Source organism: Coffea arabica, chromosome 10e, assembly GCF_036785885.1.
Source record: "Coffea arabica cultivar ET-39 chromosome 10e, Coffea Arabica ET-39 HiFi, whole genome shotgun sequence".
Classification (NCBI taxonomy): Eukaryota; Viridiplantae; Streptophyta; class Magnoliopsida; order Gentianales; family Rubiaceae; genus Coffea; species Coffea arabica.
The window spans coordinates 1,896,069-2,020,095 of record NC_092328.1 but is presented as its reverse complement, the minus strand read 5'-3'; the positions used below and the strand labels follow the sequence as shown (position 1 = coordinate 2,020,095).

General features: G+C 35.5%; 11 protein-coding genes across 27 annotated transcripts; 4 read left to right on the top strand and 7 right to left on the bottom strand.

The window, feature by feature from the left end:
• Nucleotides 1–2,818: 2,818 nt before the first annotated feature.
• On the top strand, nt 2,819–10,034 carry LOC113711833 (uncharacterized). Its single transcript, XM_027235055.2, has 7 exons — nt 2,819–3,527; nt 4,711–8,392; nt 8,481–8,570; nt 8,663–8,728; nt 8,815–8,904; nt 9,323–9,499; nt 9,768–10,034. Exons 1-7 carry the CDS (start codon nt 3,097–3,099, stop codon nt 9,801–9,803), a joined length of 4,572 nt encoding a protein of 1,523 aa, XP_027090856.1. The 5' UTR covers nt 2,819–3,096; the 3' UTR covers nt 9,804–10,034.
• A 1,851-nt stretch (nt 10,035–11,885) lies between these two features.
• Nucleotides 11,886–14,853, top strand: LOC113710910 (mannan endo-1,4-beta-mannosidase 7). Its single transcript, XM_027233982.2, has 5 exons — nt 11,886–12,310; nt 12,431–12,625; nt 12,861–12,983; nt 14,071–14,273; nt 14,376–14,853. Exons 1-5 carry the CDS (start codon nt 11,981–11,983, stop codon nt 14,623–14,625), a joined length of 1,101 nt encoding a protein of 366 aa, XP_027089783.2. The 5' UTR covers nt 11,886–11,980; the 3' UTR covers nt 14,626–14,853.
• Nucleotides 14,854–15,117: 264 nt separating this feature from the next.
• Nucleotides 15,118–19,985, bottom strand: LOC113710909 (glucose-1-phosphate adenylyltransferase large subunit 1). Of its 3 annotated transcripts, XM_027233981.2 has the most exons (14): nt 19,073–19,984; nt 18,804–18,929; nt 18,359–18,532; nt 18,007–18,099; nt 17,843–17,926; nt 17,703–17,758; nt 17,462–17,555; nt 17,131–17,316; nt 16,925–17,005; nt 16,327–16,413; nt 16,149–16,253; nt 15,720–15,826; nt 15,446–15,506; nt 15,118–15,347 (listed from the first exon to the last, which is right to left on the bottom strand). In XM_027233981.2, exons 1-14 carry the CDS (start codon nt 19,307–19,309, stop codon nt 15,246–15,248), a joined length of 1,593 nt encoding a protein of 530 aa, XP_027089782.1. In that variant the 5' UTR covers nt 19,310–19,984; the 3' UTR covers nt 15,118–15,245. The 3 variants fall into 3 exon arrangements, 2 of the variants coding, with proteins under 2 accessions (XP_027089782.1, XP_071923947.1); XM_072067846.1 differs by lacking the exon at nt 18,359–18,532; XR_003453033.2 differs by lacking the exon at nt 15,118–15,347 and having other exon boundaries at nt 15,480–15,506; nt 16,127–16,253; nt 19,073–19,985.
• A 4,390-nt stretch (nt 19,986–24,375) lies between these two features.
• On the top strand, nt 24,376–28,486 carry LOC113711650 (uncharacterized). Of its 2 annotated transcripts, none has more exons than XM_027234816.2 (5): nt 24,376–24,597; nt 25,347–25,416; nt 26,956–27,116; nt 27,699–27,774; nt 28,042–28,486. In XM_027234816.2, the coding sequence occupies exons 2-5, from the start codon at nt 25,368–25,370 to the stop codon at nt 28,236–28,238; spliced, it is 483 nt and encodes a 160-aa protein (XP_027090617.1). In that variant the 5' UTR covers nt 24,376–24,597; nt 25,347–25,367; the 3' UTR covers nt 28,239–28,486. The 2 variants fall into 2 exon arrangements, with proteins under 2 accessions (XP_027090617.1, XP_027090615.1); XM_027234814.2 differs by having other exon boundaries at nt 24,395–24,592.
• Nucleotides 28,487–48,854: 20,368 nt separating this feature from the next.
• Nucleotides 48,855–52,558, bottom strand: LOC113710871 (probable jasmonic acid carboxyl methyltransferase 2). The gene is made up of 4 exons (XM_027233930.2): nt 52,390–52,558; nt 51,613–52,020; nt 49,855–50,127; nt 48,855–49,519 (listed from the first exon to the last, which is right to left on the bottom strand). Exons 1-4 carry the CDS (start codon nt 52,462–52,464, stop codon nt 49,139–49,141), a joined length of 1,137 nt encoding a protein of 378 aa, XP_027089731.2. The 5' UTR covers nt 52,465–52,558; the 3' UTR covers nt 48,855–49,138.
• A 5,071-nt stretch (nt 52,559–57,629) lies between these two features.
• LOC113712822 (inositol-pentakisphosphate 2-kinase-like) lies at nt 57,630–62,588 on the top strand. Of its 2 annotated transcripts, none has more exons than XM_027236418.2 (9): nt 57,630–57,783; nt 57,918–58,025; nt 58,543–58,746; nt 58,956–59,103; nt 59,743–59,783; nt 59,875–59,985; nt 60,185–60,784; nt 61,262–61,465; nt 62,090–62,588. In XM_027236418.2, the coding sequence occupies exons 2-8, from the start codon at nt 57,924–57,926 to the stop codon at nt 61,430–61,432; spliced, it is 1,377 nt and encodes a 458-aa protein (XP_027092219.1). In that variant the 5' UTR covers nt 57,630–57,783; nt 57,918–57,923; the 3' UTR covers nt 61,433–61,465; nt 62,090–62,588. The 2 variants fall into 2 exon arrangements, with proteins under 2 accessions (XP_027092219.1, XP_027092218.1); XM_027236417.2 differs by having other exon boundaries at nt 57,913–58,025.
• A 2,958-nt stretch (nt 62,589–65,546) lies between these two features.
• On the bottom strand, nt 65,547–70,884 carry LOC113712498 (putative bifunctional dihydrofolate reductase-thymidylate synthase). 6 transcript variants are annotated; one of them, XR_011822003.1, is made up of 13 exons: nt 70,675–70,882; nt 70,009–70,224; nt 69,205–69,752; nt 68,727–69,126; nt 68,568–68,612; nt 68,060–68,125; nt 67,505–67,566; nt 67,353–67,427; nt 67,108–67,273; nt 66,887–67,010; nt 66,608–66,714; nt 66,047–66,225; nt 65,547–65,826 (listed from the first exon to the last, which is right to left on the bottom strand). XR_011822003.1 is itself a non-coding variant. In XM_072067790.1 (13 exons), exons 3-12 carry the CDS (start codon nt 69,630–69,632, stop codon nt 66,115–66,117), a joined length of 1,584 nt encoding a protein of 527 aa, XP_071923891.1. In that variant the 5' UTR covers nt 69,633–69,752; nt 70,009–70,224; nt 70,675–70,883; the 3' UTR covers nt 65,886–65,996; nt 66,090–66,114. The 6 variants fall into 6 exon arrangements, 4 of the variants coding, with proteins under 4 accessions (XP_071923891.1, XP_071923892.1, XP_027091760.1 ...); XM_072067790.1 differs by lacking the exon at nt 65,547–65,826 and adding an exon at nt 65,886–65,996 and having other exon boundaries at nt 66,090–66,225; nt 70,675–70,883; XM_072067791.1 differs by lacking the exon at nt 65,547–65,826 and adding an exon at nt 65,886–65,991 and having other exon boundaries at nt 66,090–66,225; nt 70,675–70,883.
• Nucleotides 70,885–72,725: 1,841 nt separating this feature from the next.
• On the bottom strand, nt 72,726–76,782 carry LOC113712109 (phosphatidylinositol/phosphatidylcholine transfer protein SFH6). Of its 3 annotated transcripts, none has more exons than XM_072067792.1 (10): nt 76,030–76,776; nt 75,057–75,693; nt 74,805–74,904; nt 74,176–74,442; nt 73,999–74,076; nt 73,791–73,892; nt 73,660–73,709; nt 73,479–73,578; nt 73,276–73,362; nt 72,726–73,170 (listed from the first exon to the last, which is right to left on the bottom strand). In XM_072067792.1, exons 2-10 carry the CDS (start codon nt 75,233–75,235, stop codon nt 73,054–73,056), a joined length of 1,080 nt encoding a protein of 359 aa, XP_071923893.1. In that variant the 5' UTR covers nt 75,236–75,693; nt 76,030–76,776; the 3' UTR covers nt 72,726–73,053. The 3 variants fall into 3 exon arrangements, with proteins under 3 accessions (XP_071923893.1, XP_027091198.1, XP_071923894.1); XM_027235397.2 differs by having other exon boundaries at nt 75,057–75,326; XM_072067793.1 differs by having other exon boundaries at nt 74,179–74,442; nt 75,057–76,782.
• A 4,776-nt stretch (nt 76,783–81,558) lies between these two features.
• Nucleotides 81,559–87,172, bottom strand: LOC113712517 (bifunctional nuclease 1). Of its 4 annotated transcripts, XM_027235996.2 has the most exons (12): nt 87,066–87,172; nt 86,656–86,804; nt 85,573–85,866; nt 84,559–84,729; nt 84,390–84,439; nt 84,240–84,296; nt 84,067–84,132; nt 83,891–83,965; nt 83,258–83,376; nt 82,518–82,609; nt 81,883–81,937; nt 81,559–81,761 (listed from the first exon to the last, which is right to left on the bottom strand). In XM_027235996.2, the coding sequence occupies exons 3-11, from the start codon at nt 85,856–85,858 to the stop codon at nt 81,885–81,887; spliced, it is 969 nt and encodes a 322-aa protein (XP_027091797.1). In that variant the 5' UTR covers nt 85,859–85,866; nt 86,656–86,804; nt 87,066–87,172; the 3' UTR covers nt 81,559–81,761; nt 81,883–81,884. The 4 variants fall into 4 exon arrangements, with proteins under 4 accessions (XP_027091797.1, XP_071922823.1, XP_071922821.1 ...); XM_072066722.1 differs by lacking the exon at nt 86,656–86,804 and having other exon boundaries at nt 87,066–87,150; XM_072066720.1 differs by having other exon boundaries at nt 86,656–87,087.
• A 3,585-nt stretch (nt 87,173–90,757) lies between these two features.
• On the bottom strand, nt 90,758–96,504 carry LOC113714842 (transcription factor bHLH110). 2 transcript variants are annotated; one of them, XM_027238951.2, is made up of 8 exons: nt 95,955–96,485; nt 95,623–95,811; nt 94,472–95,168; nt 93,666–93,791; nt 92,979–93,044; nt 92,410–92,475; nt 91,543–91,602; nt 90,758–91,292 (listed from the first exon to the last, which is right to left on the bottom strand). In XM_027238951.2, exons 2-8 carry the CDS (start codon nt 95,793–95,795, stop codon nt 91,149–91,151), a joined length of 1,332 nt encoding a protein of 443 aa, XP_027094752.2. In that variant the 5' UTR covers nt 95,796–95,811; nt 95,955–96,485; the 3' UTR covers nt 90,758–91,148. The 2 variants fall into 2 exon arrangements, with proteins under 2 accessions (XP_027094752.2, XP_071924272.1); XM_072068171.1 differs by lacking the exon at nt 91,543–91,602 and having other exon boundaries at nt 95,623–96,504.
• Nucleotides 96,505–114,658: 18,154 nt separating this feature from the next.
• LOC113712453 (cyclin-T1-3) lies at nt 114,659–119,854 on the bottom strand. Of its 2 annotated transcripts, none has more exons than XM_027235883.2 (7): nt 119,571–119,854; nt 118,338–118,589; nt 117,532–117,613; nt 116,304–116,438; nt 116,038–116,213; nt 115,792–115,943; nt 114,659–115,439 (listed from the first exon to the last, which is right to left on the bottom strand). In XM_027235883.2, the coding sequence occupies exons 2-7, from the start codon at nt 118,565–118,567 to the stop codon at nt 114,865–114,867; spliced, it is 1,350 nt and encodes a 449-aa protein (XP_027091684.1). In that variant the 5' UTR covers nt 118,568–118,589; nt 119,571–119,854; the 3' UTR covers nt 114,659–114,864. The 2 variants fall into 2 exon arrangements, with proteins under 2 accessions (XP_027091684.1, XP_071923430.1); XM_072067329.1 differs by lacking the exon at nt 119,571–119,854 and adding an exon at nt 119,515–119,545.
• Between the last annotated feature and the right edge of the window lie 4,173 nt (nt 119,855–124,027).

The window sequence follows — 124,027 nt, the reverse complement described above, 5'->3', positions numbered from 1 at the left end:
TTTGAAACTCATAAAGTGACAACTATATCCAAGCCTTAGCAAAAAGTTGTAATAATTACTTCTTTTTTTGTTTGTAATTATTAGGTTATAGGATGTTGTCATGCATATTAACCTCTCTCCCATAAGTGATTCTCCAAAGAAGCGTAAAATATATGATCAGTTTTTTTTTTTTGTCATCATCACTTCGTCACTTTATCTATTACGCATCTATATGAGTTTTTTGAGAAATTGCGTATCATTATAATTGATATAAAAGTAAAGTTTGAATCCTTAATCGCGCTATTATTTAGTTCCATTGTAACATCTATGTCAAATGATCATCTTGTTTGAATTTTCCAATGAACGATTTGCCTGTCACCGCGTTTGGGAAAGACCTTCATTTTTTTTCTATCTCTTTGCAATCGCAATCATGACATGAGAAGATGAGTCAAAATTAATCAGCCAAAATATATGAAAAGCTATAAACGAAAATGAGATTTCTTCCACTTTGCGTTGTTGGAAAAAAATATATATAAACGAAAATGAGATATCCAATGAACAACGAGTTGAAGCCATTGACCTTGGTCCGATGACCATAAATAACAAGAACCCCTTTAAAACTCTTTGATATATTATTCGGTTGAGGATTTAAATCCTGTCTAATGCATATTATGAGAAGCATTTTCACAATTAAGAATAGTACCGGTAAACACTGATTCTATGTTTTTAAATTCGAACTAGACTGGAACGGTCGAACCGAAAACAGACAAAGTGTCCGATCCAAATTATCCTAAAAAATCACATTGATAGAAACACAGTCATACCAAGTCAAAAATTGGATTTGACCGGAAAAATCGAAAAAATCGAAAGAACCGGTTTGGTGTCAAAGTTTTTTTTTTTTTGAAGGTCAAAGCATTGTTAATATTATGTTTTGACTCCTATATTGTTATAAATTATTAATATATCTCAAATATTTCATACTTTATAAAATGTTATCCTAATGTTTGGTGTTATTTTTCAATCAAGTCCATAATTTTAATTTTAAACTTATTACTGTTCATTGAATAATGTAAATTGCTACTTAATCGTTTTAGTTTTTTTGTATTTTCTTGTTAAACATATTTGAAACATCAAATATATTTAAATATATTTTTATTAATATTAACATGTTCTTAGATATTTTATATATAATATTTTAATTTAAAAATAATTGTTATTTATGATATCCTCTGATTGACCCTGAGCCTTGAACTCAATCGAGTGGATACTCGATTCGAGCATGAAAACATAGCTCTGAAGCTCCCAATTAACCCCAAGGGACCCGCTGTCTAAAATGACAATCCTGTACAACAACTTTTAAGGGACTTCTACGAAAGGCCCCATTCCCAAACTACACGTAAAAACGCTGACGCATTAAACATCCCACAGGGCCACAGCCATGAACCAACTATTCAAACACATTCGCAATCACAACATTCCAAACATACCTTAAATCTTCTTTGTCCTTGGTCGAGCGCAAATATTACTCCAGTTTTCAAATTTACTTCAAATTGTGTACTTCTCCAACCCCCCCCCCCCCCCTCTCTTCCCTCAAAGTCAAACTTATATTTCTATTTCTATTTAACTTTTTACTAAGTTTTTAACAAGCCAAGCTTGAAATTGAGCTTGAATAACTTGGGCTCTATTTGGTTTCCTCAAATTTTTAAAAACAAATTATTCATATATAATATTACAATAATACACAAAAAAAATAATTCCAAAAACACTATTACATTCATGTAATATATTAAAAAAAATTTCAAATATACAAAAGAATACACTACCGTCACCCAGCACTTTCCACCACCTTACCGCCATCACCCTACACCCACAATCCTCCCTCCTCTCTCCTCCTGCTCCTTTTTTCTTCATCCTCCTCTCTCTCTTTCTCTTTCCTCTGTTCTCTCTTCCCTTACCTCATCCTTCAGTACCCCTTCTCCTCCACTGACCACAACTTTCTGGTCACGGCCAAAAGTCGCGACCAATGGCTTTTGGTCGCGACCAAGAAGGTTGTGACTAAAGTGGTGGTTAGATTTGCAACCACCACCCGTGAGTGGGAGAGAGGTTTGGGATTGGGGGAAATGAGGGAAGGAGAGAGAAGAGCGAGGAAAATTGGAGGAGGAAGGAGGGGGGATAGTGGTGGGTGGTGTAAATTTTTTTTAAAAAATATCCTAAAAAAGTTATAAATTATAAAAATATCCCAAAATATAGTTTAAAAATGCCTCTAAAAATAATCTAAAAAATATTTATAGTAAAAGTTTTTTATATACACAGTTGCAGTAAAGTTTTTAAAAATATTTCAAAAAATAACTAACCAAACAGAGCTATCTATGCACTATATTTTCTCAAAATATTCTCCAGAACAATGGGTGCAAAAAGAGAGAAAAAAAGAAGAAGAAACGAGCAATAATGGAGAAAATAAATCAAGCTTTAATTATGAAGATTCTTATAGTATTTTATTATCAACTACTAGATATTATTCAAACTTACAATCCAACTTCCTCTTACGCAGTTAGTTCATACATGAAATCAATTTTCTTTTTTTTTTAATGATTTTACAATTAAAGTCAAAACAAATACCCTTAGTCTTTGTTCAAAACTAGTTTAATTAATTAGCCTAATAGAGCTAATAAATAAATGATTCCGTCCTAAATTGGTTCTCAACCTCTTCATAGTTCATTCACGCCTGCACAATTCCTCAAAACGGGGTGCGATCCGAATTTCCAAATATACCCTTACGGCGACGTTATGTCTCTAATACGGGCCACACTGCCTCCCCCACCGGCAAAACCGGTCACTCCCTGCTTGCCAAATGCCAGCACAGCCCCAATACAGCGAGCAAGCACTTAAAATCATTTCTCCATTTTGTTATTCTAACCCCACTCATTTTTTCTCTTCCCCCTTTTGTCTGGCTCTGCAGGGCAGCGTTTTCCCTGCAGAGGCTTAACGCAGACCACCGAGGAAGAAGAAGAGTGGTAGAAAATAATAATAATAATAAATCAGAGAAACTTTGAAAAACGCGTTTTTACCAGAAGAGAAAAAGCCAGGCTAAAGCTCGAAGAAATTTTTGTCTCTTCGATGGAGTCTTTGACTGGGCCTTTTTTTCACCACAGAAGAAAGCTTTCTAATGCCAGTAGCACTAACAGCAATGGCTTGTCATTTTCCGGTAAAGACGCCTACGACGATGTTTTGCTCGGTGGCTCTAAACCGAGGTTCGGAGCTGTTGCGGGATTTGCCTCAAGAAAAGTAGCTGCTGAAGACTACGCTGAAATTTTTGGTGGCAGAAATGGTACACGTGGCAGTTCTATTCCGGTTCTTGACCTGTCGGACCTGGATGAAAGACATGGCTCGGGTGGGTTTCGGAGCTCCAATAGCAAGCTGGACTATTCGACCATTTTTGGAGGCTTTGGTGGTGGTGCTGTTGGTGATAATGTAGCTATGGCTGTGCCGCCTTGTGAAGAGTTGTTTAATGGAGTTAAAAAAGTCAAGCGCGATAAAGCTAAAGCTAGGTAATTTTTATATTTCGCCTTTTTGTTTTGGGGATATTAGAGTTGAATTTTTGTTTGTCCTTTCCCTTCTGGGTTCTTGAGGTAATGCTTAGTTTGTTGAAGGGTCTTGCTTATCTTCCCAGGAAGAAGTGAAAAATGTCCTCCTTTTTTCTTGTTTTCTGTTGAAATGTTGAGAATGATAGAGTTTTCTTTAGCTGACATTACTGGCTGCTGAAAGCAAATTTAAATCTTGAAGATTTTACTGATACTTATCTTCTCCATTCCTGCTAAAAATTCGAACTTTTCTCGTATAACTTCTCTCCGTCTTTGTATGTGTTTTAGTCGTGGACTCTTCTTTTCAAGGAAAGTGCTATAATAGATTTTCCTTTGTTGCAGCTCGCAGATTGAATTGGAATATTGTTAGTAAATGTGTTTCTAGTGATACCTTGTTGGAATGATGTATATTTTATACATTTGGTAGAATAGGGAAAATTTGGACTGGTCATGCCAAAATGGGTAATGTGTCTCAATAATATCCTGTAAGCTATTGTTTCTTTCAGATGTTGAGGTATTAGAAGGTTTTCCTGTGCAGTTTGATTATGTGGCAGGTTTATACGATTATGAAAAGTTTAAATTTGCTGTTTCAAGCCTGATTCTTGGGATTTTGGTTGTTGCAGTAGCTGGAGGTTTTGATAGTTTTTGCTGTATCTTGTTGCTTTAAGAATTAATTACGTATCTTGTCGTTTTTCGCTTATGTGAGATGTTGTTTAGAAGAATTAATTACACATCTTCTTGTTTTTCGCTAATGTGAGGTGTTGTTCAGCTGATAAAAGAAAGCTTATGGTTTACACGGGACAGGTGTTTGACAACCTTCTTATGAAATAAGATTTTTAGCAGATTATCATTTTTCTCGACAAACAAAAAGTGCATATTTTATGTACAATGAATGCATTTCTGGGGTGATTTTCTCTGTGTTGTTAGAGGGATAGGGCAAAAGGCAGGAAGGGAGCAGCTTTTATTGCATGTGTTTGAAGCATCTAGTGATGTTATATGGATGCTGGGGTTGCATGTTTACAGTGATTATCTGTAGCAATGTACTTGTATGTCAGATCACATACAAGTACTGGTTACTTCCAAGGCTTTCTTCTAAAATTTTCTTGGCACCTTATCTTACTACCTCAAGTTTTCTTTTCAACTTTTCTAGGATCTCAACAGACCCGTGTCCTCCTCTAAAAGGATCAGATCACTTTTATTCTTCTGAGAAGAATAAAAGCCACTCATCTGAAGCATCTGAGGATTTTGTTGATGGTGGAAAGCAGTTTAATATGTCTTATCATAAGACTGGCCAACAGAGGAAAGATGGTTCCAACGGCACTACACACATAGCTCAACTCCATGCTGTTCCTGGGTTTACATGCCTAATTGATGAAACTGCCCGTTTACAAAAGGTAGAGCAGGATAAGGCATTATCTCAAGTTAAAGCAGAGTGCAATCATAAACAGGGCTCCTTTGATCATCTGCAAACGACAGAATTGGATAAGGCGATGCCTCCATTGAAAGCACGAGTTAGTCATAACCAGGACTTGAGTGACTGTCTGCAAAAGACAGAGCAGGACAGAGCAATGCCCCCATTGAAAACACAAGTTAGTCATAACCAGAGCTCCGGTGACTGTCTGCAAAAGACGGAACAGGATAAGGCTATTCCTTCAGTCAAATCCGATGTTAATCATAACAGGAACTGCAGTGATCGTCAGCAAAAAGGAGAAAAGGATAAGGCAATGCCCCAAGTTAAGTTAGAAGTTAATCATAATAGGAGCTCAAATGTTGACATCTCTGAAGAAAAATCTGGGAGGAGAGCCAAATGGCAACTGCCTACGATACAATCTTCTGAAAGTTTGGTTAAAGATAAAGGCGAATGTTATCAGGATGCATCCAATTCGAGCGATATACCGTCAAATATGGAGAAACCTGGCATGAAGTCACATCCTTATAATGTGCCTCCACCTTGTAGTTCTTCAGCCAATCTGTTTGATAGCAAGGGGCACACCAACAGATCAAATTCTTCAAGTTATGATCCTAAAGTTGAGGCTTCTGAAAAGGTTACTGGTGGTTATTCAACTCCTTTCTCTGATGAGGAACTTGACATAAATTCAGCTGCTGCTGCCCCAGCAGCTGCTTTAAAAGAAGCCATAGAGCAGGCCCAAGAAAGCATAAGAATTGTGAAGGAAATAATGGAACGAAAAAGAGATTCTGGCCAAAGTTCTAAACTGCATTCTAAGGGGAGGTTAAAAACTAAGGATGCAAGGGAAATGAAGCATGTTCAGGAAGTACACAATGTCAGAGAGAAAAATGTGAATGAAGCATGTAGAAGTGTAGATAATGAAATGCCAGATTCCTGTGGAGGTGACCAGTACCTTGCATTTGGAAATGGTGAAGTTGCTTTACCCTTCAAAGATTGTGAGGAGTCTTCTACAGGTCGACAGGGTGTGGTGGCAATAAATGGTGAAAATGTTGAAGTATCTGAGGGAAATGGGGTGGCAACGTGGTTTTCTCAACTGCTTAGCAATGGAAAGCATAGAGTGGCAGCTTTGGCCTCTGAGCTGGTAGGTAAGAGGAATAGCACTATTCAAACTTTGGATAAAGAAAAACATAGCATCGAAGAGCCAAATCTGGTTAAGGTGACCGTGGACTTGAATGCTAGTGAGAAAGTAAATGCTGTTAACAGAATCCTTGAGTCTGGGGATACAGAGGCCAAGTTAAATGCACTTGGAAGGTCAGAGGAGTTGAAAAAAAATGTAGACAGTTCTGAGTCATCTCCGTTTGCTAACGAAGACAAATTAAGTGAAACCCAGATATTTTCCCAAGCAGATGAAGTAACTAAAAACGGACAAGCTAATTTAGTGGAAGAGCAAAAATGCAAGGAGAAGCATGAGGATTTTAACGAAACAATAAGTGAAGGACACTTTGAGCCTGAAAAGTTGGGGAATCCTTTGCAAGAAAATGACTTCTTGAAGCTAGAGAAAAGGTCCTCTGATCAGGAAGGAGAGGAAAAACTGGAGGATATTCATGTGTGCAGACAAGAAGATTGCAAAGTGGATGAAGAAGTTGATCTTGAGCAGGAAGATTTTCATCTATGGTTTGGTAATGAACATGCGCTAAAGAGGGCCACTTGCTGTATATGTAGCAGAAAGGGACTGGAAGATGATTCTGAGGATAGGTTGGAAGGTTATTATAAGCAAGAAACTGATGGGCTGAGATCAATGCAATCGGGTAATGGAGAAGAAAACCAGAATATGTCAGAGGAAGAGCATGTATGGGAAGCAATTGATAGAAGATCTGCAGGGAGTTGCCAAAGTATAGAAGAGGATAGTATGGATGAAGATGCTGATAACAGCTCAGTGCACCAGAAGATAGAAGTCAATGAAGAGGTTCAAGAAGTTGGTGACTCCTGGGACCGAACAGTAGATAGTGCAGAAAATCCTGGGGCAAATTTATTTCAGGAGGCTGCTTACAAGGAGAGTCTTGATACGGATCTTGATGCATACAACGACCAGAGTGTCAACCCAGATGACATTCAGGAGGCATGCAGATCTGAAGTAGAAAATTGCAGTGAGCCAAATAGTCAACAGCAAAGAAGAAACAATGAAGAGGAGGCTCACAAAGTGGGGATCCCTGAATCTTTTTATGAGTTTGAAGAGGATCCGGAAGCAACCGAGGACATTGAAGAGGCATCCACATTGAAGGGTGAAGAAGTGCATACAACGGAGAGCCAGATAAGAGATGTCTCTGAGGTTGTTGATTTTATTGAAAAGACAGCAGATTTTTGTTTTACAAAGGTTAATTGTGAGGCAGAACTGTCAAAGGACGCAGAGACAGCTATTACGACTGTTTTCATTTCCAATTGCACCACAGAGGACACGGTAGATGGTGAACGGGCAAATGATGCTCCTTCCGAAGTTAAAGATTCATCAAATTTTGATTTCATCAACTTGAATGGGCAGAAACAAATTCACAACAATGACAATGAATCTGAAAATTCTATCAAAACTGAAAGTTGTGCCGGGTGGGTTGACGAAGTGTATGGGCAAAAACAAAGTGAAGAAATTGACAGAGGATTTGAATCTGGCATCAATCCAGCAAATGGTGATGGTTTAGTTCATGAATCTGGGGGAAATGCAGAAAGTGTCCATGTGGATGGCATTGCTCATGAGAAAGATGATGAAAAGGATACTATTGAATTACATCTCAAAGAAAGAGAGTGCATCAAGAGCCAAAAGGAACCAGGAAATTCTGAATTCCCTGTGGAGCTTAAATGGGAAGAACATGTGGAAACTAATACTGAGATGAAAACAGGCCGAAGTACAGAACATAATGAGGAGAATGGATGCAAAACCTTCGCGATGGAAGATAAGGAAATCAGAGAAAATGTGCAAAAAGAAGAGGCAGCAAAGGATTGCCTTAAAAGTTCTGAAGTAAACGAGAGGGAAAGAGAACAGAAAAAACACAGAATAGCCGTTGAAAGAGCAATTCGTGAAGCTCGTGAAAGGGCATTTGCTGAAGCCCGAGAACGGGCAGAGAGAGCTGCTGTGGACAAAGCAACTGCTGAAGTTCGACAAAGAGCAATGGCCGAAGCACGGGAAAAGCTTGAGAAGAAGTCTGCTGGGCCAAAGGTGCCAACAGGTAAAGCTTCTTCCATTGATGCCAAGCTTAGGGCAGAACGTGCTGCAGTAGAGAGAGCTACTGCAGAGGCTCGTGAGCGTGCTCTCGAAAAAGCATTGTCCCAGAAGACTACCAGTGAGATGAGAACGCAGGCAGAAAGAAATGCTTCTGGAAAGTTTTCTGGTGCTTCCAGAGTTAATGGGTTAAAACACAGCTTTTCTTCATCTGTGAGTGTCTTTCATGAAATTTTCATTTCTCTCTTAAAGTGTGATATCTACTTGCATCTCCAGTGGTTGATACATGTATATCCGACAGGATTTAGAGAGCTTTGATGGGACCAATAATGAATCAGCTCAGAGACGTAAAGCAAGGTTAGAGCGACATCAGAGAATCATGGAAAGAGCGGTACGCATTTGTTGTGTTCATAATTTTTAAGAATACTGGACATTCACTTTGGCCTACTTATTTATGATAACGTTCTGATGTCTGCTTTTCAGGCAAAAGCCCTTGCAGAGAAGAACCTTCGAGATGTTCTTGCTCAGAGAGAGCAAGCCGAGAGAAATGTAATAATTCTCCCTTACTATTTGACCTCCCCTATAAAAGATTATGCATTTTGTCTCACCAGCTTGTTTGTATTCCTGAAATACAGAGACTAGCAGAAACTCTGGATGCAGATATTAAGCGATGGGCCAGTGGGAAGGAGGGGAACATGCGGGCACTGCTGTCAACTCTCCAATACGTATGTTTCCAGATTCCTTGTTGCGTCAGTGTTTTCTTCATTTTTGGTCTTGCGATGTTCCAGTTTCAAAATTGGAAAAAAAAATAAAAATAAAAACTCTGATTAACTGGATTTTGGAAGTTGTCAAACTTCACTATTGCATCAAATTGATTAAAAACTGCTGCGAAAATACTCCAATTGATCTCATTTTGATGTTAAGTTAGTGCGTTCCTTGCTGTGATGCTTGAAGTTCTTGTGTGATCCTACATACGTGATTTACAATGACACTAGTATTTTCCCTCGGTGTCTTGGTGGATGTGAGTGCATGCAAGAAGTTGACTATTGATATGATTTGCTGCTTCTCATGTGGGGTTAGTTGTTGCCCTTCTAATTGCTGATTGTATTAGGCATTGGCTGATAATCCTCTGACTGAATACAGATTCTTGGGCCGAACAGTGGATGGCAGTCAATTTCCCTGACAGAGATTATAACCACTAATGCTGTGAAGAAAGCTTACCGGAAGGCAACTCTTTATGTTCATCCTGACAAGTTACAGCAAAGGGGGGCAAGCATCCAGCAAAAGTACATATGCGAAAAAGTCTTTGATCTTCTCAAGGTGCATGTTTTTGCTTCTATGCTGAGTCTTGACTCCAAACTTGAGACTTGTTTGCTTGAGGGAGAAAAACAATTAGTCTGCGACATGTAGCCATTTTCCGTCACTGAGACTTAGCATCACCCTCTTATATGGTCACCTTAACCTTTTTCGAAGTCTTGCGGGATTCCTTTTAAATTTTTTTATTTTCTCCCTGTGACCTTTCTCCCATCAGTTTGTTTGATAAATGTATATGATTGTTCATCTAATCTAGTAGTCCTTCGAGATGCAGGCTGCATGGAACAGATTCAACTCCGAAGAAAGGTGAACAAAGATTCGAGAGATGGTGCCAGCACTGTAATAATTGTAGCTGCCCTCGTTTCATTTGCCATAATCTCCTCTCACCATGTATAGATATATTTACGACTTTCTTTCTGGTAATAGGCAATTTTATCCAAATTCTAGTAATTTCACCTTGTAGAGACAATTGTTGGATTCACAATGGAAGAAGAAGTTGGGAATGGTCGCAGAGAAAAGACTCGCGGCTTAACCTCAAAAAGCCCACCCACATAACTATTTATTTTGTTTCACTAAGCCTCACCCCGAAATGAATCTGAAGCCCTTATCACCTCGCAATTTCGGATGTTGAATTTGCACGAATGAGTTAAGATATCATATAATAATAATAAATACACTTCATTTGAAATAGAAAATAGAGTGCAGTAATGACATTACGTAATTTCTAAACTTTTGACATCCTAAATTTTTGTTCAGGGAAAATAGAGTGCAGTAATGACATTACGTAATTTCTAAGTATTTGGCATCCTAAATTTTTGTTAATGACATTACGTAATTTCTAAACTTCAATACAAGAACAAGAAACAAAATAAGTGCAGTAACTAATAAGTGTGGTACCCATGTCAATGTCCCTGAACTAGCTGCCAATATAAACTAATGCAAGCACAGACAAAATAGAAAACGTTTTGCATTCACCAATCGTCTTCGTGAAGACTATTAGCATAGTTATTAAATTCGCGCCCAGGCTCGACAGTTCGATCGATCAAGCCGATGAACCAGTCATTGAATCGGATCGGTTCGCTAATTAGATCATTTTTGCAAGTGAACCGTTGACTTTTCAAACAACCTACGATTCAATCAAATTAAATCGAAAACCCGGCCGATTTTGTGGGCAAACCGGTTTTGAGTAAAAAAATCGTTCCAAACATACTCACCACCATACCACTTTGCCACATGTTAGTTAATTACCATTCTTACACTATATGAACGTTTTGTCAATTTTATCTTTATTTTTTTTATTTCTTCAAAACAAATTTATTTGGAATCTTTTAATAAAAACTTATGACCCCTAAATTCTATAAATTATAAAATAGATTTAAAAAATAACATATTACATAATTTATTTTAAAGATAAATATTATTTTTAATAATTTTTTGTACTTAAAATTGATAACTAACCTAGATAATTACACTAAACATATAAAATTTTACACTTGAAGTTTGATGGATTACTAATTAAATTTATGTTTTGCTGATTCTTATATGAATTCAATATTCTATAGCAAATTAAATTAAATGAACATTTGCTATGACATTATTTGTTGCAATTTATATCATATATCCTATATCAAAAATTATAAGACATAATATTTAAATATATTTAGTGATCCACTGGTTCAACCACTTATCTACTAGTTGAACTAGTGATCCGTTGACTCACCTCCTTCGCCGGTCTTCTCTCCGGGCCGAGTTTAATAACTATGATTAATAGTATAATAATGGTCATGAACATTTAGCTCCCTTGTCGATTATGAACGTGGTACCCTTGTCCATCATGGATTGATCACGTCAAGATTAATAATGTGAAACCCTTGGGTCGATTTTAACAGATGGATTCTGTTGGTTAGTCGTTTAGCTTAATGTGCCTCAAAACCTTTGGATTCCCATTTTGTTTTGTCTCATTTTAACCCCAACGGGTACGAGTATGACGATTCCTCTCCAACATTACATTAAAAGAATCTCGTTGGAGTATTCAGTGACCTTAGAATGCATTTACCTCCCCAGCTCCTAAACTTTTTTATTCACCAAAAAATTCAGGATATACTGGTATCGAATTCCGTATAATTGATGATTTAATGGTTGATGTTTTAGGAATTTTATTACGATAGCCTAGCAAAATGTTGATTCTGGTATATTCACAACAGAAACAAGTCAGTACAAGAATTGCCCATAGGAGGAGTTACCTTTTGCCAGGGAAAGCAAGCAAGATTCGGGCGGGGTTACACCAAGCTAAAAGCATCTAGGTTGGACAACAATATAACACAGCAAAAAACTGTTAACATTTGTTTGTTTGTAATTGTCGTCTCCACTTTTATTAGTTTATAAGTTCATCCTTCCTCCACCTGAGGAAACACACTAGTTTTACTACATTACAGTGTATAAAATCTCCCATTTGCTGGTCTAATAAAACACTGTCAGAAAACAAGAATGAAGAAGCACTTTGGTCCCTTTTTTCTTATTTTTCTGTTCTTGATCCACAACCGACGAACCTCTTCGGAAGTTTCAGCACAAGATGAATTTATCAGAACTGAAGGCGTACAATTTCTAGAAGAAGGCAGTCCATTCTATGCAAATGGTTTCAATGCCTACTGGTTGATGATCTCTGGCTCTGACCCATCTAAGCAAAACAAAGTATCTACTGCATTTGAAGAAGCTGTTAGCCATGGCCTTACTGTTGCAAGAACTTGGGCTTTTAATGATGGAGGTGATTTCCCTTTGCAGTTTTCTCCTGGCAATTACAATGAAAAGATGTTTCAGGTCAGCCCCGTTTCTGTTATTTGTGCATTTTTTGTTATTAATTAACCAACTTGCTTTAACATCTAGAAGCCAATATAGAATGCATGCTCCCAAGTGATCCCTTCTGTGAATTTGTTGAAGGGATTGGACCTTGTCATCTCTGAAGCAAGAAAGTACGGAATAAGGCTGATATTAAGCTTGGTAAACAATTATGACAATTATGGAGGAAAGAAGCAATATGTAGACTGGGCTAGAAGTAAAGGTGAGAATCTGAATTCTGATGATGATTTCTTCACAAATGCTGTTGTCAAAGGCTACTATAAAGATCACATCAAGGTTGGTATAGCCAAACATTTTATTGTCATCGTTTTCATCCATTCACATTCGTTGGAAAAGATTTTTTTTTTTTCTAAGAATTCTTGTGTTTTGTAATTAGTCAGTATAATAGATATGACGGACAAAGTAGAAAAGAACAAAATTTTTTTATTTTAGCATTTCTATCCGCATTACTATTTTCATGATTGTGGTAACGAGAACATACTTATCAGCCATGAGTTCCTGTTTTGGCCAGGCTGTTCTAACCAGACAAAATAGCATCACAGGAGTATTTTACAAGGATGATCCCATAATAATGGCTTGGGAGCTTATGAACGAACCAAGGTGCACCACAGATGCATCAGGCAAAACTATACAGGTTAGAATGTTCAACTATACCTCCTTAATTTCTTATTTCTTTTCATACATATAATTGAACATCTTCAAAGTATACACCTTTATTGATCTATCAGGAAAACAGAAGACACATAATTGCCTTATTTCACCAAATTGGCCCATTAGCATGGACATGGGTACATTGCATGGCAAAAGAATAGGGAGAGTGGCTAATTCTACATTGATAGGCTTTTTTTATTATTATTTTTTCATTTGCAGAGAGGTGAGACTTAAGAAGCAGGGAGGGGGCAGAGAGACATGAATCCAGTTCTGAGATTTCAATTTTGATCACTAGATCAATACCTCTTTGACTACATTGATAGCCTTGTGTGGGCAGCAGTTTGTATTTTGAATTTTTTTTCCCCATAAATGGAGATCATCATCATCATGTCCTACGTCCCAAAGAAATTACTAGCAATGTTAATCAAAGTATGAGATAATTGAGGATATATAACCATCCTTGTATAACCTACTCAATCTATTCGAGGGGGAGGGAGAAGCTAACCAATGGGAAACGTGGGAAACGTTCCCATCGGAGGAAGCCACAGAAGTGGTAAATCACAAATAGTGATCTGTGGAAAGTAAGATTTAAACTCTTGACCTTCCATCCATAACTAAGACCTAAAGTCTTGGTAGTGAACAATAGACCAAATTGCTGGTCACAATTTACTATGGATCTAATACTTTGTCTTTGGGATTTTATTTACATTAGGATTTATGAATATTCTGTTACAGCAGTAAATTTCTCTAGTTGTTGGCTAGGCCTCGGCCTCAGAAGATGTCTTGGTCTAGTTGTGACCAGGCGTCCTACTAAAAGAAGGCACGGGCACTAAACTTGGCCCCATAAAGAGTCACGGGCTGCACCTCGGAAGTACACAAAATTTGGAAGGGAGAAATAAAAGACAAAAGAAAAGAAAAACTTGGGCGCTAACTTCTTCGTACTATAATTGTACTTCCAAGTTTCAATCGCTTACTAGAATTTGTTTTATGCAAAAGGAGGTCGATAGAATTGGCAAGCGCTAAGGGATTTGTGTTGATTCATTACTCACTTGATTTGCACTCGTTCGCAGGCTTGGATCTCAGAAATGGGTTCCTACCTGAAGTCCATAGACAGAAATCACTTGTTAGGAGCTGGGCTTGAAGGGTTCTATGGACCATCGAATGCTCAAAAGCAGCACTTAAATCCAAATTTTCAAGCAGGAACAGATTTCATAGCAAGTAATCAAATTAAGGATATTGATTTTGCCACGGTTCACTCGTATCCGGATGCATGGTAACTATAGCACTACCGATCTTTGTTGTCTTCATAACTGATCTGACTCTTTTAAAACATGGTACTATTACAATTCTTGGATATTCGTGGATGGATGGATAGGTTAGCTGGCCAAAGTGAAGAAGCTCAACTTTCATTCTTGATCAACTGGCTCCAAAGCCACATTCAGGATGCAGAGAAGATTCTTCAAAAACCCCTTCTATTTACAGAATTCGGGAAATCATCAAAAGATCCCGGCTTCAACATGAATCAGAGAGACCTGTTGTTCAATACTGTCTATTCAACCATTTACTCCTCGGCCAGTGGCGGAGGGGCGGCTGCAGGTGGCTTATTCTGGCAATTTTTAACTTAAGGAATGGACCCTCTTCGCGATGGCTACGAGGTCATCTTCAGTGAAAGCTCTTCAACAGCAAGCATCATCGTCCAGCAATCACGAAGGCTGAATAAAATCCGAAGAATGTATTCTAGAAACAGTAATGTATTACCAAAAAAGGAAGCTAGAAACTATGATGGTGACAATCTTGGACCTTGAGAAAATGGGATAAATCAGTCTCCAAGTAAATTTTACTTGGAAGGAATTCTCACGGTTTGTTTCGGGGTAGGATGTAAAACGCTTCAAGATTTCTCTCGTCCGTTTGGTTGGACGTAAAATGTTTTGTAAACTGGCATGATTTTTCGGGGTACAAAAAAAAAGCTTCTGCACTGATTTTCTGTTGTTCGTTACTTGATTGGAAAAGTTTTCATGAAACAGAGAGACCAAATGATGAACCATTTCGTCCGTGAAAGTTATATTCACAGGGCATTATGATTCTTGAGAAACTAAGAATCAGATTAGAAGCATCACTTCGCATAGTCCTCGCCATCATTAAATTTTATTCCAAAACTTAGACCTTAAACGAGTCTCAACAAAAACGTAGCATAGTTACATATACAGGGGCCTCATCGTTGCAGAAACTGATAATCTTGACACCATTATATGACGGTTCCATCTTTAATTGTTGCATTCTTCAGAATGACAATGATTCCAGATCTAATGTAAAATCCTTCTTCTGGTCTGTCGGCTTCTTCAACACCCTGTAACATCCGATAAACTTATAAATCCTCTGCAGCATGATGCTCCTGTATAAGGATTCCCAGCAAAGCACAGAAAATAGAAAGCAAGAAAGGCTTACATCCGCATTTGTAATGACCACGTCTCTTCCTATCTTGGTATTCTTGTCTATTATACAATTTCTTGATACACAAAGTGACAAGGATGAAAGAAATTTGTCAGCAAATAGATAAAAGGCACATCCAAGTCTCCTAGAGGAAAGATTACTATACTGACGATGAATGAATGAATGGGATTTTAAGCCATGAGATCTGCAACAGAGTTCAGTCTATGGATTTATTTACTAAAACAAGTTGCAGGTTAGTGACGGTCTGCAAGTTATGATAATATCTCACCTAATTTTGGTGTTCTGTCCAACACCAATGGGCACCTTCCCCTCTGCTAATAAAGATGCAATTTCAGATTCAGTTTGATAGTAGTCCGCACCCATCATCATAGTATCCTGAAATTCGAAAAAATCTTCTGGCATAAGTACACATGGCACTCAAAGAAAACATAAGATTTTGCCGATAATATTTAATAATCTATTGAACTCGTTCACTGCACTGATTAGACTCAAGTAACAAACAATAAAACACCATGACATAGCATTTTAGCGGCGAGTAAACCGGTACTGACGATGCCTGAAGGTTAAAAAAAAAAAAAAACTGGTACTGATGATAGTATAAGAAACTCAGCATGACATTGGTAAATCTTGAAAACACAGAACCTTAACTTTAAGTTGGCCAAAAGCAATTCTTACAATTAAAGATACTTCTACCCACCATCAATTCAACGCCATAGTCTAAGCGTGATCTCACGCCAACTATAGAGTGCTCGACACTGCACTCCCGAAGAAAGCAACCGTGTGAAATGATTGCATCCACAATCTGAGAAGGCCAGTAAACTCGTGAGATGTGCAAGAAACAAGCTCTAAGAAGATAGACAAGCATAATAGCATACCCTGCATTTTTCAACTTTAGTTGGTGGCAAGAATCTAGGAGATGTATAGAAAGGAGTCTTTGGGTCGTTAAAGTCAAATTTCGGAGGCTGCAAAAGAAACAAATTATAATTAGCGTGGGGACTTTTTAGGTCCTTCAGAAGCGAATAGCTGATAGATATTTACCATTGAAAACCAATCTTAAGATCAAAATCGTACTTTAATTCCAAGATACAAACTGCCATTGACAGAGTACTAAAGATTTATGCAATAGCCAAATAGGTTCATAATATGCTAGGAGCCACCATATCAGGCAAACTGCAAATGACAAGAGTAATAAACCAAGCTCTGTATTATAGTTGAAGTGGTTCATAAAGTGCAAGCAGCCACCATACTGTGCTGGAGGCTTCATGTTTCCATCTGCAAACTTTTTCTCTTAAACAAAATTCTTCTTCCCAATTGTGTATTGGCATGAATTATAAGAATTTTGGATTTCTGACAACCAAAGCTGCAAGTTTTTTATGAAACTTCCAACTTAACCCAATGATGAAGTTCTACAGTAAATTAGATGAACAAAAATGCAGTAAGACTAAAGAATATTCTCAGAAAATGGAAAATGACCTGCTCTGTAAGTGCCAAATTGGAGTCAAAGAACGACCTTATAGTCCCAATGTCCTCCCAGTAATCACTAAAAAGATACGCCTGATGATAAAATTTCATCACCAAACCAAGTTAGTAAAAAGTTTCCTGACCAACACTTGACCAAATTCCTAAGGCCATGGGCAACAAAGATTGTGTCTATGAAATCAGTAAACTGTTATTCTCACCTGAACATTATGATCCTTCACAGCTGAGGGAATGATCTCAGAGCCAAAGTCATTACAGGAAGGATATTTCCACCTCAGAAGGCTCAGCAGAACATCTGTTCTGAATACATAAACACCCATTGATGCAATGTATGGATACTTCATAGCCTCTTTTGCAGAAAGTCCAAGAAGAGAGGTGTCAACTTGCTGTATCCAAGCCGAAAAGAAGAGTAGCTCAGGATGGGCAACTTAAAATCACCAAGCAACAACAGTCAAAATACCAAAGTGATATGCATATCAACTTAAGCCGGATATGTCAAAAAGTATCTATAAGGGATTCAAGTTCAAATACCATTGCTTTCAAATCAGCGCCTTTTGGTTTCTCAGCAAATTGGATAATACGCCCTGTCCCATCAATCTTCATTAACCCGTAATCTGAGGCTCGACTGCCATGAAAAGAATTAAAACATAAGTTCCTGATCCATTACCCACTTTAAGGGTTCGTCTGTAGTCTATTCTATCAAATGAAAGAGGCAGAGAGAGGTGATGATATGGTTTAAATACGAAGTTTGGAAGATAGATGGATTACGAACCTATCATCCATGGGTACACATGAAACAGTAATATCTGCATTAGTGTCAACATGCTTCTGCGAGTATAACTTTGTTTAATGTCTAAATTTTGAGAAATAGAAAGTGCTAGAGAAAGAATACAGCCAAAGATGAAAATAAACCTGAACAAAGTCCATGTAATTCATTCTGTATAGATGGTCTCCGGACAATATTACTATGTGTTCAACATTTTTGTTCTTGGCGTCCTACAAAAACAAGTCAAGGCCAAGCTTTATTGCTTTCACTTGGAATTTTCCCAGTAACAGGCACAATTCTAAACACGCACCTCAAATACCCATGTAAATTGCCGAACAGCATCTGCAGTTCCTTGAAACCACTTCTTTCCAGCTTCGCCTGATGTCTGAGTGGCAGCAAGAACCTGTTTTCCAGTTAAAGTTTCTCTTAGAACAGCAACAAGTTGCCTTTGCCATCATGTTAGGCAATTGTTTATTTGTATTTCAAAAAGATTCGACTGCAGGGTGCTTAAAATATATTCCTTAACACATGGACAAAAAAAATGGTGCCCCTAGTGTATATTTGTCGAAAGAGTAAACAATGGTCAACTATAAACCCCTATCCATCCTAGTTCTACTTAAAGATGAAAAATGTGCTTTCCAAAAGGTCCCGATTGATCTTACCTCCACAAACCCATCACCAAAATTCACACCATTTCCGAAATTGTACATTCTAGCAAGGTGCCGATTAAGGGAAAATGAGTTAAACTGGGTCAAGATAAAAATTTTCCGTATTCCACTGTTGATGCAGTTGCTCATGGGCACATCAATTAGCCTATAACAACCTCCAATTGGCACCTGAAATACAATTCCACATCAGAAGCAAATGTTTCACTATAATAAAATTTCTTGGTTCTGTGTCTCCATATTGCATAATTTGGATCATGATAATAGTACTGTAACTTCACAAATTCTTAATGCACTTTACTGGATAACCCTTCTATAGTCCACAAAATTCTATAATTCTGTCCAACTTTTGCAGCCAAAAAAAAAAAAACAATAATATAAACCAACAGTGACAGCCATAGATATTAACAGTAGGAACCAAGATAGTGGGATCCGTTCTTACAGCCGGTTTAGCCCTTTTGCTGGTAAGGGGAAACAGGCGAGTTCCGGCACCTCCACCCAAAACGATTGCAGCTACAGTTTTAGGATCTACTGTTGAACTCTCATCAAATACTGGTGCTTCAAATTGCTGAATCCAACATGAAAAATAAAAGAAAACAACTCTAAATATTCATCATTGTGCCAGCAATAAGGAGAAAGATACGCGCGGGAGCGCGCTCAGACACACATATAGGCCAAAAGCACAAATTTCACAAAGAGGTGTTCACTAACCATAATCTCTTGGTCTATATCTTGTGTAAAGATGGAGAAAGCCACCCCAGGCTTGATCTTTTTAGCCCCGTTTACACTAGTACTTTTCAAACTCCTGCAAAAGTTGGTCCCTGAAGCCTTGCTTTTCAGACTTCCCTTGATCTTCTTTCCCAGAAATCCACTGTCTCCATAGCCAAAAGCCCTTCTAATTTGCGAAGGATGGGCATTTGCTTTCATGGTGGCACAGCAGGAATCCATTGCAACGATCCCGCTCCTAGAACCCAAACCAGATACTAAACCCCCCCTGATTATCAACTAAAGATTCTTGTTCTATATAATATTAAATTGTGACTCAACAAATATAATATGGTACGAGGAACTCTTAAGAATACGCAGACGGTATAGCACTAGCTTTTATGAGATACCTATTTGATACAAAAAGCAAAACTTTTTTTCCCAAAAAGATCCCAACAACCTCACATGTATATTGCCATAAAACGAGAAATCTTCCAAAGATCAAATTTTTACTCGAGACCCAAATCACGTGTATCACTAAAATAACAGACCAACCACTACCCCGGTGGCGAAAATGAGGAAAACTTCAGTAACCGAAAAATCAAGAGCAACCCGACAAGAATTCAGATTCTTCTGTTTTCCAACAGAAACAAAAGGTCGAGGTGGGAAAAGCTGACAATACAGTGAATGCCCAAAGATATTATGGTACGACGAAAAAATGAAATGCGAGAGAAGGCGTGTTGTTGATCCTCTGTGTTTGTTTATGGTGGGGGAAGGCGAGAAGAGAAGATTGCGGTGGGAGAGAGGAGTCTGAATATTGGTGGGGTACTGCTTCTTGCAGAGTCCCAGTCCACAGTGGGAACTGAGTAACTTGTTGAAAGTGAGGGAGGGATCTGATTTGTTTGCAAGTCTGAGCTGTGGGCTGCGGGGTTACTTATGAGTTGTTGAGGCCAAGTTTGGAGGACCACTAGATCATGTTACGTGTCCCACGTTTGAGTTTAATCAAACGTCATCTAATTCCACGTTTCAAGGATGGTATATTACTGCTGCTGAGTCCTGACACAAAAGATGTTGACAATCATGGAAAGACAAAAGAAGAAATGATCCATCAGTCAATAATATCGTACTGTAGTACATTAATGGAAAAAAAAATATGATTAATGAGAAAGAAATCTGTAAAAAAGGAAGAAAATATGAGTCAAGTGTAAAGCAAATAAAACCAGCTAATCTTTGATTTCTTGTAGTGGTATATATATAGCTAGCAGCTGGCTGGACTTATGTTCATGCTCCCAGTTTGACATGTCGGAAAGCCTAAGGTCTTAGGTTAGATGCGTTACGTTGTGGTGTCGCAACTCTTTTAACTAAAATAAAAGATCTTCTGAAAAGAATATTCCTTTCCTTCCGTCCATTTCTTCGACCTTTTGGTCAATGTGAGACGATGATGATTTTGTTAATTAGTAATTAACAAAATTGTCTCGATAGTGATGATTAACTAACGATTGCCATCGGAAAAAGTCAAAGCAACACGCACTCTTTAAAATAACACAAGAAAATTTGAATGTCAAAGGCCACGCTTGGATTGCCTGTTTCCGTCGAAAAATATTGTCGTTTTCCGTGATCATATTTCCCTATCATCTTTTTTTCTCACATATATCAAATCGTTACAGTAATTTTTTCATGAAAAATGACGAAAAATGCAATCCAAACACAACAAAAGCTTTTGAAAAAAAAAGTAAAATTAATTAAAGAAAGAACTATATAAATATAAGAAAAGCTAATAATTATTAGCGTGTAAATTGAAAAAATTCGTTTAGTATATATTATCACATTCTTCGAAATATGAATTCTCTGTGGTAATATCATGTGAATCTAAAATTACAGTAAATTTTGTTTTATTCCCAAAAAGCTGCTTTCCATTTACTCTGAGCCATAATTGAAAACCATCAAAGATTGTTCAGTTTCATCCAGCCATCTTAAGAGCTAGAAATCGAATTTAATTAGTATGATTCATAATTAACCACAGGACACGAAAGTTAGGCCAGGTTCGCATCGCAATATCAGATCTTACTTTGAATGATCACGGGACATTTTTGTTTCCTTCTTTTTATAATTTGCCCGGCCATCATTTACAAGAAAATTACTACTAATTCTTCTTCATTCCCGTATCCAAGAGGAACTCCATAGACGTAACAAAAAATGCGCGTGACAATTCCACTCACTTACTAATAGAATAAATGCAATATCTTGACAAAAAGTTTCTTTGTACAATGATTTGGCAATCAACTAGCTCATACAAAGAGTAAGAAATTCTTTGTTTCAATCTTTCAAACTTGCTTTGCTCGCATGAAACCATGCAGAATAAATTGCGCTAAAACCGTACTCAACTAGCTATTCGATTTGATTCTTCCTTTCTCATCTTCCGATCTGCCAAGAGAATTTAGAATTTTTGTTTCTGCTCTATTGCAGGCCGAAGTCTTGCGTACAAATCCAGAGATACAAATCTTAGATTTTTTTTTTGTTCTCTTCAAAAAAGGAGCAATTTTATAAGGCCCTGTTTGATTATTCAATTTAACAATTAAATTTAATGGATTCAGATTTTAACATATTCATGCGCGTTTGATAATAAAAACTTGAATATCTAATTTAATTAAGTAAGTGATGGAATAACTCAACGTGCTATGCACTTAAATATATCATATTATATTAGTTAAGACTTAACAATTCAATGATGAATTTAAATTTCAGATTTTAGTTTTCAAATTTTAATTTTATATCAAATGCACCTAAGTTAGAATCAATTTGTGTATCAACCAACAGCACATTGCGAGGACATCACCACGCCTGCAGCTGAGAAGCCCAACCAAAGGCTGTGGCCCTGAGTCCTGTCCAGAAGAAATGTTAAACTGGGCCCAGCTTTGGAAGAGAAAGGAAATCTACACTCCTTGGCCCATGTTAACTTTGTTCATATATACATATACATATCTATATCTATACTTCTATATATAAAGGTTGAGGAAAGAGTTTGGGGTTAACATTCAACTTAATATTTATTGTCATTTTATGAATTTACCCTTATAAAAACTATTTTTACTTTGACTACCCATCTATTTTTTCTTTTAACTATTTAAGTATATGTTTTCAACATTTAATCCCAAATATTATAACTATTAATATAAAATTATTTTATGAAAAATATTTAAAAGATTAAAGTTTGGTTAAGTAATAAAAATTTTATTTAAAATATTATGTATTTTTTGATTGCACACGCATTGAGTATGCATTGAGAACTAGTACATATACACAAAGTGGAAATCTTGAATTTTTGTGTAAACATTTTTTTGTAACTTTTTCATGTTTCACTTCTACCTTCATAGGACCTAAATTTTACCCTGAACACAACTTATTTTCGTCATAACTACCTATCTCCAATACAACTACCCATAAACACACAACATAATTATACTCTTAAGGAAAAAAAAAAGGCATAAAAGAACAAAACATGTCCAGTAATATAAAAAAATCTATGTAAAATAAGTTCATATAAGAAACAATTTATTTCTAACTTGCACACACATTGAGTATGCCTTTTACCACTAGTATATATATATATATATATATATAACATCACTTCCACAATGTTAAACTCCATTCCAAAAAGAAAATGTGAAAGAACAAACATCTTTTTGATTTTTCACTTTCAGCATTTTTTTTAGGAAAAATAGTTCAAAACGTCCCTCACATTTTGTAAAATAACTTTTTTCGTCATTCACTTTTAAAAATGTAATTTTACGTCATTTACAAATTCACATTGGTCAATTTTGGTCTCTACCTAGGTTTCCGACTAGTTTTTTGTCGGAATTCACCATGTGCCTTGCACGTGATCATATTTTAAGGGTAAAATTATCAAATCAAATTTTATATAATTCGATTCATAATCTCTCACATTTCATAAAATAAAATTTTTTGTCCCTTACATTCCACAAAATGAATTTTTTCATCTTTTATTAATCATGTGTGTGAATAATTTTTTTTTTAAATCCATGTATATATCTATTTGATTTCATCTGAACAGTACGAATAACATGTGAAATCAAATAGAGATATATTACATACTATTCATACTACTCAAATGAAATCAAATAGATATATACATAGGTTTAAAAAAATTGTTAGTCTTTCAGTTATATTCATTTTCTTTTACTCGAAATTTGAAAATAAAGAAGACATTTAATCATAAATATTATCGAGTGTTTATATCAAATTAAATTTGGATTGAAAAAGTAAACAAAAGAAAAGTATGACAAAAAGAAATAAATGATTTGCACTTTCAAAATTTAAAATAATCATAAGGCAAATTATTTAAATGTTGGTCTTAAAAGTGTCGAGTAGAAATTTCAAATTTAAACTGAAATTTGTTAGCACAATTATAGAATTTGAGTTAGAACCCATTAATTAGATGATCTTATTATGCAACTAAATAAATAAATTATTACCAAAAGAGAAAAGTTACAAATATTGAATAGGTTCAAATGGTGAAATCATATAAATATATACATGGGTTTCAAGCAAAATTATTAGTTTTAAACCCCTATATATATCTATTGAATAGCATGTGTATAACTACGATTAACGTGTTTAGCTGAAATCCAATAGAGATAAATTACATGTTGTTCATACTGTTCAAGTAGAATCAAATATACATATACGTGGGTTTTTTGAAATGTCAGAAACAAAACAATTTATTTTATAAAATATTAGGGACGAAAAAATTTATTTTGTAAAATGTGAGGGACTATGAATCAAATTATGTAAAAATTTGATTTGATAATTTTGCCCATAAAAAATGATCACAGGCAAGTCACATGGTAGATTCCGGCCAAAAACTAGTCGGAAACCTAGGTAGGAATCAAATTTGGTCAATGTAAATTTGTAAGGGACGTAAAATTATACTTTTAAAAGTGAGGGACAAAAAAAGTCATCTTGTAAAATATGAGATACGTTTTGAACAATTTTCCCTTTTTTTTAATTGATTCTTCAATTAAACTTTTGTTTCTTTTTATTAGCAAGTACAATCCAACAAAGTTTTCTCAAACAGGGAAAAAAAAGGAAAAGAAAAGGAGAAAGGAAAGGTCATTCCGTTTTCGATTAGTGAAAATCTCCTTATTGTAACACTACTAATTTCTTAAATTCATAGGCGGAACAAAACTTGAAATGTTTGTACTCGAGGGGCCAGAACCTTCCGTCCAATTAATTGTTTTTTGGGCTTAAGAAAAAAGAAGAAGCAATAGTCTCTTTTTTATTTGGAAGCGCCATCCAATCGTAACGTGCCCATAGAATGGAAAAATATGGCGGTTCAAAGCAATAATCTTAGAAGATAAGTGGATAGTTCATCTGCAGCTTCGCAAACCCTTTCCCCTCTTTTCTTTTCTTTGATCTGTTCGATTGATTGCCCCAAAAGTCTCGTTCAATCCGCTCTCACGTTTAGTCTCAGCTGCTGCCTTCTACAACAACAACAACAACAACAGGGTAAGGTCTCTCTTAAATTCCCTCCCTTTCCTCTCTCTGTTATATATTGATTGTTGGTCCTATAGATTTAAACTAGTGGGAATATTGGAGGACTGGGATTGGTTTCGTTTAGTATTCCGTTTTTTTTTTTTTCGATTCAGAGGGTCGACTTTGTTGATAACCTTAATAGCTCGATTATAGCTCGGATAAGATTGGATATGTTAGAATTCGAGCTGGGAAAGCTGAATGATTAATGGTTCTTTTTTACTTTTTCCTTCTGCTGGATTAGATTTCTTTTTTGCTACTTTGTAGCAGCTAATCATTCAACACGAAAATCACGCCCTTTTAATTTGGGATGTGGAAAAAATTGTGCTCTTTTTCTTATTATTTTTCTATTCAAGATTTTTTTTTTTAATTTCACGAACAAGTTTAATAATTGATGTTTTCATTCTGCTAGGTTAAACCAAGACCTTTCCCTGGATTGAGTTTCATTTATTGTGAAAAATGTGATATTTTTGCAAGATAGGAAGTGTATCATGTTGACAATCTATTGAAATTTAGTTACACAAACTAAGTACCTATATGGGTGGCCTCTTAGATGTTCTTCTTGATTGAACTTTGGGAGATTAAAATTAAGTTTCGTTCATCCAGGATGGAGTTGTCATAGGAATGCCTGGAAAATAGGATGAATATGTATTAAACTGGGCATCTATTTACTTTTTTCGAAAAATTTTTCTATTGTTGATAGCATAGTTGCTTGTGGCTATACTTTCAGGTCATATCATCTATTGACAGAATGTCTTTGATGGCATGCACAAGTGCCGGCACATCTACTTTAGCCACAGGTGTGTATAAGTTCTATTTAATGACATTGATATCTTGTCTTTATCATGTGAAACAGATGGTTGACAATTCTTTTGTTTCTGAGCTGCCTGTGATTTATCAGTGCTTTTGTTGTGTTGCACTTATACAGTCTGGAATTCATAGGGCTATGTGCTTAGGTTCATAGAGTGCAGCTCTTGGATTTTGAGTGAAGACGTGTGTGTACATGGGGATATCCTTGTTTAGTTAAACATTTTTTATGAGGGACACTCTTTCTTAAAATGACGTTGATACTCTTTTCCGTAGTTATTTAATTTACGTTTTGTCTTACATCTTTGGCTACTTATTCAGTCACTGCATAACCTTAAGAGAGGAAATCAGCAACTTTATTAGCCAGCAATCAACATTTGAGATTTGAATGCTGTATGTTGATGCCATAATAATTGAGAGAAGGAAACTGGGATTCTTCTGAGTTTCTAAGCATAAGGACACGAATTTTGTACTGGGTACTTTGTAGTGGTATGAATGTTAGATGGAAAGTCAAAAATAGCATAAATACATAAATCCATAGACCGTGAAACTTTGTGTATATCACTTGTACTCTGCCTGCAAACATCTGGTGCCTTTGGACCTTTCTGTTGTCTTAATTTTGCTTCCTGGGAGCACATCTTAGTGGAAACAATATCTTTCACAAGGATAAGGATCATACAGAAGCATAAAGGATTTTGGATCTATGCTTATTCAAAAAAATGTTGTAAATCAGTAGGGTTGAATCTTGACTATCAAGTTTTAGGGTTGAAACCCTCAAACATGGAAGAATGGTCATTTGTTAATTTAAAAACAACATTATGAGCACAAAAGGGCTCTCTTACTATGCACAGTTAGTTGAGCCTTGGTGGATTCCTCTAAGTTTAGAACTCTGAGAAGTGGTGGAAACTGCAAACATTTTGTAGTCAGGCATATAGAACCTGCACGAGAAGTTGGTCAATTACTATTATTTGACAAACTTGCTTCTTTGTTTCATCCGTCATATGTCCAAATTAATGCATTCATGTGTAGCTTTACAGCATAGATTGTTTACTGAACTTCAAGTTAAAATTGTGCCCCAAGCATACTGTGTGAATTTCTAGGCCAAATACATGCACTTCTGTAATTTTGATGGGTTAGCTTAATGTAGTTGATTGTATTACTATGTGTGCGAGCAGACGTAGATGAGGATGTGATTCGTGTCCTTGACAGTGTTTGGTTGTAGGCTCTGATACTGCAGTAGATTGTTGTTTAATCTTGTAAATGAGCTAGGTCATAGTTCTGCACACTTGTATATTGTGGTAATTGCACAGGAGACTTATGAGCATATGACATGAGATCTCAGGGAATCTCCCTAGTGTGTTTCTGGTGACATTTTTATGATACCCTTCTATGGTGATTAACACTGTCCTTGTGCCGAGTCTTTGTGAGTTCTTATTCATGTGTTTTATAGATTTATTAAATCTGCATTTGGTCCATATATGTTTTTGTTCTTCATTTCATCTTTTCTCATATTAGAGGCCTTTTTGGTGCAGTAAAAGCAGAGGATAGATGGCCGGTGCAAATCAAGCATATTAGATGTGGTCCTGTTGGACTGAAACCAATGTCTTTACGGTTTCGGCCTCTTGACAAGAGAACACCCATCAATCATGCTATTCGAACAAAGCAAACTTCCATAATATGTTCTGCTGCCCTGGTAATCTTACTTTGCCTATAAGTTATCTGGAGATAATCTATGCCGGTGTTGTTTAACAGTCATATATTCAACATCAACAGTCTTTACTTCCTCCTCTTTTCTTTTTTTTTTTTTTTTTTTTTTTAAAGAATCTTTGCTTTCTCTGTGATGTTTTTGAAATGAGAATGTGTCTGAGTCTCATCTAACTGATGATTTACTCATCGTGAATCCTTCTGTACAATGAGCCAAAAAATAAATAAAAGGAAAAGAAAAAGGTTCAATGTTAGCTCGTCTCTCTCTCCACTCCCCGCTCTCCCAACTAAAAAAAAAAAAAAAGCTCACACTATTTAGACCAGGGAACTCTGGCATTGCGTTCAGGTAGAGGGTTAATTAGGCTTACAGGCTAGTGCATGACTTCCGAGAGTTGGCTGTTGGTAGATTAGTGGTGTTGATAGGCGACAATAATCAGTAAAAGTTATCATGCATAAGTCTGAGGATGTGTCAGTATATTTTCTGGGTCTACCTTCAGTTTGTATTTCTTCAGTAAGCAAAATGATTAGCAATATATGAGTTGATAATTTGGTTTTTATTTCTTTTTCTAAGAATGCAACATGCGCGGAGGGGCAGACCCAAACAGTTACACGGCAATCATCGACAATTACTGTCGCTCCTGTTCAAGGTAACCTTTTTATGGCTGTCCATGATATCGGTGTTTGTAACATAATCAGCTGCTTGTATTGACATGCCTTTATATATTGGGCTACCAAGAGCCAGAATTTCTCCTTGGCGTGAAATTTCTGAGAAACTAAACATGCAAATATAGAACCTATAGAGCAATAATTTTTTTTTTTATTTGATTTCATAAGCATGGCAAATATAGTTTGCCTCTGATAATTTGATTGCTATCAAGGATTTCTGAGATAGTGGATGTTGTACTGAATGCCAGGGAAGGAAAAATCTCCAGAACTAGATGATGGTGGGACTGGATTTCCTCCCGGTGATGATGGTGATGGTGGAGGTGGTGGCGGTGGAGGTGGAGGCAATTGGTCTGGAGGATTCTTCTTTTTCGGCTTTCTTGCATTCTTAGGCTTCTTGAAGGATCAAGAAAGTGAAGGACCTTACCGGGATGAAAGAAGAAGATAAATATTTGGATCTCCCAACATTTGGAATTCTTGAGTTCCATGGTCATTTGTATTCTTTTCGACTGGTTACTGACATCCTGTGCCTCAAAGCTAGTGGATGAGCTTCATAAATCTTGGATTAGTACAATCAGCTGTAGCGTTCAAGTAAATTTACCAAAACGGGAAGCGTCAATGTCATAGCGCAGTTCCATGAACCGATAGCGAGGAAAAATTCATGGGTCTGCTGAATCAAAAGACTCTTTATGCTTACTCCATAGCTCGAGGTTTCTTCCTCTCGTCCCTGCCATTTTTGTTTATCCTCTTGAAGTCGGATTGTCTGGTACCACTACGTTTGCCATCTCGTGATTACCCTCCTTATATTATAGCCGCCTGCCAAGAATTAAAGACGTTAAATTTCCCACGCGCGCAGCAGCTATGATGGTTTGTTAAGCAGTTTTCCCTTAAAACTTGCCACTAGCATACCATAGCATAGCGTTGTTTAACAGTAATGGTTCTCCAGGCATAATCGGCTTCGGACTGCCGTATTGAACGGGTTGGTTCTCGTTTTTTGGCCTTTTCTGGCAACCATTTATCCAAAGTCATGCCCGCACCTGCTTTCCACGTTAAAGTAAGTTTGATTTTTGGGCCGTCGTAATTTGTAAAGAGGAAGCGTAACAAAAAGAGGTTCATTTGATTTGATTGGGACCGAAGGGGGAATCTAAAACATCAAATCAAAAAGAGTTTTGTGCAGGCTGCTAGGGATCGTGGCGCTTTGAGGAACAAGTTTGGTCCTGCATTATTACCTTCCGGTGGGATGGAATATTTATTATTGCTGCCTTGGTAGCCTGCCTTTCACGTCAAACGAAAAAAGGAGAGAATATTGGCATGGGTATAATGTGACATACAGATACTGTGGTTTCTTACTCTCTAAGAATTCATAATTAAAGGTGCTGAAACAATTTCGAGAAAATATTTATTTTTGTAGTATCACTGCTCGCGAATCACTGGAAGAAATGCATTGTAAATCATTACTACTGGAAAAATTGCTGTGAAATCAAAGCAACATCTGAACTCGTACGTTAATTAATTACGTGTTCTCTCTAAAAGTTGCCGTGGAAAATGAATGATGCTTATGCTTTAACTTAACTCGAGTATTAATTATATGATGGATGGGTCACCGACTTTTCTTTCTTCATCTTTCATGTTAAACTTTACAATTCGCTGAAGAAGAAAGTTAGACCAGAATGGGTTCCATGCGTGCAAAAGTGTCTAATTGCTGCTAGAATTCATTGGCAGCCCTCTTACCAAAAAAAAAAAAAAAAAAAATGCAACTTATTGATCAGAGCAGAGCAGGTAAAAAAAAAAAAAGAAGAAAGAAGTCAAAAGCTGGCACCAGATTAATATATAGTTTATTGCTGGTTGTATGTGTTGCATCAATCCGACAGTTAAATCTCCAACCGATAACCCAAGGTGTTGCTTTTTCCCAACTGCGTTAAACTTTGCCTGTTGAGCTGTCAAGCGAGAGGCCCTCGATCTCCTTCAGTACTACTAAGTACGCAAACATCTGTCCATCTCTTATAGTTAGTATATATATTCTAGAGGCAATTTGGATGATGTTACTTTCGTCCAAAATTTGAGGTAATTTCATTCCATTCGCTAAAGTTTCTTGCATTATTGTATGCACCGAATGGGTGATGTGAACCATGGATAGTGCTGTAGATTTTCATGGCAGTGAATTGACTATGAGGCCACCGCAATTTTGGGGTAAAGCTGTTCCTTCCATTCAATTCAATTCAACCACTACTACCAAAGAAAGGAAGCCTTAGCCACCACAATTTTCATCGTTAAAAATGTTCTGAATCAATAAGAGCATTTTATCCATCTCCAGTCAGCACTTGCTAAACTCAGATGTTTTTTTTTTTTTTTTGGAAGGAGCCACTCAGATGTTTAATTTAACGACCAAAAGAGAACCCTACAAACATATTAATTCTCTGTTTGTTAACCAAATCCATAATAATTGCCCTTATCAGCCTCTTCACAGAAAAATAAGGATAAAAAAGATCTTTCCTTATTAGCAATTTCTTGCCTCAATAAACTGGGACTGGTGACATTTCTTGCCTCAATAAACTAGGACTAGTGGCATGCCTGTACAAATCTTGGGCAAAAAGTAACGGAAAGTGGTTAAATTGAGATTCAATTCGTGATTGACACTACCTTTTTTTTAGGACATGCATATATAGCTATCACTTTCTGCTTCTATTGCACACTGGTGATTGATTTAATAAGAGCAAAGGATGAGCAGGGTTATGTAGTGGGTAACCCACAACGCTTGATATCAGTTCAGTGGGAAGCAAAATGATTCAAAGAAGCATGATTAACCCTAAAAGGGATTAGAAATGGTGGCTTGGAAAGGTTCATGATTGCCTTGGATGGGTATCATGCTTCAAACTGTCCTTCTTCAAATAAACCCCAGAGATATATTGTCATGAATTATGATCCTCTTATTGGATGGGATGGGACCCCTTTATATTGGGTTATTCTTTCCAAGCAAATCCGTAGCTTCGGCAGATAAATTAAATCGCCTTTACCTAATTTCAATCACTGTTTCATCATTACAGCCGAAAGCCTTGACTCCTGCTCTACTTAATCTTTTGTAAAGGCTTTTAACTACGGATTTGGAGAAGCTAATTAATGGTTCCACAGCAACGCTCATCCAGAAGTACCTTTTCATTTTTTCTTTTCCAGTTGGATAAAATTCTCTTTTTCTTTTCCTTAAACACGTAAGTCAAATATAATGACATGAGGAGAAGAACGATAATCTTTTGTGGTGCCACGTCTCCTCAATTCTTGATGAGAATTAGTGACTTTTTTTTTGGGGGCAATCTAAACGGATAATGTCACCATTGGATGAATTGCAGAATTGAACTGTTTGGGATGCTACAATACATGCAATGTGTTAAATTAAATTCTGCAAGACCTATATGCCATGAAAAGACCAAGCACAGATTTCCCCGGAATGAAAAAGAAAAGTAAAACCAACTCTTATAATTCTAGCTAGCTTCATTGTTTCTTTATAGGTATTGGTCTCTCTACTTTTTCAGTGATCAAAGAAAATTGCCAATTGGGCTTGTAAAAGCTATCCCCTGCATTTCCATGCCTGAATGAACAAGAATGAATTTACGTATAAACATATACATGGCAGCCAATTAAAACAATTCTTGTCATACATTCCTCTTTACCCTCAACCTTTTCTCTACTGTTCTTCTTCCATGGGAGGGAGACATTGGCCTTAAATCAAGATGTTGGCCTTAAACTTAGGTTTCCCTTCGTATCCTATTATTCTTGCTTTTTATTTAATAAAGTCCCTCCTAATGTATTTTAGTGAGAGTTTTCTTCTCTTCTACGTTATCCTAGTGAGAGTTTTGTTTAGTTTTTGTTATTTTTTCTCAGATCTAAGAGTTTTTTTAGATCTATATGTTAGATTTAGAATTTTTTGGTCTTCTCGTCAGATGTCAACGTCAGTTTTGAACTTAAATCAGTTGGATAGCAGATCTGAGAGAATAGATATGCACAAATATCTATGGAGCAACTCGTTCAATTAGTCAGATTTGATGATTTGTAATTTACAGTATAATCTTTTATATTGTGTAACTCTATTAATTCTAATGATTTTTCAGATCAAATATGTCTGTGACATAGTCAATATATTTTCTGCCATTAATATAGATTACTTTGTTAAGAAAATCATGTTGGACGATTTTCATGTAGTTTATTAATAATATTGACTTCTTTTTTTTTTATCAAAAAAACAATTCTTGCATGCAAAAGAGAATACAGACCTTTAGGTTTAAAATCACATTAAACGATATTCCATAGAACCCTAAAAGATTAATGTAGGATTCTTTTGTATAAACACAAAAATTGACTATATTATAGCAGTACCAATGTACATAAAATCAATATCATCGGAAAATGGCAATAAGTCTTACCGGGGGGAAAAAAGAACTATGTAGCTGGATAAAACAAAAGTAATTTTGATTAATCCAAAAAGGGTATATATATATATATATATATATAGCTCGTGAATGAACGCAAAAGAGCACTAGGAATCGTGACAAGAGGTTTTCTTTAAATTCATGAAGACATGCAATAGAAATGACGTGTTTGACGGGTGCCTCCAATCATTTTCCTCCGTAGAAATTAGATATTGGCCATGAACAATTTGGAATAGGCACTTGTCAAGTTTTGACTCATCAAAGCTTCTCCAGTTGTTTTTTTTTTTTCCTTTTGTTGTTTTTTTTTCTTTTGTTTGTTTTTTATTTGGGGGGGGAGGGGGAGAGGGGGGGTCTTCGTAAATTAGTTCGACACATACACGTGAAGAAGAAAGTATGTTACTTGATGTAAATCATTAGCCTCTAAGTTCGGTCACATACATAGTATTTTCGTCGTTCGAGATCTTAAATTTATGATTTTTCACTTGCCATCGTTCTCATCTCGTCACCCAATCCAATTTTTTCCAATTTTTTTTTTTTTTGTCCAATTCTTGCAAGGGAGGCTGGAATCTTTACAGGTTAATCAGTAATAAATCTTGTTATGCTGTCTACGCGAAGTGGGCAAGGCCAAGTTAAAAAAGGAAAAAATGAATGCCAGAATCCATGTCAGACCAGATAATGATTCTTTTCTTCTTTGGGTCATGTACGTCATGAATGGGAATTGGAGAAAGGTGGAGGTAGCAACGGGTAGGGATGATAGGTAACGCGTGACATGAAGCTGAAGGGGGTATTCAAATTTCAGGGCAAATGCAACTTGAAGTGAATGTGCGATGATCTCAAATCATGGTCGGCCTTAGGTCGTTTGGATTGTGCATTATTTATCCAGTTTTATTTGCTTACATCATCATTACAATTTTTAATACATCTTTTTATCTTTTTAATTATCTTTTTATCTCACATACATCACATCACAAAAAGTGCTACAGTAAAAATCTTTCAAATAATCTCAAAAAACTTACAATTCAAACAAAGATCCAGATCCACACGAGTTCATGGGTTTGTTTTGTCTTGTCTTGTCTTGTAGGAAAGGTCTCAAAGTACATTAGTGTTAGGCTACTTTTAGCTTTCTTTTCACCTAAATTTCCCATGCATGATGCAACACATAATTGGACTCTTCATCTTCACGTCAATGACCAGAATTTGTATCGGAGTGATCTTTTCTTTTGTTTCACTGCTCCTTTTATTTGTGAAGTTTCACTTTTTCTCTTTGGCTTCAAAAGCATATTCACCGCAATGATTTTGAATGGCGGAAGAAAGAAGAAAAAGCGGACAAGAAACCCGAGATTTTAGTACTATATATAATTTTCCTTAAACGGATATGTTTAATTAATGTGACCCCAATTCTTTACAAATATTCTTTTACTTGAGTGTATAATTAATTGTATGGCAGTTAAAGAGTTTGCTAAACATATATATATATTCTACCACATTTCGTTCAGCTACATTTTTCGCTCCCTGTAAAAAATATATATATATATATATATATATATATATATATATGTGAAAAAAAGGGGGAAGGAAGGAAGTGGCTATGATGATTGAAATAGCTGAGAGGGTATCAGATTATTAGCCAATGAGCTTCTAATGATATTATTGTCTTTTTGGCCATGATGATTGAAATAGCTGAGAGGGTAGGAGGAAGGAAGTGGACTGGCGGCCCCCGTCGGGGAGGGTGAGGTGCTGGGCACCGTCGAGTCGACAGTGGGACGTGAAGAAACAATCGATTTTAACTTACTTAAAATTTTTCAACCATTACAGACCCTCCTCTCGGTCTTAGACAGGTCAAATCAGCCAGCCTGCCTGCTGCATTTTTTGGCATCTAATGTTTTTTGGTTGCTGGACAGGTTTTTGATGGCTGGTGAGCTCTACCATCCCACAGGAATTGGTCGCAGATTTGTTTCTGGTTGCTAAGTAAACAAGTAGTAGCAGTAGATGTAGAAATTCAGAAAATGCAAAATAGTAGTAGTAGAAGTAGTACTCAATTCGTACTTGTACGAAACACTACTGATGGCTGGGTCCCCTTTAGACTGATTGTTTATTGGGTCGATTTATCCGTTAACTCTCGTGCTTAGTTTAATTAAGTGTGTGTTTATTTCAGTGTCCGGAAAAAACAATTCCATATTTGGTGAGGGTGTGCACGGGGGATTGGGCTTCTATCCCACATCGAAAGATCGTGGGGTTTTCATCTTGGATTTAAGGTTCATGGGGTGTCCGTCTTGTCACCAATTGGTTGGATCGGGTTGCTCTGTGGATCCCCTTAGATTGACTCTCGTGCTTAATCTAATTAATTATGTGTGTGCGTTTATTTCAGTGTCCGGAAAAAAAAGAAACACTACTGATGGCAACTGGCAAGCATATGAAGATGGAAGGCTCATTGGAACATGACCGTGCCTTCAAGGAAAGTTTCGCTCAGTCACCAACCACTTCTACTACTACTACTAGCTAGTAATTCAATCCCTCAAAGTTGAATACCATATAATTGTGCACGTCTTTTAAGGCAACAAAAAAAATTTGCACCTAATCATAATCTCAAGCCGTGATATCCATTATTCATAGATCAATTCTACTATATGCTAAGATAGAGAGTCTATGTCATGTCCAATTACAGGAACCTATCACAATAGGTAACGAGATTTTTGAACCTGACTTCAATCTTTTACTACTCCGCTACTTTTCTTTATCTTCTTTTTTTCTTTTACACTAAAGAGAAGAATTTAAATCCTGTTTGATAACTCAATTTAGCACTTAAAATTAATGAATTCAGATTTTAATATATTCAGACGCATTTGATATCAAAAAATTGATACACTCATATGTATTTAATTTAATATTTAATAATTCAATACTTTAATGAATTCAGATTTCAGAATTCAGCTTTATCATCCGATGCATCGTTGTTGTTCTCAGCACAAGCATCCTCTCTTGTAGTTGTAGTGGCTCGGGATCACGCACTGTTGGTTTTTGGGCATTGCATGGGACTCACAAGATTACAGTAGTAGGTATACAAGCATCGCACCGCATACCAAGTCCTCTGTTCATCAACATCTTCAAACCCATTATTGCACGCCAGGCCAGACAACCAATACTGATTACTGTACACTAGGGGCATAAGAATTTAGTAATTCAAGCACCAAATGTGGAAAGAAGGAAGAAAAATTTCCCCAAAAGGCAAAAGAAGAAAAATCTAAATAATCTTTGTCCTGATTCTTTTCCCGGTTTCTGAGCTCTGAGAAACATAACAAACCCAACAGCATAATTTAAAAGCGAAAAAGCCTAGAGGTTGTAGGAAGAACATCCCGTCCTTGGACAAACTGACAAAGCAAAGCTGTACCCAAAAACTAACTTAGGTACGGTACTAGACTACTATTCCACGCGTGGGCGTGGTCTTGGTCTCGCGGCTTTACACTCTGCCCCGGTTTGGCTCACACGCGGTTATGTTACAAACAAAAAAAATGTCACTTCACACTTCCTCCCACCGCACAACCACCCTGTTTTATTAGCAAAAACCACCACCGTCCTTTTTCCCTTTTTTTTAAAAAAAAAAAAAAAAAAACTTTTTCTCTCTAATTCGTTCCCTAACTAAAGAACTTTTCAAATAGAAACATCAGCCTCTCTCAAAACATTGCTCAAGTGACAATGAATCATTGAATTGGAGAGAAAAAAAATGCTCGATAGCATAGCAGGGTGTTCTAAGTTTTGATTTGCACCAATAATGAGTAAATGTAAGGGTGTGTTTGGATTGCTTGTTTTCGTCGGAAAATATTGTCGTTTTTCGTGATCATATTTCCCTATCACCTTTTTCTCTCACATAGATCAAATCGCTACAGTAATTTTTCCATGAAAAATGACGGAAAATGCAATCCAAACATGCCCTAAGACTTTATTCGCATGAAACAGGGTCACGAGCAATCAATAATGAGTAAATATAAAGCTTTTATCCGCATGAAAAAACAGGATTACGGGCAAATATGTGTATCATATCGTAAAAAGTATTAAATAATTCACTGTCCAAACACACTCGTGCATATAATTGTTAATTGACCCTCTTCATCGTCCCGTGTAATTAGAAATGATTAGTAGCATACGATTATTGTTCATGTCCCGGAAAAGTAACTAGTGAATTGTAAGCCAAGCCTCCTTGTTGCTCTAAAAAAGAGCCAAGATGACAACCATATCATATCATATGTGAAGAAAATGGAAAGGAGTCACAATTCGTAAATCATAGCATGAGAGAAGAAAAGAAAGAGCGAGAAAGTCATAAACCATAATAGTAGCAAGTGTAGACCTATTCAAAAACAACCATAAGAGAAAAAAATAATAAGAAAAAGAAATACAAAAAACAAGTTTCTCTTGGCTCCACTTACCCCATGGACCCCGACGATTCTCTTCCCTGCTCCGCGCCTATAAAACCATGCCTTGCTCTGTAAACTTTCCTTCCATCATCAGAGCATTTCCTCCATAACCAAACACAAAATTCATTCGAGCATCCAAAACCTACCATACCCTCTCATTTACACCAACAAATTGCCTATCCCTCTTTCTCCTAGTGTGCGCGCGCGTGTGAGTGTGTGTGTTTTCCTCTCCTCTGTGTTTCTATGCATATGATAGTATCTGTTTCTATAGTTATATGCACTTCTGCATATATTGCTTCTACTCTCTTCCCTTTTCCTTTCTCCCTTCTCCCCTTTTCCAAATTAACTCCCGCTGATCATTTCTCTTTTCCAAATTCTCTCCTTCCTTTCTTAAATCCACCGCCCCCTCACAAATAGTCTCGACTCTTTCCAACTTCTACTGCCATTTACCGAGTAACTCTCTTCATTTCCCGCACTCACTCGAGATTTAATCAGCGTGTTTGGAGGAGGATTTAAAAATGGATTCTCAAGAGCAAGTGTTCGACAACGTGAAATTTGAGAAGGCGAAGGCGATGGCCAGGTATAACCGTTTCCGGAGGACTATGAAACTTTTTCAGTTTCTGGAAGTTTTGGTGGCGCTCCTGTTGATTTCCTGGTCCTCCACCCGTCTTCCCGGAGCGCTGAAAATCTCCGGGAGGATTTTGTTCGAAGTTGCAGACTATCTGTTTAATCCGCATGTCGTTTTTCTCATCGGCAACGTCATCATCGTCGCGCTCTTTTTCCTCTGTCGAAGAACCGGCGCCGGTAGCGAGAACTCCGGCGACGATGATCTCTACGACGAATATGCCCGTCACAGCCAGGCTCATGCTCCACAGCAAAAAGTTGCAGGCTCGGGAGGCGTTAACATTCCTCCGCCAGAAATTCCTGCTACGCCGGAGACTATGGACGTGATTGCAGGCGCAGGAGGCGGCGATGGAGGCGAAGCGGAGGAGAAGCAGATCATATTGTGGACGGAGGAGAAGGCGGAGCAATGCGACGCTGTGACGACGGCCATAGAGACGGCGGCAAAACGGATTGAGAAGTTTCAGAGGATGCAGTCGGAGAAGCCGAAGAGAGAGATCGCGGTGAAGCCGCAGGGAGAGCTCCGACGGTCGGAGACGGTTCAGGTCGGTCGAGGAAGGACCGAAAGGCCAAAGGCGACGTCATTTGACACGGTGGACAATATGAGCGACGAAGATTTCAATCGGATGATCGACGGTATTATTGAGCAGCGGCAGAAGTTTCTTATGGAACAGAAATTAGCTGAAAACGGAGAGCGAAGAAAGACGTTAGGAAAAGTTACAGATGTGCAAGTGTGAGTTGAGAAGTTTTCACTGATCTATTTTCACGAGCAGTAGAAAAGATGTTGGATGAAAAATATGGTCTGAGTTTATTTTCCTTATGAATATTCTAGTGACCATGGTTTCGGATGCACAGAGACTGTAGTATAGCAGCTTCTTGTTACTTCTCTGTTTCTCTATAATTAGCAAGCGTCTTTTATTGCGCCAATAATGAGTATCTTTCTCCTTTTCCTTGTAATTTATGCGAGACTTGTTCTTAATTTTATTTCCAAGTACCATTTCTGGATGACGATCGATATGCTTTCACCGCCCTGGCTGGCCAATTCTAAGACATGGGACGAAACTGTTTGGGATATTATTGTACAGTGCTCTAGCATAAGCGTGCAAGCTACTGGTGGTGGAGTGATCACTGGGCTGTAAAAGTACAAGTCTGTGGCCAATTAGCCATGAACTCAATGTGGATTAGGAGTTGATGGATGCCTTCCGCTTTACTGTCTCTGTTTTGTTTTATTCTGCACTGAAATTGGTTGATAAAGCCCATTATCAAAAGAGTGATATTTGATACTCACGAGAGTGATATTTGATACTCAGAAGTAGAAGGCCATTATGATGGTTCTGTGTCATGATTTCGAGGTAGAAATGGATCATCCATCAGAGTATCTATCTGGCTGAGGCTAAAAGGTACCCACCTAGCTTTTGGACGTGTTATTTTCAGTAGATGTTATTATCTGAGCTGTTAATCGTTATTTATAGATATGTATCTTCAATTTCTGCTAGTTCTCCTGTTGGTATCCATTATTTGTTTCGAGATGTCAGCATTAGGAGACTGTTGTTCACCCTTTTGTGAAGGTAGGAAGAAATGGGAGTGCCAGCCATGAAAATGAATTTTTTTATTAAGCGTCGTCACAAGCTAGCGAGGGGGTGAAAGTTCTGGCATTTTTCGATTGGGTCTTTATTTTGTCGTCCGTTTAGTGAAATCATTTATTACTGATGTTTGATTTGATTATTTGATAGTGTGAAATGCAGAGTAGTCAAAGAAGAACAGCTTTGATGAATTGAGAAGCAGAGTAAAGGAAGCGTAGTACTACAGGCACATGCATGAGGAAGACCAGCTAAGTCTAGTTTTAAACTTGACTTGCTGAAGCCGGGGTCACTCCCACAACGCCATACTAAAACTATGGATGCTCGGGTTGACTCTTGACTATACAAATGTTGTTTTTTTTTTTTTTTGGCTCTCATAGAATTTTAATAAAAATTTATTTGGGAATTTACAAAAATAGCTAATTATGTGCGAGTACCGACAATTTCTTGTTTGTTTCTTCCGTTGAATCCAGTTGAATTGCTATTTTCTGGAGTTTTTATATTAAAAAAAAATGTATTGCACCAATTTGATGTACGCAAGGTAAAAATATGAATAAAACATATGTTCATAGAAAAAAGGTAAAATTTTTTTGAAAAAATAAAAATCCAAAATGGTACTTTTTCATTTATTTATTTTGGCAAGGTTGTTGTTGTGCATTAATAATGCCTTAGACTATCATTTTCAGGATGGAGGTCTCCCCTCTTCAACAAAGCAGAGGAGGGTCCCTGAAAATAATGTGGCAATTTGTCGAAGGGCAGAAGAATCAAAACTTTAGTCTACCGTGTCAACTAATCTTGCCTAATAAACGACCGCGTGAGTCTAACAGGCGCGGCATCAAACTTCTGGATTCGCAGCAATAGAATAGAGAACTTATTTCATTTTCATGTCTCGATTCAAATGAATTACGTCAGGATTTTGACATAGTATATATGTTTCTTGATAGCATTTCCAAGATGAATATTACTAGTAACTAATAATAGCTACTACTCGATTGTTGTGATGATCGAATGATAATTTGTCAATCATACTATCTAAATGTAATGATAGTTACTAAACTAAATATTGATGCATCATCAATCATCAACCCTTTAAAAGCTTGTAATCTTGTCTAGGAAAAGGCACTTTTCGTCTACTTTTAGGCATTTAAAAGAGTGTAATTTCAATTAATTGCGTGCTTTCTTGGCACCGCTACCATTCTTTTTACTTTTACTTGTAATTATATATATACATATATTACTACTCCCTCCGTCCCACTTTGATAGTCCTGTTTATTTTTTCACACAGTTTAAGAAAAAGTAGTTAATTTTGTTGGAAATGTAAATTTAGATTGCTATTTTCCTAAAATACCCTCATATTAAATATGGTACAATTTTATGGGAACTTGAATGGATGGTACAAAAGAATCAACTCTCATTAAATGGGATAGGTTTATAGTAACAACTACTTACATTGAATAAGGGTATTTTAGAAAAATTAAAATACAACTATATTCGTCAATTGGAAAGTGGACTATAATTTGGGACAGATGAAAAAGAAATACAGAACTATCAAGGTGGGACGGAGGGAGTACTATATTTACCTTTTACCCTTGGAATAGGGAATTGGGATGGTCGGAGAGAATGCTTTCCGTGGAACATAACACCGGTCGCTTCCGAAAGAATAGTGAAGTGTGATAAAAAGTTACTACCGAGCGTGTGTCGTTTGAAATGCTGACCGATAATTGAATAAACACTTAATTAATTGCGGATCCAACTAGTTCGCATATTGTATTAAATAAACAAACCATGTACAACAACATATCAAGATAATAATGCCCTGAATGAATGTTTTCAATGTAAATTTAAACCACGACTAAAACAAATTTGGCGTCAATAAATCTATTATGTTCCCAGTTAATTCGACATAATTTTTTTTTGAATAAAATTATTGTTATTATTGAACTATAGGTCAACGGATCAAAGCACTTCTGCATCGACGAATGGAATTTCTTGACTCCTTCCATCCAATTAATTGGACATAATTCCCTGTCCTATATGTACTATTGTCATTGACCCGTAGGTCATGGGATTAATCATTAATGCCCTCCTCTCTTGACTAGTCAGATTTCTAGACTGCTTCCATGGGATGCCATTCCATTTTAAGAGACCTAAAAAGGGAAAAAAAGAATTATGCAAATGCAGCTCCATTTTTTGGAAGAAAAAAAAAATATAGAACAAGAAAAAGGGCATGCATAAATGACCACAGAACTTGCTCCTAGAGGCGTTTCCATTATTTTGGGTTCCAGCCAATTCCAACGCCATGACTAATTGACCATCTATCTACAAATTTATTTATACAATATATAAAACTTTTCTCATATGTTAATTTGGGCAGCCAAAGAATAAAATACTATGAATGAACGAAGGAAGTAGGCCGGTAGTTGCTAGAGCCCATCTGCTGGATTGCACAGTGGGGGGAGTTGTGTTGGGGTTGGGAGTGATTTAAGTGGAAATTTATTAGTAAGATTTTGTCATTGATGGATGGATGGATGGATGGATGAGGGGGGGGGGGGGTCCTAACCATACGATCTAGCAGCTGCTTGCTCTTGTCCAATTGTGTGCAAGTTTTGGAACAAAATAAATGAAAGAGTGAGTTGTCGTCCTGTTTTGTTTAATTGGTAGACTCTCTTTTTCACTTTTCCTTGCGTTGTTTTTCTGTCTGTGGGAGCACTAAAACCAAACGTTGTACTTGTCCATCATTTCATATAAATTTAATACACACCAATCATTTACTCTCCGGATTATAATTTATAAATCCCCAATTTATAAATCCCATCTCAGGACCAAAAGCCCGGGAATCTGAAATGATGATGGTTTAATATCCCCTCAATACCGTCGGATTTGTTGAGTCTATCCCATCCCCCAAATTTGGTCTTTAAACTTTGTTTGAAACTAAAGCACAAGCAAAAATTTATGACTAAAGTACTTCGGAAATATAATATAGTACGTAGTGCATAATCTTTTTGCAGCTCGGAACAGCACAAGCAATTTGGCTAAATTGTATTCCTTCTCTTGATACATACTATTGTACATCAATCTGTCTAATTTGAGTTCTGGTAGCAGCATGTACATAAATCTTGTACTCCCTCCGTCCCGTTTTGTTAGTCTTGGTTTTTTTTTCACACAGATTAAGAAAGTGTAATTAATTTGGTTGGAAACATAAATTTAGATTAATAATTTCCTAAAATACCCTTATGCTAATCAATGTAGTCAATGTATTCAATGTATTGGAAAAACTCAATGTATTCAATGTAGTGGGTTAGTATTTAATAACAATGTATTAATAACAATATATTTAATAAGGGTATTTTAGACAATTTGAAAGATTACTACATTTCTTAATGGAAAAGTGGACTACAATTTGGGACGGACGAAAAAGGAAAACAAGACTAACAAAGTGGGACGGAGGGAGTAGTAGTTTTATCTAGTGCTGTAATCAAACTGCTCACGAGCAATTCAGTCAAAAACTTGACTCGGGCTCGACTCAATTACATCCCTAGCTAGTATTATCCTTCTGATTGTCTTATTTCGGTAACAGGTAGCAATTTCATGAAGTGTGAAATCCGGGATATCAAATGAAAAGATGCTCAATCGTAAATAGGGGTGTGCATCGAATTCGAATTCGGTAATTCGGAAGTTTGAATTCGGAATTTTTCGAAATTTTGGTACCTGGTAATTCGACCGAATTTGATTTCGAATTCACCAATTCCGAATTCGAATTCGTACCGAATTCAATTCGGAATTCGGTAAATTCCGATTTCACCGATTTCACCGAATTCGGAAAAATTTATATATTATTATATAATATAAAATTTATAATAATATATAATAATATATAAATTTTATAAATTTTATATTATATTATATTATATTTTATAAATTTTATAAAATATTATATAGTATAAATTTTATATTACATGTATAAAAAATATATTTATATATTAAAAAAGAATTTGAAATCGAAATCGGAATTCGAATTCCGATTTGAAAAACTCCATTACCGAATTCGAACCAAATTCGAAATATATGAATTCGGAAAATCCGAATTCGATTCCGATTTCCGATTTACCGATTTCGAAAATTCCGAATTCAATTCGAATTCGGTCGGTAAATCGGAATTTTTCGATTTTGCACACCCCTAATCGTAAGAGTTAAAATTGTTTTTATTTTATTACCTCAACCCTTTGTCATGCCTTCTTGGAAGCTACTCAGAAGTTAACTGACGATCTATATATCTTGTGATATGGACTCATAATGCTGTTTAAACATATTAGCGTATGCGTTCGATTTGTACTCCATTTAAGAAACAACAGGCTAAAAGAAAAGAGGAAGAACACCGGCCAGTTGCTCTAACGGTGATGGATAACAGTTCTATTACAGCTTTGAGGGGAACATTTATTGTTAAGAAAAGCTCATATGTCGAAATGCATGTCGCTCCAGTTTGTCATTTCACTTATGTTATATCTACTATTCACTGGCTTTCAAAATGGTTTGATATTAGTGGCCACATAACATATAGCTAGTATCTGTTTTACATGGCTACAGACTACTGCTGCACTTTGTCATTTTTCCTTTCTTAATCAGATGGCGTTGGAGGGGGCCAAAAAAAAAACAAAAACAAAAACAAAAAACCCTATACCCTTGCCTATTTAATTCCACGTCAAGATTTAGGACAAGAAAGTGAAAAACTCATTGAGGGAGGGAAAACTCGAGGTTCAACTACACAAAAATCCGACCATCATCAAACTATCATGATGCTAGCTGTTCGGTAAGGGCACATTCAGTGTAATCTCGTTAGATTCCATGCAGCAAAGCTAAATTTGCTAAAGAATTTCGGTGAGAACAGCATAATTAATTTATTAAGCGCATTTTATATCAGGGAGAGTAGAAGAAGCAATATCTAGTAGCTAGCCCGAGTTCGAATGGATTTTCAGGGTTTGATCAAGGGATTTTTGGTGGTATGATTGAACGACATGCAGTCTTTGTTGGAGACTACCGACGATGTTATTGTTGTGGGGATTAATGTCAATGAAGAAGACTAAATCATAGCATTGGAGTGGACAAGTCAACGTCATCAGCAGTAGAATAAGTCTTGTTTTAAGGAATTCAAGCCGTGTTTGCTGCCTAAACTGCAACAAATTCTATTTCAAAAGCTGTTCTCGTCCCCACAACTGTTACTTTACCTTCCCACCAGCCGCAGCTTTTGAACCTTTCAAGTTAGTTTAATTTGTCTTCGACAGATATTTAATGCGCGCCACTTATGTGTTGGATGATCGATCATATATGGATTAATTGTTGAGCGTATATCTCATAATTTTCCATCCACCACGATGCAACATTCCCGGCGGCAAACCCAGATGAAAGCAAAGTAGACACTAAAATTAAAGCGAAAATCTAACCAAGAATTGTACGTCCATCCTTCCTTGAGGCGGTGATTAATAAGACAAAGATCGCACCGGTGGCATCCGTTAATTTACTTCAAATTCGAACTTCGATCACTTTGTTTTAGTTCATGTTTTATTGTGAGAGCTGTGGGCAGTATCACTAGTACCTAACACACGAAAAAAAAAGGCCTTTAATTTTTTTAAAAAAAAAAAAAAAAAAGGAATCAGCAAGATGATAGCGAAAGACAATTGGAATTTGGAAAAGGAGTACAGAAATGTAAAGAAACTTTAGTGTAAGAAGTTGAATGGAATTTATTCTTTGTTGGGCGACTTGTCGTTAGATCGCCATCACAGGATGCTTTGTCTAGTGAATGACACCAAAAATATCACAAGGCGCGAGGCGCAGGTATTACATATATTGCTTAGCATTGAGGAAAGAATGTGAAGAATGTCCAGGTACGTGGTTCCCATTGAAAGCAAGAAAAGTCAGTGGTACTGCGAAAAAAAGAGGAATGCCAACCTTACGAAATAAAGAAAGTAGATCGAGCGCAACTAATCATGCTTTGTACTCGAACTCCCAAGAGGGTTTTGTTTGCATGTTCCAAATTGTGGAAGTAGCTAGTTGTAGTAACGGGGAACTTAAAAGCTTCCGTAGTGAAACACGGCGTCCCTTGTCTGTTCCCCTCATATTAGGGGTCCATATTTGGAAAGCTCTTAATTAGGTGTTGGCCAGAAAGTATGACTCTGTACATGTCTGAGCATGCTCCACTTGGGAATGTTATTATCTGCATATAATATATATATATGATTGGTTTGGTGACGGCTTTGGACTTTGAAGACGTACAAGTTGATCACAAAATTGCACACCGTTTCTTGCAACCAGTTAGTGTATGTGTTTGATGAGAGAAAGGCTCAGAATTAAGAAGAGAGGATGGAACAATGAATGCAAATCAGCAACCAACCTTGCTTGATTGCTTACCAAAATCAAAACAGCGTATGAATTTTTGCAATGGTTCTTGACTGTTGTTCTTGACCGAATCCACCCACCGCTTTATAACACAAATCTGACCTCAAAATTCATAATCTAAAAGTAAAAAAAAAAAAAAAAGGGCTGTGCTATTCGATTCTCAAATTTGACTGTTAATTACTTTCTTTTTTCTTTCTAATCTTGTTGTATAAACATCTTTTATACCGTTCACCAAATATTGCTTGACAGCCAATGTTGGTGGTACTTCATTTTCACCGGCCTGGCTAGCTGAACTGCATGCAATAGTCAACCATTTTGGATAATTGGCATCTTTCATGACTTCATCAACTAATACTTGATAGGTAAAATACTATACATACATACATATATATGGCCATTACATACTTCATCAGGATTACTAGTTAATTAGCAAGCAGCATTATTTAAAACTGTGCCCAACTCCAACTCCAACAACCCTGAAGACAAGCGTAACTTACTAAAATTGATTTTTTTTTTTTTTTTTTTTGGGTCTTCCTTTCCTTCTGCAATCATTGTATAACTATTGATAAGCAATTGCTTCACTTTTCTGTAATTTAAAGCCCTCCCTCCACCTCTTCTTCTTGCATCTGCCATCATACAATTTACGCGACTGGGCCAACCACTCCTCAATCTTGAAACCGGATCGCCCCTTTTTTTTTTTTTTTTGGTGTTTGGAAATTGGATCTGTGTCAATCCCCTTCCCCCTGATGGCGACCAGCCAGCCACAAAATTGAATTAAAATGAACAAAGGAAGGTGAAGTAACTACTATAACAAAATTATGGAAAAGAAAAAAAAAAAAAGGTTATTGAAGAAAAGATTTAACAATTCCTTGATGCTAGGAGATACCTTGCAAAAAACTTGAGGCATGCTACTGCCTACTGGGATCTTCAGCCCCAAAATTGAGTTCATGCAAGAAATAAAAAGCCAGTAGTGAGGCACTGGAAAAAAGTCCTAAGATGATTGAGCAAATCACGTCAATAATCACAGCATTTTCATCCAAATACTTGAATCATCATCCAAAGTGATTCCATTAGTGATGCTGCTGCAAATTACCTCAAGAGATATATCCGACACAAAAAAAAAAAAAAAAAAGTTAAATACAGCAAGATGTCATCTTTGAGCTGCATGCTCATCTCAAGTGCCAATCCCACTTGAGAGATGCTCTAAAACCTCATTTACGATGATCTTCTTTGCCTCTTCTTTGATTTACTTATTCCTTTTTTCTCGTGAATTTTTGTTTTGGATCATACCCATTTTTCCATCTGAAAGCAATGCTTTGGGAGCAAATCACGGCATATAAAAATCACATGTTTTGTTCACTGAATTCCTCCTTTTTTTTTGTTATATAAAAAATAGTCACTTAACTAATAAAACATACTCTTTTTTTTTTTTTTTTGTCACTTAACTAACACATAAATACTAATATTATAAAGGTTACAAAGCTTATTAATGGGATTGGCTCATTTGATGACATCCAACTTTTTTCAACACACAAAAGCTGAGTGATTGATGTACGGGCAAGGGACTTGGAAAAGCGGGAAAATTTAGACTGATATAGATCAGGTTTATGGGCTGACTAATTTTTAGAATCAGCTTGATTTGGGCTTTGAGCCCAATGGTTTTGGGCATTTTGGAGTTTGTTGTTGGAATAGATGAATGGGTTGTGGATCGCATTCTTTGGAGTGCAAACTATTACGCACAGCCGTGCACCTGTTGAAGTGACGTGACGAACGCTTGCCCTCAACTCGATTGAAGTGATGATGAACGATTGCCGACGTAAGCCTGATGACTTGATCCTGCAATAAATTCATGACATTGGTTTCAAGAAATTTAAAAACCATATAATAACTTGAAGTGATGATAACTTGATTGCCCTCAATTTTCCCCTTTCCTCCTATAAACTCCCATTGAACCAAAACAAGAAAGACAGCTTCTCAATTTCATAACAATGGACTTAAGAAACTTAAAAACTACTAGATAGGTGAATTCTTGACTAACAATATGTGCTTAATTTCTTAATTAAACAAATCAAGTAATTCTTTATAAATCGATAATCACACTTTTAAAGAAATGTATTTACTTTATCTCTCATAGTATAATCATATTTACTTGAATCACAATTGCGTTGCGACACATGCTCCATTCGGCCAAATAAAGGGTACTATACTTGGCGAAACAATAATCTAAATATATATATATATATCACAAAGCATTAAAAAAAGTAGAATTAAATAATCAAAAGAATTGACGAGTAGCAAAATAATCTTTCAAAAAAAAAAAAAAAGAGGGTTAGTAGTATATGTTAGTAATTTTAATTACATTTATTGACTAACGAGATGAGATTTAGGCGGGTCACTCTAGTTAAATATTGGAATTAGCTAGCCAGTTTCATGAACAATCATACACACGTGCACGAAAAGATCTTGTCAAAACAAAATTGATTGAAACCATACATAGGTTTTTGCAATTCATGTAGCATATAAGGTTGGCTTTCTAATTGCCAAAAGTATGCAAGCCATAAATGATAATAGAACATCAATTACCAGCTCTACTACGATTGAGATTTTTTTGGCACGTTTCTCTAGCCATAACTCACAGAAACCTTACTGTAGAAAACGATATGATGAAAATCACTTCAAATTGTAAACATCACTTGACTCTACTAACTTGATCATGAATTATTGAAAAATGAGTACGTGTTTAATTTTCACCTATATTTCATTTGAAAATAGTAAATAAAAATGACTCAATTAAATACAAACTTAATGAGATCTTGAAGTCTAATACAAACCAATAAATTACTAACCATTTGAGGTATACACCTTAATCCATGAATGTTAATCAATCTAAATATTTTATTTTATCGTTTGTGAGCTGATAGTTGCATTCAAATTGGATACAATCTCCCACCTTACCCACCCTACTGATTACCACCTAATTCCTTACATCTTTTTAATAGTTGAATAATTTTGCAATTGCTTAAGTTATATCAGTTAGATATGAAGATGACATGATTTTTTTTTTTTTTTCATATGTTCGTCAGAACTTTTTAGATATAACTAAACTATGTTATGCAATTAACTTGGAATGAATTTACTATTTCATGTTGTCAATTTTATCTGCCAGATATTGAGATCTAAACTATTGATAACTTCTTTGCACCTTAGTGGTTTTTCTAAGTGAATTTTATTCTTTTGAATTCATCTATTAAAATTTGATGTATCTAAATGAATAACACCACAGATTGGCAGTATAATCATCATCAGGAATTTAAAAAAATATATATCCAATTTAGATAGAAAATCTGATATTTATTAAATCATCATCATCAAATAGCACAACACAATTAACCAAAAAAAAAAAAAGAGAAAAACCCAAGTAAAAAAAATTAATACAAAATAAAAAATTAATAGAAATTAAGGTGAAAATGTAGATATGGATAATTAGCTTACATGAAATGATCGGAGCGTGAAAATCTTGTCGATTAATCAATCGGGCATTGATTTCCCAATTACATAAAAAGAAAAGATATCGTGTAGCCTTTACAATTCCAACCATCAATTACCCTATTTCTATTTTCACCCAAAGATTTCATGAAATCACTGTTCACAAAGGATTGTAAATTTGCATGTACGCACCATTCATTTTGAAACTACAACAGCAATTTCCTTGTCTACACCGCAAACATTACACTGAAATGGAACACGGAAATCAAAATAGTTCCAGCTGCAATGTTGAATATTGAAGCATATATAAGCAAATTAAATCCATATATACCCTCTGCGAAAGAAGTGATGGTATTGTCTAGCTAGTTCAAGGAGTATTCAGACAATTTCATTGTTCCATAGATCATAATCGCCGTAATCATCATATGTTCTTCCTTCTAGCTAGGGACCCTTTCTCGTGACGGACAGGACCAAATTGATGTAGATTGGCGTGGTCCTTGAGAAGTAGTCATCTACCAATTCTGCATATTTCACGAATAAATCATCAATAATTTCCCTTCCAAACTGAGATTCCAACATAGATTCAACCACGGCCCTAATGGTTTTCGCTACTCGGCCGCCCCTAGATGATATCTTGCCTTTGTTCTCCTGGATTTCACAAGCAGAATCGGTTTGAAATCCTGCATCCCACTCAACTTCGAAGGCTTTCAGACTGTTAATCACGAAAGAACCTTCTTCTTCTACCTCATTTCTTACTTCCTCCAAAGATGGAGCATAGTAAGGGGCATTAAAGGAATCAATTTTCTCCTCTAGAACACGTCCCTGCAATTTATAGTTAAAGTTAATACTACTTCCTTAACCCCCCCGCCCCCCCAAAAAAAAAGAAAAGAAAAGTTAATACTACTGATTAGGACTAGCATTTAACGGTAACAGCATCAAACAGTTAAACAAAAAAAAAAAGACGTTGCTGATACCAAAATTCCCAAAGTTGAAGTAATATTAAGCTCTCAAAATGCCATTTGCTTTGTTAGAACTTAATTAGAAGAAGTACAATACTACTATCCTAGTGAGGACAATAGCATGGTTGTTAAAATTTTGTTACCAAGAAAGTGAAGAAAAAAACAAATACACTATAATGGAAAGTTTTTGCATGTCACCTCGGAAACCATGCTGGTTAGGGCTTTGGCTAATAACTCCCATTGGTAGCCACCATGTTCCGTGGCTGGATCTGCAGGGGTCCTGCCCAAGAACGATAGGACCATGCGGCCACCAGGGACCATCTCTTCCGATCGTGACTTGAGAAAGAGTGACAAGTCCTCCCGAAACTGCGATAGGTATGCCTTGCTAACGCTTGACGGGCTCGTCTTGGAAATGTATATCTTTCCTTTGTTTAAAGGTACGGCGGCATCTACAGCCAGACGAGGAGGAGCCTATACATAAGCATTCGATATTAGTAAAGCGCAAACACACACACACACACATATATATTGCCATCAATTTTTAATTTTTTATCCGTATTAAGATTGATTTTTATATATCAAGTTTTGATAGTGTGTATAAACTATATATGTATAGAATATTTATCCTTGAAGTTAGTATATAGACAAAGGTGATCCGCCAATAAGATCGTAACTCAAATACAACCATCCATGATGTTGATCTTACACAGAGTGATTTCTGAGGAAAAGTTCGTTCTTCTAATTTTTGAGTAAGAAAAATGTTGGGTCTCTTTGACAGCTTGGCTATTAAGAATTTAGCCAGTTTTAAAGAAGAAGAGTATTATTGGCTATTAATGAAGGGGCAGTTTCGAATCCAAGATAGACAAATTATTCTAACGAATGAAGCAGGAAATAAACGAATCCAATTCATGTGCATTCTATCTTCTCGGGTCAATGAGAGCGTAGTCGCGTACAGCCACCAAAATATTGAGGAATATTTTCGTGCTTTCTTTGAAGAAGAAGGCTCTTTTCTCCCAAAAAGTAAAAATTAACAGGAGAGCACTTATAAGTGGTACACCTGCGTTATGTTTATCGACAGTTCAAGAACTGAAAATGCTGTGAAAATGACTTCTTGATTGTCAAACCGCCCAAACTTGAATGTATAAAAAAGAAAAATGTTGAAAAATTAGAAAAGAAATAACAGAATGAAAAACATACTAGAGAAGACTAATTAATAGGATCAATCATTATCGCATTCGCAAAAAGTAATTTGAATTTGATACTTTACTTAATATCTCTAGGGAAATTGACATGCTAGCAGCATATTACCAGGATTGCCAAGGTAGCAGGTATGAAATTTAGTCGACCATTCCTGGTTTTGCACTAATGCATTTTGAGACGAAAAACAGTACGCTTTTGTTTTCCATTCAGTTTTCCTTTATTTTTTTTGCAGATTTTCCCTAAATGTCTCCAAAAAAAAAAAAAAAATCCTAACCATCAGCCAATTGTCATTTCCAAATTGAAAAGTATTCGATCGAATTTTTGTCTTCAAGGCGCTAGCTATCAAACGGTTGTTGAAACAAAACTGACTGATGATATTACCACAGTCACAATTTTATTGCCATAATAGTTTATGATTTTGTACTGCGGTCATGTCAATTGGAATTCAAAATCAGAAAGGTTCTTTTTTTGGCAATTAATACCCAAATTATTTTGACATAAAAGTTCTAACTGCGAGTAGATCTTTTGCTTTTTTTTTTTTTTTTTAAACTTTTCGATCTTTTCTCGCGTCGTATTTACTCCTAACTATCAGATACGGATACAGGATTCGAAAATATTGGCATTAGGCAATTGAAGGAGTCAAATTTTGTCCGACATCTTTTTCTTTGAAAAAGCAAAAAAACTGCTTTCCATGTCTAAAATAATTGCCAACTTTTAATAGTCTCTTTATCTAAAGAAAACTTGGAAGAAATTTACCCGAGATAGCCAGTGAAGACTTGAAGAAGAGTGAACGAGATGCAGACTCTTCTTAGGAAACAGCCTTCCATAAAAAGAACCTGCCACGCATGATATGAAGCAATTGTTCCGGAACCCTTTACCCTTCTCTTCTTCCTGCTTCTGGTAGAATGTCGGCAATGACACGAATATATCGTTGAAGTCATTGCCTGGAAGATCATTAAGAGAAACCCTTATCTCCGGAAGCGAAAAACCCATTTTCTGGCTTTTGGAATTTACCATGTCTATGACTTCTGATACCAACGTTAACGTGTTAGGCCCCGATGAACAGCCTAAATCTGTCATGCCCATGGTCTCCGAGAAATTCTTGCACAATATGTCAGTCACTGCTTCCTCAATACTTGGACTTTCATAGCTCATTATCTTCCTCTGCTAGTAACATCAAGAGAGATTACATGTTACTTCCAGCTACAAGAAACCAAAGAAAAGTTCAATTGGAAAAAAAGAGACAGGGCTGCAACAAAAAGAAACTTTATTTACTCTATCATCCCCAACATCCATCCATGTCTTCTTTTAAACATCTCACACGAACAGAAATAACTTATAAGATCATGTCCAACAGTCTAAGTGGCTATAAAGTATAAATCTTATATCATCTCTCTTTTGCTAGGGATCACATTTAAATCTATGTGAAGTAGTGTCAAGTAGTATTATATGTACTAGTAATAGAGTACTTAACATCTTAATTACGAGTATTATGTACTGCTGACATGGTTAATAATATGCATGTAATCAAACCTGTACGACTGAATTCTTTGCATAGCTGGTCTCTCCTTCTCCGCCATTCATGCGAAGAATTTGAAGGGTGTCCATCTCTCTTCTGTCGCCGGGTGGGCCGGGCGTGGAAATGGAATACGATTTCGCCTGTTTGCAAGTTTGAAGTTTATGGTTGCTGGGATATTAACGTTAAAGAAGAAAGGCAGTCGCCTGCCCAGGATTTATAGACCACAAATGTCCATGTTATGGTTGTGGACGTTATGGTACACTACAATTGGAGAGAATTGACGTGGCAAGGAAGTTCTGTTCAGTACACTATGCATTCATTTTTCTTTTTATAAATTAATCCGCAACGGATCTTCTGTCTCACACCCTGTCTCACTTTTTATTATATTGCTATTTTTCCTACATAAACATCATGTTTTATTTTTTTTTGTTTCCTTAAGATCTAGTAACTATTAATTCAGTAAAAAATAAATACAACAGTTTCAAAAAAGTAATATATAATAGAAAATTAAAAAATACAGCAGAAAATATATAAAAAATCTCATTTTTTTATGCATTTTGATTTTTTGAGTTCGTTAAATTTTGTGTATTACTGAATTAATAGTTATTGGATCTTAAGGAAATAAAAAAGAATTAAAACATGATGTTTATGAAGGAGAAATAGCAATATAATAAAAAGTGGGACAAAGAGTGACATAGAGTGTGAGACACAAGATCCGTTGCGAAATTAATCTCTCTTGCATTCAAGGTGTATGTGTCAGAGGGTTTAAATACGTGTTACTATGTCATCTCAATTTAAGTTTGAATTCTATGTAGTTTTAGGTGGGTTTGTATTTTTTCCCTTTTTCTTTTTGGGGCCGATTGCTCCAGTATCAAGTGTCTTGAATTTTATTTTATTCTGATACGTTAAATTCTTAATTTGAATCACTTTAATTCTAATATTTGCTATAACTAAGCAGCAGAGAGCTTAAACGATGGCTCTCTCGAGAATTGCCCTTAGTGACGATGGAAAAGAATTTTTTGGCCCTTGGACGTATTCTACTAATTTATTTGAAATATTATTCAGAATTATTATTGTAACTTTTTTTTTTTTTTATATAATGTAATGCATTTGAGAAAAAACATTATATAAAAAAAACGTACCTATGATATAAGTACAAGTATTTTTTTCTAATTATACAAATCAAACACACGCGGCTTTCACTCGATGACGCGTAAAGTCTGTCAAAGTTCTGAAGATACGGCCTTCAGAAATCAAGTTTAAGGCCGAAACTGCCCAACCCAAAATAACAAATGCCTAAGCTTTGTATGGGATATAGAAAATTTTTCAATGCTTCTATTTAATCACCTTAAATGCTCGAGGAATTAAAGTTTACATGACCACCTTGGTTTTGGAATCACAAAGCTCTTAATGAACAAAAATAGTCCTCCTGTTTCGTCTGAACTTTTTCCCTGGCGCTTCGATGGGTAATTAACATCGCGAGGAGGATCTAATTCTTTTTTTCGAATACGATAACTATTGTATAATTTACCTGTGCTAAACTACAAGGGAGGATCTAATTGAGAAGACGCTTTTTATGATATGGTGGATGGGTTCAAATGCTCAGTGCCATGCACTTATTAATCGCCTTCGGTCGCACTCATAAGATACTGATACGTGTAGTTCTATTACTCGACTTTCATCTCTCCTCCTTTCCTTTCGAAACGTGCATCTTATTCTCAATTCCTCCTCAACAAAAACGTGCGTCTTAATTTCAATTCAATCTGACCCTCTACGTGAATCCAATTGCCACAGACAATTCGATACCTAATTCCACCAACTCGTGGCATTGGTATTATGCTTCAAAAGCCATTATCCAACCGTTCTGCATCAATCCCCCACCTCATAGAAAGTCGCACACTATTACCCACAATCATAAACTTGTTCTCTGTTTTCAGGTTTAGTTAATGGGCTGACTTTAAGGCTCAATTATTTGTTCTATGATTTCGTCAACAAGCCATAAAATCTGAGTTAAAAGAAACATGCCAGGTTTACTGCTTAGGTTATCGATTAAATTGGAGTTTGTGGATGCACTAAAATTTGGAAAGGAAACCTTAAACATTCATGGGCTTCTATTCAAGTTCTTGTTTTTTAATGGACAATAGCAACTGGTAAGGCTAGGTTGCACCTTTGCTGACGGCGGTGGTGGCGGCCACCGGTCAGTCAAGATGACTGAAGAAGAAGTGTTCAAAAAGTGTGAGTGCAAAGTGTAATCCTACAATTTATATAGCGACCGACATATTTTTTTTTTTAAAGAAAAATATGCATGTCGGTTCGGTTTGCACGCTAAAACTAAAACCGACCACAGCTGCTCTGGAAAATTATGTATCTCTGCCCTTTCCTTTGAATGCATGCTTCCTAATGCCGATTTACACCACAAGTGCTTCGACGTAAATGGCAAATCTAGAAACTAGTAAAATATTTTGTAGATACCACAGCAGTATTTTTCTGGATTTTATAAAAAATACGGATGTAATGAAGACTGAGAATGTATGGCCAAGAATCTTTCTTCCCCCTTAGGGAACCAAAATGGCCAAGAATCTTGATTGCATTAGTATTTACTAGGGAGTTAAACACACAGATTGGAAAATTAATCGCTGACTTGTGGCCTCCGATAAGTCTGGTGCAATATATATTCGATGATGGATCACATGCCAATAGCTGTACCTTCTCATCCTCATTGCCAAGATCCACCTTTTTTTTTTTTTTTACTGTAACCAACAAAATGGTTATGCCATGTTCCCTACTGTTGTGGTTTTCAGGTTTTCTGTTGCTTTTCTCTCAAGGGATGTTCACTGATTGGTTTTTGGCTTCTTTATTAGCATCAGGGTAATGAAAGATGCTTTCCAGGAGTGATGCAAGGTTGCCCTTCGAGCGGCACCATCATCTCAGTTCTGAGTTGGATTCAATGGACGATTCTAGTTGTGTATTTACTCTTCAAACAGATGGGTGTCAAATACCACATTATTCTCAGTTCGAAAAGTAAAAATGAATATTTCAGGAGTACACTGAGAAGGAAAAAAAAAAGACCCTTTAAAAGTAAGTAACTCAAGGTTTACTCTTCTTATTTCTACAAGTTTTCGTCATTTTTTTTCCTCTCCTCCCTTGGGCTTCCAGGTTGAGACGAGGAATAATGAAGCTACTATCCATTTCAGGGCCCTTTTTCGGTGTAGTATGTGCCAGCTCTACATCATTTTGAGGGCATTTGAATAAAATTACCTTTCAGTTTTTTCCAATAATATCAACTCCACCATGTACAGCATTGCTCCTCGATGAGCTACACACACACACACACACACACATATATATATATATATCAGCATTTCATATCTTCCCTTGTCTCAAGATGTGCTAAATTATCTCTCTGTAAAGTATGATCATCTGGCTGCAGTTTCCAGTTACTTGTGTGCATACGCGTCTGAAGGGTTTTAGTTGGGCTTAAACTGATTACCTTGTCGCATTCCAACTCGAATTTTTGACGCTGTCAAGGGATCGCTGTGAGACAATGGACTTTAATCAAAATAAGTTTAATCATACGTCCATTGAGTCATATGAGTCAATCCACACCTAGAAAACTCTCCATGGAATAGCTGCATGGGATAGAAATAGGAAGAAAAGACCAATAAACGACTAGGAGGGGCAAACTTTTTAGTGAGTAAAAGAACAATGATAAATTAGGCAGATAAAATGTAATTTTAAAAAAAAAATTCTTTGAAGTAGGCAACTGGTTACAGTACAGGAGCCATAGCGAATCTTGTGCAGTCACAGCACTACAAAAGCACGAATTAGCTACGGATTTTCTTCCAGAAAAATCGCTAGAGTTTGGACGGATAAATATTCAATCCTTTTAGAATTTGACGGGGAATTGGTTCTATACTTTGAAAACACCTGGCTAAATCTCCACAATGGTCATTAATTATCCGTTTGGATTGCTATTTTTAAGAGTTTCTGTAGAAGAATGTATTGTAGTAATTTAATATATGTCAGGTAGAAAAATGATTGAAAAATATGTTCACAAAAAAAATGTAAAAATATTTTGGAATGTTATGTCTTCCTGCTTCAGTAGTAAGCTGAACGGTATTTTAATATTTTTATATCAAACCTACTCCTTCAAGTGAATTTTAATTTATTAGTGAAAGGATCTAAAATTGAAATGGGAGGGTTTACTTTATGAGTAAACCTTATATACACCGATATTGTATACACTATCATGGTTGGATGCATGACACATGTGCAAAATTTGGATTTCAAATTCAAATTCCGATATATGTGCCGTGTATTCAATGATAAAAGTGTATACTAACGCGTGCCTATTTTTCTTTATCCTAAAGTGCTAAAATACGACATAAACAAAAACAATGTTTTAGTGGACTATAAAATTTAAAGAAAGACAAAGAAGTAAAATATAAAGATCACAGAAGATTAACATCTTAATTAACTCATCAATGCTTAAGATTTGTAGTGAAATAGTAATCTTAGAAATGTACTTATAAAAAGAACATATATCACCCTAAAAAATGAGTCATGACTGAAAAATTTAAGATGGGATTTAAGAAGTAGAGTATCGGGAAAAAGAATTTGAACCCATGATCTCTAAATTCTGAAATTTCAATCTTAACTACTAGACTCAAACCTCTTTGGCTATTCAACTTCGATCTTGAATTTTCACATAATTGATTCGCATGCTTTTCCCCAAATTGCTACTTAAATCTCATTTTCTACACTTGTTTATCCCAAATCAATTCTAGTTTAAGTCTACAACTAGGGTTTTAAGGTTTCGGCATAAGGTTTCATAAAAATCACTATTCCTGTGCTGTAATCCTTTCTTTTTTTGCTTTTGTCTTTTGATCTCAACGACAACTTGTGGGTGTGAAATGTGAACATGAACATAATTAGATTGGGTAATACTTACTAATCTCTTCTTTTCTCGCTAAGTTTTTTTTTTTTTTTGAAATTGTTATATTTGCTTAAGAATTCACCATGATGCAGATGCTTTATTCGAGTCCTCTTTAGGTTTAAGCTAGGGGAAAATGGGCTGCTACCTTAGGAGGTCACTATTAGTTGACCAAAACCAGGGGTGTGTTTCTTAGGAAGTTACAAGATCGTGGGACCTTTCTGTAGAACTCCTAAACTTGAGGGCTATATACGTGATTTATCCGAAACCATGGGAGGTAACGTAATTAACCCAAAAGAGAAAAGGTCGGATGCCAAAATTTCAGCGCCAGCGGGTCGAGACGATGCCTACAAAACACGCACTCAGAGCTCGAAACTGAGCTGCTAGCACATTTCTAGTCAACAAAAACTCAAAACCCTATAAAATCTTCGCCTTTTTTATTCTAAATTCTTGCGTTTCTATCCTTTTAATTTAGGTAATTAGTAGTAGCTGTACATTCCAAATTAAATTCTTGCATTTATTTTAGGATTCTTTTTCTTTAATATGCATGCATTTTGTGCTAATTTTGTTTGATTATTTGGAAATCAATTTAATTGAGTTGCAGAACAGGAGTGGATGGCGGTGGCATTGACGGCCAAGGATGCGGACGACTGGACTTATAGAGGCGAAGGAGCAGTAAATCTTGTCCTTGCTTATGCTGGCAACTCTGCCGAATTTGTGAGCTTTTACTCTTTTTTTTTTTTCAAAGAAAAAATGTTAATGCCTGCTGAATTAGTTTGAAAAAGAAAACCCTTGCGGATTTTCTAAAATTATGTAATTCTCCCTTGCTATATGGTGTTCGGGGCATAATACAAGTTGAACGATTTGCCAATGCTGCAAATTAGTTCGGAATAGCTTTTTTATTTTCTATACTTGCTTTATATCAGAGGAAGTGCTAGTAATTGTTTTCCTTTTACTTCAGGTTAAAGTATTAAATTCCTTGCTTGTTATTTTATGGTTGGAGAGGAATGCAGTTTTACTTGTCTAGATGCTAATGTTTTCCGCGTAAAAATTATCAATTTGGGTGAACATCTGTGTTTGGAAACGCACTTAGTGTGGTGTAGGTGCAAAGGAGGAAAGAGGCAGTTTGAGGTGTAGGTAGAGTTAGATTACTTCGCTTTTATACTTTTCACATGGAAATTCAATATTTGAAAACTTCACTGTCTACTAACCTTTTTTTGATTATTTAATCTAGGTTGGAAAAGTGTTACGAATACCAAAGGTTTCAACAAATGGATCTCATTTAGAGAATGGTCATTCAGCCTTAACCCCGCACGAATGCCTCCTTTGGAAAGATACAGCAGATCTTACATCAGCTCCCACAAGGGAAATTGCGGAGCAACTGTATGTGCAGCATGTAATGTGCCCATTGTTAGGTTCTGAGCATGTTGATGCTGGGGTATGTTGAAATGACACTCTCTCAGTTTCTACTTTAAGCTCATATCATTTTTTTGGGTCCTTTTGTGGGTAATGTTTGTCCTATCATGGCCACAACAACCGCAACCTTTATCCTTTCATTACCTTTGCTATGCATTTGGGTGTGTTTTACATTTTCACCCTCTAAGCCTTGTACTGTACTTTGCCATTTTGTGTCCTCCAACTTTGTAGATGCGCATCCTTGTTTCCAAAGAATTCCTAGTGGCAATTGAGAAGAAGGTTCTTAGTCAGCGTCCTTCTTGGCGGGTCAAAGCTGCGAAAGTCAATCCCCTATGCGATTCAGTTCTTTTGATATCTGATCATTCGGTTTTTCCGCATGGTAGTTTCTGACTCTCCAATATCTTTGTTAGAGTTCCTGTTTAATTTAATGGTAGTTGTACAATTAAGTTGTGAGGTACTTTTTATGCTAAGAGTTGTTCAGATATGGTTAAAGAGGGACTGAGCTAATTTTGTTTGTTATGATGATAAATTCTCCTTCTGTAATATGTGTGATTGTGTTTTACTTTTTTCTTCCTCTTTTTTAGTTTTGTGTGGTTTTTTTTTGGGCCGCTGAGGGGGGAGTGGGGGGGATGGGGGTTTGCAAACAATTTTTGGTTCATTTACCACACTTGTTTAACATTATTGCTCTCTTCTATTTATTTGAATAACAATAAGAACACTCAACTTAAAAGGGGTTGGTTCAATTTTCTTCTAGTAAGGTCATTGAAGAAACTATCTACTAGTGGCAATCAGTTTTAATTTAATTGTAGATAAGGTCAGGGAATTTTATAGCACGTCAACTGATTGTTTGGCTGCATATTTTGGATTAACTTTCTTAATCATCTGGCTCTTTCCAAAGACTTCTTTGGCCTATATTGAGTTGGATTGCTAACGCAAGCATGTTTGCTCATGAAAAATATCCTTTTTGAAATTGTACTAGATCAATCACCGTTGTTACATTGTACGTTTATCTTTTCAGGTACACTTAAAGGAGAATTTAGCTTATGTGTGGAGATCAAGGTGATTCCATATTTAAGTTTTTGTTACCTTTTGAGTTGTATTAGCTATTCTTGGTGTTAAATGAAGTAATAAATTTGCTTCTATAAAGTAGCCAAAATGTGGATTTCTTCCAACTTCAAAATTCATTGCGGAAGGAAATGCAATTAAAAGAAGTGTCACTCGTTTCAAGATGCATCAGGCTCTAAAGTTACATGATAGGATGGTAAGCTTCCAATCTTCTGGTATTTTAATCCTGAAGTGAAGATAATATCTATCAAGATTTGTTCATCTACCATCTTCAATGAGTGGCTTTTGTAATTCTGCTTGTTTTCTTTGTGGTGTCAACTTATATGTGAGTCTGAATACCAATAAGTCAACATAATTGTAGTCTATCATTTTTTTTCTTGTCTATAATGCATCAGATATCAGAGATAAGCGAGTATGATCCACTAGATATGTTCTCTGGATCCAGAGAGAGAATACACAGAGCGATCAAGGCCTTGTATAACACTCCACAGAACAACTTTAGGGTTTTCTTGAATGGTTCTCTTATATTTGGGGGCTTGGGTGGTGGGACTAAAAGTACTAATTACATGGTTGGTCAAGACTTTGAAGATGCACTTAAGCACGTCATTATGGCTGAAGATGGTATGCGTACAGAGAAACTGCTCGAGCTCATCACTGAGGCACTTTTTAGATCAGGATTGTTGGATCGACTTCTTGAAGTCCAGAAACTTGATGCAATCGACATTGAAGGGGTCATTCATGCATATCATGACATTGTTTCTCAACCTTGTCTGGTATGTAGAAAGATGGATGCTGATGAATTTACAAATAGATATGCTACTTTGCATTCGATGCCAATGGAAGAAAGCTTAAAGATAGTTAGAGACTATTTAATTGCTGCAACTGCAAAAGATTTGAGTATGATGCTTAGTTTCCAACCCCAACAAAGAGGGGATGTGGATTCTCCAAATGGTGCTCTCTTTCTGAAATCAACCAACCAAAGTTTTGACCTCAAGGTGCATAAAATTCTCTATCTCGTGAAATATTTTGCCTTTGCCTACCACAGAGTGTTGAATTTTTTGGAGTTTCTGATGATAGTCACTGTCACTTTGTTTATTGCTTATCTTAAAGTGCTTTCTACAGTTTTGTTCTCAGAGTAAATTGGATCATATATCTCAATTAACATTGTTTTGTCTAGAATCACAGTTGGGACTTGCACTGTTATAGGAATGCAAAAAATTATGTTGCTTGCATATTTAAGGATCTTATGTTGGTAATTCCTGGTTTTGTAATCATTTAACAATTCCTATACCACTGGCATGTTGACAGCATCTTCCACTTTCTCTACAGTAGTTTGCCTAATGTTGCTGACGTGTTAGGAGATCAGTATTCTGCTGATTTAATGAAACTATGACTGATGTCAGTCACTGGCATTTGTGTTGCATCTTGGATTCATTGTTTGATTGTATTTCATAAACCTTCATCTTATGTAGGTATCTTTCATTGACTTGGATATGAAACCTTTTAAAAAGGTGGTGTATTACTATGAGTTAGACCAGCAGATTGTTCATTTCTATGTTCAGATGGTGGAAACAGAGCCGTGGCTTGAGATCACGGCAAGCAATCAGGAAATGCGAGATTCAAATGAGTCCATTCTTCTGTAATTGAAGATGCTTCCTGTACTAAGGCTGTTGCAGGTAACCGATAGTAGTATGAGTTGTTATTTCTCAATGACTAGATGAAACTTTTTTCCTGGGCTTTATGCTACCCCTCGAGTGTTTAAGATGATGCATAATGAAGTCTTTCTTTAGAGTACTTAGTTGTGGGATCCTTGTGAACTATGTTCGGCTTTTCCTATTCTGAATTTCTTGATATGGTAATACTGTACACAAGCGCTTCGTCCAGTTCACTTATTTTTCTCAACCATGTCATGAATTTGAGGCTGTAGTACATTGAATATACAGTCAAAAACAAATGAAAAGCAACTATAGTTGGGTGAGTGCGTGTACTAAATCATAGTCATAATCTTCTTCATTTTGTTCTCTATGCTGAGTTTTGTTCCTGTAATTTAGTTGAAATTGGAAAGTACTCCTAGTAAAATGCCATAGTTTGTTCCTGTAATTTAGTTGAGGTAGGAAAGTACCCCAAGTAAAATGCTGCCACCTAAAGCTATTTGAACAAACTTGTTGAGGAGTCAATAGTTCTTTGAATGCGCTTTAGTGACTGCATTTTGCCTTTGGTTGGATTCTGGTGATGTTAATATGTTAATGATGTTGTTGGTCATAAATGGCTTAATTAGTTGGTTTTTTGAGTTTTTTCAGAGATAGGGGAGTTGTTGAGGAACATATGTTGAAAGAGACATGTCAGAAATTTTCACCCCTCACTGGGAAAGTGATATATCAACTACTCTGTTGCCTTGCCATGCCAAGACCACATGAGCTATTTACTCAACACAGCTGGAGACTGAATTAATCATGATGTACACAATTATGTAAAATGCTGAAAGACAAGAAAGTATCTTTTCTTGACAAGCTGCAAATGAGTGGATATACTCGCATATCTTACTCCAGTGTAATTTATTTTTATCCTTCAAGTTTGAAGGCGAGTCTCACACAGTGTAACAATTTTGCTGTTGTAATTTATTGTTGTAAAATATCCTGAACTCCATGATGGGAGGCTTTTGAACCCGATGTACCTCCATACTTATTTGTAGTGACAGCAAATTGAACTTTTAGTTAAACTCATGGGGGTTGACATGGTGTGCTACTAGTTGTCTAGACCACAAATATGAATGAAAAATGGAAATTTGACTGCTGATTATTGCTTTTCGTATCGTCATAACACATTGGACATGTACATGGGTCTATACTTGTGCAATTGTTATGCGTGGAATTGAGGGTGCGTGAGAGGTAAAGTGGCTTCCAATGACTCTTCACAGGCATTAGGGAAGACACTTTCAGCTTTCAAACAAGTTCGTCTTCAACATTATTGTAGTAGTCACCAGTTCTCTATTCAGTGCTGAGATTAGATGTCCAGGTCCCTATTGCTGGACCATTTTCTGTTTATACACATTTGTATATCCCCTTGACTCCTGCCTGTTTCTGATTATTCAAATTTCATGACTCTAGCGAGTTGAACTGGTACCCATTGAAACTTTCTGGCTTTTGACTGAATCTATGGCAGTAACTTAAGCAAGAAAACAGGATCAGTTTAAATTAATTTGACCATGCATCTAGTTTTGTCTTTGTAAGTCTCATTAGATTTTGGAGTAAATTACAGAATTTTGGTTGTTTTGCTGTGCAAGATAACAAAGTCATAGTTGGCTTCCATATTAGAGCAGAATAAACACTTGGCTTTCGAGGATGTTCTTGAATCGGCTGTGTAAATGACAATGAATGCTTGCTCCCTGGTCAAGAAGTTGGCAAGCTGTCTGGTAGCTCAAATTACTCAATTTAAAGGTCTCTCTCTCTCTCTCAAGCAAGCATATATATATATATATATATATATATATATATATATATATATATATATATATATATATATATATATGCGTGCCTGTGTGTGTCTTTTATGAATTCTTGTGCTTGGAAGTAATGGTTCTGGCTACAAAACTAGCATTAGATGATTTACCAAAAGTCTGATGTTTGTAAAGGATTTCTGTTCTCTGCAAGATATGATATTTGCCACTTAGAATTATTAGTGCTACAATATATCGTGTGTAGTTGTTGTTTATCATGTTTATTGTATGGCACTCAGAAGAAATCCGTTTGGGCATTCGAATAATCATTTAATGGCGATTTAGAACAATCTCTAGGTTTTCGCTGAAGTTGCATGTTTAAGGGAGTTTACTTTGTGAAAATTTCAGCTTGCTGCAGGCTACTTTGTGACATTTATGCATGCAACAGACCCCTTACACGCCAGTGGAAGATAAGGAAATAGGCCCCCCCGAATGATTGCATGTTAAGAGATCTAAGGCTTCTTTGCCTGGTTGTGTAATTTCATGATGCCATCTTAGGGACAGTGGTGCAACAGGCGCGCACGCACGCACGCACGCACGTACACACAGACTCATTAAATGTAAAGTTTAACAGGTAACCCTCTGGGAACATACTAGTAGCAACTAACACTGTCAGTACATTTACTAATATGTCGCAGAACTGTAAGAAAAACTAAAACAAATAAGAGACGAACAATTAGAAAAAGGACATAATATATACAAAATGACTGAATGATTTCACAGTACAGATATAAAATATGTAGCTCGCATCTTTAAATTAACTTCAGAGTTCAGAACAACATTTTAGTGTGCTCCCTACTCTTTGCGCTCGGTACCATGTCATTGATCTCGAAGGTTTTCTTATTTGCTTTGAAGTTTCAATTTTCAATTTTACGTTTTTTGTTGCTTAATGCAGTATGTGTCAGTGGTTGATGCAGCATATATGTCTGTCCTGAATATACTAAATGTTAATCAGTACTTGAATGCTAGTTTCTCCTCGACCTGACTGACACTCTGCAGTACCTTTTGCTGCTCATCTGATGTGGCAGAGAATGTATGCTTCTAGAGTTCAGAAGAAAAAGTGACCAAGTAACTGTTTCTCTTGATTTCATTGCAGAAAACAGTGGTGTCAGTGGATCTACTCTGTTCAAAATGCAGAATGAAGGCCATGAAGCTAATATCAAAGATAGAAGGAATAAATTCTATTGTCCTTGACCCATCCAAAAGTAGAGTAACAGTTATTGGCGAGGCAGATCCAGTGTGCATTATCAGACAAGTCAGGAAGTTCAGAAGAACTGCACAAATAACAAGCATTGGTCCTCCCAAGGAAGAGAAGAAGGATGACAAGAAAGATGCGATTCCTTCTCTGCCAAAAACATGTCAGAGATGTGATGTTTGGTACGTGATTAGTGATGATTATGACGGCCACTGTAACATTCTATGAGCACTTCACGTGGGCCAACTTTCGTGAAGCTTTATCAGGAACGATGATGCATCCATACTCCCTTGAGTCGGTAAGCTAAAGCAAGAGTCTAATGCCCCAGTCGTCGCCAAATTCTTTAGTTCTGATATTTTACGTTCTTTGAAGTCTTTCCTGTTTTTAGATGGTTTCTGCATTGGAACAATTAAGTGCTGCTTTGGAGATAATTTGGGTGGCTATTATCTGCTTAGCCTTCAACCTCTCGCTGTAACTTGCTTGGTTCGTTTCATTTCTTCTGCACTCTGCCTCCTTATGGCAGACGCTGAAAGGGGGATTGAGTTGTCCAGTATTTTCTCATAGGGGCGTTGTGGACAAGGTTTTAGTTTCCGCTCGCATTTTGCTGGTCTTGCGTTATGAACGTCCTTTTCTCGGTTTCTCACACGAGATAGTTTCCAGAATGCGACTTGTTTATCCTTTGCTCTCATTCTTTGCCCTTTAGTTTCTACTTTTCTTATTTGGAACACTTTTGTGGGAAAAGCAAATAACCCTTCCTTATATCCTAATGATGATGATGATGATGATGATTCCCCACCTTTCCACATTCACATTTCCTTTTCTTGTTATTCTGTTTTGTCTAGCCAAATAGTAGTAAAACTTTAAAGCTTTGCAAATAGTAGTAACATTTTTTTTTTAATTTTTTTTTTAATCTTTTCTGCGTGATGTACTTGCAACTAAATCTTACATGAATCGCCTCCAAGAAATGAAAACTACTCTAAATATATATCCCCATGAATTGATTAACACCCGACTATACAAAATTTTGGATGAACCCAAACGTCAACAGGACATAAATGCAACCACATTTCTCAAAGGAATGGCTGGATTGACCGTCGGTCAACTCCAATCATTTGTTATTTGCACTCCCAATCATTTGTTTTTTTTTAATTTATTTTAATAAACACTTTAAAGCACTAGATTTTGATCTTCAAAGTAAAGGATAGAGCATCTTTGCAAAACATGTAACTTCACTCCTGCTAGCTACCAAGAAAAGTTGAACCTATAGCGTCTCCATGATACAAAGAATCCTGTTCCAAGTTCGAATATTGCTCTTTATCTCCAAAATTATCCGCCATCGCTGTGAACTACCATGAACAGGAAAAGACATTTAAGTTGATAAGAGTGCAAGCCACAAAAAGATGGATAAGTAAACATGCCTTCGGAAATCATGGCCATTAAAATGGACAGAGGTCAAAAACCCTCTATCAGCGCAGAAGTATTAGGTTGGCATAACTGTCCTTGTTTTAAACCTGATCTAGAACCAGAGGAGCTAAAATTACAACAAGAAAATATAGAAACACTCACTCGAAATTAACTTATGAACAGGTCATGCCTCTGTTACGAATACCTCCAGAAGCTCCTTTAGTGTGAAACTATACTGCCATTCTCATTTCTATCTTCTGATGAGGATCATAGCCTATCAGCTCAAAGTCAGAAGCAACAAATGAATCTATGTCTTTTTTCTCCGGATTGATCTTCAAAATCTGTTTATATGAGGAATAGAATATCAAACCCTGGTTCAGAAAAGAAAGAGGAAATGCTATAGACTTTGTATTTGGGCAAAAGAACTAATGAGAGCACTGGCTAGATTCTTTAACTACAGAAAATCCATTGCCACAGTTTATCAAAACAAAAAACCTCATTATAGAAACTGAACCTCTCAATGAGGAGACAGAAAACCATCTTTTCTCCATGATTGAACAAAAATAAATCAGAATTCCAGATGAAATGCCAACAGCAAGTCACATATTCAGTTCAACATACAACGTGGTCAAGCAAGCTTAAGACATGGATAGTTACTCTTTGTGCTCGCACAGCAAGGGACATTTCAAGATATTAAACGTACTAAAAAGTATATTTACTTACTGGGAAAGGTTTAGGAAATTTCTGAAGCTGTTCTTGAAGAGGAACAACATAAGTCTTGTAAACATGAGCATCTCCTATTATATGGATGAAGTCACCAGGAACAAGGCCTTTTGGCAGAAATAAATATTAGAAACGGATTAGACTAAGTTCATTGGATGGATGAAGAAAATTCGACAGATAGATCATCAATCATCTAGCTAATCGGAAAATAATCTGAATAGCAGAAACATATAAGCATTCATGTAATGTTGATCCCTGAGTATGTAATCAAACACATACCACAAACATGAGCAATCATGCATGTCAAAAGAGCGTAAGATGCTATATTAAATGGCACGCCAAGGCCCATATCTGCAGAGCGTTGATACATTTGACAGGATAGTTCCCCATTTGCCACATAAAACTGCAACAGATTATTAGCAAAATTGATATAATAGGAACCAAAGTAGAAGTAAAAGCACACTGAGAAATTTTTTCTGGAGCGAGAAGCATGTTTCAACCTGTGCAAACATGTGACAAGGTGGTAAAGCCGTCAACTTCAAATCAGAAGGATTCCAGGCAGAAAGAACAATACGCCTATCGTTTGGGTTTCTCTTTATCCTATCAATGACATCTAACAACTGATCGAATCCTTGGCCTTTATAGTCGGCATGCATACCAGTGTATCTGTGAAAAACATTGTTCTCTAAATACTTCCCCATAAAAAGAACACAAGCTGCTGATAAGTCAGGATGTAACTGCTAACCGGGCACCAAAGTGTCTCCACTGAAACCCATAGATAGGTCCTAAATCACCCACTTCTCTGTCTTCCAGGTCAATACTGAAAGAACCCCACCAGGGATATTCATTAACTGCAGTGGAGTAAATACAGTAGGACTTGTTACAGATTTTAGTTACCTGTCAAGGTATTCTCTGGATGCATTGCCATCCCATATATGAATTCCCTTCTCCTGTAGAACCTGTAAACCACACAGATTCTTCAAGAACTTTTCTCTAAAATGGAGAGCACAAACGAGCACCTCTAAAATTTAAGCAGGTTAATTATCAAAACGTACAACACATGGTTTCTGTTTATTCATAAATGCGCTCAAGCAGTAACATGAGTAACATGGGTTAAAGTCTAGGGAGCCGAAATTTAGTTCATTAATTTTATCTTTCCACATATAAGGTACTTGATGGACCAAAAAGTGGGGAAAAAATTTGTGTCCCTAGTTGTAGACAGTTACTAAGGTGATTTACTTGCTTCAAAATGCAATTTGCATGGCCAAATGAATTCCAAAGCAGGAGACTTCTCCACCTTTCCAGAACAAAAGATAGGTAACAATGATCTTCATTCTCAAACAAACATATCTTTTCAATCTGGGGAAGGGGAGTGAAGGGTAAGCAATTCTGTGGGGGTTCATAAAAATTACTGTACTTTTTCTTGATAACAAGGCAATCTCTAATGGTCACCTTTGCATTTGTTGAACCACTGATGAACCATAGAAGCTCTTCGACAACACCTTGCCAGAATATTCTCTGTAGGATAAAAGTTCCATTAGCAGCATATAGGCAAAAAAATATTGATTGGACATTTAGGTATGAAAAAGGGCTTTAAGACTCTGGGGGGTAGAGGGGTGAGATAGTTTGATGAAGCTTGGACTGCAGGAAACAGCGTAAACCTCCTTAGAGTCCACATGGGGTCTCAAAGAGTACATAAACAAGAGTTTTGTAGATGGTAAGGAAAGACAAAAAATTCCTTTTGGTAGATAAAGATATGTTAAGAAACCAGAAGTAGAACCTACTTGTGCACTCCACGCACTTCAAAAACAAGTTAATAGCATCTAGCACAAATAGCAAAGTTTTGTCATTACCATATTCCATGCTAGCTTTGTTTAATTTCTAATGTTTCTTCTTAATGCACTTTCTGTAACTAGAACACGTAACATTAATACTCCTAAAATCAGTACAGAATCATTACCTTAGTAGTAAGAAGCGGAAAAGATCTACGCAAGTTAAATCGCATCTGTGAAATGTCCATAAATTAGAGTTGCAAATAACAAACTTCAACGTCACAAAATGGACATCAATCACTAGACAAATGGCTCCAGTAAGCAGGACAGAGAAGGCATCCCAGTACCTGGCAACCAAATTTTGAAAGGGTACCAGTTCCAGTTCGGTCATCTTTGTGGTTGCCAGTGGCAATAATATCTTGAACCAATCTCAAATACAAAAACTCATCATGCTTGTCAAAGACAGTCTTTGGCAAGAAAGAAAAACTTGAAACATTGAACCTCTTGGAATCTGAACTCCTATTAGACTTTGCCTGCTGGTGCAAATCAACAGGCTCAACTGCAGAACTCATCACACGAACATATGTCACAAAACAGTGCCGGATGTTATTTTCTACTGTAGGTGGGGAAGAGTACCAGGGCTGGAATAGTGAGCCATCAACTGGAGGAATAAAAGCGTCACATTCAATGTCTGCCTCAATTACAGTCATGTGTATGGCTTCACATTCCGGTGCATTAAGCGCTTCCCTGAATCAAAATCACAAACACTTTATGGTCTCTTAACCCCCCAAAAAAAAATTAAAAGATAACCAAAGGCATATGCACCTTAGTATTTGTCCACCTCCTATTACAAAAACTTTTTCTACTGAGGAACAATATGGAGATTCTGCAAGCAATTCTAAAGCAGATGAAATGCTCCCACAACAGACAACATTATCATCAATAGCAGGGCCAAGGCTCCCTGAACGAGTCAGCACAATGTTGAGACGACCAGGCAGAGGTCGAAATTGTGGAGGAATACTTTCCCAAGTTTTCCTTCCCATGACAACTGCATTCCTCTTCACAGGATCTGTAGTAGTTACCGTAATCTCCTTGAAGAATTTAAGATCAGAAGGCAACCTCCATGGTAACTTGCCATCTTTTCCAATACCAAGATCACGAGTTGCAGCCACTACAACTTGGTAACTCCTCAGAGAAAGAGGCTTAATACGTGCATCACCATCAGAGCGACACATGTGAGAATCTGCACTCATATCAAAAAGTTCTCGCCAAGTTGTGTGCCTAGCAGACACCTTAGAAATGTCTGAAAAACTTAAAGGTAGAGTCGGCACTGTACTGATAAAGAAGTGATGCCAATTAATGCTTGTTATAACCTGAAAATAATAAAGAGGCAAGATGTTTCATGCAAATCACAATTGACACCCAAATCGAAAAGCCAATTCACCAGAACTAATGCTGCCCTACATTACTAATACAAATAGGCACATTTGAATAAAAAATGAGAAGTCCCTTGCACATCATTGAACTCTAAATCACAGTCTATGAAGGGCAAGGGGACGGCGGGTTAAATAGTTGTCCATATCACATTAGATTAGAAGAATAGAAAAAAGGAGCCGAAGAAGTCAAGACCTTTCCTTTCTGTTTGATTTGGTCATCCAAAACTGTACAGACGGACAAACTCTCATGCTAGATGAGATCCTCGAAACCAGCAAGCGGAAAACTGCCATTTTTCAGGACATTAAGTAGAGCTTTTCTATTGCAAATCCCCAAACTATATCTCTTCTGCCAGCACTATCTTGCTCAACACCTACTGCATTGCTCCTGTCCCAAAAGGCCGCTTGTACACTATACCACAAAAAAGGGGGAAAACAAAAACTCTCAGATTGGAATTTCCATAATAGAACCTGGAAAAATGGTGATAGAAGCAAATAGGAGAAAACTCCACTTCCCTGTCTATGCTTTCATATTCAATTTCTCAGTCTTCAGCAGATTCCCAGGGGAAAATGTGAAACTAACAATAAAACAGCGAAACAAAATGGACTTTACAGCAAAACTTGCTACTTTGACATCCCTAAGCCTGAACAAAAGGAGCTCAAAACTCGTACAAGATGGAAAAAGCATATTCCAAAGGGGTTTTATTTATTCCGTTTTATTATCATTTTGTGATTCTTCACTATAACGGTGGTTGACAGATAGAACCCTATCTTGGATGCTTTATCAAAATAGAAGCAAAAGCACAAAACAAAAGTGCGAGTAGAACTACAATATCATGCAAAATGGTAGAAGAAATCCAACCTGCAACCGCAAGAGTGAATAAATAGCTCGAAAGAATCTTGGAACGAAAAAGAGGATCCCTGTGTCTGGTGAAGATTCTCAGGTTGCTGACGAATGAAATGCGCGGAAAAGATCTATAGGATGAAACTCGATGGAAACGGACAAGAGCAACCACGCTTTTGCTGGGAAAGTAAATTCGATATTTCCACCAAAAAAAGAAAAGGACTTTCGGCATTTCCACCCAATCATTATTATTTATACGGTAAAAATTGGATAGATTCCATCTATATTCTATAGTCACTAGGATCTCCTAAAAAAATTTGCTAATTTCATCGAGTGGGTCAAAATGGCCAGTTAATTTATATATATAGTGATAGGTGATCTTACTAGTGTTGAGAACTAGTGATCGACACACATTGATATGTGTATAAGTGATTTAAAAAATCTTCTGATGAACTAATGATTGTAGATTCATTATTGAGCGAATTATCAAGATGGCCACTAAATTTTTGAATCATTGGTTTGTTTGGATAGAGGATTATTTATCAAAATTTATTTGCTTACATCATCATTACAATTTCAAACACACCTTTTTATCTTTCTAATTATCTTTTTATCTTACATACATCACATCATAAAAAGTGTTACAGTAAAAATATCTCGAATAATTTACAATCCAAATAATTGAGTTTTGACTATTGAACTATTAAAAGTCTAATTTTGTCACTAAACTTTTGAAATTTAGATTTCGAGATATTTCGTCAGATTTAATCGTTAATCATGCCTCTTATTTTTGTCTCGTGAATTGTACGGACACTCAAATTTGACATAGTTAACGATTAAATTTAATGAAATGACTCGAATTATAAACTTTAAATAGTTCAGTGAACAAAACCAGTCATTTAATAGTTCAGTGATCAAAACTCAACAATTCTAAAAGTTTAGTGGTCATCCGAATAATTTGCTCTTCATTATTTGACAACAAAATCTAGTAGTAGTAAATTAAAAAAGTTAGCAGAAAAAATTATAAAAATTAAATCAAACAATTATCTATAAGCGGTTATGTTTAACTGATAAACACCTATTTCATTGGTCAGTTGAACTAATGTTTGTAGATTTATTATTTGACAACAAAATCTAGTAATAGCAAATTAAAAAAAGGTAATGCAGAAAAATTATAAAAATCAAACGAAAATTTAAATCAAGCAATTATCTATAAAGCGATTATGTTTAACAGATAAACACCTATTTTATTGGTTGAGTGGTATTAGTTGTTGAGTTAAAATGGGTTAGCGATGAGAACTAATTTGATGAGTCAAAAAGAAATTTTAAAAAATGACATCGAATTGTTTACACCAAATCACCTACTCCTACTTTATTATTATGGAGATAGTTTCATTCTAAGTTTTGAATGTTAAATTTCATGGAGATTGGCCTATTTTGAAGTCGTAGAGTGCACCATCTTCAATTTCCTTTTCAATTTTTTTAGTAGAAGAAATGTGATATTGAAAATTACTTGAGTAGTTTGAATGGTCAAGATATGACCAATCAACTACTGATAGTATGTTTTTACCCACTAAAGTATCAAATGTGTAAATCTTGAATCATTCCATCTTATTCCACCGTTACTTCTACCGGATCTGTTTTTACCCACTAAAGTATCAAATGTGTAAATCTTGAATCATTCCATCTTATTCCACCGTTACTTCTACCGGATATAAAGATCCGCATGATTTACGAGATATACTATTAATAGTTAAATCTTACATACTATTAATAGTTGAGTGGCTAAAAGTCAATTATCCAAAATATTTAATGGCTACCCAAATAATTTGCTCAATGAATTTACCAAACTTGAAGGTGGAAGGTGAAACCTTAGATTGGAAGTCAAGGAAAAATGTTTTGATACAAAATTTTGATCAAGAAATGGTATACGTCAGATTCCATTCCTTTATGCCTCTCACGATTTTTGGCTGCATGTGAAGGCTTCAACTCCCTTGAAAGAAATATGTTTAAGTTGATTAGTAGTAAAATGACCTTATTAATTGGATTCAATTTAGAACAGAAAGCTCTAAGGCAAATTGCTGAAGTTGTTTTATTTGAAGATCATATAAGAAGGGGTAGAGCAGGGGACAAAGTTTGATGAGCTTCTGACCCTGAAACACATCGTAGTTCTATACAATTAATGACATTAGGCAAAAGAATTACAAACAATTTCAATGTGGAAGTGAGTACAATGAACAAACAGATGTTTGCTCATCTAATGCTTATACATATCAAAGAATCTGGGATAATAATGAACTCTCCAGACTAACCACCAAGCTCCAGCTTATCCACATATCTCAGTTTTTTATCGTTTCAGCAATCCATTCAATCTTTCTTTACTCTGGTACCATCTCTTCAGCAACTGACTTCTTCACAAACAGCAGTTGCCACTAAATCTGGATATTTTTGTGCTAATGCAATATCCTCATCTTCAGATTCTGACTGAGCTATGGATTTATCACTAAATCTTACCTGGCCAACAAACAAAAGAGATTCAGATTTTCACACAAGGAATAAATCTTTAAAGGTAAGAACGGAAAGGGAAAGAAGCAGATATGAGGGTGAAACTAAACGTACGAAATGTAACTTGTCATCACCCCGCTTCCCTTTACAATTTGACATGAATTCGTGAATGGAATACTTTGCTTCACCGCTCAAAAGCGCCTGCATTATTAACATGGTCACATTGATTGAAGACGTAAAACTTTACGAAAATGCTGCAGAGAAGTTAATATCAGGAGCAGTTTTATTGCTGACATGCTTCTTGGCTTATTCCTCACCTTCACTATATTTTGGTCTTTCCATGGCCCTTTATCTGATCGCAAACAACCTCCCTCATTTGCGCAGGTACAGCTCCCGCCAAGAAAGTCTGGCAACTCGCTGATATATGATACTACAATCAGTTTTGGTGCCATTAGGATTTAATGAAGAGCTCAAAGAATCAAAATCAACCATAATCACCTCTGATCAACAAATTCAAGCAATGCGCTCTTGTAATTTGTGCCAAGAACCTAATAGGGTAGAAAACAATTGGTCAGTGTTCTATAGAATGTAAAATTTGAGATTTTTATTTTGAAACATTCTGAACATACATTAATCTTGGAAGCAGTATTCGGGTCAAGAAAGGGCCTTATTGCACTCCAAACAAGCCTAAAGCCAGGGCCAGCATTAATGATGAACAGTCTATGAAGAGTCTGCAAGTTGATTCAGAAATATCATGGTCAAGGATAATATTCCTATGTTAAGTCCAAGATCATACAAGACAGCTTGAAGTTGTCCCAAGATGCAGGAAATATATACTTCAGGATAATTGTCATTGTCAATCTTCTGCAACCGCATAATGACTTCCCTCGCAGGTTTAATCAAATTTTTTAAACCCTGAATGATTAAACAAGAAGGAAAAGAGCTCAATCATACAGCTCCACATCAAAGACACCAGAAGATGAATGCTACACAGGAAAAGCGGAAGAACAGTACCACGCCTTGAACATCTAAAATCGTCATACTTGCATCTATGTACTTGTTTGCAGCTATTGAGCAAGCAGGAAGTCTAACGGAAAGAGTCTTCTCGAACTCTTGAACATGATATTTCACATACCGATCTGAGGTAGTTACTTGCATAAGCTTGTACATGTCAACCTTTCCCAACCTTTCAATGTAAATTGGTCTTCCTTCCTTATCTACACCATGATAACACTGAGGGTAGTACAGCAGAACTTCGTCTAACTCATTGAAGTGAAAATCCTGAAGATGATAAAGCACATATATAATAGCAACCAAAGAATTGACGAGCAGCCACAGTTACAAAATCTTACTTTTTCTAAACCTCCTTCACTAGAAATTTAGGCAGCCATCTAATGTGTCTTATTGCTCAATGATCATGTTGTTCTACAAGGTAATTAAATCCCTACTGTCTTACAAACCAAGTTTGATGAAGTTGGTACACGTAAGTAACAAGCTACTTTTGTTGGCTGCCCCATTAGACTATGAGAAAAATACAGAGCTTAAAGAGACCATTCTAGATTAGATGACTTGTCTGAGGAGGGAAAGGGGTAAAGAAAAAAAGGCCAAAACCAATATCAGTATGAGAAAAAAGTTGAGATTACCTCCAAGATTGTATCTGCACCAAAATCTTTTCTCCATCGGAGCATGTCTGACCACATGCATTTTGCTTTCTCAATGTTAAACTTCCTGGCTTTCAAAAATCTGCAAGCAATTAGTTCTTTTAACATTTCCATCTATGTGAAATCTTACATCAGTTTACCAATTGGCAATTACTTTACAGAGTCTGCATGATCAAGAAATCCAAACTGAAGGAAAAGCATTCTGCTAACTATTATGTAAGTTGAAAAAATTACCTCAGCATCATATGATTGTCATCATGCCGTGAAGGCAGCAAGTTGTCAAGGATAAGCGCTTGTCGAAAAGTATGAACAGCCATTGGCTCCTCAATATCCCTTACATCCTCGCTATCAGCTACTCGAATACCACTGATTGTACTCTCAGCCTGCTGAAGAGAACATTCCTTATCGGACATGTTTCTGGCTTGCTTCTTCGTTTTCTTCTTTTAAGACTAGGAACCTTGACTTATGTTCACTTTATTCATCAGAATCACGATTCACAAAGCCCTTCACAACCCGTTAATGAATCAAACATTTCATTACAAGGATGACTGACCAGTATAACAAACGGAGAACATTAAAAGACACGTACAACACAGAGTAACCGCTAAGAATATCATATCCAAAAACTATGTCGCAGCCTTTTTGGATGGCAGACCAGTATAACAAAAGGAGAACACTAAAAGACTCGTACAAATCCTGGCTTTCTTTGTTCCATGCTCCCTAATCAACTCAAAATTGCTACAGCTTGAATTCCCAACTCAATTCTCCAAGAAAGCAGAATTGCATGAAAGAGCTCGATGTCTCTTTTTTTAACCATTTCAGGATCGATAAGTAAGCGAATAACTTTCTTTTTGTTTCAACTCATGAAAGCCTGTTACAGAACACCCATACATTATGTCTCACACAAGCATCATTTAATCTATTTAAAGTTCTTTCACGCAATACATAATTTCCCCAGGAGAGACTCTATGGAAAATGTAACTAAACTCTTATTCACCATAGAATAGGTCAAATACAACGAGAATGCCGTACAAGTTTTTTTTTGAAAATATTTAAAAAGGGGGGGATGCGAAGGAAGGAAAAGAAAACGGCTTCGATAGAGTGTTCCTGAATAATTGAGGGACTTTGTTATACGATACACAAATCAAAGAAAACGAAAAGTGGAAGCCCAAGAACTCAGTTGCATAATAAATTTTTATGTACTCACCAAAACTCAGAGGATCTGTAACATTACCATTCCATTATCATCAAATTTCGAAGACTCAGCCACTTATTACTGCAGAGTTCCCTAAGAAAACGGAGAATGGAGAATTGATTGAGAGGCCTTTCTCAAGTTCAAAAGCTATACTCGAGTACTATCTTGTTCTTCCAGTACGAGCCTACCTGCCATGATGAAAGAGTTTGTGTAGCTGCATTTACCATGTCCATATATATGTTGTTCGACAATTTTTGACGTGGCAGCATTATCTGATCATTGGTTTTGGTTGGCGGGAATATGCGACGGTACCCTTCTACATTACGCGAAGTTGCCCACGCATGTACATACATATGCATATCATATACATGTATACAGTATACACATACATGTTCCTTTTTCTGTTTGATGAGATTTTCTCTGTTTTCAACTGTTTCATTGGACATTGAAAGCTCTGCAAAGAAGAGCACACAGTATATTTCTTATCCCAAAAATCCCATCTGCCCCTCCGATTATTTTGATGTTGTGATCAAGCGTCTGTTGAATTAATAAAGTCACTAGCCACTCGTTCCTCAAGCATATATGCTAATCGCCTGGTATTCGACTCTGTTCATTACATGAAAGGGTGTTCCATCAGCTATTCCAAGTTTCTTTTAAGACCTAGTATTTTGACAATTTCTGAATATTCAAAACCAGCTTCAGAACATTGCATTTCTTAGCTACAAACACATGTATACATCTTAAAGAAACACCCACTACTACACGTAATTGGCACAAGTCATCCTGAGGATACATAATGTACCATTATAGGTCCAATTATTCAGCTCATCAGGCCCTGTACCGCATCCTTCAGTGCTGGATAATGATGCTTTATATGGTTTTGCGTCGACACAAACTACAAATGGCAAAACTGGTTGTTTAAACGTGTAGAAATTGATTACTTGCGTTAGTGAAACATTCAGGTGCAAATAGCTGAGGAATATGCCTTGTACCTTTTGCCTAGATCGAATATGCAGTGTATTTATATCCCCACTATCGCTGTCACTTCAACAGCTGCTATTTTACCTGCAAACTAATTAGTTTTGCCTCGAAACCCGGAGACTTGCGAATTTAAACTCTCGACGAATCCTGAAGGAATTATATGTTTGCAAAAGGCTTAGTAAAATATCAAGTTAGTTCTGGTTATTTTTATCGACTCTTGTACACTTTCAATCTTTTTTTCCCTGTAGTTTTGTCTGACTTCAGATTGTATTCGTCCTTGGCAATGGTTTTCTGTTAATTTGCAATAATCAACCAACATGATTCAGATTCAACAAAAAATTAGTGGACCATCTACAGGCAATGGTGATGCAATTATGCCCTTATAAAGACAGCTACACAATGTTAATTTTTTCCAAATTATATAATCTTAGCCTTACTGCAATGAATATTAACAATTTAACATTACGTGCACATTGGCAATAGATTGGCAACAGATGTCACAGTTTCCCGTCTTTGAGGTGCCCATCAAACTTGCCTCTTGTAATTATCAAAAAAAAAAAACTTACCTCTTGTAAAAAGCGACCAATTCAAATAAAAACCCAGCCCAACCAATCTGACTCTTGGACTATTGGTCACCACAAAGACACAAAGACCTTTTAGTTATGTAAGTTAAGAATTTGACCTTTATCTCCTAGCACTTTTCACTTATACGTGACTTCTTCAAATTTAAACGAGTATATAGTATACTCGTCTAGTTCGATGTGATTTAGTCCCTTCAATTTCCATGGTCCAGTTGGGCAGTCCTTTAAATATGCACGAGTAGGAGTAATGTAGAAAATACAAAATGACAAGAAAAAAAAAAAAGGCCTAGCCCACGTTAGACAAAACCTACTTGTGAAGAATAAACGAAGTTTATTTCTTCCATGGAAAAAATAGACTTTATTTCCGAGGTAATTCATGAAATGATACTTTTTCACAAATTGTCACCTTTTTAATCTTTTTTATGCCACCTAAGTTCCTATCTTAAAAATGCTGTGAAGTCTCACATCAATGAACCTCCTCTTTGTTGTAAAGAAAATTTTTACTAACCTCCTTTGAAATTTATGAAGAAAATTTTCACTAACCTCCTTTGAGATTTATGAAAATTATTAGCTCAATGACTTTTTTTATTATTTTTTCCTTTCATGCAAAATTGTCGCCATCCAAAGTTTGGGAAAGTTTTATAGTCATTTTGAGTCCTTAAAAACGAGGTAAGAGTGTAATATTTGAAAGTAGAGGTGTTCTAGGTGAAATTGCTGTCCATTTCAACATTCATACTCAATATATGCATACACAAAAAGCAAAATCCAAGAAAGAAAAATAAAAAAACCAAGGCAATAACAATCCAAGAAAAGACATTAGATGTGTCAAATGCTAAAATATTATTAAAATGTTAATAGCATTTCTTTTTCTTCATGACGAACACGATAGTATTATTTCTGATAACCTGATATCGAATCCAATAGTTTCCAATATAAAGGACCTTGGATGATTAAGTAGTTTGGAGTATAACATTCTTCTCAATTATAACATTTTTTTGTTAATCAATTATGGAATATTATATTTATTGCCCTTTATTTTATCCCTTGAATTTGGTTTTTTGTGTTTGAATTTTGAGTATGAATGTGGAACTTGATAGCCAAGAGGTAGAAAAGACTGAATAAAATTACACCAATAAGAAGGTTCATTTAAGTGAGTTCTCATTGCATTCGAAATGGGAGCTTATATAGCATAAAAAGATTAAAAATGTAATATTTTATGAAACAACATAAGACTTGGAATTTTTTTTTTTCCAAAGAAGGTTGCTTTAGAAATAAATTTGGATAAACGAATAGATTAGTATTTTATTCTTTTGGGGAAAAGTACAAGCAAAAGCATGTACTTCTCCATCTAGTGTCAGTCCAATTCTACATTCGAGGATATCGGGTCCACTGAAAAAGTAAGCATACATATAATCCCGTTTGCCATGGAGGATCGGAGTTTGACTGGTACAGCCGCTTAGTTAACTAGGACACGGGTGCGGTGGGGGACCGAGGGTGGCCGGGCGACTCCTCCCCACCCCCGATGCCCACTAGTCGCCCGGCTCTTCCCCCAGCCGTTGTTCCCCTACAGGATCCTCAGTATCACTTTTTCAGTGGTAATTTAGTGTCACTTCTATATTTATGTCAAGTATCTAATTTATTGAATTTGTCATGTGCTGTTCATTTAAATTTCTTCTACCATCACGTAGTGAATGGGATTGATACTATGCCTGTCAATCGGGTCTAATGAGTCGGGTTTTGATGAGTTCAAACTTAACTCATTTAATTTGAAACATTTTCGGGTTTCGAGCTATGAGTTTCGGGTTCGTAAATGTGAAACTCATACTCAACTCACATAACATTCGGGTTGTGAGACTTAATCGGGCTTAGCCCAAACTCACTTATTACTCCTTAATTTTCTTAATATAATTACTATCACTATTAAGTTGTAAAACTAATTTAACATTTACAAGACTATAATATTAAAATTAAACATGAACAAATAATAGTTCTTAAAAAGTATATAAACCAAAAAATTTTTCAACAATATTTATATTTAATCCATTTAAAATGCATGAAAAATAGTAATAAAACATGCGATCATAAGCTAATACATCTTTAAAAGTTGAAACTTTTTTTTATAATCTTGTGATTTAAATCCAAATATGCTTGATGATTTTTGTGTTTGTAGACCAAAAAAAAATCAACCAATAATATGCTAATACAAAAATTTACTCAACCAATAAGAAAAATTAGAGATTTAGTTATGCATTACTAATATTGGCTCTCAAGAAAACTCATGAAAGAGTCTTTAGATGTATTTTTGTGTTTTATAATTTATATATATTTTTAGTATTTAGTAAAAATATATTTGGATATATAATTATACATAATATCAAAATATAAATATTATATATATAGGTAATTAAAGGGCCGAACCTATATCGGGTTTGAACCTAATAAGGCCCAAGCTCGCTCACATTTAATTCGGGCATAATTTTTAGGTTCAAACTCAGACCGGCTCACTAAATGATCGGGCTCATCGGGCTTTCTGTCGGGCCGAACGAGCCGAGCTCGGGCTGGCCCAGCCCCATTGACAGTCGTAATTGATACTGAATTTGATACCGAATAATGACATAGAGGATCCCAAATGTTCATTCCCAGCCTTTCATCCCCGTCTCATCCCGTTTTCCCCGGGAGGGCACTTGAGAGAATTAATAAAAATTTATCCTATAACTACATTATAGTCAAATTTTAGTCATGAATCAAATATTTAAAATATCAACACATAACTAAATCATTATTCACTGTAATTTTACACTTAAAATCCGTAAAAACAATCAAACAAAAATTATTTAAGTATAATCCAATATGATGAGACATACAACTAAATTTTATTGTGCTTTCTTTTTGGAAAAAAAATGTTATTGTACTAAGTATAATTAAAAATTTAATAAAAATATATTAATAAATTTAGCATAACTAATTAATAATTCCTATTAATATACATATATAATTATTAATATAATTAATGATATTAATTATATTATATACATTAATATATATTATAATACTTATAATTAATAATATTATTATTATAAGTTCATAACTAATCCGTCCCATTTTTTAACGGGAAAAAATGCACACACCCCCCCCTCCCCAAAATCCCATCAACTCCGTAAGCATCCGTCTTGATTGTCATCCCTACATATAATCATTACTATCACCATTTCTCACTACATATTTCACCATTCCTCACTACATATTAATTATAGGTTTGTGGAATATTCATAACCACAATCATATAATTCATTGATCTTCTTTTTCTTTCCCCCTACAGGAAAAGTTTGAACCAAGAGATATCAAATATTTTCCTCGTTTCTTAACCAAGAAAGTCTGAAATTAGATAATGACCAAAAATATATTTTAATTATCCACTTCCTAATTTGAGAAAGGAATTGGTCTAAGCCCAAGGCTCCAAATGAGAACTTATTTCTTGCCTTTCAAACAGTTTGCCATAGGCCTCAATTAACAAAAACGATCACTTCTCATGACAAATAGTGTCTTCAAACTCTGTTGTTGATATGAAAACTGTACTGGATCAATCCCAAAAATATGCCCTAACCCTTGGCAGTGATCAAAGCAGAATCCACCCAAAATTTTTATCAATTCCAAAGTTATGCCTGACCCATAATGGTAACCGAAACCCACCTTAACGTTTGAATTGTAAATTATTTGGAATATTTTTTACTGTAGCACTTTTTGTAACGTGATGTATGTAAGATAAAAAGGAAATTAAAAAACTTAAAAAAATGTATTGAAAATTATAATAATGATGTAAGCAAATATATTTGAACAAATAATCTCCTGTCTAAACTTTTTTTTTTACCCAAAACAAAATAAAAAAGAATACAACAAAAGTGCAGAACAGAGAATAGACAGATAATCCATTTGCCAGAGAAACAGCATAACCTCAAAGAAAGTTGGAAACAAGAATATCTGACCCAGGCAGAAATCACAGTGTTTATAAAGTTCATCGTTGCCATGAAAGTTTGCCTATACATATATTCACAAGCTTTCTACATACATGCATATATTTGAAGGTGGAGATGATGATTCCCAACAATGTCGACTTCATCAACTTCGATCAAATGGGTTTCTATTTACACAATCCGTCCTCCAGCAACATCTCAGCCACAATATCTAGTTTGACGATTTGCATCAAGTAGAATTCATAACAAACAGCAGGAGGTTAGGAAAGTCCGGGGAAGAGGGAAGACGGTGCAAAAATTGGGTAGTAGATTTTAGCTATGAAACATCTTACCACTATGTCCAGTTCCTCTTAGATCGGAGCTGAGTGAGCTTATCCCTCCACAGAGCTGTAGTGTAGCATATTCATAATCAGAACTCAAACGCTAATCAAGACTAACCAATTCAATATCTTGCTGTTAATTTGGAAAACCAGGACAACATGTGATGTATGACAGTGAAATTTCAATTAAATCTTCAAAGTTTCTTCACTTTTGATATCTGTCATGACGAAAAAGCACAAGATGCAGCAACTTTCTGTTGCTTAATATTTGGAAATCCATACCTTCAGTAGTATTTGCAACGGGAAGCCAAGCTTATGGATGAAAACAAAACTCAATCATGAACATTTTTCAATTAAAATGATTAAACATTATCGAGTGACTTATTTGTCTTAGAAGCATTGCAAACTAGTGACACTAACTTTTGTCAATCAAACAAAATTCCATACTTCACCTGGAGTTGGCTTTGATGTTTTCTAATAGGTAATCACATTGACACACAAAAAGCAACAAAAGTTGCAAATTTACTACAACTAAGTTTAGTACCAGAATACATCAGATAGAAGAGGTACAAGACTCTGCACTATATATTCTTATCTAACCTACAAACCAGAATGATGTACCACAAATATGTGATCAAAAAGTCTACCTGCGTCACGGTAGCGTTCCTCAACAGCAGCAATCAGCATGTTGCGCAAGAGATCAAACTCCTTTGTTTCAATGCATGGTTGGCCAGAAGGTCTGCATCGAGGTGACAAGATTTCATTATGTTGTTCCTTTGTAAAGAAAGACACCATTAAACGAAAAAACTACATCTCAACATGTAACAATAATTACGTTTTTTAGTTCTTCCCCAAGTTACCAGGAGATTGTTTGCCTTCAAGGAAACTAAGATAAACACAATCACATATCCATCTGATCCACTGACCAAAATTGAACCGCTAAGTTGCATGTTTGGTACGTTATATAGTAGAGTGGCCAACTATTAGGTTTTTTGCCAAATTGTTAATCATGCAGTTTAAATAGCATAGCCTCAGCATAACACAATTATAAGGTCCACCCCATCCCAAAACCAATGCCCCCAAATTCCCTCCCCAGGGGCCCCAAGCCCCTCTTTTTATAAGCAGCTTCCCCAAATTCGCATTGGAACAAATTTGATGGTTAAAAATTTTATACTTGTTGCACATCAAAATGTTTACTGTTGATAAAAAGATTGACTTTGCAGTAGTATTTTTGTTGCTCGACATGGTTATCATTTCCTCCCATTTAAATTAACAAATTTTTGGCACCATCCAAAGTCATTTTTTAAGGAACAAGACACATTAAATTGGAAAAACACTCAACGAAGCATGTAGCTTTTCTAAGTTGTAAGGGAATACAGAAGATTACCTATCCAGTTCTGTAAACAAAAATCCATCTGAAGCCGCAGCCTGCATTGATGGCTTTGCTGATTCAACAATCCTCATGCCATCACTATACGCCAGGTATTTGTTGACTTGTATTGGCACCTAGAAAAATGCAGATAATATGACTTAGGAGCCATTATTAAGGATGAAGCACATCATTTTGCTCAGATAAGAATAGAAATTTCGGCTAGTTTTTCTCTCTCTGGAGACTCATGATTATCAAATCAAGAAATTAAATGTAATTAAAGACAATAAGAACTACTTTCCCATTGAAAGACTGATTGACCATGACAAGTAGGCTTGTTCAGGTTGGACCAGATCCTAAGTACCCCTTAAATTATTGGTTGGGTCATCTAACACTACTGGATCCATGTTACATTGTTACTAGCACTTAATAATAAAGTGCATGTACTTTAGAAATTTACAATACAAATTTCCCCTTGTTTTTTTAATACGGCATTTTATGCAATAAATAAAATCGATAAATTACTGGCATTTCATCATTTACATAACAATTATCAATATTCCAAACTGGAAAGCATTGACAATCACCTTCAAATGCATAGCAAAGATATCAAACAAATATCACATCTATTCAGTGTTTACTTCAATTTACCTTGCATCTCACAGCAATATTAATTGCATCTGAGGGTCGAAGGTCAAAGCTGATAGTCTCAGTTTCATCACCCAACTGACATCATCACAACCATAAAATCAAAAGAATAAAAAAGAGGCACCTCTTAAATAGAACACAAATTTCAATTTGACCAAATAGAGATTGCACTTTGGTACCTTTGAGATATATAACTGAGCAAAATATGCTTCATGGACTCTCTTAGTCACACGAACAAGTTTCACCTAAACAAGAGGCAAGCAAGTAAACAAGATCAGAAATAGGATGGAAACGGTATAACAATTTGTTGGAGCAAACAGTAATTCAGAAAAGAGAACAATTACAAACTTACTGTGTACCCCATCTTATCAATCATTTCCTTAACCACTTGGTACATTGTGGGTCTAGCCTGAAGTAAACAATTATCTTGTCATTCACAACCTATCAAGTGATCCCAATTTCAAGGCTAAGAGTCTAAAAGGTGTGCAAAAATAAGACTCACAATTTGGACATTGCGTATAGCTGCCATAAGGAGCACACTTGGCATCTCCACTGATACAGCCAATGAATGGTCACAAAGATAAATCAAAAGAACAATGAGTACAAAAAATAAAAGCCTCTCCTAGTAAACTAATTCTCTTGGAGAATGATAAGTATTATAAAATACGTACAAACAATGATCGGAAGAAGAAGACCAGTCCCATCTTCCATCTTCAGAACAATTGCAGGATGTGGAGCATAATCAGGTAGATGCCCACTCTGGGGGTTGTTATGCACGCATCTTAAATGCCTACCATCCCTCATCTTGACCATGAAACCATCTGGGCCACTCCTCACCTCAACTGCAAAACATAAACAAGACAGAACTATCAGGAACACTTCATATCCCATTAGATCTTCAATGCTTGCTAGTAGAGCAAACATATATAACACGATACTTCCACCAAGATAACTAAAGGATACATCAAAAAACACTACTATCAGAGCAATCCTATACATAAGATTATCTGAACATAAACAAAACAGAACAATAGGGACATTTGACATCCCTTAATATCTTCAATACTTGCTAGTATAGTACACATGAATGACACAGTACCTCCTAACCAATCAAATTAACACTAAACTCTGCCAAGATAACCGAAGGATACATCATAACAGTCACTATAAAAACTTCTTTTTAACACTACTACCAGACAATCCTGCTCATAAGAAAATCTGGACCTAAATGACAAGGTCGCTTGTGGTCTCTTTTCAAGAGCAGTTTTTCCTTAACTCCTATTTTATTACCAAAGAATTGAAAAGTAGAAACAGATAGTCTCAAAGCTGACTATATGGGTTGTTAATCAGACGAGTCGTCGGACACGCTTCAGAAAGAATGAAAAATGCAAATCTTCCTCTCTTCCACCCTATATGTAGGCGACAAACAAAATAACAACAAAGCCCAAATTTTGTCATGTCTTTTCTTCCTTTTCCCAGTAAGGCTACTTAACCTTCAATTTACTAGTTGAATGAACCGTATCATTTTTCTCCACTGCCATTAATCCCAGACAAGAAAAGAAACATTCATATGCGAAACTCACAATAGAAAATATCAAACCTGACAAATGCAACTGTAAATGGATCCAACTCCAAGACGTGGAACGTAAAAGAATTATATTAAAAAACTTTCAACACAAGTAAACCTGCTTCTACCACACTGGAATTTACGTAATCTGCATCATTCTCACTGAAATTTCCTGCCTTGCTACCATTGCCATTCGATGAAGAACTGAAGGTACACCTGATCACCTTTGTCTGGCGAGGTGTTTGATTTGGTACATTGAACCTATTATTCACTTGAAGCCCAAAGAATCCACCTCTAACTAATTTAGCAGCCTGTCCCAAAGGTGTATAAAAAGGTACAGTGTAAACTCCAGTTTGTTTAGCACGAACCACGGGGCAAACCACCGGCCCTTGTAAAGATGCCATCTTTGCTCCTTTGAAAGGCATCAGAAAACAAAAAAATTAGAGAGGGGGAAAAGCATCTAGTAATACAGATTCATCATTGGAAGTGTTAACAAGATACGACCATCATCCCCTCACAAACATGGGTTAGCAAACTTTAGTATCAGATAATACAGAATTATCCAGTGCGAAGAAGTACTTTTTTCACCCTTCGTCCGAATTATTAGTCAGGATATTCAGAAACAAAGTTGAATGTTTCCCAATTCATAACAACTTAACAGCCGATAAATTACCAACAAAATTTTACCTTCGCAAAAACACAGTCTCTTCTTCTAATTCCTCTGAATTTATTATTATCGCAGGCCAACATAACTGATAATTTACAAAATCCTTTCAGATAAAATCTTTTTTACTTCAAAGTTAACAGTATTCCATTCAGATGAAAGAAGCATGAATCATTTCTCATTCTTTTCCACTTCTCGCATACACTCACGAGTCACAACCATCAGATACAGTCAGTTTTCTCAGAGGTTTTTCTAAAATTTAGCTAAATTCAACCCAGATTCGGACAATCTCATGCATGGATCAGCTCAATTCTTTCACCGGTATCCTCCTTATATTACAATCGATCACTATAAATACTTGAGTCAAATTAACTCAAGATTCAATTTTGCACAGGTAAACAGTCGGAATCACAGATGATTAATAAACAATTAATGAAGAAAACAAATGGGCCTAACTATCTCACTTAAAACAACTTTTGGCTATTTCGAAAAATATATATGATGAAAGTTGTATCATCGAACCATCCGTGTTCAGACCTGAAGCTGGATAATAAGAAGCTGCTGATCTTGTACAAAATTTAATAATCAAGAGTTTGGCTTCGGGTCGACAATTACAACAGCAGTCTTCAAATTCCCAATAACTCTCCAAGAGCCAACAAGATCTCAGTAAAGATCTCACTGAAAATCTTCAAAAATGATAAAGGGGTTGAGAAAATCAAGAAGATTATTAAAATGGAAAAAGAAAGAAGGAATTCACTACAGCAGTAAATGGAAAGCAGAGGCAGTGGCAGCTGCAGAGGAAAAGGGAGGAAGGGAGGGACCGACAGAGAAGACAGGATAAAGGAAAGAAGAGAAGGTGTGAGAGAGAGAACAGAAATAGTCTTCCAAGTATGAGAAGAGGAAATAGATAAGAGATTCTTTTTCTGTATTGCCTATCTGAGACGTACCAATTCTGCAGTCTACACTCCTGCAGTTTCTTGCTATTGGCAAAGATATTTAATGGAATAGAGCGTTCACTTCGTCAGACCAGAGTCTCAGTAACCATTGACACCAACATAGAGTTGCCGAAGGACCTCAAGTCCCTGGGGGGGGTTTGGGTTTGGTTTATAAGTCCCTGGAAGGACCTCAAGAGTTGCCGGCTTTTGAGGTTTCTTCTGGGATTAGGTTTATAAAAGCCGAATTTCTAGACTTCAGTTTAGAAAAGGTCAAGATTGACACCATTTTGGCATATAGCCCATGGTTTGATCACATCCGTTAAGCTCTGTGATTCCCTCCGTTAGACTCTTTTGATGGAATTATCAATTTGGCCTGTGTCTGTTTCTCTTTCACTCTTTTCGTGTATCTTGACTTAAATGCACCAACTTTAGAACATTTAATCAACTTGGAGTTGTAAAAATTAACCATGTGGATTTAGATGGACATGCAAATTTACCGGATCTAATTCAATGAATTGAAAATAAGGGGACGAATTACGAAAAAATTTCACGAATTCTACCACAATGTATCGTGATGATAAACTATTAAATACGCTAAATCACATTTTTAATCTATATTGGTCGGCATTCTCTGTAAAACTCAATCTATGTTGGTGATGTTTGAACTAAAGTTGTATTTACTTTATTAGTCGATATAATTATCTGAGTCGATTATTTAATTTTTCACGTGGCAATCCTGCATTCCATTAATATAGCTAATCTACTAATAATGATAAGAAAAAGCCAGGTATAATAAATATTTATAAAATCTTTTAAATTTCATACTGTTCTCTAATTTATTAACAACTACAAAAATAATACTACCTATTTATAAATTACAAGGAAAAGAATAAGTATGTTGCAAGACATTGAAAAAATTGTATGCTGTCGAACGAAAAGCTTTTGAAAAATACTTTAACATGGTGAAATGTAAAACCTACAATTAGAAATGCATATTAATGACAATTAATGTCAAAAAAAAAAGTAGAAATTCCACAAGCATAAAATTTTAAGGGACATTAAGTAAAGACAAATGAGTTTTTTTTATTGTACAGCTTAATAGCTAATTTCTTATAATTTTGAATTCCTTTCTAATTCTATATATAAAATCATACTAATATATATTCATTTGCCACTCTTTTTCTTTTGAAACACTAGAAAAAAAGAAGTCACATTGGATGTTAAAGTGTCTACGGCGTAACATATTACCAAGGCTATTTATGACCTTTCATGAAAGATCTAAAAGTGCTGGTTTGGATGGCGTCAGCAACAGGTTACTGACAGGAGCCGCACTGCCGGCGGTCGAGGATATCCATCACTCCAAAGGTGTGGATGACTGCCACGTATTCGGCTACTCCAACCGAGATGATCAGGATCTGGATAAGGTTACTTCTTAGTTCTTACAAACTCAGGGTCCCCTTGCGCAAAATTCCAGGGACCCAATTTTAGATGCCAGAACCTCCATCTTGATCTTAAGTTGTTGAAAGTTGACGGATGGGGATCAAATCACGACCTCTTCTGTATAGCCATGAGCACATCTGATCTCCATCGCTAACTACCCTTTTCGCTGTGATTAAATAATTGTTATTTGCACAAAATTTATTTATTTTTATAACAAATATATTTTTTGACTTAGGTTTTTATCTCGCTTACATGATAAAAAATGTTATAATAATCATTTTAAATAATAATTTATATAAAGTTCTGTCCAACCCATATTGAAGGGGGCAGGGGATAATCCCCACCATTTTTTTCTTTTTCTTTTTTTTTTGTTTTGTTTTGTTTTATAAAGTTTGACTTTTGAACCTTGTTGTATTCTAAAGGTTGTGCGTTGGCAGAAAACATTTGTTATAGAGGTTGCCGGTGGAAATTTGATTCATACTAATTGAGAATTTGTCTTTCTAGATAACTTGCACCTTAATTAAAGACAAGAAAATCAATGGCCAACAATATGATGTTGGCAACAACCAATTTACAAAACCAAAACTGTTTATGCTATTCTAGTCAAGAATAGCTGTTTAAATTTGGCATAAGCACAAGGACATCTGACCTCCAATATTTTTTTATTCCCTAAAATTATAGGCAATAGGTAAAGGGTAGAACTTAAGGAGTGAGAAGGAAATAGACGGGATTTGAACCCAGACTCCTAATATTTGAGGTCTTAACTTATCCACTAGATCAATGTTTCATCAGCATACGATCTCAAAGTAGTAACTATGATTTTTTTTTTTTTTTTTTTTTTAGAAAAGTTGGGATATTGAGTGTGTTTGGATAATTTTCGGATTACTATGAAGTGATATTGAGTTGTGAATCTTGCTAGTAATTAGAAAAAAATTAATTTCTAAGGTTATTTGGTTGATGGAAAATGTTTAGCTCGTGGAAAGTTGATTAATTGTGCTGGCCAGATAACTTGCTTCTTACGCAATGACAAGCGAATCAATGATTGGTTCATTACAAAATTAAAGATGTGGACAGCAATTAAAAACGAAAACCGAAATTGTTTATTCCATTATAATTAGAGTAGCTGCCAAATCTTGGATAAATGTTTTGAACTTAGGGCTCACGAATGTGGATCGGATGGCTATTAATTTGTGAAATTTGGCATAAAAAATGATTGGGACTTCAATTCATTGACAACTAACATAGGTGCCCAAATCACTCTTGCTTTTTTTTTGTGTGGGGTTAGTTGAGTTCAACTTTTAGTTATATATGGTGTTTAAGAATTTGCGCAAGGCGGAAATAGAACTCATGAAGTCGTACGGTTAAAAGTTTGGGCGTGAGTTCCGCATATAAATGGAGGCACGTTCTCACAGATGGGGCGGTTTATTTGGCTGTAGTTACAAAAAGATGAGATAGGGTAGAAGAAAAAGGGATCCGTGCTGCGTATCCTTTCCTTATACCACACAAGAATGAGTTGCATTCGAAGAAGGAGGTTTAAATTTCAACCATACGAACAGGAATTTTTTTAGAAATATGGAATATTGTGTAATTTTTTTAAAAATTTTTGGTACAATTGAGGGCAGCATGTATTTAGATATATTTATCGACATACTCTCGTTTGGTACATTTAAAGTTTTGATCTATGGATACATCTAAGTATTTCTGAAATATGAAATTATTTTACAATCATTTTTCATATAAACTTGTGTGTTGGTGTAATTATTGAAATGGTGTTATAGACACATTTAATTAAAGTGTGGCTTTTGTTGTGCAATTAACACAATAATATATTAACACGTTGCGTAATAAATAATTAACATGTTGCTATAACTAGCCGTGTTGGAGGGTATTCCTTTATCTGAAACAACTTATGTCTTTTTTTGGACGATTTTCAACTGATATTTGTAGGGATCTTTTGGGAATAGTAAAATTCTAAAAGCATTGATAAAGTAAAGTGTACGAGTGTGTGCTGTAATTAGGATGTACTATTATTAGTTTTGTCATATTTGATGACTATTTCTTTCTAAAATATACTATTATTTATCCAATGAAAAATTTTCTTTAACCATAGGTATCAAACGACCGCGCGATGCTTGGCACTCCCCCCTAGTATTCTCCCATATAAGATTGCAATTTTCTTTGTTCAATTTATTTATTTATTACGGAGAAGATATGCTTGCAAATTTATGTCCCGCGCTTTGATTGCTAGCCAAGAAAGCATCTAATTCTTGTACGAAAGGCAAGCAGGCATTTATTTCAGAAAATAAATAGAAAAACTAGAAACTAGTTTACATGAAGGTGGATCATGGACACCACTCCAGCTAGTGTTAAATCTCAAATCATATATTGACTCTTAATGGATCAAACTTGGTCCATCCTGGGCTTTGTTTTTCAATGCTGTTTGGTTTCAGAATGACCAAATTTGCTCCACTAAAGCTTGCAATTTGCAATCATTCTCACAAAGGCAGTCAAAAGGTGGAAGTAAACATGCATCAACGCAAAATGTTGGGCAAAGATTGAGCAGCAGCACTGCCTTGCCCAGTTGCCCCCCGCCTAATTTTGTCTTTTCGATTTGAAATAGTAGCCCGCTGCCAAATGGAGGCGGAGGCCTCTAACTCAAGTGCCACCACCGAAGCTAGGCGGCGGCCAGACGCCCCCGCCACCGTCAGCCACATAAGACAAGCACGACATTGGCACCAGGCACAGCCCTCGGCTTCGGAGATCTCGTTTTCTTTCTTCACCTCCGTTCTCCACAGCACCCTGAAAATATATAACGCACCACCTTTTCAGATACTTGCAATTGACTCAATTTCTTACACCAAGCTGCCTGCCTAATAGGCGGAAAAACAAAAGCGATGCAACTTCTTTTATTTTTAACTTTTCCTTTGAAAATAAATAAATTCCAACAAGAAGAGAATAAGAAGACAAGAATTAAAAGAAACAAATTAATTTTCTTCGCTTTTTTTTTTTTTTTCTCTTTTATAAATGTAAGTGTTTCCCATTTGCTTACCCCATGCACGGTTCTACTGGACTTGTTGCGCGACGACTTTAGATATGGGACGCTCAGTGTCTACAATAAAGAGCAGAACAGTAACTCAAGGAGAAATTATGCAAACCAGAAGATATGTAATTATCATCATCATATATATATATATATGTCAAGAAATTAGTTTCCACACTCAGGGGATGATGATCACTGTTCAGCTGCTGGACCTGTCGCCCTCAACAGTCCTTATCTTCCTTAGAGCGTGTGATGCTATAGATACTTAAGCTCACTCCTTAATAATGAATGGTGATTCTTCCGATTAGCTTAGCGTGTTCGAAGAGTGGTTTTATCATTTATGGAAATAGGCAGAAGAACAAATTTGTGGGCTCAATGCATGGTTTTCCCGAGCATATGGGCAGTGCTAACTGTTGAAATTTAGTCACATGATCAAATATATACAAATTAAAGATGATATGTATGATGCATGTTGTGGTATATGCTAGATTTTTTTTTTTTCTCAAACACAAAATATCTTACTCTTTTTATTCATCTTAGAACAGTAGCGATACTTGTTCCGTCTTCTTGATTGAAAAAGTAGCAATATCTTACTCTTTTTTGATTTTTGAATGAACCAAAATCTGGCATCTCTGCAAAATTTATTATTGTCTTAATGGTACTCAGTGACACAGTAGTATTATGCAGCACAAATTTGAGATAATAATGTCTAGTCAGATTAGTACAGCTACTGTTAGACAAAAGCAGTGATAATACACATGGTTTTGGTAACAGGAGCAGTGGAATTATGCATGAGGCTGCCTAGATACAGTGAGCTGTGTCACAAAAAACCAGGGACCAGGAAGAAGAATGTTTCTGTAAGGTGCAAGAAGGTACCTCAACTTGGTTTTGAAGGAATTTGATATACCCGATGGCCTCCATTAGTACGGATGCTGTGTCAGTCTGCAATATTCTCCATTCCACGTGATTGGGAAAATAAAACAAATTACTTGTAGAAAACCAATAGATTCTTCGTGGTACACGAAATTAATTAAGAACAAATTAACTAGATGCAACCTTAATGTTCTCTCCAAGCCATCCATAAGACAACCTTAAAGCTTAAGCATGTTGAGCAAGCATGCAGTTTTTTGGCTGTATCTAATGACTACTAAAATTCCTGATCCACACCCTTTAGGCAGATGGTACTTAAATTAGGCTTTAGCGCGTGATTGGGAAAATCAGCAGAATTTTCGTCCTTGTACATATGATAGATCTACTTCAATGCCCCAAAAAGTAATCAACATGTTGGAATCACAATCAGCAGATGGCAACTCCGAAGTGCAAAGCTCTAACAGCTGTTCATCAATAATATGCCAATCTATGATTCTACGGCTATTACAACTTTTACGCTTTAATGAAGTCTTTCCATGATTAAACGCTAATTAATTTGCAAGATAAAGAAGTACCTTCCCAAAGGGTGCTACCAACTGTTGAAGAGCTGCAATTCTGTCTCCTAGCTTTTCTTTTCTGACCTGGTTCAAATGACAAATCATATACCGTGAATATATGAGAATCATGTGATGGTTAAAAGTAGTCCCAATTAACAAAAGTTATGGCGGATTAATTCCAACTTGTAGTATCAAATTATTCTACATGCAAACTTTAATGCGACTCCTCGAAATAAGTTGAATTCCTTTTGGCATTTACTTATTCTCCTTGACAATATACTGAAACAACTTCTTTACTCAGATTTAAACATTTTTACTGTTTAGATTGCTTTTTTTTTTTTTGGAATTTTTATAGAAAAAATGTATTGTAACAATTTGATATATGTGAGATAAAAAGGTAATTGAAAAATGTGTTCACAGAAAAATATAAAAATTTTTCAATGAAAAATCACAATCCAAATAATGAATTCTCTACTCTTATTGAATGTAAAATATTCATTAGAAGCAAGCTGTCAAAAACCAAAATCTATCATATTAAATTATGACAAATAGGATAATTTCAGGGTATAAAATTCTTCTTCTTCTTCTTCTTCTTCTCTTCTCTTTTTATTTTTTCATTTTGGAAGAAATTTAAGGGTATAAGTTCATTTAGTCTAATGTAAACAAAAGCATTTCTATGATGATACCTAAATAATAGTTCATTACCTTAAAGGGTGGGCAGGAAGCTCGGGACTCTGATCTTGATCTCTTCGGTGCTGCTTGAGGTACCTTTGGTTCCAGACTAATGTCGGACCATTTTGTTTCTGTTACTCCATTGCTTAAGGGTGTTATCTTCAATAAACAATAAGCAAAACTTAGCTAAATAACCCTAGGTAGACATCATATCAAACTCGAATCAAAAGGGCCGAATTTCTAAAAGAAGTTAACGGAAAAGGAAAGGAGAAAAAAAAAAGATCGGTACAAAGTATAAAGCTGATCAAGTAGCCTTTAATTACAGAAAAAGAAGAAGCTTTTCTTTTGATTAGGGATCATTTTATTCAAAAGAAATAGGAAAAAATTCTCACTTTTTTTTTTTTCCTGGTCAAATCATCCAAGGGAAATCTAGTGTAGTATACGAATCTCGTCTGTTCTCTTACCAGTCTTCAAAATGACTGTACATAAATGCTTCTATCAGAATATTTACTATTCATGTCTAAAATTGTCACGTCAAACGTTGGCAGATGGACAAAAAAAAAAGGAATACATGCGAGCAAAAAGAAAAGGTAACCGAAATCATGTTAAGAATCTATCCCATTTTGGATAAAGGCTGATTTTTCCAGAGGAACTACCATGCTCAACACGAACTAAAAGAGGTAGTTAATTTAACATCTCATGAACTATATGTTTACTATCGATATAGAAATTAGTGTATACATGAATCACCATTTGGCCAGGAAACGACACATGCATGCGTAGAATTACTTCAAATTGGAGCCGTAGGAAGATACACAAGGGAAAAAGAACACACTCACATTGCTAGGTTCCGATATTGGCATTGGAATTGATTGACTCAAGTAATCATATCCGTAAGAAAGGCTTCCATTCTTGGAAAGACCGAGCTGATCTACCATAGGCAGGCAAAAAATCCCACTAAATCTTGCTGAATTTACGAGATCCAAAGCCTGGGAATTCATATGGAACGAGCTAGAGTTCGCCAAAGATGTTTGATTAATCTCTGAGACGTTTATGGTAGGATATATCTGACTGAAGGTTCCTCTTTTAGGTGTAGCTCCCAGACTTGAGCTAGAAGAAGTACTACAGTACAATTCCCCGGGACAAGATCGATGAAAATCATTATTTCGATCTCCAGAAGACAATGATCTAAGCAAAAGCTTAACATTTGGATCGTTTATTTCCCTGTACTCGCTCCTTCTATAATCAGTGGCCTGAATTGGTAGCTGTACGTCTTCTACGCTTGATGATGGGCTGCTAATCATTTCGCTAAAATTTGAGTAGGACTCTGAAAACTCTCGCTTAATCATCTCAAGCTGCAAATCATGGGAAGACTGATTGGTGAAATTATTTCCTCTACTACCATTAGCCCAGCTGAAGCTGAAGTCTTGAGTCATGGAACCATTGAGAGAAGACACAAGGATATCGTTTTCCAGCCTTGGGTTTCTTGAATTTAGGATGGCCGTATTTGCAGCTGAACCAAATCCAGCGCTATTCCTACAAAAGAGATTATAGAAAGAAAAAAAAATTGAGTGGAGCTAAGAACCCTAAACCCTAGTTAAGTGAAAGCAATAAAGAAATAGCTTAAAACTCAAGAGTGGTTTGGTGATTCCTTCACTCATATTTTCTTCCACACACTCCAGTGGACTGCATAAAATCATAAGCCTTTTTCTTTTTTGGCATTTCCCGAATTCAAGAGTTCAAGAAAACATGAAAAAGTTAAGTTCGAGCTTGAAAGCACTTTTTGAAAGACGTACGTACAAAATATAAATCAATAGAGAATGTGAAAAAAAAGGGAAAAGAAGAGATAGATTCCAAGTGCGATGAACAATCATAATGGTGTAGTAAAGTAGCCAAAATATCATCATTACCTCATGTAAAGTAAACTTAGTTGTGGGCTTAATTTGTTGGCGAACGTTTGTATCTTTTAGAGAGAGAGAGAGAGACTTACAAGTTGGTGTTTGGGGTCCAGGCATGAGAGCTTAGGGCAGCACCAAAACCTGAAGCGCCTAAAGTAGTAGTAGAAGTAGAAGTAGAAGAAGAACCAACAAGCTGATGACCTTGAAGAGGATGTTGTTGTTGGAGGTGGCGGTGGTGATGAGGGATTTTTGAAGTAGATTCCATTATGAGAATAATGATACTGATATATATTTAAATCACGTGAAAATCCCAAGAAGTAACTGAATTAATTTAAGCAGGAAATGTAATCAAATCTAAAGAAATCCTTGCTAGCTCTAAGCAAAGAAACACTAGTTCTTGATCAGGTGTCACCCACAATCATACCTTGCTTTGCTTGCTTTTAGCAACTTTTCATAGTTTTCCTCTTTACTCTTTCAAAGTCCCTTCTTAAAGCAGCCTTGAAAAGAAAGAAAGAAAGAAAGAGGACTTGAAATGAATAATCTTTCTGCTCAGACCTTCAACACTCTCTTTCGATGAATATATTTATATATATTTTTTCCCTTTCACTTTTCAGTCAACTTTTCGGACCATCTCACACACAAAATAAATAACAATATCATCTCTCTTTCCTTTTGCTCTGTGAACTATGGTGGCACTTTTACACTCTGCAATTACAGGAGGATGATTATGGTTTCCCTACGCGATGATTAAGATCTCTGCCTTCGATCCCAAGGCTTTCAACAAAAGTCTGAGGAGGGAAATGATGGTGGTCATGCCTTCTCTCATAGCCACATGTTCTAGGCCTTTATATTGTATTCGGTTGGTATCTAATGGAGGCAAGCACACAGGAGCCCCAAAGGGTGGATAGATAATGGACATCTTGGTCTGGCTCCTTTGTATTCTCCTCCTCAATGAATCCTAGTGGTCCATGTATCGAAAGGTAAACACAAACGAGGGAAAAAGAGAGAGAGAAAATAGAACAAGGACAAGGTAATAAACATTTAAAATGTAATTGCAAAAGAGAAAGGATAAAGCTAGAAACTTAATTGCGTGTAGCATTTCATTTGCTAATACGTACTAATGGCGTTACTTTTTTAACTACAAGTAAAGCCAGCAGTAAATCCTTATAGCCCTCCTCCATCCACTTTGGTTCAAGCCTTTTATTTCTTTTCCCCTAGCTAGGCTTCTAGCCTTATGCTTCTGTCATATCTATACAATAACAAAGATGTGCGCATCATTAATTTAATTTTTAAATACGCCATGGACAAAATCTTATAATGTTTCGAACCTCAAATGTTGCCTTTAAGATCATAGAAGATTAATATTATTTCACCAGCTCTAATGGAAATATTTAGGTGAATTATCAAAGCATTGAAATAGATGTTGCAACTCCTTTTCTTTTTCCCCCCAGAAAAGTAAGAGACGCCGAGTTCTTACCTTGTGGTCTGGCTTAATTATCAGGCGAAAGCTAGCTTCAGTACTTTTTTTTTTTTTTTTTCTATATCCTTCAAATTTCCAACAATCTCTTTTGCAAATGTTGGTGAAAACTCTAGAATTCTTCAAGTACCTTTTTCCCGCAACGAGCTTAATTAGTGCTAGCTTAAAAGACACGTTCCAATGTACCACGAACGCAAAAGGATTCCATTTGGCCACAAAAAAACAATGAGACGGGGGATTATCCAGTAAGACTAATAAATAATAATGAGTAAGAGTTTTGTTTTTTTTTCTGGCGATTTCTTCAGTTACGTACAGGAAAGATGTGCGCATATATAAAGAACTCTCGTCAACGAATTGTGAAAGTCTTCGCGGAGCGATAGAGTGGCAATAGACCCAAGAAGAGTGAACATGAAAAACATATTTGTGGGGGGACCATTGAGAACTGAAAAGGCCACATTTTGTTATTGTACTTGATGGCATTATTACTCCGCAGGAAATCCCACGCTATGCAAGGACAGCAATTTGATGATCATAATAATGATGTCAAATTGACCTTCCTATGACGTCATCTTTCTCTTAGGTTTTTTCTGTGGATCAATTGTCCGGCCTCTTGCGGTGAAATGGTGTCCGCCCATGATCGTTTCTGACGCTGATCGAGTTGCATCGCTGCAGTCAAGCAGAGGAAGAATGAGATATATCGCACACGCAGGAAAAGGGATGACAGATGATGATTCTCTGGGCCGGTGTATACTCTGTTCAATGCTCACGAACATTTTATGGGGACACGGGCTAGTGGGATTGATCATCATATAAGTAGCTTATTCCTTCTGTTTACCAATTTCGAAAGAAGATTAAATGCTGCTTGTGGTTTTGGATCATCATGAAATAGGGTTCAAAAAATGATCAAGTTTTGATTTTGATTTTTTTTTTTGGTACAGTGGAGGACCATGGTCCCGTTACATAATAATAACTAGACGAGGTATTGCCCCTCTGCAAACATCCGGGCTGAGAGGCGTTTCCAGCGCCTGTGTGGAGGGTTCTTGAAAACAGTTATCCCTGAAGCTAAACTCTTACCTAGCTTTGCTAAATGATCTCCACGGTAGTTTCCTTCACGCCAGGAAACTGCATTCCCATTCATAGCCTAACAACCCTCGGATTCCCGCTACCAAATTCCAATACTGGTTCCCTTCAGATGCTTCTTTTATCGGTGACAAGGCCAAAACAATCCTTTTCCATACAATGACTATTTCCACAAGATTACAATGCAAAATGAAAAGCTTGGAGTAATTTTTGTCACACGGGCATTTGGCATCACCAAATACGTTGCAAAAAGAATTTGGCTGCGTTTAAATTGAAAGATTTGACGAAAGATTTGAAATGCAATCAAATCACATTAGATTGTTTAGATTATTTGAGATGCATTAGGATTTGTAATCCCTTCTAGATTGTTTGAATTACTTGAGATATTTGGGGATGTAATCTACAAATTATTTAAATACATCTAAACGCTTAAAATAATTGATGAATTACACGTCTAAACACCTTCCAAATAATTTAAACAACTTAAAGAGATTTGAGAACATTTCAAATTTGTACTCAAATCTCTCAATCCAAACACAACTGAAAAGAAAATGAAAATCTCCATAGCAATCCTATGATATATTAAAAAAAAAAATTTTTAATCATGTTGAGCGCGAAGTATGGTAAAACCTTCTTGATTATTATTTCTTTGTCATATCCTCTATAATGGCAATAGGGGAGGATAACGGTAGATAATGCATATGTAGGGCTTTGCCCTTAATACCACAATGGTCGTAATATACAAACAAGTGTATACAAAGTAAATAATTTCGTAATGTCTAGGCATGACGCACGCATATGTGGCACTTGGTCCTTCATCAATTGCACGAGAATTAACCCATGCATATATCAAAGTGCACACCATTCACGATCTCGTTTGAACAAATTGACATAGAATCCAAGTAAAAGTGGATATAATTTGACATTAACGCCAACCTCTTGGTTGGTGAAGAAGGGAAAGAGGACGCCTATGTTCTTAACATGCTCCATATATGTTAAGCATTCTTAACATTTATGTTGAAGTGGTGATGGTTAAAAGCCCCAACTTCTCGAAGCAAAGAAGGTGAAAAAGAGAGAGAGAGAAAGCCGGGGGTATTATATCCGATGATTTTGTTTGTTGCTAAGGATGCGTGTGTAGAAACACATAGTATATGATAGGATGAAGATAGAAAGAATGAAGAAACACATTAAACTATGATTAAGACGTGATTCCCAGAAAGAAAACCTATAATAATCCCACGAGGCCCACAAATGTTCAAATCCTATGAAAAGTGGTAGATGGGAGAATGTGAGATCAGAGTGTGGGCAACTTTGCCGTTGCTTTATTGCCCTTTTCTTTCCTTTAATCTTTACAGCATGCTCAAACATCCTGCGCCTTGTATTTTATTATTTAGTATGGCTAAGCAGACAGGGAGACACCCGCACAAGCACACCTTTCTACCATTTTTATTTTTCTCTTGGATTCAAAGCTATTTTTCTTTATTGATATCCCCCTTTCTTGTTACCTTTCCATACCTGTTAGTCTCACTAGCTTCCAAGATTGATTTCACAAAAAGCTGTTTCTGCGTCAGGTTTGCGACAGCATTTTCTTAAATAATCTTCTCATCTTCAACAATTCACAAAAGATTCGTTCAATGCAAGATAAAGGTGGGCTTTGAATGTCCTTTTTGCTTCAGAACATGTCTACTTACTGGCATAATTAATTTCCTCTTTGCTGTTATAATTGGTTTTGATTACTAATCAACATTAACGTAATAAGCAGCATAATTTGCAAACCTTTTGGTCTGGAAGGTTGTGAAAATTGGCTAGGGACTGGAATGCTTTATCATAGAGATTTTGATTTCCCAACTGAGTCCTGAACTGCCTCTTTATTCACCATTGAACTAACATTTTCCTCTTCTTCATCCAATCCTTCAAGTGGCCGATCCATGAAATGAAGTTCGCAAGCTATATATTGACGGATGCATATTATTCTTTTTTTTCTGATCAACAGTACTGATTCTTTATCTAACTTTTGATGACTGAAACTCGTGGCTTACTAATTACTAGTGAAGCATTCATCACCTGATCTATATATACTTCGTTGTGAAACTTAGTGGAACTTCTTATTTGTTGTACGTCGAGACAAAAGTAAAATCTTGATTTTGTTAAGAAATTAAGTCTCATACGGTAAAAAGGGGAAAAGAGAAAATCTTGGGGGAGGGAGGGGGAGGCTGCAGGCACTCCCGTGCATTCTTCCCACCCTATACCTGCCAGCAGCCATTCCCCGGCAACCCCTTTGGGTTAATTCCTTCCCCACATGAAGGTGACAAAGAATCAGTGGCTTTATAGCTTAGGTTCACTAAGATTCTTGTGCTTTCTAATCATGCAATTTCGTACTACAATAATGACATAGAATATTTTCCAGTCAAAAGTATCTACACATTGCAACATGTCAACAGCTCTATAAATTGTCTAGGATTTTGTAAGATGCTTTGAGCATTTCCGGTTTGGCCGGAAAGCTGAGTTGACATGACAAATTAGACCAAACGATCTGAGCAGGATAACCTAATTTAAAAAAACAAAAGATACTGAAAATGAGCAAGGAACAACCGATTGGGCGTGAATGTGCGATTACTCACTGATTTTAACAAAAAAAAAAAAAAGAAGAACCAAAACAAAAAGAAGAAAAGCTAATGATGGATCCGAAATGTTGGTTTTCTTAAAAACATTTAGAAAACGAATAGCGCGGAACATTATCCCGTACTCTTCACCCAATCCTGCTCGTGCTTTCCCCGACTCTGAAGTCATACTCATATTTTACATGTTTCATTTGTAACAATCTGTTTGACTCAACTTTTACTATTTCTATTTTGAATAACCTGTTAGATGAACTGCACGGATATAGTTTTGAGCGCGAAGGATGGAAAATTTCAACAATTTATTGTAGAAAAATAAACTATATATCCAATCATTCCAATAGAAATTACTATAAACAACAATAATTAGATTTTTTTTTCTCTGAAATAAAAAAAAAGTTTCACTAAATGACGGGTGATTAAGGGTTTGAATCATTTGATGAAGAGATTGGGATAGCTTTATACAAATAAAACGTCGAAGGTTTATGTGAAAAATCAAATAAAGCTCATGAGGAAATGAATTTATCTATATACTAGTGAAAAAAAAAAAATCACTATGACGTTGCTACGAGTTGGTCCTATTTTTTTTTTTTTTCCTGACGGAGGGGATATCCGGGTCATCGGGTAAATCGGACCCGACTAATCCCCCACCGGCTCGAGAGGAGAGGCTCCATCCCCCGAACACGATAACCATGGAATTCGAACCCTAGCGGATATTGAACAACTGCTCCTAAGGAGGTGTGCCGTGACCAATCGAACTGCCCATGAGAGGTGGGGTTGATCCTAATTGGTGAGGATGTTTATTCCCAAATGCTATTCACCTTTCCTTGAGAAAGGCGTCAATCCTACTATATTATTTTAGATAAATTAAAAAGCTTACCGACCATTTTTTTTTCCTTTTCTTGTATTATTTAGGGCTATCCATCGATCACTTTATTCGAAGGACTTTACTTTAATTATTAGGATTAAGGTTTCTAGATTGGAGTGAGTCTACATGTTAACATTCATTATGGACATAATATTGTATCGATTGCATTAATTAGAAAAGAAAAGGCACATCGATCTGGGCAACGACTCGCAAAGCGCAAATAGCTTCTGATAAGTTCTGGAGGATAGACCATTATGACTTTGTGGGTCCATCCACGTCAAATTAATCTAAACAATCTTCTAACCTTTTAAGCTCGAGGGTCAACTTTAGGGTCAAAGCTCCAGGCCAATTGGCAACAGCACTGTAATATCATTATCATATCTTGTTTAAGTGTTTTGTACTGCACCTAAATAGGTTCCTTTTTTTTCCTCTCTTTTTGGTGTCAAGCCACATGCCCGCCTGGTGTTTGAATTCATCAATGTTGCTTTTGTTTACCAGCTTGTTGAAAATGTCCGTTGATCATTCTTTTGCAGCCAAAATAAAATACCAAAATAAATACTGCTAATTGGACATTTGAGACCTCCAATTACTAAAACAATGAACACAAACTAATCTTCCCAACTTCTAGGCAAAGTTATGTACATGAACTAAAACTACAGCTAGTTGATTTGCATTTTCCTTTCGCAATCTTTTCATAGAGGAAAAACAAAGAAGGGAAGATAGGACGGGGTCTCAGAAAAGGGAAAGAAAAAGGGCAGATGAAACAAATATCACGACTAGCGAGTATTAAAAAAAAAAAAAAAAAAATTCACTGATCAATGGAGAAAGATCCGCTGAAACTCAGATTGTTTTCAGTTGCTTTGCTTCTTTAATCCTGAATAAATTAAGGTTCAACAGGATTGTTTAATCCCAAACCAGGAATAAATTAAGGTTAAACAGAATTCTTTAATCCGTACTTCCATTTTGTTGGGAAAGAAAAGCATCCCACCAAGCATTTTTCACTCACGAACTGAATCTGCAGTAAACTTTGAATCCTAAAAGTCATTTGTATTTTTTGCGAAGCCCTTTGAAAGAAGGTCTAAAGTTTGCGAAGAAGAAGAAGAAGAAGACAAAGCACTCAAGCTGGAGAATATCAAATAATCTGATTAGGGCACTAAATCCAGCAATAGGACCCTGCAGCTCATCCTGCTTTCCACGTCCACTAATCCTTATAAATGAAACTGATCTTCATGTACAGGCCAGTCAATGTTGCTTTACAAGGGTACCCTACACAAAAGGCAATGTCGTTCAATAGCAAATTGATACATTTATTCCGTACCTTACTTAGCTAGGACACCTTCTTCAGATCAAACGTCATGTCCATGATCTTTATATTCCACGTTAATTTGCTAGACTAAACGAAGATTGTCAATTGACTGCGTAGGTACGATGGAAATTGGAATCAACACTTCCAACTCTCAAGTGAGACTAAAATTGGAATTTATTTTTCACGACTTCAATTGAGATAATTGATATTGAGAGTTACTGTTTGAACAGTTCATTGTCGGTAAATTTTGTTTTCTTAAAATACATAACAGATCGATCCAAAATACCTAAGCCTGCAGAGAAAGACTGCATCTTTCATCTCAAAAGGAAATCATTAGCCAACTTTCAAAATTTTCAAGAAGAACTTGCTACAAAAATTACAATTGGATTGATATTATTTGTAAACAATTTTTTGGAATAACACTTCATATAGCACATTTATGATATGATGTATGTGAGATAAAAAAAGATTAAAATTTATATTTATAATACAAGTTAAATAATATTTAAAAAATTTTTATGAATCATGCTACCCAAACAAACCCATTAATGTTTAGGCAAACATATCAATGTGTGTGTATATTAATCACAGACAGAGTAGGCATGATAGCAAATGCATGCAATGACATTTATTTACCGGACTATTACAACAAACTTCTTTTTTTTTTTTTTTTTGGGAAGAGGAGGGAAAGAGAGAGAGGGGGGGGGGGGGGGGGGGGGTTCATGGAACTGAGAATCATTTTGATATCTGGTCTACCATCAGTGTCCAACATCGGGGCTTGCCCAGGCGTAACCGCTCATCCATAAATGGAAAGAAAGGAAAAATAATAGGAAAGAAAAAGGAATATTACCATTGATTTTTTTTTTTTTTTTTTGGGTGAAACTATTAGCATTGAATTGATAGAAGTGATTCCTCCTTTTGAAGAAAGGACAAAAGATGTGCCCCGGGAATATGGACAAGCCTAATCCCCTACTCCTACCAAAAGCCCCGATATTAGGCACTCTGCCCAGCTATTGCTCTTTGCAATTTGTCAACTTTTCAATGGATTGCTGGCATTCTTCTGCAATTGATCAACGTGGATTTTCTCAAACCCGATTAAGTAGATCTTACTTATTCTAGTGGAAATGGAAGGGTGAATGTCATCAGGTTCTAAATCAGCTTGTTGACTGACTTGATATTCAGACTAATAGACTGTGAAATCACATGTATTTGTGTGCAACCATATTTGTAAACGGTCATATTTGCTTCTACTGGAAAAGAATGGAAAAAATTAGCCGGCTTAGTAGCAACCTCCCTGTTTCCCGTCCCGCATTCCACATCGATCAATTGGGATACGTGAGTTTAGGATTTAAGTTCCACAGGAGGTTCCAAAAGTTAGCACCTTTTGAAGTTCTCCTGCGGAGTTAGTTTAGATGTTAAGTTTGTCGATTTCAGTGAAAAGGAAAAGAATGGGAAAAAAAGTCGTCTGATTGTGTCAGATGATCCCCATCCCGCAGAGATAAGTGAATAATAGTCCAATTTTGTTGTATTTCAGCTTTATTCTGCTTATAAAATTAATTTTAGTTACGTGAATTATTCTTGCATCAGGGCAGAGTTGATGGAAGCACAATGGAGATTGTCCTAAATGGAACAACCCGATGGCTGGGAAAGAAGGTTGTGGCCTCTCCTGCAGTCAAGAGAGCATTATCAAACTTTCCACGGATGGCTGAGAAAAGGGTACGAAAGGGCCAAAGGACTATCCCTGGAACACTACATGTCTCAGAGAATTTCTGTTGTTCTAATGGATGTTTTGCATGAAACAAAGAATATTATTTAAACTTGTCTCTTCTCCTATCTATCTATCTCACTGCAAATTCGTAATATAGTCTTCTCCCGTCTATCTCACTGCAAATGCGCAACACAGGGAGAGGGAAAGAAAATCAGAGTACCAGAAAACCTTGGGTATCCTTACGGTAGTGTCAAAAATATGCTGTTTTTTTGTGAGAATGGCATTGTTGAATATTGTCTGATATGATTGAAATTTGATTTTTGTGGTAGTTGTATAACCACCTCTTCGGACATCATGTCTCAAATTTTAATTAGGATGTGCGAAACCAATCCTTTAGAGACTTGCCTTTCACTGGTATTTTGTGAGCAGCGTCACAATCTGCATTTAACAAGTGGTAATTATCACTAGGCCCGTCTGCAAAGCCTTCCTTTCCCCAAAATCCAAATCCTCTAATCTCAGCTTTGCTGACCGGGACACCATCATTCGCTAAATCAATCCACGACCTCAATTTTCCTGCCCTGCCCTTTTTCTTCCTTCCTGCAATCTGCTTCAACTAAACAACGAAGAAACAATACTACGACGCAGTTTTTTTTTTTTTTGGTTCGGATACAAGAAGAAGTTCAAAGTTCAAACCATATTCATTACCATTTGAACGCTATTTCTTCAAAGTAAATCTTAAATTTAAGATCAAATGCACATTTTTTGGCAGTTAACAAAGGGCTTATACCTCTGCTATTTTGTTTTCGAATTTGTGCATACGGTTTATGGAGGGACCAGTATGTAGAAGAAGAGAGATGTCAAAAGATGAAAGGAAGAGCCGGAAAAGGAGGCAGAGAATTGATAAGCGAAGTGATTCAGAGAGGAAAATAATTGATAATTTGAAGTACTTCAATTGTAATTTATACTTGTTATGGTAAAACTTTCCGTGTATGTGTAAAATCATTTACTATCTTTTGAGGTTCCTAGGATAATTGCATCAAAAATATCCGTTCACTAGTTAATAACATAGTTATTAAATATTCGTATTTTATCTGTATAAATATATGTTCACACGTATCATCCAAAAAACTTTCGTATTCATACATTTCAAAAATATTTTTAAAAAATTTGCATAATTTTCAATTAACCGAATAAAACATGTAAAAAAATATTAACATATTATACTTCAATTTTTTGAAAAAAATTTAAAATTTGAATAAGGATAATGACATACTTCTGAATTAAAATTTAACATCTCATGTATAAAAATAAGTTTAAAGTTGGTATAGATGTAGTGTAGTCTTTAAAAACTACAGTAAATTTATCCACATTTACTAGTACCAAATTAATTTTTTCTTTCAATTCATACACAATTTATATTTATGTTTATTTATTCATTAATCTATAAATCCTAATAAAATTAAATAGCACTTGTAATCCAATTACACATCCCAAATTAAAACTGCTCAAAATTTTTAATTTGTACATATTAAAATATTTTAATTTAATCCAAAGAATAGATTTACACAATCAATCATGATGTTCTAAATTTTGAAGATTTGTATAAAATGAAAAAAATTTTCCAACTACATTAACAAATTTATTTTTTAAATTTAAAAATCAAGTGTAAACCAAACTACGTCATATGTTCAGCATCTATGATGTAAGCCACATTCAAAAAAAAAATTCAAAGTGTAACCGCACATCATATATGCAGCTACGTTAATACTTTTTTTTAATTGACATTTTATAAAACAAATAATCTGACTAACACACACAATTATATATAAACATACACACATACATATATATATATATATATATATATATATATATATATATATTCAAAGTGTAGCCTCACATATTGCTTTAAAAAAAAATTTGACATTTTGAATTCCTTTGTCACTAGCCATGTTGGTTTAAAAAAAAAAAAAAAAAACAATTTCACCAGTCGGCCCACGTGGAATGTGCGGGGATCGTATTAAAAGAAAGGGGATTTGAAAGAGCCTCTAATTATTTTGAGAAATTTGCGTAAAGGATGGTGTGTGTAGTGTGAATGCCCGCCACATAAATTGTACCATTCGGAAGTCGGATTGTGCATCATCACTCCACCAATTTTAACCCACCATGCAAAGTTAACTTCTGGAAAATATGTAAATCAAGTCTACTTCCTAAACCTACAAGTTTTATTATTTAGGATATTATGTCTAATAATTAGAATCCCTTTGTAATTTGGTTATTGAGTAACGGTAGTCAAGTTGGATTAGGAGTTGGAGTTGGATAGTTTAGTTCTATGCATATATGAGCTATTCGGGATTATGAAAGAACCATCAGAGAGAATTTGAGAAAATCAGTCGGGGCCTCCTTGTTTCTGGCTTTGGGTTTTTATATATCACAGTCAATTTTTATCTTCACTCAACAAACCTTTGTTCATCATCATCTTTTCTATTCTTCTGGTTCTTTTTTTTTTTTTTTTGAGTCTTTCCTCGTCATTCTCTGTGTCCTTATCATCTTCATCTTCAGGATGGGTGATTTCTTTGATGATGGTATTTTGGCCGTTGCTAGAAATTTTGTGGCCGATGTCCTTGGTGATTGCTCCAGGAAGTCAGGTGCAATGTGGACGTTGATCTCTATTGGCTGGGCAACTCCTGCTCTGCGTTGCTTTTTAGGTTGTGAGGAAGAATCGAAAGCTGTAATGGATCTCTTGAAGAATCACTCGGGCGAAGACGTCGTTAACAAGGCTATCACTGCAGAAATTTTATTTCTTGGCTATGTTGTGCTCTTAGCTCTCATGTTCTTGTTGAAAAAACTTATGCTCAAGTACCATTATCCAGTAAGTGATGACACCTCGCTCAGTGTTGAATTCTGGTAAGTATTTCTTGCTGGCTGTCATCGGACAAATTTGGGAATTTGCGTTTGCATTCGGCTTTCCCATCACGGCAGCGGTCTGTGAACTGTTCATTGACAACTAGGACTTGGCTCTGGTGGCTCTCTTGATGGCTGCTTCCGTCGTTGGCCATATATGTACGCATGCGCTCCTCCTCCACGGGATTTGAGCTTCGTGGACGTGTCACTGTCGCTGGCCCTCCGGTTCGGAGTGCACTTCCGCGACCATGTATTTCTGCGTTTCCTGATGGCCCTCAGCCCTTGCCTGTACAGGAGGGTCGTGAATCCGCTGGCGACTTGGGTGAGGAGACAAGCCAACACGGCTGCACTACAGAGGTCGCTACACCACCCATATAAGCGCTTGTCATCCACATCCCAACAATTTCGTCAAAATCGTCATCAAGGCTGACGATGACCTTCAAGAATGTTTGGGGGAAAGTTGAAGAATTGGGAGCCTCACCCAGTTTGAAGACGTAGAAGAATCCGCAATACAACTGCTGCAAAGATGTTGATCATTTGCCTATGCGCTTCCAGACATATTCGTTGGCCTGCCTCTTCATGATCAGACAATTGCTTTCTCTCTCTCTTTTTTTTTTTTGGGTTTTGGTTCCTCGTAAGTATGTAAACTAGAATCTTGTTACTTCATAATATTCACAGTGTTTTTAATTTATCTATGTTCTTGTAAAAGAAAGAAAATCATTATGACCAAACAATATCATGACTAACGAGCATTAAAAAAAAATTCACTGATCAATGGAGAAAGATCCACTGACACTCAGAACGTTTTCAGTTGCTTTGCTTTTTTTTTTTTTTTAATCCTGAATAAATTAAGGTTCAACAGGATTGTTTAATCCTAAACCAGGAATAAATTAAGGTTATATAGAATTCTTTGATCCTTAACCCGTACTTCCGTTCTGTTCAGAAAGAAAAACATCCCACTAAGCTTTTTATTTTTTTCTCACGAAGTGAATCTGCAGTAAACTTTGAATCCTAAAAGTCATTTGTATTTTTTGCATAGCCTTTAAAAGAAGGTCTAAAGTTTGCGAAGAAGAATTAAGACAAAGCACTCAAGTTGGAGAATACCAAATAATCTGATTAGGGCACTAAATCCAGCAATGGGACCCTGCAGCTCATCCTGCATTTCACGTCCACTAAACCTTATAAATGAAACTGATCTTCATGTATAGGCCAGTCAATATTGCTTTTCATCCTTCAAAAAATATATATATATTGCTTTACAAGGGTACCCTACACACAAGGCAATGTCGTTCAATAGCAAATTGATACATTTGTTCCGTACCTTACTTAGCTAGGACACCTTCTTCAGATCAAACGTCATGTCCATGATCTTTATATTCCACGTTAATTTGCTAGACTAAACCAAGATCGCCAATCGACTGTTTAGGCATGATAGAAGTTGGAATCAACACTTCCAACCCTAAAGTGAGACTAAAATTGGAATTTACTTTTCGTGATTTTAACTGAGATAATCGATATTGAGAGTTACTATTTGATTAGTTCGTTGTCGATAAATTTTTTTTTTCTTCAAAAGCATGACAGCTTAATCCAAAATACCTAAGCTTGCAGAGGAAGATTGCATCTTTCATCTTGAAAGGAAATCATTAGCCAACTTTCATAGTTTTCAAGAAGAACTTGCTACAAAAATTACAATTGGATAGATATTATTTATAAAAAATTATTTGGAATAACACTTCATATAGAACTTTTATGATATAATACATGTGAAATAAAAAAATTAAAAATTATATTTATGATACAAGTTGAATCCTTATACTATATAAGAATGAGTTTAGCACTAGATTTCAACCGCAGAGGTGAGGCTATTTTGGGAATGTGAGAGTGTTTGAAGAGTAATTGGAACACTGAGTACAAGTCATTATAGCTTTAATTTCACTATAATTACTTATATAACCTTTCAGACATTTAAGGTTAGGGGCAGGTTTGGTATGTTACAATGTTTGATGCCAAGTTGAGTATCAAGTACAACTGAATAAAGCTTATATTTTGATAGAATTACATAAAAGTCCTTTTAATCATTTATTATACTAACATCCAAGCCTTCCAATTTCCTGAAACCTTTCTCATCGGTTAAGGAATTAATTGGATGTTTACATAATTGGATTTTAATTACAATTAATTAACTTAATTATTATCTGAACAATCATTATCATATTTATGTTCCCATGTTTAGCCGATACCCTTTCTTCTTTTTCGGTTTCACCTCTTTGATTTTATTATGACTATTAAATATTTGGTGGAATGCATAGCTTTTCCTTTTAATTGAGGCAAGTTCTTTGAGTTGTCTTCTTCGATTGTAGTTTTTTTTCTGATGATTAGTTTATTCAAAAACTTCATATAGTTTGCCTTTTGATACTTCTAATTCCAAAAACTGACTAATTGTATTGTTTTTCTTAGTAGATCCCAGAGATTCTATCTCTGGTTAAAGTACAATTTGAGATAACATTGTCACTTTCTAAAATAATCAGAAAAGCAATTTTATCATCTTCTCCTCCTCAGTCAAGGTATTATCTTTTTATTTAAGTCAAATAACCTTATTTCTCATGAATTTTCTCCTATTATTCTTGACTCCAGGGATCTGTTGACTACATTCCAGCAGTTATGGTTCAAGTAGTTAGTTTTTCATGTAATATGATTTGGAATTCAGCTTGTGTTTATTTTAATTAGAAATTTTATGATTGTAAAATTTATTAACTTATAATTTTGTACTTCATTGAAACTAAAAAAGAAAATTAATCATGCTACATAGTACTAAGATGTCATTTGCACTCTATTTGCTTTCTATGTGATCTCGTTCTTGTATTATACTATTTATATAGTTTCAAATACAAAAAAATTACGAAACCGTTTGGATTAGCTGTTTTTGGGGTTGTTTTTCGAAAACAGCACTGTAGCATTTCGTTTTTCAAATACAAGTCCGTTTGGATTAGTTGTTTTTGGGGTTGTTTTTCAAAAATTATATAAAAAACTTTTACTGTAGATGTTTTATAGATTATTTTTAGATGTATTTTTAAAACATATTTTCGAGTATTTTTATAATGTATAATTTTTAAATTTTTATAACAATATACAATTATACATTTATAAATATTTATAAATAAATATATTTATATAAAATTATATAAATGTATTATATTATATATAATACATAATATAAATATATTTATAAATGTATAAATTATAAATGAATATTATATAAATGTATAATTTATAATTTATAATTTTTATATTTTTATATTTATATACATTTATGCATTTATAATACATTTATAAATATTTATAAATAAATATATTTAAACATTTATGAATAAATATATTCATATATTTATATATAAATGTTTAAATGTATATTACTATAAATATATAAATTATAAATGTATATTATAATTTATAATTTATAATTTTTATGTTTTTATATTTATATACGTTTATGCATTTATAATACAATTATAAATATTTATAAATAAATATATTTAGATATTTATGAATAAATATATTTATATATTATTATAAATAAGTAAGTGTATTATATATATAAATAAATTTATATATTATATATAAATAAATAAGTGTATTATATTTATTTATTTATTATATATTATATTTATAAATAAATATATAAATGTATTATAACTGTATTATATTATATATAATACATAACATAAATATATTTATAAATGTATAAATGTATATTATTATAAATGTGTATAAATTATAAATGAATATTATATAAACGTATATTATAATTTATAATTTTTATGTTTTTATATTTATATACATTTATGCATTTATAATACAATTATAAATATTTATAAATAAATATATTTATATATTATGTATAAATAAATAAGTGTATTATATTTATAAATAACTTTATATATTATATATAAATAAATAAGTGTATTATATTTATTTATTATATATTATATAAATAAATAACTTTATATATTATGTATTATGTATATTAATATAAATGTATAAATGTATTATATTATATATAATACATAATATAAGTGTATATTATAAATATACATAAATATATATATTATGTTTAAATGTACATTTTTATAAATGTTCAATATATATAATATATATTATGTATATATTAAATATATATAATATATAACATTTATATAAATGTATAATAACACATTTATAATTTATATAATATATAATATTTATATAAATATATAAAATTATATTTTATGTAAAATAAAATATTTATAATATGTATAAATAAATATATTTAAATTAATATAATATATATATCCTATACATAATTGAAATATATAAATTGAAATAAACATATTAAATATGTATTTGGAGTTGTTTTTGATATATTGTTTGGATATGGTATTTTTGGAGTTGTTTTTGAAATACACATTTACTGTAGCATTTGGATTGTGAAAAACAGTTTTTCAAAAACAAGCCCAAAAACAAGAATCCAAACGGACCCTACTTTTTTATGCTATCTAAAAGAATTTGTAGTGAAACTTGATGAATTTAAATGTTTTAGCTACAACACCATTTTGATTGCATTGTATTAATTCATTTACTCATAATTGTATATTGTACAATGATAAATAATGTTCTTGATTTGATTGAAACATCTATTATCCATAGTTCAAACGAGTCAATTAAGTAGAGATGTTATATTGGATACTTATACAAGTAAATATTATAAAATATCATTAAGCAGTTTTTACCTATAGTTTGCAATTCGAATTCATATGAGGAATTTCTTCTGATTTTAGTTACCATTTCCTACAATTTCAAATTTAGAAAATATTATTTGCACCAATTTTTTATAATCAAGATGGTTTCAATTCAAATCTTTAACAATTATGCAGATTTGAACTTATTTATGAGATTACAAAGAAATGTCCCTAGCAAAAAACACCAAATCTGAATAATTTCTACAAAACTTTGAAAAAGACCACTTAAATTTCTTATCTATCTATCATTTTTTGGCATTATTATCTCTGTAAGAAACATGTGATTAAGTCATATTATACCCACCAAATTATATAAATAGTTAGTCAAAAATAAAATTATTTTAGATTAGATTGGACGCAAAGTGATTGATGGATAAACTTGACTTGATAATTCGGGTTGAGCTTAAGTCGAGGGATAAATCAGAAGCATTGCTTGAGGGATCTTTCACGAACATATATAGATTCGAGAGATGAAGGGTCCAATGGATACTTTAAAATGTTTTATCATCTTGAATAAGTTTTAGAAGAGACATTTGGATACTTTTCAATTGCACTTCAAACATTCTTACATTTTCAAATTACCCTTATCTTTACAGTTAAAATTCAAACATAACCTTTGATCACAACGGATTCTTATATAGTATAACGATAAGGATATTTCATTGCACATTATTTTTATTGACTCACTATGTAACTTATGATTTTTCTATTAAAATCACATGATAAAATCATCATACTTCAGTTCCTATACTACAAAATATTAAACAATAATTATTAATTATCTTGAATCACAAGCACCAAATTCCCGCGCGTCGCGCGGGCTGTCCCTTCCTAGTAATATTTATATTTTAATGAATCATGCTAACCAAATAGACCCCATTAATGTTAAATAGGGATGGCAGTGGGTAGAGCAAAATTTGATACCCGCAAGTACTCTATCCAATGGTTAATTTGATTGACAGTCAATGGATAACTTGTTAGGATTTGATATTAATGAGGGGTTGCCGATGGATAATCTGATAGTATTTGAAAAGAGAATCCTAAAACTCGTTTTCCAATACTCGACACACACACACATGACACATGTGTGTGTGTGTCCAGGAATTGATACCTTTAGAGCACACTTATTTTCTTTAATTTGTATTCAGTTGGAGCACATGTTTATCTTGTAAACTGTTTTTTGTCACGTTTTATGTACAATTTCTTGCTGGAAAATGTAAGATAGTTGTTTGAATCTTATTTTGGAAGACTATTAATTTACCCTTCATAAAATGTTGAATTTTTCTACGGCTCTATTCAAGTTTAAACTTCAGTGTAGTGTTTTGACTTGACATGATATGTATTGGTTTTAGTATGATAAAAATTAATTCCCTTTTTCTAAACTATTCAAATTAGCAGTTAGAGGACGCAGGATGGAAGTGAGAGGATTTGGTAATAAGAGTTAAAAACTCGTAAAGTTACTTGATAAATATGATAAAAGATTTAGATATGCAGATTAATATTTGATAAGAGAAATTTTTGAGGGTATGTGACCGCTGCCATCCCTAATGTTGAGTTTTGGCAGACACATCAGCATGTATGTCAATCACAGACCGAGTAGATATGACAGTAAATGAATGCATGCAACGACATTTATTTACCGTAAATAAATAGAGCAAAAGTTGGGAGTTCGTGTTTTTAAGGAGGTTGCACAAGCTTTTCTGCTCATCCATAAATAGGTGAAGGGAACGAGAAAAATTAGCATTGAATTGATAAAAGTGATTCTTCCTTTTTAAGGAAAGACAAATGATGTACTCCTCCCGAAAGCCTTGATATTAACCTATCAGGCACTCTGCCCAGCTATTGCTTTGCAATTTGTTACCTTTTCAATGGATTCCTAACATTCTTTTACAGTTGCATCAGCGTGGACTCTCTCAAACGCGATTAAGCAGATATAGATTTAAGCTTAAGCTCTTCATCTGTTACATGTTTGAATTCGTTCTCAAATTATTACTTATGCTGATAAGGAATGGATGCATTCACAAATGAAGTGTAAAATGCAATTTTCTACTAAGTTTCACCCACCTCAAAATTTTGAGCTAAGAAGGAGAAACTGTATTATAGGCTTGCCACAATATTCTCTTAGTGAGCATAGTTATCCGAGAAGAGCAAGTATCAATTAACTTTCCCGATGCATATTAAATTTCCATACCAACCCATCCCCCCCACCAAAACCGCAAAACCCAGCTTTGATTGAGAAAAACTAATATTACATCGCACATAAAAAACTACCTTACAGAAACCACTACAACAGCATAAATATTTTTTTTTTTTTTTTTTTTTGCATATATACATCGAAATTTGGACGCCAAAAACTACATACATGGCTTTATCTGAATAGCAAGATTATGGATAATCAGAATTAGAACCTTGGCTTGGACGTCATTATAAAGCAGAAATGCATAACTCAGTTAAAGTACTTACGAATCGAAGTAGATGAAATCAAACCTTCCAACTGAAGGTTTCTTAACACTTCAGACAGTAGAGTTCACAAATTCATTTTGAAACCTTCTATCCTGGTTATGTTTCCTGCTCAGCAAGTGGAAAGCGTCTTTTGCATCAGCACCTTTTTCGCTTCTCCGGAGAGGCAGATAACTTCTCTACTCCGCTTTCAAGCTCTTTCTCTATCCAAGCCTCATTGCCTACTTCTAAATCAGCCTGTATGTCTGACTTCTTTTCTGTTCCCCTGTCCAATCTCCTCTTCTTTAATCTCTCTCTAATTCGATGTACATCCATTTTGTTGTAGCTAGCATCATATGCAGCACCCTTGGAACCCGAGTTCTGTTCAATTTGTCCCATTTTCAGCTCATCACCACCATCCTCAACAATGCTGTTTGCGCTACCACAATCACTTATCTGGCAACCTTCTGTTTCCTTGGCATTATTATGGACACCATTGCATGGCTGTGCTTGATAGCGTGTTGAATGAGCATCTGTTGAAGCTCCATCAGTGTCCAACAACGATCGATTGTTGGGATCTTGAGCAGCAATAGAACCATTTGATATACATGATTCTGGGCTACTAAGTGTTGCCTTTCCACTTGTAGATTTGGATACGGTTTTGTTACTTACTGCTGATGGCAATACCTGTTTCTGGTTCTGATCCAGCAATCTAAACATCTGCTGAATGACAACTGAAAATTTATGGGAACAAAGACATCAGCCCAGGGCAGTCACATTATTAAGTCCAGCTTTTTCTTTCTTTATATGATTTGGAATCTTGTTTCAAGAAACTTGATAAAAATTGGAAGCTTGAGCAAAAATTGGACCAGCAGTTCATAAAAATTCAAATGTGGACTACATCTTTAAACTCACAGTTTCTCCATAACAGACTGGAAGCTCCGTTTCTTAACAAATATATAACCAATTCTTTAAATTTATGAATCAACAAAATACTGATGGAGTATCCATGAACACAGATGGGAAAGTCAAAAAGACAGAAAGGAAAATACACACATAGGTGCACACAACACATGCATAACATACCTTCTAATTGTTTTGGTGAAACATCAAATTGCAGCCACCACACATTTCCTTTTGTTGTGGGCAGCTTCACCTTTTGAAGTTTTGCAGCAAGAAATAAAGAACCAGCCGCAATATAGTGTGGCTTGTACTGCAAACACAATGTTGTACGAAGCCTGCAGGTCCCATAAACAACAAACAGTCAAGGTCTTATGAAAAATAGAACTAATACATTTGTGAAACACATTAGACACAATGTCTACAGCATACCAATCATTCACAAAATTCCATGCCACTTTTACCAATTCCTTATGTGGGATATCCAACTTCTTTACAGCTGCAACAAGTGGCTTGTATGGGTGTTCAACATTGAGATCAAAAGCTAGTGTAGCCAGCAGAAGCCTTTCTCCAAGTACAACTGTTTCTTTCTGCTTATCATAAATATCCTACAGAAACAAAGATCAGGATAAGGACTCCCCAGAAATCAGATATGAAAGAAACACAAGCACTGAAAACGAAAGACAATGCTGCCATACCCTCTGCCTAATTCTTTGCGGAGCAAAAGGATCCCATTTATTTGCTAACTTATAAGCCACAACAACAAGATCACTCAGCCAGCGAGGCGTCTCTTCAGCTTTGCTGGCAAGGAACATGCTAGCAGTAGCAATAGTCTGCAAAAAACAAAACACAGCACTTAAAGTTGCCGCATATTACCAAAGAATGTCACCATTTAAGTACGAAAGAGGTTTGTGCCCGTGGTAGCTTTCTCCTTTTTCCATGCATGGAAGATTTGGATGTTTCAAGAAGCAATCTTCAACTCAGACAGATTGAACACTGACTAGCAAGATTCATTATTTTGGAGACCATTTTGCAGCAATAATATCAATTATCTGATGATACAATATAAAATCTCTTTAGGACCCAGCAGCTTTTTCCATAAATTTTGAGTTTAAATACTTCTATGAGCTAGCTCTCTGACATAAATCATGAATATCATTTTCGAAAGACATGGCTAAAATAACTTAAGCCCCAGAACTCTCGATGGTAGTGTTAATCCTATCTCATCTACAAACATAATAGAGGATCCATGTACTAAAAATTTTGCTGCAATGAAATTAATTTTCTATTTTTAGTTCAGGGAAATTCACAATGTTAATAATCAACTTTCTCATCCTGGATTCCATTTTAGTCAAAGTTATTAAGTAGCATGGTTCATTCTTTGAGAACACGTCAAACTAATACATAATCTTGCGTGCCTTTGCTTACAAAGTGCCATCCTATTCCAAATGCACAACCAAATCTCCAGAGTAGCCAGCTTCCTTTCATATCTTCTATCACCCAATCCGATTTAATTTAGCTTACGGTAACCCTCAAAAAGTACTTTGGGTTTGATGTATTGCATGAGTTACTGGCATGCTATGAATATGTGTTGGAAAATTTCAACCACAAAACAAGAACCTTACATCTTACTTCTTCGCCTTTTATATGGACAAGTTTAATATTGAATCCTTGTATACCATCCCCATATATCATACAGATAGATAAGGTACTAAATGAGGACATAACTATGTCCTTGTGTTCTATTAAAGTCATAAATTGTTTAATACATGCATCATTGTGCTTGCACATTTTTGTCAACCTATGAATGTTTGTACATGCTTATAGGATCCTATGGAAAGAAATATGATGATGAACATTACATAAGTCCTCTCTGCTGTAAAGAACGAAGAATAATCAATGAGACCAATAAACTATAACTTTTACCTGCCAATAATTCTTTGCATGAGACTGACGCATATAAAACCGATGACAAAACAGCATTGAAGTTGCAATGGTCACCTGGGGCCTATAAAACAGAACAAGTACATCTTTAACCTGAAGCAAAAAAAGCAATAAAAAACCAAGCCCTGGACAAGCTTGAAGTGCCCAAGCTTGTCCAATAGAGCAAGGATTGAGTTAGTTATACATAAAATAGCAGTTGACTGTAATGGTTACAAAGAAAATGCCGGATACTACCATGGTCAAAGAATGTAGGCATGGTGGCGAAAATGGCAAAATTCTGAATTTGGTTCTAGAAAGGGTTAAGGAAATTGTCCCATGATGGGCTAGAGCTACATTTGAGCCTCAAGAAAACTCTGAGTAACCTGCTCATAAGCAGGAGAAGCCAAAGGGGGAAAGAATCTTCCTTCACTTTAACAGAAGTAGAGTAATACAGGATTCACTATACTAAGTCGTAAACACAAGCTCTTAGTTCAATGTATGATCATTCAACTTTAGCATTTGGTTAGGCCTGGAATTCTTGGGCTGATGTCCCACATCAGTTGCGGTCGATTGAGAAAACATGAGCTCAATCTCAAAGGACCAAGAGCTAGACAATGATGTATGAGGTTACTTGCACATAAGGTTTCCAAAATGGGGGAAATTGTTTTTTTTTTTTTCTCTGTGTGTGCCACTTTGTTCATGTGTGTGTGTGTGTGTTTTTTTGGCAAAGTAAGGCTTTCATTTACTTTCATATCAGGTACACTTCTTATTACCACGTGATACACTTCTTGACTAGATTTGGAGCTTACACTTTGAGCTCCATGCCAAGCTCTTGTAGATAGGAACAGTACAACTTCCGTGAATGCGACTCCTCTTTGTGGGAGATCCCATCCCTCCTCGATGGAGAATTGTCTTCTATTTCTTCTCTAGTGAAGTACCATTTGCCAGTGAAACACACAGGCTCCTCTTGCACGGGATTTATAGCTGAATTTCTTGCCCTTTCATGATAAGAAGGATCCCCTGGCAGTTTCCCTGCCATGGTCTCCCTCCCTTTTCAGTAGCTGATAAAGAAAAAAGATAATATCTTTTCAATAATGCGCCAATGACAGAAGCATTAGAATGGCAAGACGAAGACTTAATTCAATGCTACTAACACACTAGCAGACTCATAAATACACGTTGCTAAGGGACATTAAAAATCATTAATTACTTATGAAAATAAAAGGAAAAACGAAACAGAATAGTGACTAAAATTAGTGGTTTACGGATATTCAACAATAACCTAATATATAGTGAATTTACATAGCATTAACCATAACCAAGGAAATATTTCCAAGCAAACACAAAATTCTCACAGAATTTGCAATCATTCTCGAAGAGTTAGCAGCATGCAAACACATTAATGAAGCAGATGGTGATTCTTTTTGGTAATTCAACAGAAGTGTCCTTCTAAAGTCATGTGTTCTGACAAAGTTCCAACAATGTCCAAAAAAGATGATATCTTGAAGTGTCATCCGAATTAACATCCCATATTTGAATGCATTTTGCAATAAAAGAAAAGATGATGCAGTCTATTTGATGACTCTCCGGCAGGTTAATCCACCATCTATCTTCCTAACCAAGACCCCCCCCCCAAAAAATCCAAAAGAAACACGGACAAATAAACCAATTTCCAAGAATTATCCAATGAAGAATGAACAAGAGCTGAAAATAAGAGGCTTAAACCGGACAGTAAAACTTAAGCTCCATTTGGCTTTTTTTATCAGAATCCAAATCGGAGGTGTAGCCTATCCGAATTAAGTTTAAACAGAGCTTCTCAGCAAGTCATATGATAAATCTACCAAGAATATGCTAATATGCTAAACTGCATCAAGTTCTTGTTCGGGAAAAAAATAATAAAGAAGCAAAAAACATATCTAATATCCAAGCCCCAATACAACAGAGATAAGAATTAATTAGTTGATAACATATTTCAAAAGAACTAACACGTAGTAGAACAAAAAAGAGCAAATCATGATGCGACAGTACGGTAAAGAAGGAACCTGAAAGTGAACGGGGAACCGATGGTTGGAGGAATATTGGAGAGATTAAAAAAAAAAAAAAACCAAGAAGCGGCCGGCAACAAGGCAGTAAATGGGGAGAATTGAAGTCTGAAGCGGTGGAAGCCCTAGAAGAAAAGCCAGTAGTAGTAGTTGAGGTTACTTCAATTTTTTCTTACCGTTGGATGCGAATTTTATGGGAAGTTTCTTAAAATTCAGTTGGAATTTTCTGCCTTAAAATAGTACTCATATTAATATGGGCTGTTTGAGTCGTTGACTCAACGCCTATTGTCTGCTACTCGGCTTAGGTTTGGCATTTATTTGGTCTTTAACTGAAGCTTCTCAGCAAGGCGGCAATTGCTACTTCTGATGTAATCAATCCTATCTAATCTGAGATTTTTTTTTTTTTTTTTTGGAGCGGGGGGGAGGGGGTGGTTTTGCTTCTTTTTTTTGCAACAATGAAATTACTAAAAATAATACAATAAAATTAGATTAACACTCAGAGGTAATCGAAATTTTGATACAAAACACAATCTAAGGTGGAACCCGCAAATCAACACCATCCAGCCAATTCATTTTGCTTCTGTCACATCTAATTTATACACAGCTGACTCTTTGTCAACGTGAGCATACGATTAAGGCATTTGCTTATTTATGGCAAATATTCATTGGCAATTGTCAATTCTTTTTTTTTTTAAATTTTTGGACTAAAGCGAAGTAAATGCTATTTTTGTTTTTTGCTGAATACTACTACATGTTAACTAACTAGGGAAGCAAATCCAACCTCGACTTCTTGTCTCTAATATGCACTTACTTATAAACTTGTTTGGATTGCTGTTTTCTACAAAAGATTTTTTTTTTTTTTTTTTGTATTTTGTGTATTTTTTTTTTTATAAAAACTACTAAAAATAGCATTTCAAATAGACTCTTGAATATAAGTTTGTTTGGTGATTGAATGCAATAAATTGTTTATTCTTTTTATTGATCTGAAGATTACTTGAAATTTTTTTCTTTATTCACTATGAGATTAATGCAAACAGGTTACTTATTACCTCTATTTTTTTTTTTCAAAGAATAGTTGATATGTTTGAATTGAAGACTCATATAAATTGCAATTCAAACACATCCAACTGAATGTACTATTTCGACCAACCTCAGGTATCTCACATTAATCATGTATATGATGAATGGTTAGTAGGAGTTATATTTAGTAAGAATTGTGGAGGGTGTATTGTGAAAAATATATATCTAGTCATAACTCTTTTTCTTTTTCCTAAGGTATTTTGCATTCTTCAAAGATTCATTAATGAAAAGATATTCTTTTCTTTTTATAAAAAGTGGATTTTTTTTCATGCAAAAAGAAAGGAATTCCAATACTTTCTTTGGTTGTTTTTGTGATATGATATCTATTATGACAGCTATTATATTGTTCACTCAGCATGTTGTTGTGTCTTTTGCCGAGCAAGGCTTGTTTGGCATCCAAATTTTTGGCCATGTTTTTAATAAACAAGACAAGAAAGACAGAGAAAAAGAAAAAGAAAAAGAAAAAGAAATTTTTTTCTCCAAGTCTTATACAAAAGTTTTTCTATAATTTTTACAAAAGTACAATTTTATATAGATAACCAGAAAACTCCCAATCCAAACGGGTGACGTTTGGTTATAAAAAAATGAGAAATATTGGTCTGAACTTAAACAAATCTTGGTCACACTTTTGGATCCTGGGGATGCGTACATTCCGAAAATTGAATTCGGAAGTGACTTGCGGACGTCCCATTATTACAGGCCGTAGAGTTGGATGGGTTGGCCCCACTGCTCTGGTCAGTCGCTATCATTCATACTTTGGGCTATTGTCGAGTTTCCACGCAAGATTCCTTCGCCCGCCACTTAACGCCTTCCACCGTGCCCTGGTTGAATGCTTGCTCAAAGACTTGGGCCGTTGTCTCCCCCACGTTCCTACTAGATAAACATATAGATTGAAGTCTCCTAAATTCAGCCCATCTAGTGGGACGCTATCTGGATGCACCTGGTTCAATTTTCAAGTCATCCTCCATGCACTTTCCTCTTATAAGTTTTTTTTTTTTTTTTGGTTTAAACCTCCCACCCCCTTTCAGCTTTCTAGCCTTGTTTGGATTGCATTTTCTAGAATTTTTTGTAGAAAAATTACTATAACAATTTGATGTATGTGAGGAAAAAAATATAATAGAGAAATGTGATCATAAAAAATGATGCAATTTTTCCGACGGAAAATAACTGTCCAAACGGGGCTAGGCTTAGGATTCAAAACTTGAACCTGGAAATGAGAAGAACTCTTAAGGATTCTTCTTTGGCCCCTTCTTATAAGAGTTTCAAATATTCCTTAAATCTAGGAATAAACTTCTAGAGAAAATTAATCAATATCCCACTAAGTTGCGATGTGCCTTCAATCTCAATCTGATTGAAGAAATGAAAGAGAAATTTTGTAGTTCCATGCAAATTTGAGATGATGAAGGCTTCAATGGAACCCTCTCTTTAGTTGCTTTAGCAATATCCGGTTTTAAATTTCTCTTAGACTGCGTTTGAATTGAGGGATTTGATGAAAGATTTGAAATACTCACAAGTGTGAGTAGTTGTTACAATTATTTAGTAGGTATTTGAATTATAAATCACCTATTATTCCAATATTTAAAATGTATTTTGATAATTAGTGAACTACAAATTCAAACATTTTTTAAATAATCCAAATAATCAGAGTGATTTGTGCGAATACCAAATTCTTCGTCCAATTTCCCAATCCAAATGAGATCCAGTCCCCGCGGCCATACAGGTATAGCGCGACATCTAAATTAGCACTGTTAAATGTTGACATTTTAAAGCTACACTTTATATGGGCTTTAGATCACCAAATCCATAATAGACCTAACGAGACCGAGCATCCTTTGTCTCCCACTACCTAAGTGGCCAAAAAATGCCACATTTAAGTGGTTTGTTTCTAAAATATCTAAGCGGATGTGCTGTACATCCGTTTGGTCCGATGGTGGCTCAGTCTCCTCCGAATTACCCTTGGACCTCCCTAGGTTCGCCCCCCTTAGTGTCGCCCCCCCTTAGTATATGATAGAATAGGTTTATCGTCTCCGAAAAAAAAAAAGAGACCGAGCATCCTTTGTCGGTCCGACAGATGGCAAAATGAAGAACATAATGCTCACTACAGCATAGAGAGAGAGAGAGAGACCGTTCCTTGAAAGTAATGTTTTTTAAACTCGAACCGGAGAGTAAACTGAAAAATCTTTCGGTTCACGGTTCAATCGGTTCAAAGATTTAATAAATATTTTATTCATTTTAGTATTAAGAATTTTGAATAAAACTAAAACATTTATTTTAGAAAATAAATACTTAATAAAAATCTGTCGAACCTTCAAATTTTTATCAATTTTTACCAGTTCAACCGGTTTTTGATCGGTTGTGACAAGTTCAATTAATCCTTTAATTTTTGTAATTGAATCGCACCGGAGGCATGATCGGTTTGTGATTCAATCGGTTAAACCAACCGATTAGGTCCGATTTTCAAAACATTGCTTGAAAGTAACAACTTTTATTCATTTTATTTTCGAGTAAACCGAAATGCGTCAAGTTAGATCCACTGGTCAAATACGTGAAGACGCCATTAGTGTCTCATGGAGTAATGAGTATCCTACTGAATATTCGAGTAAAACTTTTAATTCAAATCTTTGCTGCAAATGACTTCATGATGGTCGTAATTATGTGATCTCTTAGTTGGAAAGGCGAAAGTAAATTGGTTGGTTTGAATAGCGCGTGACAGTCCTCACCAAATAAATAAATAACTAATTGACTTTTGGTTGATGAAGGTGCGGTTTGTCTTTCATTACTTTTCTGAGAGTGTAAAATCTTTTTTATTTTTTGAGTTTAATCATCATTAGTGTTAAGGGCATATTCAGTTAATGTGCAATTAAAAAAATAATTTTATATAAGTTTAATTTTTTACATGAATTCATCGTAAAAATCTTTGGTTTAATACAATTTGTTATAATTAATTTTATATAAACTAATAGTGTATATACTATTAGGCCTAGATGCATGACAAATAATGTTAATTTGAATTTGAAATCTAAGTGTTATGTATGTAATATGCATTTAGGTTGAATAGTGCATACATTTTCAGTGTATAGTATATAAAAGATTACTTTTATTTTTAATAAGGTTATCATTAATTTGGTAGCTAGGCATGATGTTAAGGAAAAATTATGCTGACAAAACGTGATTATGTAGTTAGAGTAAAAATTTCTAAGGGTATATATTCAAAATTTAAAAAATGGCAAAATATATTTACACCCTATTCGAGGTTCTTTTTTATACATAGTATAGATATTCTCTTGTGCTATAAAAAAAAAAAGAAGACATTCTCTCTTAAAATACGAGAATGAACAGAATATTGATTTTATTTATCCCAATGCTCTCTAACGCGC

Excerpts from the sequence above, each read along its gene's own strand:
- LOC113711833 (XM_027235055.2), top strand. The coding sequence starts at position 3,097 with ATGGAGTCTTTGACTGGGCCTTTTTTTCACCACAGAAGAAAGCTTTCT. Across the intron at positions 8,393-8,480 it reads AACACAGCTTTTCTTCATCT|GATTTAGAGAGCTTTGATGG; the intron begins GTGAGTGTCTTT and ends TATATCCGACAG. Across the intron at positions 8,905-9,322 it reads TGCTGTCAACTCTCCAATAC|ATTCTTGGGCCGAACAGTGG; the intron begins GTATGTTTCCAG and ends GACTGAATACAG.
- LOC113710910 (XM_027233982.2), top strand. The coding sequence starts at position 11,981 with ATGAAGAAGCACTTTGGTCCCTTTTTTCTTATTTTTCTGTTCTTGATC. Across the intron at positions 12,311-12,430 it reads ACAATGAAAAGATGTTTCAG|GGATTGGACCTTGTCATCTC; the intron begins GTCAGCCCCGTT and ends AATTTGTTGAAG. Across the intron at positions 12,626-12,860 it reads ACTATAAAGATCACATCAAG|GCTGTTCTAACCAGACAAAA; the intron begins GTTGGTATAGCC and ends TGTTTTGGCCAG.
- LOC113710909 (XM_027233981.2), bottom strand. The coding sequence starts at position 19,309 with ATGGATTCCTGCTGTGCCACCATGAAAGCAAATGCCCATCCTTCGCAA. Across the intron at positions 17,927-18,006 it reads AATTTACATGGGTATTTGAG|GACGCCAAGAACAAAAATGT; the intron begins GTGCGTGTTTAG and ends TTGTTTTTGTAG. Across the intron at positions 17,006-17,130 it reads TGAAGGATCATAATGTTCAG|GCGTATCTTTTTAGTGATTA; the intron begins GTGAGAATAACA and ends TTTTATCATCAG.
- LOC113711650 (XM_027234816.2), top strand. The coding sequence starts at position 25,368 with ATGTCTTTGATGGCATGCACAAGTGCCGGCACATCTACTTTAGCCACA. Across the intron at positions 25,417-26,955 it reads CACATCTACTTTAGCCACAG|TAAAAGCAGAGGATAGATGG; the intron begins GTGTGTATAAGT and ends TTTTTGGTGCAG. Across the intron at positions 27,775-28,041 it reads TACTGTCGCTCCTGTTCAAG|GGAAGGAAAAATCTCCAGAA; the intron begins GTAACCTTTTTA and ends ACTGAATGCCAG.
- LOC113710871 (XM_027233930.2), bottom strand. The coding sequence starts at position 52,464 with ATGGACACCCTTCAAATTCTTCGCATGAATGGCGGAGAAGGAGAGACC. Across the intron at positions 52,021-52,389 it reads CAAAGAATTCAGTCGTACAG|AGGAAGATAATGAGCTATGA; the intron begins GTTTGATTACAT and ends TGTTACTAGCAG. Across the intron at positions 49,520-49,854 it reads TAACCAGCATGGTTTCCGAG|GGACGTGTTCTAGAGGAGAA; the intron begins GTGACATGCAAA and ends TATAAATTGCAG.
- LOC113712822 (XM_027236418.2), top strand. The coding sequence starts at position 57,924 with ATGGCGGTGGCATTGACGGCCAAGGATGCGGACGACTGGACTTATAGA. Across the intron at positions 59,784-59,874 it reads GCTTATGTGTGGAGATCAAG|CCAAAATGTGGATTTCTTCC; the intron begins GTGATTCCATAT and ends TCTATAAAGTAG. Across the intron at positions 59,986-60,184 it reads TAAAGTTACATGATAGGATG|ATATCAGAGATAAGCGAGTA; the intron begins GTAAGCTTCCAA and ends ATAATGCATCAG.
- LOC113712498 (XM_072067790.1), bottom strand. The coding sequence starts at position 69,632 with ATGAGTGCAGATTCTCACATGTGTCGCTCTGATGGTGATGCACGTATT. Across the intron at positions 67,274-67,352 it reads TGGAGACACTTTGGTGCCCG|ATACACTGGTATGCATGCCG; the intron begins GTTAGCAGTTAC and ends TGTTTTTCACAG. Across the intron at positions 66,715-66,886 it reads CATGATTGCTCATGTTTGTG|GCCTTGTTCCTGGTGACTTC; the intron begins GTATGTGTTTGA and ends TTCTGCCAAAAG.
- LOC113712109 (XM_072067792.1), bottom strand. The coding sequence starts at position 75,235 with ATGTCCGATAAGGAATGTTCTCTTCAGCAGGCTGAGAGTACAATCAGT. Across the intron at positions 74,905-75,056 it reads GACAATCATATGATGCTGAG|ATTTTTGAAAGCCAGGAAGT; the intron begins GTAATTTTTTCA and ends AATTGCTTGCAG. Across the intron at positions 74,077-74,175 it reads TTTTAGATGTTCAAGGCGTG|GGTTTAAAAAATTTGATTAA; the intron begins GTACTGTTCTTC and ends TTAATCATTCAG.
- LOC113712517 (XM_027235996.2), bottom strand. The coding sequence starts at position 85,858 with ATGGCATCTTTACAAGGGCCGGTGGTTTGCCCCGTGGTTCGTGCTAAA. Across the intron at positions 84,133-84,239 it reads TTGATAAGATGGGGTACACA|GTGAAACTTGTTCGTGTGAC; the intron begins GTAAGTTTGTAA and ends CCTCTTGTTTAG. Across the intron at positions 83,966-84,066 it reads CTCAGTTATATATCTCAAAG|TTGGGTGATGAAACTGAGAC; the intron begins GTACCAAAGTGC and ends TGATGATGTCAG.
- LOC113714842 (XM_027238951.2), bottom strand. The coding sequence starts at position 95,795 with ATGGAATCTACTTCAAAAATCCCTCATCACCACCGCCACCTCCAACAA. Across the intron at positions 93,045-93,665 it reads CTTCCTGCCCACCCTTTAAG|GTCAGAAAAGAAAAGCTAGG; the intron begins GTAATGAACTAT and ends CATTTGAACCAG. Across the intron at positions 92,476-92,978 it reads TGGTAGCACCCTTTGGGAAG|ACTGACACAGCATCCGTACT; the intron begins GTACTTCTTTAT and ends AGAATATTGCAG.
- LOC113712453 (XM_027235883.2), bottom strand. The coding sequence starts at position 118,567 with ATGGCAGGGAAACTGCCAGGGGATCCTTCTTATCATGAAAGGGCAAGA. Across the intron at positions 117,614-118,337 it reads CTTGGCATGGAGCTCAAAGT|GCCCCAGGTGACCATTGCAA; the intron begins GTAAGCTCCAAA and ends TCTGTTTTATAG. Across the intron at positions 115,944-116,037 it reads TGGAATTTTGTGAATGATTG|GCTTCGTACAACATTGTGTT; the intron begins GTATGCTGTAGA and ends TGGGACCTGCAG.